At 45.1% G+C, this 139,613-nt stretch overlaps 14 protein-coding genes and 1 pseudogene across 16 annotated transcripts; 8 read left to right on the top strand and 7 right to left on the bottom strand.

The window, feature by feature from the left end:
- Positions 1-22,631: 22,631 nt before the first annotated feature.
- On the bottom strand, positions 22,632-23,266 carry LOC101753790 (non-specific lipid-transfer protein 2P-like). The gene has a single exon (XM_004982612.3). It carries the CDS (start codon positions 23,184-23,186, stop codon positions 22,884-22,886), a length of 303 nt encoding a protein of 100 aa, XP_004982669.1. The 5' UTR covers positions 23,187-23,266; the 3' UTR covers positions 22,632-22,883.
- Positions 23,267-47,258: 23,992 nt separating this feature from the next.
- LOC101757975 lies at positions 47,259-52,644 on the top strand. The gene is made up of 3 exons (XM_012848957.1): positions 47,259-47,387; positions 51,662-52,009; positions 52,099-52,644. Exons 1-3 carry the CDS (start codon positions 47,259-47,261, stop codon positions 52,642-52,644), a joined length of 1,023 nt encoding a protein of 340 aa, XP_012704411.1.
- An 838-nt stretch (positions 52,645-53,482) lies between these two features.
- Positions 53,483-54,947, top strand: LOC105913516 (annotated as a pseudogene).
- Positions 54,948-57,510: 2,563 nt separating this feature from the next.
- LOC101753377 (low-temperature-induced 65 kDa protein) lies at positions 57,511-59,952 on the top strand. The gene is made up of 5 exons (XM_012842551.2): positions 57,511-57,684; positions 57,801-58,094; positions 58,184-58,363; positions 58,455-59,495; positions 59,618-59,952. Exons 1-5 carry the CDS (start codon positions 57,621-57,623, stop codon positions 59,707-59,709), a joined length of 1,671 nt encoding a protein of 556 aa, XP_012698005.1. The 5' UTR covers positions 57,511-57,620; the 3' UTR covers positions 59,710-59,952.
- A 4,636-nt stretch (positions 59,953-64,588) lies between these two features.
- LOC101752975 (pentatricopeptide repeat-containing protein At1g55630) lies at positions 64,589-67,271 on the top strand. The gene is made up of 2 exons (XM_004982610.3): positions 64,589-66,310; positions 67,150-67,271. Exon 1 carries the CDS (start codon positions 64,787-64,789, stop codon positions 66,287-66,289), a length of 1,503 nt encoding a protein of 500 aa, XP_004982667.1. The 5' UTR covers positions 64,589-64,786; the 3' UTR covers positions 66,290-66,310; positions 67,150-67,271.
- Positions 67,272-67,401: 130 nt separating this feature from the next.
- LOC101786835 (heavy metal-associated isoprenylated plant protein 39) lies at positions 67,402-68,811 on the bottom strand. 2 transcript variants are annotated; one of them, XM_004982609.3, is made up of 3 exons: positions 68,619-68,811; positions 68,458-68,536; positions 67,402-67,801 (listed from the first exon to the last, which is right to left on the bottom strand). In XM_004982609.3, exons 1-3 carry the CDS (start codon positions 68,625-68,627, stop codon positions 67,560-67,562), a joined length of 330 nt encoding a protein of 109 aa, XP_004982666.1. In that variant the 5' UTR covers positions 68,628-68,811; the 3' UTR covers positions 67,402-67,559. The 2 variants fall into 2 exon arrangements, with proteins under 2 accessions (XP_004982666.1, XP_004982665.1); XM_004982608.3 differs by having other exon boundaries at positions 68,458-68,539; positions 68,619-68,807.
- An 8,848-nt stretch (positions 68,812-77,659) lies between these two features.
- Positions 77,660-85,560, top strand: LOC101786442 (valine--tRNA ligase, mitochondrial 1). The gene is made up of 21 exons (XM_004982607.3): positions 77,660-77,928; positions 78,390-78,437; positions 78,569-78,628; positions 78,712-78,887; positions 78,999-79,071; positions 79,243-79,308; positions 79,394-79,477; positions 79,733-79,810; positions 80,329-80,412; positions 80,505-80,584; positions 80,725-80,782; positions 80,893-81,195; positions 81,297-81,467; positions 82,018-82,208; positions 82,331-82,733; positions 83,422-83,673; positions 83,751-84,248; positions 84,555-84,652; positions 84,737-84,836; positions 84,942-85,087; positions 85,204-85,560. The coding sequence occupies exons 1-21, from the start codon at positions 77,920-77,922 to the stop codon at positions 85,355-85,357; spliced, it is 3,132 nt and encodes a 1,043-aa protein (XP_004982664.1). The 5' UTR covers positions 77,660-77,919; the 3' UTR covers positions 85,358-85,560.
- Positions 85,561-85,827: 267 nt separating this feature from the next.
- LOC101786039 (SET and MYND domain-containing protein 4) lies at positions 85,828-91,697 on the bottom strand. Its single transcript, XM_004982606.3, has 15 exons — positions 91,507-91,697; positions 91,274-91,408; positions 90,499-90,585; positions 90,089-90,160; positions 89,771-89,981; positions 89,569-89,687; positions 88,910-89,284; positions 88,668-88,802; positions 87,988-88,125; positions 87,436-87,591; positions 87,113-87,346; positions 86,854-87,020; positions 86,648-86,753; positions 86,462-86,542; positions 85,828-86,321 (listed from the first exon to the last, which is right to left on the bottom strand). The coding sequence occupies exons 1-15, from the start codon at positions 91,633-91,635 to the stop codon at positions 86,097-86,099; spliced, it is 2,370 nt and encodes a 789-aa protein (XP_004982663.1). The 5' UTR covers positions 91,636-91,697; the 3' UTR covers positions 85,828-86,096.
- Positions 91,698-97,567: 5,870 nt separating this feature from the next.
- LOC101757576 (putative disease resistance protein RGA3) lies at positions 97,568-102,750 on the top strand. The gene is made up of 2 exons (XM_012842547.2): positions 97,568-98,928; positions 100,307-102,750. The coding sequence occupies exons 1-2, from the start codon at positions 97,865-97,867 to the stop codon at positions 102,045-102,047; spliced, it is 2,805 nt and encodes a 934-aa protein (XP_012698001.1). The 5' UTR covers positions 97,568-97,864; the 3' UTR covers positions 102,048-102,750.
- A 6,371-nt stretch (positions 102,751-109,121) lies between these two features.
- On the top strand, positions 109,122-111,193 carry LOC101785635 (leukocyte receptor cluster member 1). The gene is made up of 3 exons (XM_004982605.4): positions 109,122-109,977; positions 110,081-110,146; positions 110,830-111,193. Exons 1-2 carry the CDS (start codon positions 109,238-109,240, stop codon positions 110,091-110,093), a joined length of 753 nt encoding a protein of 250 aa, XP_004982662.1. The 5' UTR covers positions 109,122-109,237; the 3' UTR covers positions 110,094-110,146; positions 110,830-111,193.
- A 1,475-nt stretch (positions 111,194-112,668) lies between these two features.
- LOC101785233 (vesicle-associated protein 1-3) lies at positions 112,669-115,756 on the bottom strand. 2 transcript variants are annotated; one of them, XM_012848783.2, is made up of 9 exons: positions 115,595-115,756; positions 115,400-115,470; positions 115,190-115,271; positions 114,945-115,060; positions 114,664-114,861; positions 114,493-114,561; positions 114,364-114,405; positions 113,802-113,879; positions 112,669-113,063 (listed from the first exon to the last, which is right to left on the bottom strand). In XM_012848783.2, exons 1-9 carry the CDS (start codon positions 115,647-115,649, stop codon positions 112,929-112,931), a joined length of 846 nt encoding a protein of 281 aa, XP_012704237.1. In that variant the 5' UTR covers positions 115,650-115,756; the 3' UTR covers positions 112,669-112,928. The 2 variants fall into 2 exon arrangements, with proteins under 2 accessions (XP_012704237.1, XP_004982661.1); XM_004982604.3 differs by having other exon boundaries at positions 112,669-113,036; positions 115,595-115,754.
- A 4,260-nt stretch (positions 115,757-120,016) lies between these two features.
- Positions 120,017-120,872, bottom strand: LOC101784837. The gene has a single exon (XM_004982603.4). The coding sequence runs from the start codon at positions 120,591-120,593 to the stop codon at positions 120,240-120,242; it is 354 nt and encodes a 117-aa protein (XP_004982660.1). The 5' UTR covers positions 120,594-120,872; the 3' UTR covers positions 120,017-120,239.
- A 2,768-nt stretch (positions 120,873-123,640) lies between these two features.
- LOC111255857 lies at positions 123,641-124,495 on the bottom strand. Its single transcript, XM_022823436.1, has one exon. The coding sequence runs from the start codon at positions 124,232-124,234 to the stop codon at positions 123,911-123,913; it is 324 nt and encodes a 107-aa protein (XP_022679171.1). The 5' UTR covers positions 124,235-124,495; the 3' UTR covers positions 123,641-123,910.
- Positions 124,496-126,718: 2,223 nt separating this feature from the next.
- On the bottom strand, positions 126,719-133,610 carry LOC101784432 (chaperone protein dnaJ 13). The gene is made up of 13 exons (XM_004982602.4): positions 133,373-133,610; positions 131,952-132,238; positions 131,117-131,314; positions 130,913-131,027; positions 130,184-130,270; positions 129,443-129,531; positions 129,259-129,343; positions 128,663-128,716; positions 128,362-128,442; positions 128,160-128,237; positions 127,612-127,851; positions 127,152-127,259; positions 126,719-127,067 (listed from the first exon to the last, which is right to left on the bottom strand). The coding sequence occupies exons 1-13, from the start codon at positions 133,514-133,516 to the stop codon at positions 127,011-127,013; spliced, it is 1,623 nt and encodes a 540-aa protein (XP_004982659.1). The 5' UTR covers positions 133,517-133,610; the 3' UTR covers positions 126,719-127,010.
- A 1,612-nt stretch (positions 133,611-135,222) lies between these two features.
- LOC101784015 (monocopper oxidase-like protein SKU5) lies at positions 135,223-139,386 on the top strand. The gene is made up of 7 exons (XM_004982601.3): positions 135,223-135,490; positions 135,623-135,732; positions 135,834-136,104; positions 136,219-136,357; positions 137,722-138,457; positions 138,572-138,853; positions 138,963-139,386. The coding sequence occupies exons 1-7, from the start codon at positions 135,362-135,364 to the stop codon at positions 139,081-139,083; spliced, it is 1,788 nt and encodes a 595-aa protein (XP_004982658.1). The 5' UTR covers positions 135,223-135,361; the 3' UTR covers positions 139,084-139,386.
- The last annotated feature ends 227 nt before the right edge of the window (positions 139,387-139,613 follow it).

Here is a 139,613-nt window from a genome sequence, read left to right as displayed (position 1 = left end):
CGATGATCACGTAGAGATTGTAAAGAAACTACTAGAGCAATTTAAATAATGCTACAATTGCAACACTTGAAACATATCTAATCGGTTATATGACAATAAATAAGAATAACAGTAATGAAGCCGACAGTTCGAATCTCAAGCTGGATAACTAGTGATAAAACTAGAGCAATAGATAAAACCTATAATTCTAGTTAATATCGATAACTGGTGAATAAATCTAAATGAAACAACAGCGATGCGCCCGAAGTTAAAGCTTAGATATTACTCAATAAGTGGAACTTACAAATCGGCCGGAGATCATGTCGATGCAGCCCTGCCAACCCGTACAAACTCGTGAAAAGAAAAGGTTTTTGGCGAAGTCGCCGACTTGAAAGTAAAGTGCGAGGAAAAAGTAGATTTGTTGTATTGATTGATGTGTTCTTTACAAACCTCTAGAGGTGACTATTTATAGACTGTTACAACTGATTTTCTAACCGACTAGGACCTATCTCTAAGTTTAAATAATAATAAATATTTACAAACACAACTCGTATCAGAGTTGGTTATCATATCCCACGGGCCAACCTTCTTCTTTAGCTAATCTTCTCTTCGGCTCATTTTAGGCCTATACTAGCCAAGCCGCTCCAGCTCCCAATCGGCCAATCCTTGCTAACTCCTTTTACCAATCGGCCGAAACACTATAGCTTCAATCGGCCGATTCCCAACTGTAGCTTTTAGCTTGCCGCGTCGGCCAATCTTTTTCTTCCTTGATGCCGATTCAAAATATGTGTCAAAATCCGGCATCAACACATGCCCCCAGTTTTGGAGTAAAACATAACTTTTGCTTCGAAATTCTTTTTAATATTAACCTTCTCTCCGAGACAAGCACAACAAAGACTCCCTTCTATTTTGCAGTCTTTTACCTGATGATTGCAATCTTTTCGAACTGGGCGCCTGAGACAACTGCCCCTCCGAAATTCATGTAGACAGCACGGTAAAAATCCCGCCTTTACCCTTTCTCTCGAACCGTCCTTAAATACAAGCATTCTCCGCTGCTTCTTCTCCACGAGCTTAGAAATTTCCGTTCCCCTGGCGAATCATCTTCCATCACATTCCATCATCCTTTCGCCTCCCGGTCGCATCCTTTCGGTGATCTTTCTCTCATCTTCACCCCGCCTTATTTTCTCCAATGGCGGCTCCATCAGCGACCATGAGGTTCATCCCAAAGGTAAACGTCTAAAGCTTTACCTTTTACTTTTTACTGCTCATGCATCTTTTAGATCTATTCTTAGTTTTCCCCTTTTTTTATCTTCCTTAGGCAATTAGGCAGCGGATTACTATCCCTTTCTTAGACGCACCTGGTCTCATCGGCCTCGGCCCTATGAGAAACCCAGATCCAACCAACTTCATCAATTTGGAAACCCATAGAATTCCTTTCAAGCAATCACCCATGGATCTGGATCAGTGGACGGGCGCATTTAGATCTTGGCCGAACGAGACTGTTGGCTGGAAAGAATGGTTCCAAAGAATGTCCAACTCCAAAAGAGTTCTTTGGGATGAGTAAGAAGCCGATTCAAAATATGTGTCAAAATGCGGTGTCAACAACTTCCATCAGAAGGTTTTGATGTTTGCTAATAGAGAAAAATCTCCCATAAAACTTTGTCATTAGTATCACCCAATTCCCCTTCATGTTGAAATAAATATCTGCATACCATTATCTCGCTTCACCTGCAAATGAAAACGGGAATAGATTCCACTCGAACCAAGTTGGCATAATTCCTTCTTGTTGTAGTATGTTGCATAGCATCGTGAATCGCTCAATATGTCTATATGAATTATCAGTCTTCACTCCTTGGAAAGGATTGCTTCCAGCCATGTCAATTATTCCTTTATCCAAAATGTACTCCTTGGCTGCAAGCACTGAGTCAAATTTTTGCATGTTGAATTGATCGGTTAATGGAATTGCATAGTCCATTAGCAACTTTTCTCCTTCCTCCTTGTAGTGGTTGATCAGAGCCATCTAGACACCAAAAATAAAAACAAAGGTTTTCTTTTCTAGAGAAAAATTTAGATGTTAGGTGTTAACAAAAATTAATACAAAGTTAAACATAGGAAACTGACTTGTTCCCCGGCAACGACGCCAAAAAAGATCGTTGACGGTAGTTAACACGTCAATTTATGGACCACAAGTATACAGATCAATTGTTGCTCTTCCCTTAGAGTAATCCCCCAAGGTTTATCAAACCGTGAAACAAGTGGATTTGCACGCTTAACTAAGCACTAATCGATGTAACTGAAGGTTCTTTGTATATGATAAGATGATCTAATAAAAAAACTAGTGACTTAGATTAAAGTAGATAGAGAGTATGAATGTAAACAAGATAGATAAAACGTTTGTTCTAAGGATCTAGGATCACTTGTAGATGTAATCACGATGCATTAAAGAACTAGATCTAAGTTTTATTGTGAGTGAATCTGTGTAATATTCCAAAAATTTGTAATATTTATTTGAGTGAAATTTGCAAAAATTTAAAACTTTTGTTTGAATTGTGTGCTTGTTTGAAAATGATAGTAAAATTCTCTCCTCATCCCAAGGATTCCATTTTAAAACTTGTGTGGATTGATTTGGATCTTTTTGGATTTCTATTTCGATCTCATGTTTGAGTGTGTGTTTGAATTTTGAATCTAATTCAATATTCAAACTAATTATAAATCTAAATCTAAATCTAAAAATAAACAAAACTTATCGACCCTAACTTACAAAACCAGGCTAGCCGCAGCCCATCGGCCTGACCCACTAAACCCTTCAGCCTGGCTTGATAATGCCGCCCCCGCTCCGGCCAGCCAGCTGGCTTGGCCGCCAACCGCCGCGCGTGCCCGCACAGCCTAGAAACCAGCCAGCCCAGCCCGTGTGCCACTCATGCCTCGGTCTCCCTCTCTCTCTCTCTCTCTTTCTCGCTGACACCCCGGCTCCGCCTGTCAGCCGCACCCCTGTTTCCCTTTCTTCTTCCTCCCGCCCGTACACTCATGTGTTCGGCGCGTGCGTTCATGGAAGGGATGGGCACGCCGTGCTGGGCCGCACTACCGCAGCCCCGCGCGCACCTGTGACCCCTTCTACGACCTTTGGCCGGGGGGAATTGCCCCATTTACCCTCGCTCGCACCCCCGAACCCTAGGACCCGAGCCGCCCGATGTGGAGACTTGGGATGGTTCTTCGCTCGAGTCGCCTCTGGAGATGGAGTTCGCCATAGCTTATGTTTCCACTGTGTAGATGTTTTACCTTTCTTGATTCAGTCCTGATGGACTTGTACCAACATGTGTTGATGGGATGTACTCATTACTCATGTTGTTTATGATATTCGTACTATGTTATTGCTTTATATTTCTGTGTTGGTATGGATTTGTACTATCTGAGACAGGAGTTCGCATATGATAGCCTTCCTGGGACTATCACCGAGGTGTGTAGATTTGAATTCTCAGAAATAGGAATTTGAGTCCGTTTCAGCTGGTATCAGAGTCATACTTGATCGTAGGATGATCCCTAGCAATGGACGTTAGTCTAGGAAGCCTAACTATCCTTGAAATGAGTATATACTCCTTGATTGTTATACAATTTCTTGAACTACTATTACCTTATTTTCTTTGACTTATAGGACTTACTAACGACCCTTAACAATGTTTTACAGATGACAACCGAAGAGTACTACGAGGACGCCTACGCTGAGCCCAACGAGAAGTTTCATGTGGCTTCCCGTTGTATCAACACTCAGGACTTGGCACTGTTCTGGAACGATAGAGAGGTGGAGGTACTTCGCAAGGGTTAGGACAACTGCATCAGAGCCAACGCTATACTTGAGGGCATGATACTAGGACTTGAGCGCTACTTGACTAACCTGAACCGGACGAACCAGCGACTGCAGCACGAGACAGACGTTGCACCGGACCCCTGCAACGAGAGGGACTCGTTGAGGATAGCCACGCTGGAGGTGAGAGTTGTTCGGATGGAGGAGGCACTGAAGGCTAGGGACAAGATGATGGATGAGAAGAACGCTTTGCTCAAGGAGAAGGAAGAGCTGGTGGATACCTTGGATGCTGCACTGATCACCAAGAATGGAGTCATTGAGCAGCTCCACCACCGTCTATAGAGGAACTACTACAAACTGGTCCACCTTGGATCACGTTGCTACCGTGATAGGGACTTGGTAGAGAGGCTACAACTTGTGTGGGAGTGTTCAGACTGTAGGAGGATGGAGTTGGAGGAGTTGAGTGCGTGGGTTGGTTGAGTACAGGAGGGAGCCTCGTTTGGAGAGCTTCGAGTTGCCACTGTCTAGACTGTACACACAGGTGATACACCCACCAGCTAGGGTCACTACCGAGGAGATGACCAGGGCCCTTACTACGCTCTCCCAGCTATACGGAGGAGACCCACTTGAGCTACCAGTGTACTCAGACAACGAGTCGGGTCGGTGGAGAGGCCCTACTCCCGAGTACCACCCTGGGGATGGAGACCTGGACGACGATGACTTGCCGTGCTCCGACTGAGTGGCCACTTCTAATTTGATCTAGTGCTAGGTTTGAGTTAAACTCACCATGATGTTTTAGCATTGGAGACTACCACCCCATGATTCTCGATGTAGTAGTATGATGATCCTCATGTAGTCTTGAAGGTTTCTATTGTAGAGCTCGAGATACACCTCTTTTGTATGGTGCCCTTGCATGAGTGATATGGAGTTTCATGGATTTTATGGTTCTTATGCTTCTTATTATCCGTGTGAAATTGTTTGTGTATTTTAGCTTTATATTTCTTTAAATATTCATTAACCCTCTATCTAGTTTCTTAAGAGTAATCACTGATCATGATCTCATTTGGAACAGATGTCGGATTTGAGGAGGTTGGGACGGTTGCTGCACCATTTTGAGGAGGCGACCAACAAAGATGGGCCTAACCCTGGTAGAGGTCATGGTCACCGTGGAGGTCACGTTCCACGAGGCGGACTTCATGGAGGTCACCGTGGAGGATGTGGTGGTCGTGTCCTAGAGATGGAGGTATAGGGAGACGCAACTTGCGTTGAAGGAGAAGTTCAGGGTCAGGAGGAGCAGGAGCAGAACGTGAACGCCCATGCAGGAGACCAATAGGTACCCCGCCACCTAACGAAGCAGAGGTGATGGTAGTTCAAACATAATGATGCAGACCATTGCTTTGCTCTAGTACAACTAGCAGGGAGGACACCGTAGGAACCCTCCAGTTGAGTCTTTGCAGAGGAAAGTTGAAGGATTCATCAAGCTCCATCCATCCACGTTCGACAACTCTGACAACCCACTGGACGCAGATGACTGGCTGAGGGAGATCGAGAAGAAACTGGACTTGACAGATTGTATGGACGAAGAGTGTGTGGCACTGGCCACCCACCAGCTGATTGGGACAGCACGTGCCTGGTGGGATAGCTTCCGTGACTCTCACGTAGACCCAATGCACATCACTTGGGATGAGTTTGCTATAGCGTTTCACGAACACCATATCCCTGAGGTAGTCATGGATTGGAAGGCAGATGAGTTTTGCAACTTGAAGATGGGAAACTTGAAAGTCCAGGAGTACGCCAACAAGTTTCAGGAACTGATGAGGTATGCACCGAGCGACTCCAACACAGAAAAGAAGAAGATGTATTGGTTTCGGAAAGGGCTTCACTGGGGCATAGAGATTCACTTGTCCGCTCACGACTGTCCTACTCTGCACGCTCTAGTGGGTAAGGCACTTCAAGTGGAGAAGTCGAGACTAGAGTACGAGGAGGTCCGAGGGCACAAGAGGAAGTGCTAGGACCAATTTGGACGCTCAGGGCCATCTCAGAGGTCGAGGATAGGACCGCCACAGTTCTAGCAGTAGAAATCTCGCAGCTACCCTTCTCAGCCGCAGCAATACAGAAACACCAGTGGAGGAAGTGGAAGTTCTAGGACTTGGAAGCTGAGACCCCAGCAGCCTGCTGCTCCTGAGGGTGCAAAGTCGATTGTCTGCTACATGTTTCATCAGCCCGAGCACAAACCATTCAAGTGTCCGCAGAAGGCTCAGGAAGGAGGATAGAACCGCATCAACCTATACGAGACACCATCTAAGACACCAGCACCAGGAGGACCCCAGCAGAGGAACCCAGCAAGGACCGCACCGCCACCTACCCAAGGATGCCTAAACCACCTGACCGCCAAGGACGCTGCAACAACCCCAAATGTTGCTCTTGGTGAGTTCCTTGTTGATTCAGTCAAAGCTATAGTTTTGTTTGATACTGGTGCCAAATTTTCTTATGTTTCAAGCAAGTTTGTGGAAGAATGGTCTCTCCCCATTATGCCTCGACCAAGGCCTATTATAACTAGTTCTCCCCTAGGAGAGGTAAGGAGCACCCTAGAGTGCAAGACTGTTCCACTGGTAATTGAGAAGCAATAGTTCCAAGCAGATCTAACAGTACTGAAGTCCTTAGGCATTGCTGTGATTTTGGGAATGGATTGGTTGGCTAAGCACAAAGGACCGGTCTCGTGTAACCCCCGTTTTGTCAGGTTGGAACACCCAAGTGGAGTTCAAGTACAGTTTGAGCCGTTATATCCCAAGATAGCCCCTATGTTATGCTACTTGAACCCCAAAACCATGAAGAGGTACCCGTGGTGAGTTAGTTTCCATATGTGTTTCCAGAAGAGCTGACAGAACTACCCCCAGACCGGGATGTGGAGTTTGTGATTGAGCTTATGCCTGGCGCAGGACCGGTAGCACAGAGGTCGTACTGGATGTCGGCCGACGAGCTGGATGTACTCAAGAAGCAGTTGAAGAAGTTGCTAGAACAAGGGTTCATTCGACCGAGTGCTTCACCCTAGGGTTCGCCCGTTCTGTTTGTGAGAAAGAAATATGGGTCGATGAGAATGTGTGTGGATTACCGAACACTCAACTCCATGACCATCAAGAATAAGTACCCGTTGCCACGGATTGATGATCTGCTTGACTAGCTCAAAAAAGCTATTTACTTCTCCAAGATTGACTTGAGGTCGGGTTACCACCAGATGAAGATTCGAGAAAGTGACATATCCAAGACCGTCTTCACCACCCGGTATGGTTGTTTGAGTTCACAATGGTTTCTTTCAGCTTGACCAACGTACCAGCTTACTTCATGAACATGATGAATAATTCTTTATGGAGGAGTTGGACAAGTTTGTGGTGGTGTTCATTGATGACATTCTGATCTACTCTTATATAGCAGAAGAGCTCGAGGAGCACCTTCGGATCATGCTAGAGAGGTTATGCCAACACCAGCTTTACGCTAAGTTCGGCAAGTGTGAGTTTTGGATGGAGGAAGTTGCCTTCCTAGGGCACGTGTTGTTAGCAAAGGGAGTAGCCGTGGACCCTACTAAGATTGAGGCAGTTATAGAGTGGGAGCAATCTCGCAACATGACAAAGATCAGGAGCTTTCTTGGTTTGGCAAACCGGAGGTTTATTGAGAACTTTTCCAATATTGCCAAGCCCATGACCGAGCTGCTGAAGAACAATGTGAAGTTTATATGGTCAGAAGGTTGTGAAAATAGCTTTCAAGAACTTAAGTCGAGACTTACCACCACCCAGTGCTGACCCTACCTAATATCAAGAAGGACTTTGTGGTGTACTGTGATGCTTCCAAGCAAGGATTGGGATGTGTGTTAATGCAAGAAGGAAAGGTCGTGGCCTATGCATCTAGAAAGTTAAAAGGAGCATGAGGAGAACTATCCGATACACGATCTGGAATTGGTAGCTGTAGTGCATACTCAAGAAGGACTTTGTGGTGTACTGTGATGCTTCCAAGCAAGGATTGGGATGTGTGTTAATGCAAGAAGGAAAGGTCGTGGCCTATGCATCTAGAAAGTTAAAAGGAGCATGAGGAGAACTATCCGACACACGATCTGGAATTGGTAGCTGTAGTGCATACTCTCAAAATTTGGAGATACTACTTGATTAGCAACAAGTGTGAGATCTACACGAACCACAAGAGCTTGAAGTACTTTTTCACACAGTCCAAGCTGAACATGAGGCAAAGGAGATGGATGGAGCTAATCAAGGATTACGAGTTCGAGATTCACTACCACCCCGGAAAAGCCAACATAGTGGCCGATGCTCTGAGCAGGAAAGCCTATTGCAACAATTTGATGGTGAAAGAAGAGCAACCTGACCTATGTGAAGAGATGGAGAAACTTAAGCTGGAAATCGTTGATCATGGACAGCTATGTGAACTATAACTCACCTAGGACCCGGAAGATTGAATCAAACAAGCACAAGCCCGATGTTCAGAAATTGAAACCCTTCGACAGCAGATGAAAAGAGGCAAGGCAACTGACTACCGAATGGATGACAAAGGCACTGTTTGTCTGAAGGACACGATTTGTGTACCCAAGGATCAAGCTATACAAGAGTCCATCCTAAAGGAAGCCTACGACTTGAAGTACTCTATTTACTCAGGATGCACCAAGATTTGAAGGAAAGGTTTTGGTGCAAAGATATGAAAGTGGACATAGCCAACCACGTCGCCTGTTGTGATACTTGCAAACGAGTGAAGGCTGAGCACCAGAGACCGGCAGGACTGCTTAAACCACTTGAGGTACCAGTTTGGAAGTGGGAAGACATCTCTATGGACTTCATTGTGGGTTTGCCCAAGACTTAGAAGGGAAATGACTTAATTTGAGTGATTGTGGACAAGCTCACCAAGGTCGCTCACTTTATACCGGTGAAGTGTAACTACAGAATTGAAAAGCTCACAGATCTGTATGTGGACAACATCTTGAGGCTACATGGAGCACCTAAGATTATTGTGTCCGACAGAGGTTCACAGTTTGTTGCCAAGTTTTGGAGAAGCTTTCACAGGGCTATGAGTACTACCTTGGAGTACAACATAGCATTTTACCCACAGATCGATGGGCAGAGTAAAAGAGTAAAATAAATCTTGGAAGATATGCTGAGAGCTTGTGTACTTACCTACGGTACCGATTGGGAGAGCAGCTTGTCTTTTGCTGAGTTTTCCTACAACAACGGATACCAAGCTAGTTTTCAGATGCCACCTTTTGAGGCTCTCTACGGGAACAACGGATACCAAGCTAGTTTTCAGATGCCACCTTTTGAGGCTCTCTATGGGAGGAAGTGCACGACACCTCTGATGTGGTCCGAGGTTGAGAGAGGACTCTCTTTGGGCCAGCAACTATCAAAGAGGCTAAAGAGAAATGTGACCAGGGTTAGAGAGAATCTAAAGATTGCTTAGAGTCACCAGAAGAGCTACGCAAACAAGAGGAGAGACTTATCCTTTGAAGTTAGAGATCACGTTTACCAAAAAGTCTAACTACTTCGTGGAACCAAGAGGTTCCTGATTAAGGAAAGTTTGCGCCGAGATTTGTGGGACCTTACAGGTGGTTAAGTGAATTGGAGATCTCGCTTATAAGGTTGCCCTACCGGAAAGCATGGCTGGAGTGCACCTGGTGTTTCATGTCTCACAGTTGAGGAAGTGTCTAAGAGTTCCCAAGGAGGAGATTCACACTGAAGCACTAGACCTACAGGACACCTTGGAGTATCCAGAACACCTAGTCAAGATCTTGGCTCATGCAAACAAGGCAACAAGGAGGACATCCGTTCCATACTGTAAAGTTCTCTGGAGCAACCACTCTGGGAGAAAGGCAACTTGGGAGAAAGAGTCTGATCTGAGAAAAGAGTTTCTGCACCTGTTTGAGGAGGAGGTCGAAGCTTAATCTCGTGGATGAGATTCCCATAGGGGGGAGACTATAATATTCCAAAAATTTGTAATATTTATTTTAGTGAAATTTGCAAAAAATTAGAATTTTTGTTTGAATTGTGTGCTTGTTTGAAAATGATAGATAAATTTTGTCCTCATCCCAAGGATTCCATTTCAAAACCTGTGTGGATTCATTTGGATCTTTTTGGATTTCTATTTGGATTTCATATTTGAGTGTGTGCTTGAATTTTGAATCTAATTAAAACTAAATATAAATCTAAATCTAAAAATGAACAAAACTTACCTAACCTAACTTACCAAACCAGGCCAGTGTAGCCCACCAGCCTGACCCCCTAAACCCTTTGACCTGGCCCGCTAACGCCGCCCCCGCTCCGGCCCAGCTAGCCAGCCTGGCCGCCAACCGCAGCGCGCCCGCATAGCCCAGTGACCAGCCAGCCCCGCAGGCCGCTTCGCTGGCCCAGCCCGTGCCCCACTCATGCCCCGCTCTCCCTCTCTCTTTCTCTCGCCAACACCCCAGCCCCGCCTATCAGCCGCGCCCCTGTTTCCTTTTCTTTTTCCTCCCGCTCGTACGCTCTCGTGCCCAGCGCGTGCGCTTGCGGAGGGGATGGGCACGCCGTGTTGGTGCGCACTACTGCAGCCCTGCACGCACCCGTGACCCCTTCCAGGGCCTTCTGCCAGGGGGAATTGCCTCCTTTACCCCCACCCGCGCCCCCGAACCCTAGGACCCAAGCCGCCTGATGGCTGCCACACCATCCCGCGAGTGTGGACGCCGAGGATGGCCGGCGGGCCAAGCTTTGCCCTCATACCACCTCGCCGCACCTATAAATAGGGCTACCCAGAGCTTTCCCTAGCCGTCCACCCGGGCTCCGCCCGAGCGCCACCGTTCACCCGAGTGAGGAAGGGGGAAAGAGCAGAAGGGAAGGAAGGAGGAGGAGAAGAAGAGGAAAGGGAAGAAGGAGGAGAAGAAGAAGGGGAGGCCACCCGAAGGAGGAGCTAGAGCTGCCCAAGGGAGAGCAGCCGCCCGACACCACCTGACGTTGCCGCCTCTTCTACCTCTCCCCACCATGAGCATTTCCACCTTTCCCCTTGCCATGTGCCCAGCCTTCGAGCGGCATGCAAGAGCAGCGCTGGTTATCCTCACCACCAGCCACCGCGGACACAGGCTACTGTTGCTCTACCTGCCTCCGCGGCCGGGGGCAACCCCGTGACCGCATGCACACGCACGCCTCGCTTGCCGTGCCCACACTAGAGCACGCACCTGCTGCGCCATGCTCGCCCGCCGTGCGCTGGCTGCGCCGCACCGCGACGTCGCATTGCGCCGTGATGTCGTGGGCGCGGTCACATGGCTGCAATGTGGCGCTGACGTGTCCAAGGCCTGAGCCCACTGGTAGGGCCCACTAACAGTCTAACAGGCCCACTTACCCATGGGGCCCACTGACCTATGGGCCCTCCGCTGACCGGTGGGACCTAGTTGACATTGATTGGTCAACGTTGATCAGGTCAACGCTGACCGTTGACCGGGTCAACATGATGTCAGCAGACACGTGGCGCACCCTCATACTACCACTTGGCCCAATCATACGCTGACACATGTCACCAGTATAATATATATTTTTGAAATTATTTAAATAAATAAATAAATTCTTTAATGTTTAAAAATTCATAACTAATTCATTTTAACTCAAAAAATATGAAACCAGTTGCATTAAATTCGTAAAATCGAGCCCGTGCTGTTTATTGCTAGTTTGGTGTTATTTGGATCTTCTAAATTTAGCTTTCTTGGAGTTTTTGCCTAGTTGTAATGTCGTTTAATTTACTTTTTGTCGTATCTCGTTGTGTTCAGACCCGAGCTACGACCCGGAAGACTCTCAAGACCTCGACTACGCTGTGAAAGATCCAAACGACTATGGACAAGGTGTCATGTCACTAATAATCATATAGATCCTATGCATGGTTAGTTGCTAGCGGTTTATTTATGTTGCTTGATGATGATGGATTGCATAGCCAATATTTTTAGCCATGCCTTGATAATTGTTCATCCTGTTTTTCTTGTTTACCTATTTTGGGGACTAACTACAGACCCCTAGCTAGTCCACCGTTCTTACATCCATATACATGCTTTTGAGTTATGGATGGACATTTGCTATGATTTTGGTGATGGGAGTCCTTGAACACTCTCGCATGTGTTTTGGGTAAGTGAGACTCCTTGATGTGTTTTGGCAGGAGTGAGCCATGGTTGGTATTGAGGAGTGCCTTGCCAGGAGGGAGCATTCTGGACTCTCTCTCTATTCCCCGTACCTGTGGTGGGTACCTTGTTTGTTACTGAGGACCAGGTGATGTACTTGTACGTTGCAGGTGCTTCGGCACATACTTGTTGGTAGAGTACTCGCTCTCAGACGCTTAAGGACCGAGACAATTTACCACTAGTCACGACAGCTATTTTTGTACTTACCGCTCGCTTACGTTATGGGCGGGGTTCGGTCCGAGACTAGTGGTGGATAGTGCTCTACCTGTAAGCAGATTGGAGGAATATGTAAGGAGTTCAAGGTGTTGCCCTACTCTGACAAGATTGCACCCCGACGCGGGTAGGTTTCACAGCTTCGAGGTCCTCTCTGGTGACGGCGTGCCCTGCAGCTGAGGACGGTTCCAGATGCGAGGAAACAGGAGAGAGCTATCCACCTACTAGGGCTCCAGCTGTTAGGTGGAGTTTGGACAGATCGCTACCATTCAGGCTCCATCCGTGCCGGTGCAGTTGTTCAACCTCTCCAGAGTGTATAAAGCTATAGCTATAGTCCGTGTCCACTTGTTATGGACAGTGCTGTTGGCTACCGCTACTTCTGACTAGACTCTTCTTGTTCTTCTACCCTCCTTTTTGAGATAGGCTGGCGTTTGCTGTTGAGATGTGAGGGGATGGAGCTCTCACCTCGCCTAGTGTGTTTTGGGTGCTGGACCCTTGGGTGAAGAATCTGGTGATTTTTTGGCGACTTCCTTGTTTGAGGTGTTGACCTCGGAGATGCTATTGCTTTGCTGCTTCCTTGATTGCTGCTGGTGCTGCTGGATAAACCTCTATAGCCATGTATAGGTTTTACTCATGTATATAGTATAATTTCCCCATTTCCTTAGTTTGCTGCTTTTGAGAGTTGACATGGCCTACCCGCTTCTCGGGTAGATGGTGGCTTTTTAGGGTCGGAGCCCAACAATGATGGATGGGAAGATTAGGGATGGTTCTTCGCTCGAGTTGCCTCTGGAGATGGAGTTCGCCATAGCTTATGTTTCCGCTGCGTAGATGTTTTACCTTTGTTGATTCAGTCCTGATGGACTTGTACTAGCATGTGCCGATGAGATGTACTCATTACTCATGTTGTTAATGATATTCGTACTCTGTTGTTGTGTTATATTTCTGTATTGGTATGGATTTGTACTATTGAGATAGGAGTTCGCATGTGATAGCCTTCCTGGGACTATCATCGAGGTGTGTAGACTTGAATTCTCAGAAATGGGAATTCAGGTCCATTTCAATGTGAATCATGCCCAACACTTTCCTTTTCGCATGTTGTCACTACACGAGGGTACTCAAATATTCAACGATAAGAACATGGCTTGATGATCATTCTAGGTAAGCAAATAAGCAACGCAAAGTAGCGCTGGCCGGCCATTACATGAAAGAGCATCATCAAGATATGATAAATAACAAATAGATCTTAAATAAGAGGTTCAACGATTACAAATCAAGATCTCCATACAACCCTAAGGACAAATAGAGACTTTACCCCTTGATCTTACACATGTTGATAGAATTCTGGGTAATAATCGCTCTGTAGATCAATTGGACTGTAGATCAATTGGATCAATTGAACATGTTGATAGAATTCTCTCCCCTCTCTCTTCCTTGAAGTTCATGAGGGGGTATTTATAGTCTCCCATAGGTAGCGGCTCTGGGTCAATGTCGGTGAAAAAATCCTAGACATCATCGTAGACTTCACACTGAAGAAACGGGAGGTAAACGGGACCTTGAATGGGCTAGGCCGATCAACCAAGAGGGTCCCAGGCTGATCGGCCTGGGCCCTTCCTTGCCATTCTGGACTTCTCCTTCCTCGTGCTGTCTTCCCTTAATGACCCATGTCCAAATATCCATTAAGCTCTTTATGCAAACCCCCTTGATTATCATGTATTTCCTGTCATATTGTAATATATTCCAAAATACTACACATATGCAATAATGGAGTTATTTCAGGTGCTAAGTGGTGGGTTAGTATAAGATTAAGCATGAAAATACTAGTTAAATAGCACTAAAAGTGTGTCAATAACGAGCGTCAACACTAACATCATCGATCAAGGTGGGGGGTTGGGGGCTTACGTACGCAAACAAAGGGCTGAGGGTGCGGCGGTGGAGCAGAGGTCAAAGCACGGGGTCCTAGCGGCGGCTGACAGTGGTGGAGGCTAGAGCGCGAAGTCTGCGATGAGGGCAGAGGCGGTCGGGCTAGGGGCGGCTGGCGCACGGCGAGGATGGGGAAGAAATACGGTAGAGCATGACGAGCTTGGGGGCAGCTGACTAGGGCGGAGCGACGACCGGCATTGAGAAGCCTAAAATCCTGCGGGGCAGGGTGCGCCGCGGTGTCGGGGGAGCTCCGAGTGCGGTCGGACGTTGAGGATGTCGAGGAGGACCCCGGGCCGCGGCCGGCGAGGAAGGGGGCCGGTTGGCCGGGACGGTGGGCAGTGTGGATGTCGAGGAGGAGCGTGGAGTGCGGCATGGCGGAGTGCGCCGCGCTACCGAGGTGCGCCGGGTGCGGCCGGACATCGAGGAAGTCGAGGAGGAGCCGGGGCTACAATCGGCGGCAAAGGGTGCTGGTTGGTCGGGACGACGGATGGTGCGGACGTCGAGGAGGAGTACTCTGTGCGGTGGAGTAGAGTCGCCGCAATGCCATAGAGCACCAGGCATGGCCGGGTGTCGAGGAGGAGCCGGGGCGGTGGGTGATGGTGGACAAAGACGGTGGCAGCGGCGGAGTGGCAGCGGGATCGGGAGAGGGACGACTACATGGCTAAGTGTTGGAGAAGAAGATGGGTGGAGTTTTTGTAGGTTAGGCTAGATTAGTAGCGAGCGGAGGCTTTGCTCGGTACAAAATGACTTTTAGTACCGGGCAACGCTACTGCCCGGTACTAAATTGTTTCATTTAGTACCGGGCAAGGCCACTACCCGGTACTAATCTGGCCAAAAAGGCGGGATGCGAAACTGGAGGAATTTAGTATCGGGCAAGGCCTCCACCCGGTACTAGTCTTCCCCCAGCGTTTTGTTTCCAGCCAGCACTGTATTTTCATTTGCTATTTTCTAAAATTGCTGCTATATTTGTTTATGCTTAATAAATGGAGTAAACTTAGGAAAGAAAATTGAAAAAAGTTTCATACCTTACGGTTGACTATCTCTACACCATACAACAATTTATTATATAGTAAAATTAGAAAATTTTAATTACTAATAGGATATGAAATGTTTCCATACGGCTGTTAATCCAAGAAAAAGGAAAAAACTTCTATTTTGCACATGTAAAAATATTAAGAAAAATTAGCTATACTAAATTTGACAATTATGCCATCAGTATATAATGTACTTGTGTAATTGCCTCTAATTTAATGTTTCAAGACTTTTGATGATCCAAAATAGTGCAAATATTTAATATTTTGATCATGCAAAAATAATTTTATCAATTTGTGTTTGTTTTATTTGATCCAAATTGTACTAATAGTCTCGTTAATCGATAGAAATACCACATAATTGTTGGAATTGCACAAAATACATTACATAGTTCATCACATGACCACATAATACCACATAATATTCAAATTCTAAAGCTACTCATCATTATTCAATGGAACATTGATAATCTTTTTCTTGATGAACGTCCCTTGGTCATGATCACTGTGTAAGTACGGAGCGTCTTCTTTGCATAATAGGATGCTAGGGTCAACCTCAACTAAGAATGGAGGAAGGTCATCAAACTGATCAAAATCTGCTAACTTGTCCAAAATGTCCTCAACTCTAATGATTTTTCTTTTCCCTGGCAGAACTATGTGGTGTTTTGGCTTATCTTTTGATTTTTTACCGGCCTTCGTCTTGGGTTTGCTTGACATTTCCTTCACATAGAAAACCAGACTCGCATCCTTGACTAGGATGAATGGTTCGTCTCTATATCCAATCTTGTTGAGATCCACTATTGTCATCCCATAACGGTCTTTCATTACACCTCCTCCAGCAACCCATTGGCAGCGAAACAGAGGGACCTTCAAAGGCCCATAATCACATTCCCATATCTCCTCTATGACACCATAGTAGCTGTCCTTATTCCCATTATTGTATATTGCAACTATACGTATACCACCATTTTGGTTGGTACTCTTTAGATCTTGGGCTATTGTATAAAATATATACCCATTTATCTCGTACCCTTGGTATTGCAATATCAAGATAGCCAACTATTGAAGTTGTTCATCAATCGTCTCGTTACCCATGTGGTGTTGTCAGATCCATGTTGCGAAAGTATCTATGTGATGCGGTGTAATTCAGGCCTCAAACTTCCCTAGGTTTTTAGACTTATCCTTGTGCTCCTCCATATATGGAGCCACCAAGGATGAATTCTGCAGCACTGTAAAGTTTGCTTTGTGGATTTCAGTCTCATGTATGTTCATATTAGCTTTCTTTCCGAGTGTGCCCTTTCCCTTCACGTGACCCTCATGGCATGACACGGGGACCCCTATCGGACTAAGTTCATCAATAAAGTTAACACAAAACTCAATGATCTCATCTGTTCCATATGCCTTGGCGATGCTTCCTTCTGTACAGGCACGATTTTGAATGTACTTCTTTAGGACCGACATGAACCTCTCGAAAGGCCACATATTGTGTAGGTATACTGGACCCAGAATGGTTATCTCTTTAACAAGGTGAATCAAGAGATGAGTCATAATATTAAAGAAGAAAGGGGGAAAGACCATCTCAAAGCTAACAAGACATTGGATCACGTCATTCTATAGCTTTATTAGATTGTTCGGATCGATTGCTTTCTGCGAAATTTCATTGAGGAACACACATAGCTTTACGGTTTCCAATCGCACATTCGCTGGTAGAATATCCCTCAGTGCAACCGGAAGCAATTGTGTCATCAGGATGTAGCAGTCACGTGACTTTAGATTTGTGAATTTCTTCTCTTTCACATTTATTATTCCCTATATATTAGAGGAGTACACGGACAGGTTCGTCATACTATTCAAGCAAACAAACATGCTTTCTTTCTCCTCTTTGCTGAGAGTGTAGCTGGCATGACATAAGTAGTGTTGTCCATTCTCTCTTTTCTAGATGTAGGTCCTCTTGTTGTTTCATACGTTTCAAGTCCTGCCTTACTTCCAATATATCCTTTGGCATCCCATAAACACTGAGGAAGTCTAGCAGGTTCACACAAAGATTCTTTATCAGGTGCATCACATCAATTGCATTGCAGACCTCTAGAACTTCCCAATAAGGTAGCTCCTGAAATATAGACTTCTTCTTCCACATGGTTGCACATCCATTATTATCGTTAGGAATAGGTTGGCTACCGGAACCCTTACCAAAGACTACCTTCACATCCTTTATCATAGACAATACACACATTCCGTTACGGTGCAAAAGGCTTAACACGAGTGTTAGGTTCCCCTTTAAAATGCTTTCCTTTCTTCCTTAGAGGGTGATTCGTAAGAAGAAATCGACGATGGCCCATATACACTACCTTTCAACAGTGTTTCAAATACATGCTGTCGGTTTCATCTAGATAGTGGGTGCATGCCCGATATTCCTTGGTCGTCTATCTTGATAGGTTACTAAGTGCAGGCCAATCATTGATGGTTACAAAAAGCAATGCTCTGCGAATGAAAGTTTCCAGTTTGTCCTCATCCCAGACAGATACACCTTCTTCCTTCCAAAGCAGTAAAAGTTCATCAACCAATGATCTTAGGTACACGTTAATATCGTTGCCAGGTTATTTTGGGCCTTGGATAAGGACTGGCATCATGATGAACTTCCGCTTCATGCACAACTAAGAAAGAAGGTTGAAGATACATAGGGTCATACGCCATGTACTATGAGCACTACCGAACTCACCAAATGGATTCATTCCATCCGTGCTTAAATCAAACCTTATGTTCATTGCATCCTTCTCAAAGTCTGGGAATTCTCTGTCAATGTTTCTCCACTGGGAACCATCCACCGGGTGTCTTAACTTCTCATCTTGCTTTTTTTTGTGCCATCGCATCAACTTAGCGTGCGTCTTGTTTCTGAACAAGCGCTTCAAACGTGGTATTACAGGAAAATACCACATCACCTCTGTTAGAACTCTCTTCTTCACAGGATGCATCTCAACATCACCAGGGTCATCTCGCCTGATCTTATACCGCAATGCCTCGCAAACAGGACAAGCATCCAATTTCTTATATTCCTCGCCGCGATAAAGGATACAATCATTAGGACATGAATGTATCCTCTGTACATACAATTCTAGAGGGCAAACAACCTTTTTTGCTTCATATGTGGTTGAGGGTAGTTCGTTACCCTCAGGAAGCATGTTCTTTATGATTCTCAATAGGTCCCCAAATCCCTTATCGGTGATACCATTTGCTGCCTTCCACTGCATCAATTCCAGTGTGCTACCCAAATTTTTGTGGTCCTGTTTGCAATCGGGGTACAACAACTTTTTGTGATCCTCCAACATCTTCTCAAACTTCTTTGTCTCCTTCGCATTTTTGGAGTCTTTCTTTGCATCTAACAACACCTGACCTAGTTCGTCAGCTAGTTCATCTTCTACAAATCTTCTTCAGCCTCACCCATTTTAAAATCTGCAAAGACACCACCTTTAGCCCAATCAGCTGAAATGTTGTTATCATCATTTTCGTCACCGTCTTCAAATACAACTCATCTTTCGCTGTGCTTGGTCCAAATAATGTATTTATCCATGAAACTCAACGAAATATGTGGCTGTGTAGAGTTTTTCCATTAGAGTAATCATTGTTATTTTTGCACATTCTGCATGGACAACACATGAAACCCCTCAACGACTTGTTGGCCTCTGCCGTTTCGAGAAAAGTCTTTAGGCTATTAATGAACGACATGGAGCACAGTCGCCGTACATCCATTGTCAGTCCATTTGCAAAAAGTTTTTAATTTAACTCTCCATTTGTAAAGCAACAAATGTAAAAAAAAACTTTCTCAAAAATATTGCTGACCTTTTATATATGGACCACTTTCGATGAGCAAATTAAAATCCCTACAAATTTTATGGGGAATTTTAGCAGCAACTCTCTTTGTCCCAAATCGTTGTTAGTTTGAGCTCAACTATGTTATTAAAGCAACAAAATTAGTTGATTATTTTTGTTTCAACATTGTACTTATGTTATTTATGTAAAAAAACAAAATTAATTAACACAACACATATTTGTCAACATTCAATATGAATTTCTCAATATCAAACAGACTTTCATAAGTAAAAAATTCTACATTCTACGTTCTACGTGCATGTATAAATTGAAAAACTCTCCATTCATCCTTACTCTACAAAAGCACAAATTTCTCTAGGTACAAAGCATAAAACATAGAATACTAATCATGAGAGGAGGGTGGATGAAGTTCCTAACCTTTAGAAAGTTGGAAGAGTGAAATCCCCCCAAATCGTGGGAAAAATGGGCAGCACCTCCCCTAGGTCACTATGGGAGTGAAAAAGCCCGAGCTCTCAGTCAAATTGTTGAGCTCGGGCTCGGAGAGGAAGAAGTAGCTTATTTTATAGTTTGTATGTTAGTATCGGTTAGTGGCTCTAACCGGTACTAAATTGTGACATTTAGTGCCGGTTGAAGCTAACAGCCGGTACACACGTGCGTGAACACCATTTAGTACCGGTTGAAGCTACCAGCTGGTACTTAAATGGCGTCGTCCCCATACCACCATTTAGTACCGGCTGAAGTTCCAAATCGGTACTATATGGTTCCGGTGACACTGTGCGTGATGACCGATACTAACGCATTAGACGAATGCTCAGTTTTCCGACAGCGGTCGCCACCAGCCCACCGCATCCCATTCCTTCTCGCCGCTCTCGGACCTCGCTCCTTCCGGCCTTCGTCGACGCCGTGTCCTGCTCTTGCACCGTCGTCCACCCCGCATTCACCTCATAATAAAGAGCTGTTCCTTTGTATTAGGCATAGAGATAATAAATGCGAGTACAAACAGCGTGCGGGGACACAGTGCTCACGGCAAAGGTTTGTAGTGCTACACGTAGTTGCTGTGACTTTCAAAATGCTAAACTGCAGATTGAGAATATGTTTTCCGCATCTAAGTACCTGCAACAATAATTGAATGAAAAGTGCTATAACTTTGATCTATTTCTCTACGGAGTTTTAGTCTAACCATTTTTTTGTTAGTCTTCACATATACATTAGCTTCCTTGCTATTTTACTCATATGGATCAGTTGTTGCATTTTTTTGCTATCATTCTATCAAAATTGATCATATAATCTCCTTTATAACAGATTAGATCTTTGTTTTGTGGAAGGGATGTTGGATTACCGACTACAGAGACAACTACTGTGGAAGGGCAACATTATTCGACATTCCTTCTATTTCAAACATTGTTAACAGTTATATTCTTATCAGTTTGAGTGATTGCCTGTCTTTTACTGTGTACTTTCTGTGTTTGCAAAATAGGATGGTTGCACCTATCATATGTTTTCCAATCGATTTCCAAAACACAGCTATTGTCGTAATTTCTTATTCTTGATTCACTGCAACTGTAACCTGTTTAGTGGATTCTACTGTTTTATGAGGAAACCACCTATGTGTGCCCACGCACAGCGCGGGTTTCCAGCTAGTTCTAACTATGGCTTGCATAAATGCTGTTAAGGGAAGCTGTTTGAGGATTGCTGCAGCACAGCAGCAATAAATGAAGTAATTAAGCAGGATTGCAAAGGTCTAAGCGCAACTTACCATTGACAAATACTCCCTCCGTTCCAAAATGTAGGTCGTTTAAATTTTTATAGATGCATATATGCACCTAAACATAGAGTTATGTCTAGATACGCAGTGAAATATATGTATTTAGAAAAATCAAAACGACATATATTTTGAAATGAAGGGAGTACTGCTTAGTGTTAGTCAGGCGTTTAGATATACGTGTTCCAGTTCATAGATGTGTAGACGGCACTTGTGACATTTTGATTCGCTCTAAGATACACCTGGCCTTCGTCCTAAAAGAAATGTTAATCTAGCTTTTGTCTCAAGTCGTACCGTATAAAAAGTACTAATATTAGTTTATGATATCTAATAATTATCATTAGACTTATCATATAATAATTTATCTTGATTTAGAATAAACTGAGATGATATTCAGAGGAAGCAATCAATTCAATCAATGATGTACGCAATCTCACTGTGCCCATGACCAAACAACGGTTCAACGGCATGTGGCTCGAAGCAAAGTCAAATGTACCCTCAAATGTAGAGTACCCTCTCACGCAAGACCGCAAGAAGAGAAGCATTGCCTTGCAACACCGTGCATTTTGTCACTCCGGCAACTAGTAGCATATGTGGTACTCTGTATTATCAAATACTCTCTTCGTTTCAAATTATATGTTGTTTTACCTTTTTAAAATTCGTAACATTTACATATAAGAATATATCTAAGTGCAAAGTTAGAGGGTGTTTGGAAAGCAGGTGCTAAATTTTAGCACCTGTCACATCGGATGTTTGGACACTAATTAGGAGTATTAAACATAGTCGAGTTCATCATTTCCGCCTCCAAGCAGACAACTTACGTCACAAGCTGCACACATCACATCACACAGATGCCCGTTTCATGGGCCAACACCACTTCTTAGCCCAATTCGGCCCAGTAATGCGGACATCGGGCTTCTTGGCCCGCACAGGCTTCTCCCGAGACTTTGAGATTTCCATGTGAGCGTCGCGATGTCGGCATAGTGGGCTGCTTCTTTGAGATCTTAGGGGCCGCAGTCAATATTTGCCATAAACCTAGCTAGAAAGGCTGCTGACGCGGAGCCCACCGGCGGGGCCTTTTGCTGGCGTTCGCACCGGCCCGCCTGGGGCCCAGCAGCCCTGCGTGCTATAACCGCCTCTCTCTTCACAATCCGGGCGCTTCAGCTTATTTAACCGGCTTATCAGCCACCAAATAGTGTTTTCCTCTCACAACAAATCAACCGTTTTAACTTTTCAGCTGGCTTATAAGCTGAAGCGAACAGGCCGAGATCCGAAAAATTCTATTTTCCTTTCATTAAGGTATGTGCATCAAGGCTTCTTTTGTCCCGTACCGGTTATACAAACGACGTCTAACCTGTTGATAGGCTGCCTTCCGGACACGACGAACACCCATAAATTATTATTCAAGTGGTGTGGCTTCATGCAATCATGCCCCCGCCCCCCGCAGGTAACTTATATAAGTCCTAAACCAGCCATTACTACTGTGTGCCCTGGCTTCCCGCTAACCAACCCGTTACTGATGGAAATCTTCAGGTTCTAACCAGTTGCTTCTGGTGCCTAGCTTTCCTTCTACGCTGGCTATAATAATCCAGTCAAGCACACGACAGGATGTGCTTAGCTTTTTTTTTAGTTTCGAGTTCTCTAAATAATTGATTCACTCAGCTTGTTGGAACACCGCATCACACCAGGCGGAGACCAAGCAATGCAAGGCCAAGATTGGTCGAACCTATTGATAAGCTGGTTTCAGTAAGTCCGGTCCCATGAACCGGCTAAGGCCACGGCGCAGGCTCAGTGTCAAGTTTTTACAGCTTAACGTTAGCTGATCTTTTGCCAGGAAGACGTTGCTTTGGTAAATGAAATGGTAATTTTTGGCCAGGAAGACGAGGTTGCACGCACGGTAACACTGGGAAAAAGTGAGAAGTAACGTAATATGTATAGTAGTAGTTCATCACTCTGTAGTAATCTCCATTTATCTCAAGCGCAAATATACTATAAGACCGACCGATCGACATGCATATATAGTATATGCTCTCCCCGGGGGATCACCTGGTTCGCCCCATTTATTCAAATCCATTCGTCACATCACACAAGTACGTAGTAGTAGTTGTTGTATATAGATGCGAGGCAAATCGCACAGCCCGCACGCGCACGGCGCGCCGCGGGCGCCTAGCAGCTTGGGTAGGCGACCTTGCAGTAGGCGAGCGCGTTGCGGACGGTGGTGCTGGTGGTGAGGAAGCCGCTGTACTGCGGGTCGCGCGCGTACACGCAGAGGCACCCCTTCTGCTCCTCGCGCAGGCTGTCGCAGCACGACTTTAGGGGCGTCGTCCCAAACAAGAACGCGAACGCGCAGTCCGCCAGCCTCGTTGCGTCGCACTGCTGCGCCGGCGCCGGCGCCGGCGCCGCGTCCGCCACGCCCATCGCCGCCACCAGCAGCACCAGCGCCGCCAGCACCGCGACCGCCTTCGCCATGGCGCGCGGCCTCGTTCGTTCGCTGCACGAGTCGCGAATGCGGGCGCAGGGTGAGGTGCTGTGTGTAATGTGTTAGTGTGTAGGCCGGTGGTGCATGGGATGGGAATGGATCTGGCGTGGTATTTATAGGCACTTCGCGCGGAGAGGGATCGGAGACGTCGACACGGCGTTGCAAGGCAATGCTGCTTCTTGCGTGAGAGGGGTACTCTAGCTACGTTTGAGGGTACATTTGACTTCGCTTTGAGCCACATGCTATTCGATCAACATTGTTTGGTCATGGTAAGATTGAGTACAACATTAATTGAATTGATTGGTACAAGCACCTAGGTACATATCATGTGGATATATCATCATAGTTTTGTCATAAGTCAACATATGTTAAGTGCAACCAAGCTCATAACATTATATTTATGATGCTAAATATATACGGTAGAAATTATTATATGAGAAGTCTAATGATAATTACTTAGTATCATAAATATTAGTATTTTTTATTTAAATTTGATTAAATTTAAGGTAGCACGACTTAAATACAAAGCTAGATTAACATTTCTTTTGGGATGTATCTCGGGCGAATCAAAATGTTAACTCGAAACGAAAAACGCCGTCTACACATCTATGAACTGAAACGTGTAAATCTAACCACCTAGCTAGCTAATACCAGTAGTAGTTGTCAACGATAGCTGCGCTCAGACCTTGAAATCTTGCATAATTATTTTTGAGTATGCTTGAAATCAAACGTCGTGTGTACAACCAAAATAGTAGAGCTCAGCTGGGTTCAAGTTCTCGACTCAGCACATGCACTCGTATTTTTCTGAATTTATTTCAGGATTATATTTAACCGCCTAAACTCAGCATGGGTACTCGTATTTTTCTGAATTTATTTCATAATTTAATCAACACTATTATTTCAGTGGTGAGATATGGGTGCGCGTGAGCATTGCGTGCGTACTGTATAATTTGAAAAAAAGAACAGCAGAATGGGTCATCGTTGCTTGCTTTTGTGAGAGAGCTCGACGAAATAATAGTACTGTAACGTACTCTGCCGCGCCGACATGCGGTGGACGTGCGCCTGGACCGAAGGGTTACGCTGACAGACTTTTCTGTTCCTTACTATTCGCTAAGTCGCTATAGACGGAGGACGTCCTGCAGATAGGCACTAGGCAGCCAGAGAGGCGAGAAGGAATTAGTACACACGCATGGGCATGGTGTGCTTCTTTGGCAGATCGATTGGCGGTTCTACGTTGCAGTGATCGGTCCTGAATTTAATGTACGATATACCATGACTGGCGGAGCTGTGTACGAAATGAAAGCTGATTTGAATTTAAAGACTGCTATTGTGGTTCTGATGGCTAGACTATTTGTCATTCAGCGAATGCCGCCACAACAATTCGATCTGATCATGAGTGATCAACAGATAAGCTACTTGTTATATATAACGTATCTGATCTTGGACCTCACGTGTGGTTCAGTCACTGTTGTAGTACAATGGGCGCCATTTCTAAGCACGGTAAAACAGAACTGCACCGATCTGAAAGTATCGTGTTGTTGTTCTTGCTAACGAACCCTCCCTACTGTAAACCAGCATCTCAGGCCCCGTTCGAATCAAAGGAATTCTTCAAGAATTCTGCAACAATTGTCATAGAAAAGGTTATAAATGTACAATTAACCTAGCGTCGGCCGTGTTCAAATTTTGGAGGATACTGGCGCAGTGGCACTGCCAGTGCCACCTGAGCATGCCAATGTAACTAGCACCGGGAGTGGTATCTCGAGTCGCATTTTAGTATTTCAACTTTTTTTCGAAAAGGGAGAGCTTTATTTATTAAGGGAGTTTAGAGTACACCAAAGACTGATGAGTACACTCCGGGACATCCGCGAAGGATACCCGACACTCGCTAGTGCGGATGGCTAGGTGAGCTAGCTCATGCGTAACCCTATTCTGCTCTCTCCTAATTTTGACAAAGCTCACTCCTTGTAGATGACTCGCATCTCCCCGGATATCAAGGATTATAGGCGCCACCAGGGACCTTTCTAAACCCTCCACTCGAAGCTTCCCTATAACAGTCGAACAGTCCGACTCCAGAATCACAGCGCGATCAGGCCACCGAGACGCCATTCTGATCCCTTCAAGGCATGCCAGGGCTTCCGCTTCCTCAGCGTCTCGGCACTGTCGCAGCCAGCGCCAGTCCGTTAGGAGAGGATGGCCTTCCCCGTACCTGACAATTACTCCCACAGCTGCCTTTCCTGTCTCCTTGATGAAAGCTCCATCAACATTGAATTTGATCGCCTGCCCTATCGGAGGGGTCCATTTGCTATCACTCCCCAATCTTCTGGTACTCGCACGCGCCAATCTGCCCGCCATCAGTTTCTGCTTCCCTCGAGCATCCCCTACTTCGTTCTGTTGTCGGATTTGGAGCAGTGCTTCAATATATCTTGTCAGGAACAGAACAGACCCAGCGATAGAAATTCCTTCTCCTGCCTGTAGGACATTATTCCTGACATTCCAGCACGTCCAGATTAGCATGAGGAAATTCGAACAAACTTCAACATCATACCTGTCCAGGATCATCAGGAGCCAGTCCGGGCCTACATTCCTCAGGTCCCTCTCCGTTGGGAGCACTACATGCATGCTTCCTCAGGTCATGACGCAGTGCTGCTGCATGGGGACAAGTGATAACTGCATGGAAGCAATCTTCCACTGTGGAACCGCATAGCTCACAACTGCGCTCCTGGTCAAGATGTCAATACTCCTTATTCGCTCTCGTCGGCAGCCCATTCCTGACGACCTTCCATGCGAAAACTCTCAGCTTGGATGGAACAGCCGCACTCCATACCTTCTTCCAGATGCCTCGTTCCCCTTCTGCGCTTGAGCTGGATCCTGTGGCACCCATCTCATATTTATCTCTCATGGCGAGTCTATAAGCACTCCTGACCAAGAAAGATCCCAGTTTTCTCGTAGTTCCAAGCGATCCAGTCCGTGCACAGTGAAGACGGTAGCTTGATTTTCAGAATTTCATCCACATCACACGGGTGAAAGAATCTTCTCACCTTTGCTTCATCCCACGTGTTGGACTCCTGATCCACGCTCCCGACTGGTTTCATACCATAGGGCCGCGGCAGCCAGTTATCTCTCCATATGCGTATGGACGTGCCATCACCCACCCTCAAATTCTATTGCCCTCCAAGTTTGTGATGCTTTCCCGGCAACCACAGTATAAAGCAAATTCCCTGCAGGGAAATATTTCGCTTTCAAGACCTTGGCACATAAGCTCTCTGGATAGACGATTAGGCGCCACGCCTGTTTAGCCAGCAAAGCTTGATTAAATAACATGAGATCCCTGAAGCCCATTCCACCCTGGTTCTTGGGCAAGATCATGGTCTTCCATGGAATCCACTGGAACTTACGCCGACCCCTTTCCGAACCCCACCAGTAGGCGCGGATTGCTTTCATGAGGTCCTCGCAGAGGCCGCCCGTTAATTTGAACACGCTCATAGTATAATTCGGAAGGGCCTGGGCCACTGATTTTATAAGCGTTTCTTTACCTGCCGCCGATAGTTCTTTCTCCTTCCACGCTGACATCCGCTTCATGAATCTCATTTCAAGAGGCTGGAAAACACCTCTCTTGAAGCGACCTTGGGGGGTAGGGAGACCCAAATATTTCTCCTCAAACTCTACTCGTTCCACTCGCAAAATATTTCGCACCTGTTGGACAGTCGCCTCATCTCTTCCTTCCCGGACTAACATGGAACATTTGCTTGGGCTTAACAGTTGACCGGTGTTCCGTTAAAAAATGGACAGGGCAGTCCTGACATGTTGCGCCTGCTCAGCGTTCGCTCGAAAGAAGGCGGCTATCATCAGCGAACAGCAGGTGGGATATGCTTGGCGCCGTTCGACACACCTTGATACCCTCTAGTCTTCCCAGGCTTTCGAAATGCTTTAGCAAAACAGAAAGGCCGTCAGCAACTAGAAGAAATAGATAGGGCGAAAGTGGATCACCGTGTCGTAGACCTCGCGACGGGGTAAAGGGTGCCAATGGCGCCCCATTGAAGTGAATAGTGTAGCGTACAGAGGACACGCAAGTCATGATTCACTGTACCCACTGACTTTGAAAGTCTAGTTTCTCCAACAGATTCTCTAGAAAACCCCAGTCCACTTGGGCATACGCATTCGATAGATCCAACTTATACACACAAAATTCCTCCTTGTCACCAGCTCCCTTCTGTATTGCATGAATACATTCAAAAGCAATCACAGCATTGTCTGTGATCATACGCACAAAGGCACTTTGCTCTGGTGAAATGATTTCTCCCAGGATTGGTCTCAGCCTATTTACCATACATTTCGAGATCACTTTGTAGATAAGATCTCAAAAAAAAAGATCACTTTGTAGATAACATTGCACAAGCTAATGGGCTGGAAATCTTTCAGCTCTTCAGGATTGTTACCTTTTGGAATAAGCACAATAGCTGTATCATTAATCCCTGGGGGCATGATCCCATCCGTAAAGAAATTCTTGACTGCAACTTTCACATCCTCTCGCAGCGTATCCCAGTGCTTCTGGAAAAAATGCGCTGGGAAGCCATCCGGCCTTGGCGCCTTTAGTGGTCCCATTTGAAAAAGTGCATCTGAAATTTCTTGATCTGTGAATTCCTTACATAGCTGCTGGTTCATCTCCTCCGTGACCTTGACTTCCGTTAGCTCCAATAGCTCCGTAGGGATAACTCCCGGATCGGCCTCATACAATTTCCTAAAGAAATCCACCGTCATATTCTTCAGGACATGTGGATCCTCCCACCAATTTCCTTCAGCATCTTTCAATTTCTTGATGCGATTCTTCCTTGACCGCCACACTGCTTGTCGGTGGAAATAGCTCGTATTTCTATCACCCTCCTTCAGCCATGCTACACGTGAGTGTTGCAGCCACATCATTTCTTCCCTATACAGCAATTCATCCATTCTATCTGTTATTTTCCGAATATCATACCTCCCGGCTGACGGGTCTCCTTTTAGCGCTTCCAGTTTAACTCTCAATTCTTCCAGCTCGGCTGTGACCGACCCAAAGTTCTTCTTACTCCAGGATTGTAGAGCCCCTTGAACCCGACGAAGGGCTGCCACCACTCCGCCCAGCGGCCCTTCCCTGTTTGGGGCTGTACACCAAGCCTCTTTAATCTCATGCGCCAGCGACTCTAGTCGTTCCCACAGAATCTCATACTGGAAAATCCGAGTCTTATGTCGTTCCCAATTTTCCTTCCTGATCTCCAGCAGTAAAGGGTAGTGATCGGATCTGGAAGACACCAAGTGATGCACCGTGCCATCAGCAAATAAGTCTCGCCAATTAGTGTCCGCCACAGCTTTGTCAAGCCGCACCTTAACGTTAGCCGCCCCCTCTCTACCATTATCATAAGTAAAAGGGAGCTCGACGAAACCCAAATCCACAAGGTCACAGTCATTCAACGCATCCCTGAAAAGGGCCATTTGTCTCTCAAATCTTTCGTATGCGGAAAAATGCTCAAAACCCCACATAGCTTCGTTAAACTCACACAAAACTAGCCAAGGTAACTCCGACTGCGAGCGCAAGCGTCTAAGCGTTTCCCACATGTGATGACGGTTCTCCATCCTGGGCTCCCCATACACGAAGGTGACCCTGAACCAGGGGTCACTTGTGTTAGAGATATGTTTCCTTTATGTATTTACCCCAATGTATAAGGGATTCTGTGTATATGTACTACCACCTGGACTCTACTTATATGGGTCTATTGGCCCCCTGGGAATACACGCTGATTATTCCTAACATGGTATAGAGCCAAAATCGATCTAGGGTTCATCAGCTCCTGCCACCACCGGCTGGTTCCGTGTTTTTTTTCCCGTCGGCGCTGCTTCGGTCGCTCGTGCGGCGCTCTTCTGGCCGCCTGGCGGTCCGTCGCCTTGTCGCTCGTGCGGCCGCCCATCGATCTGCCGCCACGCTGCTCGTCCGGCCGCCCGTCGGTCATACGCCGCGCCGTTCGTCCGGTCTCCCGTCGATCTGTCGCCGCCCGCTGACTAGATTGGCCTTGCGCTCATGCGTTCCTCATGATTGCTCTGTTCTGCCTGTGAGACCGTCCGTGGTTGCTCCGTCCTAATTGCTCGTGTGTGGCTCGTGATTGGTTGGATTGTGCCCGTACGGATACAGATTGGCTTCTACACTCGTGCGTGGCTTGTGCGACCTGATTGATTGGATTGTCCCTGTACGGATAAAGATTGGCTTCTACAGACAGCACCTATCTACCTTCCTGATGGCTTCTATAGGTAGCACCATCTCTGTTCCTCGCTATTCGGTGCTCTTCGATGGCACCAATTACACGGATTTTATACAACATATGAGGGTGCACATGCGCGGTCTTCGTCTCTGGGGTGTTCTCTAAGTGATCTTCGCTGCCCTGTTGTTGTGGCTCCGCCTCAAGAGCCTGTGCCTCCTTCTGACTCGACGAAGGATCCTGCTGCTTCCTCAGCCTATGACAAGAATGTTACTGCATATCAGGAGGCCTTGGATCTGTATCGTGATCAGCTGACATTGTACACTCAGTGGGTTGATGATGATGCTCGTGCTGCTTCCATCCTCGTCGCCAGCATGCATTCTTCGTTTGCTTCTGAGATTGTTGGTTTGTCTACTACTTTTGAGATGTGGTCTCATCTTCGTCGTTGCTATGCGCCGTCTGGAGATGCCCTCTACCTTTCAGTGGTTCGTCAGGAGCAAACACTTCAGCAGGGAGATTTGACTGTTGATGCCTTTTATGCTCAGATGTCTGCTATATGGCGCCAGTTGGACACTCTCTGCACTGCTGGCTGTCGTACCTGTGACTGCTGTCATGCTCTCCGAGCTGAGCGCGACTTCCGACGTGTCTACGAGTTCCTCACTCGGCTTCGATCGGAGTACGAGCAGTGCCGCGCTCAGCTACTTGCACGTCACCCTCATGTCTCACTCGTGGAGGTGCTCACTGCTGTTCGCTCCGAGGAGACTCGTCTTCGTGATGCTGGTCTTCTGCCGCTTCCTCCAGTGCCCACAGTGCTTGTGGTCTCACCTACAAGGTCTTCTACATCAGCTCCTTCGATGACATCTGTTTCCTCGATAGCTTCTTGGGCTGCTGCTTCACGTGCTCCGTCATCTAGTAAAGGCCGTCCTTACTGTGATGATTGTGATTGTGCTGGCCATTGGGAGTCCCAGTGCTACAGGAAGAAGAAGCATCATCGCTGTCCTCCTGGTGCTTCTTCTCCGGCTTCGACGTCTACTACGTCTCCTGCTTCGTCTTCGACTACTGACAATACTCAGCAGGAGATTCTATGGCTGCTTCATCACTTGTGCGTCTCCTCCCCTTCTGCTGCTACAGGTTCTGCTGGTTCTGCTACGGTGTCTTCCAGCATTGAGAGACCACCATCTTCACAGTCAGGTACTCTTCCATGGATCCTTGATTTTGGGGCTTCTTTTCATATGACTTCGGACTCTTCCATTCTTTCTTCCTTACATTCTCCTTCGTCACCTATTTCTGTACTCACTGCGGATGGTACTTCTCTTCCTGTTGCTGGTCGGGGATCTCTTGAGACTTCTTCTTTTCACGTTCCTTCTGTTTCATATGTTCCCCAACTCACCTTGCAGCTCATGTCCGCAGGTCAGATCACCGACCATGATTGTCGTGTTATCCTTGATTCTGATTCTTGTTTTGTTCAGGATCGTCACACGGGGTCCCTGATTGGTACTGGCCGTCGGCTCCGTGACTCTCAACGCCTTTGGCAGCTTGACTAGCTTCGTCTTCCTTCCGCTGCTGCTGGTCTTGCTACTTATTCTTCCACAGGCACATTTCAGCAGTGGCATCATCATCTTGGTCATGTCTGTGGATCTCGATTATCTTCATTAGTTCATCGTGGTCTTCTTGGTCCTATCTCAGGAGATGTTTCTCTTCATTCGTGTCAAGGTTGTCGCTTGGGAAAGCATATTCAGCTTCCTTATCATAGTAGCGAGTCTGTCTCTCAGCGTCCTTTTGATTTAGTCCACTCAGATGTATGGGGTCCTGCTCCCTTTTCTTTGAAAGGGGGTCACAGATACTATATCATTTTTATTGATGATTTCTCTCGCTATACTTGGATTTATCTTATGTCCTCTCGTAGCGAGGTTCTACCCATATATCGACGCTTAGCTACTATGATTCGTTCTCAGTTTGCCACGTCTATTCGTGCTTTCCGTGCTGATTCTGCTGGCGAGTTCCTTTCTCGACCTCTCTGTGCTTTCCTCGACTCTCAAGGAACCCTTCCTCAATTTTCTTGTCCTGGTGCCCATGCGCAGAATGGTGTAGCCGAGCGCAAACATCGTCACCTCCTTGAGACCACACGTGCACTCATGATTGCCTCCTCTGTTCCTCCTTATTTTTGGGCTGAGGCTATCTCTACTGCCACACATCTTATTAACATTCAGCCTTCCACTGCCCTTCAAGGGGGATTCCGTTTGAGCATCTTTTTGGACGTCTACCTGACTACTCTTCGCTTAGACTATTTGGTTGTGTTTGCTATGCTCTTCTTCCACCTCGGGAGCGTACCAAACTAACTTCACAATCTGTTGAGTGTGTTTTCCTAGGCTACAGTTCTGAGCATAATGGATATCATTGCTAGGATTTGGTCAGTCGTCGGATGCGGATTTCTCGTGACGCTGTCTTTGATGAGCCTCATCCATTTTATCCTCGTCCTTCCTCTGATGTTTCACAGTCATCTTTGGTCGAGCCGCTTTCTTTCTTGACTTTCCCCGATACACCTATTGCTTTTCTGCCTCCTTCGAGCCTTGTACCTTTGCCTACAGAGTCCCCTTCTATTTTGCCTTCTTTTGTGGTTTCATCTTCTGAGCCTTCTCCTTTGGTTCCTGACTATTCCGTGAAGCCTCCAGTGACACATGTCTATACATGACGGGTTGTGTCCTCTCCGCATGATTCTTCTCCTGATGTTTTGGCATCTTCTTCTGACACCCCTCCTTCGCCTGCGCTTGAGCCGCTTCTTGGACGTGGTTGTCGAGTTTGTCAGCCTCCTGCTCAGTATGATCCTGCCACTTTTTCTTCTACCGTCCTTTCTGAGCCGACTTCATATCGCAATGCTATCCTTCATCCTGAGTGGCAGGAGGCGATGGTGGCAGAGTTAGCTGCTCTTGAGCGTACTGGTACCTGGGAACTTGTTCCTCTTCCTCCTCGCATTCGCCCTATCACGTGCAAGTGGGTATACAAAGTCAAAACTCGCTCTGATGGTTCTCTTGAGAGGTACAAGGCACGTCTTGTGGCTCGTGGTTTTCAGCAGGAGCATGGTCGTGATTTCGATGAGACTTTTGCTCTGGTTGCTCATATGACCACTGTTCGTACTGTCCTTGCTGTTGCTTCTATTCGTCAGTGGTCGATCTCTCAGCTTGATGTCAAGAATGCTTTCCTTAATGGTGAGTTGCGTGAGGATGTCTATATGCAGCCGCCTCCGGGGTATTCTGTTCCAGAAGGCATGGTTTGTCATCTTCGTCGTTCTTTGTATGGCCTTAAACAAGCCCCTCGATCTTGGTTTGAGCGTTTCTCTTCTATTGTCACTGCTGCTGGTTTCTCTGCTAGTGACCATGATCCTGCACTCTTCATCCACTCTTCTCCTCGTGGTCGTACTCTTCTTCTCCTATATGTTGATGATATGATTATCATAGGGGATGATTCTCAGTTTATTGCCTTTGTCAAGGCTCAGCTTTATGAGCAGTTTCTCATGTCTGATCTTGGTCCTCTTCGCTATTTTCTTGGGATCGAGGTTTCCTCTTCGTCTGATGGTTTCTTCTTATCCCAGGAGAAGTATATTCATGATCTTCTCGGTCGAGCCTCTTTGACTGATGAGCGTACGGTTGACACCCCGATGGAGCTTAACCTCCAGCTTCGTCCTACTGATGGTGAGCCTTTGGCAGATCCTACCCGCTATCGCCATCTTGTTGGGAGTTTGGTCTATCTTGGTGTCACTCGTCCGGATATTTCTCATGCAGTACATATTCTCAATCAGTTTGTTTTCGCCCCCACACATATTCACTACAGTCATCTTCTTCGTGTTCTGCGCTACCTGCGTGTCACTAGCTCTCGCCGTCTTTTCTTTCCACGCTCTAGTTCCTTGCAGCTTCGTGCTTACTCTGATGCTACATGGGCTAGTGATCCCTCTGATCGCCGGTCCATTTCTGCTTACTGTGTTTTCTTGGGTGGTTCTCTCATTGCATGGAAGACTAAGAAGCAAACCACGGTTTCCTATTCTAGTGCAGAGGTTGAGTTGTGTGCTATGGCGTTGTTGATAGCAGAGCTCTCCTGGTTACGGTGGCTACTTGAGGATTTTGGTGTTTCTTTGACTGGACCGACTCCTCTTCACTCTGACAGCACGGGGGCTATCAATATTGCTCGGGATCCGGTGAAGCATGAGCTTACCAAGCATATTGGTGTTGATGCCTTCTTTGTTCGGTCTCAGGTTCAGGATCAGGTGGTTGTTCTTTAGTATGTGCCTTCAGAGCTCCAGGTCGCTGACTTCTTCACGAAGGCACAGACTCGTGCACAGCATAGTTACTTTCTCTCCAAACTCAGTGTTGTAGATCCACCATGAGTTTGAGGGGGAGTGTTAGAGATATGTTTCCTTTGTGTATTTACCCCATTGTATAAGGGGTTCTATGTATATGTACTACCACCTGTACTCTACTTATATGGGTCTATTGGCCCCCTGGGAATACACGCTGATTATTCCTAACAACTTGCACTAGCACGAGTAGAGACATCGATGTAACGAAAATTCTTCTCTAATAACTTGACCTCGACCGACTCATGCCAAAAAAAGGGCTAAACCTCCACTCCTACCATCGTTATCGACTGCAATACAGCTCTTTAAACCTAACCTCCATCTCAAATTGGCTACTCTATTTTCAAAATTACGAGTTTCACATAAGAAAACCATAATCGGGCTTCTGGCTCTAACTAGAGCTGATAACTCTTGAACTGTCCAAGAGAGCCTGATCCCTTGACAGTTCCAGCATAGAGCATTCATTGCCCCTGGTGGGGCTCGCCTTGAGCACCTAGCAGGTTGTGAGTAGCCATTGTTGAAGATCTCGCCATGGGATCTTGAATCTCCTACGCCTCCTCCTTCTCTTCCAAGCGCACACCGTTCCTAGGACCTGCATGCAAACCCGCACCCCTCAAAGGTGCAGAAAGGCCTTCTAGTAGCATCCCACCATTACGCATCTCCTTCAAGGATTGGGCGATCGCCTCCGGCTTTAAAGCTTTCTTCTTCTTTTGCTTGTTAATATCTTTCACCACGCCCGGGCTCCTCACCAGCGACTTGAGCTCCTGTGAACCCCTAGCTTTGGATTTGGCCAACAACAGCTGGTCATGGAGGCTAAGCGGGACGCCAGTCTCCAGCTTCTTCGCTGCCTCCTCCTGAGCGGCCAGAGAGCCCTCACTAGATCCCATATAGGAGTCGATGCCCAAAACCCTCTCCTAAACATCCACCGAGGTATCCTGTGCACTTGTGGCAGCAACCACAGGGGTAGCAGTTTGCCCAAGGGTCTCCACTGCTATTTGTTGTACTCTATGTGCTAGCTCAGCAGCAACCTCAGGCGTTACAGCCACATTGGCTATAGAGTTCGCCTCCACCTGGCCATCAGTCCTCCCATGTTTTGTCTGCCTCTCGTCCCTCCCAATTGGAAGGTTTTGTTGCTACTGCATCTTCCCCTGATGGCCCGCATTCAGAGATGACGAACCAGAGAAGGAAGTCACCCTCTCCTTCTGCAAGCCACTGAAGTTGAGACCCCTCCTTGCCGATTGAACCGACGACTGGAAGGAGAGCATCCTACCCACACTTTTCTTGAAAGGCAAAGTACACAGCTCCGTTCCAATCCTCACACCTCTTTCGTTTAACTTTTCATCCGGGCACTCCTGTTCCGCATGTCCGAGACGACCACAGTAAAAGCAAAAGTACGGGATGTTCTCATATTTCACCAAGAACTCCATAAGCCCTCGGCCTCTGACTCTTATCTGCACATTATGCTAAGCATCACATAGTGCAAAACCAACTTGCACTCTCTTGAAGTCCTTCACAGCTTCACCCACTTCCAGCACTCATCCTACCTTTGCTCCCAAGGCTGTGACAAAACCTGTAGTCATTATAACCACAGGGATAGATTTAATGATTACTTCAGAGAGCCTGGACAGGCCATCATAGCGAACAACAATAATCGCATCTCCTTTAAAGCTCCATGGTCCTCCCCTCAGCACGAAATTGAGAGTTATCAGATGTGAACTCAAGCAAGTATATGTTGTCACTCAAGTCCCTTGAGCTCATATTCTCCCACACATTGCTCAACTCTAAAAACAACATTTTTTTATTTGAAAGTACGACCAGAGTAATACCTTGCCACCGCATACCACTTCATCTGCTCTCCTTCCACGGGTTGTTCTTCCTCGAAGATGTACTCAAATTCTTTTGCCTCCAGTTCTTCCCCAGACGCATTTTAGTATTTCAGGCTTAGAAGTTAGTGGTTGTCAGTTGGCGCCACGACTATATGTCGCATATGTGACAGATAACTATCCATCGCATATGCGTGGGTCCCACTTGTCAGCGACAGTTTCGTGGGTCCCACCTGTCGGCTCCTTCCTCTTCCTCCATCCGTGCACCGCCCATCCACTCGCCCCCTCCCCCGCTACTTCCTCCTCTCCCTGGAGATGAGCTCCCCAGCGGAGTCGGGTTAGGGCAGCGAAGGATGGTGGTGGTGGATGCGGCGACGGGGATCGGAGCTGGAGGAGGAAGGCGGCACGGGGGAAAGCAGAGGAGAGGAGGTGCGGTTAGGGTTCGGGGTTAGAGGCTCGCCGCTAGTAGGGTTAGGGTTAGGGTTCAAGGTGGGGGGCTTTGGAGTTCAGGTTGCCGGGGTGGGTCTCCAGTGACCTATGGATGTAGAGGGAGGGCCTCGACGGTGGTGGTCCAGTGGCGGCGACGGGTTGTGGATGGGGCGGTGAGGTGGCAGGTGCTGCCGGCCGCGGGTGGCGAAGGATTGTCGGTGGGCGGCAGAGGAGGTGGGGGAGTGACAGCGAGCATCTCAGCGGAGTCGGGTTAGGGCAACGGCGAATCTGGCGGTGGGAGCCACCAGAGACGGTAGAGGAGGGTGGCGTGGGGGTGACTGGAGAAGGGGAGCAGCGACGCGTGGTCGAGCTCCACGAGAAAGATGACCTCCTCGTGGGCCGCTTTGGTGGGCCGGAGGTGGTGGCGGGCCGCGTGCTTAGTGAAGGCGACACTATCGCCTTCAGCGGTGCATCGGCGACGCCTAGATGCCCCCGTCAGTTGGGTCTGGCCGTAATGTCATACTCCACGAACAACAAAGGAAAGGGTAAGGTACTGGTCTTAGGTGCCTTTGGCAGGGATTCTGGAATGGCTCTGGCACCGGCTTCTTGAGAAGCCCTGCCAAACGGTCATCCCAAAATGGCTTCGCCACAGAAGCTCAACGCGCTCTCTGGAGCAATTCAACGGCAGGAGAGCCAAAAAAATTGGCTCCCCGCAGCTTCAACCTCTGCTACGGGGGCCATCTTACCCTTTTGCTCATCGAGCGACTGAATGGCATGGTGGAGCACCATAGCTCGCGTGCATAGCGCCAGTGTGGCGGAGTAGAGGCAGGCCACCACAGATGCGCCGAGAAGGTCCTTATACTCGTGGTAGCGGGAAAACTCCATCCAGTCCCCGTGGTGGCACGACGTGGCGAGCGCGATGCCTACAAACACTAGCAGCACCGCGGCCGTGCACAATGCTAGCACCACGCCGTCGAGCGCCCGGCGTCCGCCCGACTTTGATGCAGCGAGTATCGACGGGGTTAGGCAGATGTGGTGCGGGGCTAGAGTGATTGAGCATCGCAGTGGCAGGGAAGTGGCTCGATGGTGGAGTAGCTCAACAGGGCCCAGGCAGAACAGAGTAGAGGGAAGCAGCGGGGCAAAGGCCGGAGTGTGGTGGCTGGAAGGAAAAAGACGGTGGATAAGGACAACAGAAGAAAGAAGATAAAGGAGCCGGACGGAAGGAAAAATATAAAAGAAAAGAAAATGGTTGATAAAAGGAAAAAATAGAGATATTATTGACTACATAACAACCCACAAAATCATTGGTTAATCTATAATTTTATTTATTAGCTTTTGTAATTACAAGGCACACTAATCCCTTTAATTTTATTTTCATAATTTCTAATGAACTCAAATTATAAACTAATGTTAAACATTCAATTCATCTATTCAAACAATCAACATAGCCAAAGGCATATAGGACATTAACCTCTCACATCCATTCCTAAAAATACAGGAGAAGCCATTTTGCCAAACACTTTTCAGAACGGCTTCAGCTCCATCAGACAAGCTGCTCCATCAAAGGAGCTGCAGCTGGAGTAGTTTCAGCCACAACCATAGCCCTGCCAAACGAGCTCTAAGTCTGAACGTCCATGCGTGTTGGTATAAGAATAGGGATGGCGTATGCCATTCCAATTACAGAGGCCAGTAGGTGTCGGTATTTTATACCCGGCAACCTACCGAGGGTATTCCGAGGTAGTATATTAGTTGGTGGGGGATTGTCAGACTTGAAACTCAAAGGTAAAAGTGAGGACACAAAATACAGATTTATATAGGTTCGAGCCGCCAGAGTAGCGTAATACCCTACATCCTGTTTGAGATGTTGTATATTGCACCTTGCGCTTGGGTGTTGTTTGGTGTTGTAGCATTTTTTAGTACTTTTTAGATCCTTGCCTGGTAGTTTTGGTGCTCTTCGAGTAATTTGTCTGGCTGAATCTTCAAAGTTCCTCAAAGCTGCCATGAGGCTATGGTGTGCTTAAGCCCTTGATCGTCTTGATTTTGTAATCTTCATCTTTGGAATGTGATATGGAGGGCGGCGGAAGTAGCACTTCACATGGAGTAGCCCCCGAGCCTTAGATTGAATCGAAGAATTAGGCTGAGGGTCAATAAAATCTCAAATCTTCTTCTTTCATATTGAAAAAAATCAACTGTTGGGTGATAGCTCCCGAGCCTTGGAATGATTAATTAATCAATTCGAGAGTCTTTAGTCTTCACACAAGTCATCATCCGAGTAGTTTTGGGGCATTTGACCCCAAGCTTATGCGCCAGGTGAGCCGTAGGAGCCACGTCGAGTAGTTATTGATGCTTAGCCCCTGAGTTTGAGAGCTAGCAGAGCTACCGGAGGTATTTCGAGTAGTAATTGGTGCTTTAACCCCCGAGCATGGAAGCTAGCTGAGCCACTGGAGATATTCCAAGTAGTAATTGGCGTTTAGCCCCCAAGCTTGGGAGCTAGCGGAGCCATTATAGGTACGCTGAGCGTCCTGGAAAGTAGTCGCTGAAACTTGACCTGAAAAAAGAAATGCATACATTATGTAGCATATTTATAGAATTTGGAACTATTGAAATTTACTCAGTGATGAATATAATGTCAATGTTATGTGTCATGCACTTGTCTTAGCCATATTTCTCCCGAGTAGTTAGCCTATTACATTTAGGCTCTCAGTCCCTATTTAGCCATTGCCACTGCGTGTGAGATCTTTTCTCGTGTACGCATACTGGCACTGCTACTACGGAGATCTTTGTCTTGTGTCCTAGCATTTAGGCATGATAAAAGATCCGAGGCTTTTAGGAATTGAGGCGTGTTCTGCTCGAGTAGATTAACAACCGCTAAGAGAGGACTTTTAAAATAAGTAGTTAGCATTGCAACAAAAAAAACTGCATGATTGCACTTAAAATAGTCGTTGAGACTTTTCTGCCTTTTGGCGAAGAGAGCACGTGTTGCCACGCAAAGGATTTATGCCTCCTTAGGTTGTAGCCATTGTGAGCCTCCAGCACTCAGTGCACCAAACCCGTGGCCGTAGCCTTCAAAATTCGATGTACCAAGTCTGTTGGCGGAGGAACTTAGTGCACAAAACCCATGGCTATAGCCTCCATAATTTGGTGTACCAAGCCCATGGCTGTCGGTCAACATGCCCCAAGAATAATTGGCAAAGTGTAGCTCTGGAGGGTAATTTCCGTTGAGAGGCGTACACAAATAAGTAGTCGGCGCATTGCCCTGCATGCGGAAAACAAGCCAAAAAAATTATATAAAATAAATTAAAAAGTGACTTAACTTAATTCGTGGACGATTGCCGATGAAGCCACGACGGTCGTCATGAAGCCGCAACGGTTGTTGATGAAGTCGACTAGTCGGAGTTGATTCCGACTAATCGTCGATGTTGAGAAGTCTGCCCCCGATTAGTTTTCTTGTCGAGATGAGTAGTCGAAGTAGTCATCGGTGAGTTGATGCGGCCAGACGTCAGTGTAGTAGTATTCGTATACATCTTCTGTGTATGTTAGGCTATGATCTTGAGGTCTTGTGGTAGCCTTCCATGTGCATGTAGCACAAATCCCTCAAAATTGCTTTTCATGGAGAGTAGTCAGAGCTGATTATTTGCTTCAATCCGCGTGTGATTGTAACAGACCTTTGTCATCTTGGGAGTTAGATGTGGGTCCCTCCGTCTGCTTGATCTTCCAACTCAAATCAGATTTGCCTCTGCCTTGATCGACGAGCCGCATGTAGCAGCCCGCGTCGGAAATCGACTTGATCTTCGACTGGAATGTGGAGCGTATCGATTCTGTCTCAGCGTAGATTTGTCCGCTCGAAACTCTGACTCGGCGACTTGCTTCTTGTCGAGTAGATTGATCTTGATGATGAGGTCCTTCGAGCTCGTCCGATGATCTCGACGATCTCCCTTACCTAGCACGCTAGATGTCGGTGTTTTATACTCGGCAACCTATCAAGGGTATTCCGAGGTAGTAGATTAGTTGGTGGGGGATCGCCGGGCCTGGAACTCAAAGGTAAAAGCGAGGGCACAGGACACAGATTTATACAGGTTTGGGCCGCCAGAGTAGCGTAATACCCTACGTCCTGTTTGGGGTGTTGTATATTGCACACTACGCTCGGGTGTTGTTTGGTGTTGAGGATTTTATCCTCTGTTGTGGTTCTATGAGGTCTTCGCCTACCGATCTAGGGACCCCTGCCCTCCTTTATATACTTAGGGGGTGGGATTACTAGTCGGTTACAAGGTATGAGTTCTAGTAGGATTACATGGTATGAGTCCTAGTAGGATTACAGAGGAATCCTAGTAGGAGTCCGTCTTCTTCCTTTCCTTGCGGGTTCTAGGGATCTATCCCCGACAGTAAGGCAGTGGTGACTTGCGACTTGGGATCAGAGCAGCTCCAGTCCTTGTTTGACCATCAAAATCCATGGAAGACGAATGGAGGTATGGTTCAAAGGTTGCAGTGTAAACATCGACCTGTAGGAACCGCATTCTCAGTAAATAATGTGCCAACTGCCCATCCGTCCTCCCTCTGCATGGTTCGATTGAAATAGCCTCTCACTTTTTCACATCGCACTAGAGCTGCTCTCAAGAGAGAATGTTCACTGTAGTAGTATGTAGTACCTCACTAATCTGATCATTGAGCATGCTCAGGTGGTTGCTCTTTACAAGGCTACAACTGGTAGAAGAACCAGACGGCAATTGCAGGCTGCACTTCACAAATCCAGCAGGACGGTGATGACATGCATCGATGATCGATCGTGTTAAGCTACCGCACTCCACGGTGTATCGATTCACGCAACCTATTCATACACCGCATCACACACGTGAGGAAAGCGAGGCGAAACCCCCCTGCGCCACGTAGATTGGCAGCGCGGGGTGGCGATGTCGTAGGAGGTGAGCGCGCAGCAGGCCTCGGCGGTCGGCACTGCTGATGTTCCCGCGTTACGCTGGGTTGCTGCGCGCGTATTGGCAGTGGCAGAACCGCAGAAGCACCCCTGCTGCAGGTGTAGGCAGGTGCAGCACGATGGCGTGGGAGCCATCTCACTTCAGATCTGTTGTTCCTCCCTCACTTCCCATCTGATCTCTTGGTTGATCGACTTCCTGCTGTTGTTGCGGTACAGAAAGCACTAAGCCCTCCTCCAATCTCCTCTCACAAATCTTGTGGTCGCGCTTATATTATTGTGCGGTGCTCTGGATGCTATTTTTGTGATGAAAATACTGTTGGATTTGCCATATTCATGCATGATGGGAAAAGCTTATTCAGTGATGATTTGTTTGTTCTGTTAATTTGAGCATTTGTCCATGTCAGTGATGCCTTGTAATTCTGAGCATACTTGTCCATGTCTATGATGCCTTAACTATTTAATCTGAGCATACTTGTCCATGTCAGTGATGTTTTTTTCCTGATGAAATGAGCACTTGTCCATTCATGTGTGGTGCTTCATGTTAATCATAGCAATAGACCATTTTTTGTGCATACACTTAGGCTATGCTAGTTTTTCTCATTTATATAGATGGCTTGGGAAGACAAGAGAAAGCATCTCATTGTTCTTGCAGCTGCTCTAGTCATTGCTATGTATGCATTCTTCATGAGTAGGATTAGAATGGGTCAACTTTCACGACCTCGGATTACCTATGCCCCAATGAGTGCTATGGATGAGGAAAGGCAAAAAAAACTTAGATAAAATTTATAACTGCAATGATGTAGAGTGTGTAAACATGCTTCGCATGAGAAGCGCCCCTTTCTTTCATCTATGCAATTTACTTAGGGATAGAAACTTGCTTAGATAGCATACATAGTAGTGTTGAAAAGCAAGTTGCAATGTTTCTTCATGTTGTCGGCCACAACCAATGTTTTAGAGGTATACACCAAAATTGGAGGTCTATGGAGACCGTGCATAGATATTTCAAGGAGGTGCTTTATGCTGTTGAGGAACTTAGGCATGAGATGATTAAGCCTCCATCTAATGAGACACCACTTAAGATCACAAACAGCCACAGATGGTATCCATATTTTAAGGTAATGAATAAATCAGAGTTAATAATAATTGTTGCATACTTGGGTGCATATCATGTAACATTAATTGTTGGATCCCATGTAGGATTGTGTTGGGGCAATAGATGATTCATATCTATGCTAGAGTACCAGCCAAGATGCAAGCAGCATTTAGGGGCAGGAAACACAACACAACCCAAAATGTGCTAGCTGCAGTGGACTTTGATTTGGAATTCACATATGTCTTGGCTGGTTGGGAGGGATCAACACATGATGCCACTATCCTTGCTGATGCACTTGAGCGGGAGGATGGGTTAAGGGTCCCACAAGGTAATTAACTTAGCATAGGTAGATAAATAAAGTTACAAACTTTAAAACTTTAGGACTAATGCACTTGTATACACTTTTTCTAGGGAAATTCTACCTAGTAGATGCTGGATATGCATGTCGTCCTGAATTTCTTCCTCCTTACCGGGGCACTAGATACCATCTTAATGAGTTTGGTGGTAGAAACTATCCAATCAATCCAAGGGAGTTGTTCAATTTGAGGCATTCAAGTTTGCGTGTAACAGTTGAGAGGGCATTTGGGGCTTTGAAAAATTAATTCCGCATTATTGACAACAAACCATTTCATCCATTCAAGACACAAGTCAAATTGGTACTTGCATATTGCATTTTACACAACTGGATACTTAGGCATGAAACAGATGAGGTTATTCCTCCTGAGTCATCTTGGGAGCCCAACAATAATGGCTCTCATGGCCATGGGGTTCCCATGGATGACAACTCAGCATGGGCTACAATGAGGGATGAATGGGCTAATCATATGTGGGCCAATAGGGGTCATGCTTACATCTAGATTCATGTATTAGGTTATTTCCCTTTGTATTCTGGATAATGAATTATGTATTCAGCTCTGAACTTTGTATCCTACTTTTACTATGCATGCATTGGACAAGTTTTTCTGATGATTACTTGCTTTTATTTCCATATAACTGAGGCATTTGACAAGTTGCTGTGATGATTACTTGCTTTTATTTCCATATAACTGAGGCATTGGTCAAGTTGTTGTGGTGATTACTTGCTTTTCTTTCCATATAACCGAGGCATTGGACAAGTTGCTATGGTGATTACTTGCTTTTATTTCCATATACCTGAGGCAATGGACATTACACAATAATGAGTACTTTATGCTTTAACTTGTTTTAACCTGATGGGCATTATGCTGAGTACTTTATGCTTTAACTTGTTTTAACCTGAGGCAATGGGCATTATGCACTTTATGCATTAGGAGATGGCACAAGAGAATGTTCACTTTGACTTGGTTGAGGAGCTTCACGCTGTTGAGGCTGCTGCCCAAGCTGCTATCCAGCCTGCTGTTGCTGGCCAGGCCGCTGGTGGTGCTGGTGGCCAAGCCGCCGTTGGTGGCTAGGTTGCTGGTGCCGCTGGTGGCCAGGCTGGTAACCAGGATGCTGGTGGCGCTGGGCAGTAGCCTAGGGCTTGAAAGTGCATCTAGGTCCCTTGTCGGTTTTGGTGATTGAATGACATAGACAATTAAAGGACTAATGAGCTTCTTGAGTTTTGGATAGACTTTTATTGTAAATGACAAATTCAAGCTCATGTCATATGAACTATGAAAAAGTGAAGATACGACAAGCAAGGTTTGAAATGAATGAAAGAGACATAGATACAAAGTGCAATTGATGGTCTTATTGGTAGTTGCTTGCATAATCATAGAAAAGTGAAATTTGCATGAAGATTGACCGAGGACAAAATATTGAGAAGCAATGTGACCAATGGATTAGTCATTCGAGAAGTTGATATGGAAGCTTGTTTGGTCACAACATCAATATGGAGAAAGATAGTGAAATGAAGATCATGTTTAAAATATAGAATACACGAGTGGATGTTGACGACAAGATATATATTGATGTGAAGATATATGTGTGACCATGAGCAATGGTGAATAAAATGGAATTGCAATGATAGTTTCCTTGGTCACATGGATGTTTTTTTCTTAATCAAGAAAGAAGATATTTGACAAAGTACAATCAAGCTAGAAGTTTACTTTATCACATAATTGGTATAAATCATTTGTTCAAAAGCAAAGGTCTTGATATTCAAGATATGGATTTCAAATGGGTATTCATTGTTGATGTCAAAGCAAAGCTAAACTCAAAGTAGAAAGAATAGATGAACCAATCAAGCAAGGTATTAGCAACAAGGGACTAAGAAAACTATGGTCAAGCGGCGGCTTGAGCCATGTGATACTTGCTAGGGAAAATGGCTAGTATCCGGGGGGGTTTCAAAGTATCATATCTAAGCCTTACCAAGGGAAGCAATGCAATGCATCTAATCTATTATGGTTGATAAAATGGAGTGACTTAAGGATTGGAGAAGATGACTTTGATCATATATGATGGAAAATCCTAAGTCACCCCCATGAAGTGAGAATTGAAGAAAAGTGGCAAGACCCAATTTATTCAAGCTCAAGTGGTTGAATTATATTTTATCTTTAATCGTGAGTATAGATATGCCGCTCTATCAAGAGGGATGTGACATTGAATGGTTTGACTAGTCTCGGGGCTCAAACTAACAAAACCTAAGTGCTAACTTGAGAGAAACACTTGGCACAACACATACACTTGGTGATCTTGGTGCTTGTTCTTGGTTGGGTTGGATAGTCCTCTGAATAAGCTTTCCATAGAGTCCAAGATCACCTAAATTGGGTTCCGGAGTGAAAAGTTATGACCATTTTAAGTTAGCTCCGTGCTGTCAAGTCGGGTGAGCTGAGATGACTTGGGTCAACCGACTTTGAGTTGCTGCACCAGGTTGTGCGCTGCCCTAGTTGCGCTAGCGTCCATTCAAAGCCGGGTCAGCCGACATTGTCGGGTGAGCCGATTTTGAAATGACTTTGATTCGTTCGTCTCTAAAGATATTTTTGAGGTTGGCGTTGACTTTGGTTGACCTTGGCAGGTCGGGTCAGCTGGGTTTGTATACCAATGGCTAGTTTCAGGGGCTGCGGGTATTTATACCCCCTCACCCCCTCCTTCTGATGCGGATATTCCAAGGAATTCTATTGCATCAGATTTTGTGAATGCTTCAAGTACATCCATAGAGCATGAACTCTCCAAAAGGGCTAAAAAGTGTCAAAAGGTGACTTCTTTCCAAACTGAATATAAATATTTAATTCATAAGAATATGATACTACCTCATATTTGTTATGTTATATTGTTCATATCAGATGTTAAGGAATCTTGAGCATGCACACATAAATGGCGGGTCAGCAGGAGGCGAAGGAGGTACGACCGTGCATGCATAACACATGCAACAGTTCTGTCCATCAAGATGAACGTGAATTTTGCATCAACTCAGAAGATTCTATGATGTAAGACTGACATATTTGCAAAGGAAATGATGTCTTCTTTCCAACAAATCAAACGGTGCATGATTTGGATCATTCTACAAGGAGATATGACAATTTTGGAAGAAAATGTACAAGCTGTCCAGGGCAATGCGCGACGGTTCTTTATACGAGGAGTTCATGGTTTATAAGGAATGTCAAGTATATATCATATGTCAAGTATATACAGCGGTTCTTTATACGAGGGTAAGAACATCTATTAGTAAGAGGTGTGAGGTTGAGAGAATTCATATTTTCCCCATATATACACATGTTAGTGTAGGAAATTATTTCCGCAACTAACCATAGCAGGTCAAAATTTTGTGAAACTTCCATTCTACGGGAGCACTGATCCGGAGGAGTATATTTTGTGGGAGGAACAAATTGAGGAATTGATATCATTAGAGAAGATTCCCAAAGGTTTAGAAGTAAAGCAAGCCACTATGAAATTTCATGACTATGCTTGTAGTTGGTGGCGGTATCTTTTGGTCAGAAATTTTGTTACATCTTGCGAAAAATTGAAGATGTGTATGCGATCTGAGTTTGTTCCACCATATTTTGAGAAAAACCTACTGCATCATTTGGAGAACATTAAACAAGGGAGTAAATCTGTCCAAGACTTTGAGCTAAGTTTAGCAGTAAGGCGTGCTGCTATTAGTGAATTTAAAGCAATAGTGTACTTCAAGGGAGGAATGAATTATGAGATTATTGATGCATTTAACTACAAATATTTTAGTAGCATGCATGATCTTGTGCGTTGTGCTATTAAGGAGGAGGAAAGAATGCAGCAATCAAGGCAACATGCTTTTGCAGCTCCATTGTTTGAACAAGGCATGCAACTTCAGAAAAAAGAAAGAGCTGAGAAAGAGATTTCTCAAAACCCATGTGAGGATGAGTGTACACAGCCCAAAATTCCACAAATTGGGAGTGCTGAAACTTGTGAGTTGTGTGATTCCACTATATATGAGGCTGAGAGCATCCAATTTGAGATTATGAGAGAAGAAGATGAGAGGAAATATGATGATATTTCTGAAACTAATTTAATCTCTACTTCTAGTATTTCCTACTTTATGCAGGTTAATAAAAGTGGGGAGCTTGAGTTGTTCGAAACATAACCAACATCACTTGATGGGAAAATGCAGCAAGAAACGGTACAAAATTGTGAGTATATACCTGCTGCATTGAACTTGTATGAGCCTATGTGTAATGATTTAATTGATCCACATCCTGAACTACTGGAAAACAAATATGCTCATGTGGATATTATTGCTCATAAAGAAGTGCTTTCAAGAATACCCCCTGCTGATTCCATGTATTATATCATGCTTGACAAGCCTATGGAACTACCTTATATCATAGAACATGTTTATGAAATTAAAACCATGCAATCTTTGTCTTCTACCAACACCTGCAATTATAAATTTATTTTGATTGGGAAATATGGTGTACATGATAAGTTCTGTGTACAGAATATATATTGCAACAAATGTGAATATAATTGGAGGCCAAGCATTTGTAAACTCTTTTGAGTATAATGAGAATAATTTATATTCTATAAATTGCTGGTGGAAAAAAAGTATAACGATAATCAGAGTAGCACAGTTGAAACATGGAAGGCATTTAATTACATTACCAGCATAGAAAAGTCAAGGACGACTTTTCTTCAAGGGAAGGGGAATGATGAGGATAAATTGTATATATTTCCTGATTTAAAATATATGTATGATGGCTGTAAAAATGATGATGATTACATATACGATGCATATACGTTGTTCTCTTTCTCTAGTATATTTTCAGGCTATCAAAAGCCGAGGATGGTTTTTCTTGAAGAAAGGGAGGATGATGCGGATATTCCAAGGAATTCTATTGCATCAGATTTTGTGAATGCTTCAAGTACATCCATAGAGCATGAACTCTCCAAAAGAGCTGAAAAGTGTCAAAAGGTGACTTCTTTCCAAACTGAATATAAATATTTAATTCATAAGAATATGATACTACCTCATATTTGTTATGTTATATTGTTCATATAAGATGTTAAGGAATCTTGAGCATGCATATATAAATGGTGGGTCAGCGGGAGGCGAAGGAGGTACGACCGTGCATGCATAACACATGCAGCAGTTCTGTACATCAAGATGAATGTGAGTTCTGCATCAACTCAAAAGATTCTGTGATGCAAGGCTGGCATATTTGCAAAGGAAATTATGTCTTCTTTCCAACAAATCAAACGGTGCATGATTTGGATCATTCTACAAGGAGATATGACAATTTTGGCAGAAGATGTACAAGCTATCCAGGGCAACGTGCGATGGTTCTTTATACGAGGAGTTCATGGTTTATAAGGCATGTCAAGTATATATCTACTAGCAAAATGCCCGTGCGTTGCTACGATAAAAGATCAATTATGTTTTTCAAACTAATGATATTTTTTATTTTCATCACTAAATTTTAATTCTACTTATTGGATGTCTACACATTTAATAGAAAATCAAAAGAATTTTGACTTAATTATTTTCTTCAACTCAAATACCCATTAAATCAAGCAAGAGAGTTAAATTAGCCTCCGATGGGGGCCTCTTTAGTCCTTCTGGCCATGTAATATCTTTTCACATGCACCGTATTTCATCAAACAGGAGACGGTGCGATCAAACTTTTTCCATCATGCACATCCCATTGTAGGTACAATGGCTTAGGTTAAACTTTATTTGGATGTGCTATAACTACCTTTTAAATAGTTAATTAGGGGGTGTTTGGCAGCACTCCACTTCAATTTTTTTTCTCCACTCCACCAACTCCACCCAACTTCAACTCTATTTTACCAACTCCAGAAAAATAATGGAGTTGTCTACATGTTTGGCAAGAAGCATGGATCCAACTCTAGAAACAGGTGATCTTATTGTGAAAAGTCTATTATACCCTTGTCATTAGGACCCATGTATCAGTCTCCCTTTATTTCTTCCCTACTCATCTTCCCTACTCATCGTTTGCACGTCTTGCAACAATTTGCTCGGACATGGATTGTAGTTTTTCTTGCACAAACCGCTCTAACCCCATTTGACCATAGTGTTCGACATCAATAAGGTTGGCCATAACCTTCTTTTGCTGATGAGCTTCACGGCGTTGTTTTAGTAATTCATTCTTTTGCTCATGAGATATTCGCGCATACCAATTTCTTTCTCGCTGCCTCTTATGTTATTTAGGGTCAGTGAGTAGTGGCTGGTCGCTCGATATCATCGACCCTCCACCCTTTCTTCTTCTATATAAGTAAAATGCTAAAATTGTAATAGTAAATCGTATAAACTATTTCCATTCGTGACAAATACATATAGCTCATCTAGTTGTATCCTACTTTCCTAGTAACAAGATAATATTTCATAAGGCATACTCATAATTTTATAAAATCATTTTGATTTCTCACTGTATGTAAAGGTAAATCTACCGCTTTGTACTGAAGCATATAGACCTCGCAAGACTGCAGGTGCATATAGATGTTGTCCAAGTAGTTCTCTTATGCAAACTCGATATATATTGGTTCGGATTCACATTCACATAATTACCATGGTGATAATTGGTGACAGCTATGAAATAGAAACATATCATATTATAGAACAATGTAAAATGTCATTAAGTCAATAAATCATAATGCAATCAGGTCACAGAAATCTAGACTGGGCTAAAAAGGAGAATGAATCTAAGGCATGCAAAATTCTACTAAACCAAAGATTACGATTTCATAGATCATTGAAGTAACAAAAATGTCTGGAACAAGGCTCCAGCATTGAGAGTATGAGGCCCAGCTTTATCCTTGGTTTGTGTCTTTACTTGCTGGCATCGGTATAAATTCAAGCACATAGGGTTAGGAAAATCAGCGCGAGGCCTTACCTGTGCCTGATAATCCCAGATGCAGACACTCCCCTAGTAGAGCCTCGACAGAATCCTGCGCAATGCAAAACCTCATAAAATTAGCAACAAGTAGAAGTAAATTAACACTGTAAGCACAAACAGTAGAAATGGTTGAAAATCAGGGAACGGGCCCAAATCAGAACCGAAACTTACCATGGCTCCGTGGGGTGAAGATCCACTGACTTGACCCTCTCTGACCGTTGCGCAAACTTCCGCTAATCAGCACCAGAAAACAAAATGAAACCAAAATTAGCGCAAAATCAAAGCGACACGAAAAATACACTAGTGACGTGGGGGCCGAGATCCAGTGAGGTCCGGTAGACGCACCTTGATCTCCAACCTGAGTGGCTGCAGCAAACACAGGCAGGAAACAACATTGGTCAGATCTTTGCGCATACGTCGCGAGCTGAGCTCGAGGAAAACCGGCGAATGGATTGGAGATTCGGGAGCGAGTAGGGTCAGATTCGCGTACCATGGTTGCGATGGAGAGGACGGCGCCGGGTCGAGCCGAGTGACTGGGCTAAACCCTAGACATCCCCAGCGCCGACAAGGTGGGTGAGCGGGCGGCGCGGGCGGCCGGGGCCGAGACCGAGACCGGGGAGAAGCATTTTTCCCTTAACCCCCTCCCTTCGCTTCTTTTTCCATACGGGCCCTCTCTCTTCAGAATTTGGACTGCGGGTTTATTTCACGAAAGTCTGAGGGGTTTTTTGCAAAACGAGCGCGACGGATGAAAATTGCTGGCAGAGACGTTACTCACTTTAATAATAGGTATAGATATGTTCTAGGTCCTTCCTAGGATGTGGAAGACCTCCTTGGCATGTTCAACTCGGATTCATGGTGATCAAATCACGGGGAAAGAAAATAAGGGAAGTTGAAGTCAACACGGACTCGCTTTGGTGCAGCCAAACAGACCCACACAAAAACATGCTAAAGTTCCTCATATGGAGTCGGTTTAGGCTGTATAAGTACTCGTTGGAAAGCTTATCCCGTCTCTTTTCCAATGGATCTGGACCTGCTATCAGATTCCTCCCAAGTCGGCTTCAATCATCGAAGCAAAACATCGGATGTAACTTAGGTTTCTGTTTTGTAACGTAGTCAAGTCCAAGTCGGCCCAAACTATTGCGGGGTCATATATACACATGTACATGACCTAACAGGTCAGACCACATTTATTATTCATCAAAACTTGCAGCATATGCTCTTATTCTCATCTAGGGTTTAGCCTCTTGCAAACCGATAATTAGATAGGGAATTGGGAGTTCCTGCCATAAGATTGTTCTTGCTTTTCCGCTAGGAATTAAGGGGGCAATTCAATTCACTCCTGCGTGGTCGAGTGGATTGCCTATCAACTGTGTGGTTTTGCAAATTCGAGGTGAAAGGTGTGTTGCACGGGCAGCATGTTGTTCACCCAATTCATCGGATTTCACGGTATATCCAGATTCTACTTCGAGAAGGTCAGGCACCTCGTATCACCTTCTTTTTCTGCTCATTCTAACATGAAGAACACACCTCTAGAGGCCATTAGAGCTCTCCCCACTCCCTCTTTGTGACTTCCCTTGAGAAATCTTGTGAGTTGAATTGAGAGGGTGAAAGATTGGGCGATTGAAAGCATGAGTGAGCCATTCCCATCCTTGAGCACTTGTGGACTTCATTAAGCAGTTCGTGAAGCATTTGTTACTCTTGGAGGTGAAGCCTCCTAGATGGCTAGGCGTTGCCCGTGAGCTTCCAACGTTTGTGGTCGGCTACGGGAAGTTTGTGACGTCGATCTCGCCTCCGCAAGGGAAGAGATCAAGATAGTGAAGTGAGGAAAAGGGTTGAAAGAGACTCGGCTAAAGAGCTACCGAGCCCCTCAACGGAGAGTAGGTGCTTCCGCGGAAGTAGCCGAACTTTGGTAAACAAATCAACGTGTCTCCACTCTCGGTTTGCTTGTTCTTGAGTTCTTGTAGTTCATCTTGTTCATATTCTTGCTCTAATTGACTTTTGGACTCATAGCCCGATCTCTTTGTTGAGTGTGGTTTGAGTGTAGGTGTTCCACGGATCTATAAGTATACATCCTTACAAGGTTGTGGCAACTCGTAGATCTATATTTCATTGGCTAAATCTTTGTGGTTTTTGAAATCAATATCTCAGGGTTGGCTGCGCCAGTTAAAAGTAGGCTGAGCCGAGTTGAATCGAGTGAGCTGGTTTTGAACTAGCGCCCGTGCGACAAAGTCAGCTCACCACCCAGTGCTCCAAGTCAAAGTCGGCTGAGCTGACTTGACCCGGCTGAGACGGGTTTGTACTATCCGCCACATATTGTGTTTGATTTTTTTAGGAACGCCTATTCAACCCCCCTCTAGGCGACATCAAGGGACCTTTCAGGGCTGCAATGAGATGGACCAATGTGATGTCAGGATTTGTGCTTCGCAGCATGTGCCAGCTGATCTCCACTGGAGTGAGAACTGACAAAGGTTTCAAAGAGGTGCACTTGAACCAAGTGGCCAAGTCTCTGCATGAGTTTTCAGGCAATGAGGTCACTAGCACCCAGGTTTATAACCATTTGCGCAAGTGGAGGCAGAGGTGGATTAGGGTGACCAAGGTTAGAGAACTTAGTGGTGCTTTGTGGGATGAGGATAACTTCATGATCACTTTGGAGGATGAGCACTACAAGGGCCATATCAAGGTGTGTTGGGCTGACCAAAGTTAATAAATTCATGAATTTCCTTACTTTATCTCCTTTTCTAATCTCACCTTTTCATACCTTCATTTCAGGCACACCTCAAGGATGCTAACTTATTGAACAAGCCTATTGAGAACTACCAGCAGATGCAGATCATATTTGGTAATGGGTTGGCTACAGGCAAGTTTGCCATGGGGTCTGGTGAGGCTTTGGGGTCCCCATCTGACTTTGCTGAGAGCTCAGTTAAGGTTGAGTCAAATGCTATGAAGGTTGATGATGTCCCAAAGATATTTGGAGAGGCACCCAAGACTCAGAATGCTAGTGTTGGGTCTGGTTCTAATGCAGGCAACAAGAAGAAGAGGTGCATGCTTAGTGAGGGGGACATTGTTGTCATGACTGGCATGACTGATGCAGTGAACAATATTACAAATGCCATTCTCCAGACCAAGATTAAGGATGTCCACCCTGAGTTGTATGGTGTTGTTATGTTCATGCCTAGGTTCATAGAGGAGGCATTGATGGCAGCCTATTCACACCTGCTTGACAACAAGGCTCATGGCACTGTATTTGTGAAGATGAATGACTCTCACCGTGTGCTGTGGCTAAGGACCTTCTTGGCCAAGCACTACTACATTTAGAGGATGATGGTCTAGTGCTGGTTGATCCATCTTTTGTGCAGTGAGCCTGTTGATCAAATCATGGCTTCTTTTGTGCAATGAGCCTGTTGATCTGCTAGTGCATTCTTTTGTGCAGTGAGACTTGTGCTCTCTTGGTGGCTTTTCCAGAGTAGTGAGGATGATCTCCTCCTTCCTTCACTTGCGCAGTTGATCTGATCCTGCATTCTTTTATGCAACTAACATGCCCTTACATTTTTACTAACTATAGATTATAGTTAGTAATTGACTATATGGCACTCTAGCTGCTACTACTTCTAAACCAGACTACTTGATGTGCATGAGACACTACTCTGGATCAACCTTAGCTTTATGATGGATGTGACGTCATGAACAATATGGTCATGTAGTTATTATGAGCATGTGTCCACTGCTAGTGCTGTGTATTGAACTGAGCATATGTCCATTGCCAATGATGACCTGTTCACATATTTATAGTGTTCTCCATCACTTTCTTTCTGGCTCTTGCTTTTATTTCAAATATGTGTTATTTTGCCTGTCCGTACTTGTCTATTGCTAGTGATGTTAATGTGTTGAACTGAGCATACGCCCATTGCCAATAATGATGTTGTTGTGTTGACATGAGCATATGTCCATTGCCAATGATGTCATGTATCACTTTCTTTCAGGCTCTTGGCTTTATTTCAAAGATGTGCTATTTTGCCTTACCATACTTGTCTATTTTCATTCAGCTCATGCTACATCTCACATTTGTGTGAATTGTTTTCATGTTTTCTAACTGTTTAGCTAGCTATGTCCTAGTACATAGCGTGTTGGTCGGCAGACTGGTGTATTTGGTCTCATGGATTGCCTGGTGGTAACCTCACCAGATCATGCAAGAGGTGACTCCAGCAAATTGTATCAAGCCAACCAAACAAACTGAGGTTGCATCATATTTTTAAACTTGGTCTGTATCTATGCAACCAATCACCATCTCCCTGTGGTCTGGCTGGAGCGAACCATGCAACCAAACTAGCTGGTGTTGCATGCACAGGGTCTAGCCACAGGGGCCTGGTTCTCTGATGCAAGCCTGGCTCGGTAGGGAAGACAATCAATCAAGTCCTCATAAGGTGGTGTATGTGAACCTTGTTCGTTCGTGGTATTTATTCCTATTTAAATTTATAGGGCGTTCGTGCTTGTTCAAAACTTTAGCCATCATGTCGATAATATTCACAATTGACACTTCACGGATGGGCACGATGACGCCTTGAATCATGTGTAACAGTTGGGTTAGCAAGCATTCGTTTCTAAAAAAGGTATTTTGACTTTTTAATTCGGCCGATTAATTGATCTAGGACGAAATGAATTAGATGATTAAGCTAATCAAAATTTTGCCGGAATTAGTTACCTTTAGCTCTCTTAAATGGTTTTGAATTGAAATTGTTCAAAAGAACAACTCAAAGTATGGTATGGATCATTTCATAGATTACGGAGAAGAAATTTAACTGTGACGTTGGAACAATCCAAATATAACATGAAACGGTTAGAGCAAAAGACCCCTTAAAACATTCCGAAAACATGATTCAGGGAGAAAAGCAAAAAAAAAAAAACTCCAACGGCTTCTCTATCTACGCCGCAAAAATACATGAACGCGGATCCATCCGCGAGTGCCCCACAAATTTGCGCGAGGTCGGCCATCCCCCAATCGGCAATCGCCCCCTCAGCCCACTCCTTTCCCGCGCTCTAATCCATTCTCGCGACTAATTTTGCCCGCGCGCCAGGTTCTGGGACGAGGCAACCCGTGCGTGCGGCGGCGGCATTCGGGCATCGAGTGCTCCCCTCCGATTCCCCCCGTTCCTCCTCCTCCTCCTCCGCCCCCGCCGCCGGAGGCTGCGGCCGCAACGAGGACCACCTCGAGGCCAAGTTCTACGCCTCCGACCTCGCCAAGAACCTGTCGGCCGAAGACGGCGGCGGCGAGCCCTTCTCCAAGATGACGCCGTCGACGGGCTCGAGTTCCTCAGGGGCGGCGCCGAGTGGGTAGCCGTCGGCCCCACAAGGGGCGGCAGGCTTCATCAACATCGGGGACCAGATCGAGTTCATCAGTGGCGGCGCGTACTGGAGTGTCATGCACCGCGTCGCGGCGGGGAACAAGGGACGGCGGCTGTCCGTGGCCACGTTCTACAACCCCGGCCCCGACGCCGTGGTGGCGCCGGCGGCGCTCGCATACCTCAGGCTGTACAGGTTCGCGGCTACCTCGAGTACTACCAGGGCACCAAGTTTGGTGACAAGGACGCCAGTTCCAGGCCGTGAAGAAGCTGCTCGGCTAAGCCAGCAATTAACGAACTTTCGTTCATGGATTGTTCTGCGTTTCGATTCCGTGATTTGCTTCTTGAGCCATGGCCTGCATGCATTAGGGTTAGTTGCGTGTTTGTTTTAGCAAATCTTTTACGTGATGGTTAGTGCCTTCTCCGGCCGCTTCTCCTGGCCATCCTCCGCCATCGCTCCTGACTCGATGGGGGGCGAGGCAAAGACGCTACTCCTGGCGGCCGGGACAGCATCACCCGGAGCGAGCTGGCTGGCTCCGATCTGGATGAGGGCTCCACGCGGCTTCGGGGTGGTGGTGGTTGTGGGGGAGAAGGGGGAGACGGGCGAGGAGGAGGAGGAGGAGGGAGGACTTCTCGCTCGGGGACGCGGTGGGAGAGGCGAGTGGCGGCGGCGCTACGCTAGGCACGCGACGCAGAAAGAATAGATCATGAGGGAGGGGAGGGGAGGGGAGGTGATGGGCTGATGGCATCCCCACAAAAGGGCCCACATGTGGTGCTGATGTGGCTAGTTTTAAAGTATTGAGGATTTAATTATTGGAGATCTGCTGTAGGGTGTTATAATTTTGAGGAAATAATTTTTTTAGTAGAGTCCCCAATAGATGATTTTTGGGGAGGGATATTTAGCATATTTTTGAAGTTGCTAGGTTTTTTCCTCGAGGAAAAAAATTACGATAGCTTAGCCGAGCATAGAGCCCCTAATACAAGGTGGTCCACCTATTTGAGTTGCTACCTTGAGAACAATCAAATTATGCTAGTTTTTTCCTTGGGGAAAATTACGCTACCGATAATAGGTGGACCACATTGTAATGGACCTTGGGCTGTTGACCTCGTATCATCATTCCCGGGCCTCTCCCTCCACTCAGTCAGACAAATAAAGGAACACCTACTGGCCTGGGATGTGGGAACGCCTTAACCATTTCCGCTCCTGCATTTTTTATCGGGAACGGGAGCGGGAACGGGAAAGCTGGATGGGAAAACGAATTCGATATTACGTGATATCGGGAACGGAATATTTCGATCGCGAACATGTCGATTACGATCGGGAATCGATAACACAAAACGCAAATATCGACACATGTAACCACTTCAAACAGTTAGCTTGATGCAACAATTGCAACCATGCATAATTCATATGCAAACAAATGAACAATACACAGATAAGACAGTGATTCAGTGAAGCACATCCATATAGCACATAAGCACAGGTGCACAGCCTTCCAATTCCATTCCAATGAAGCAATGACAAGAGTTTAGACAGCAGCCAACAGATCACAAACTCACAAGTCCAAATTAAAAATTCGGATTCAATATTCAAACTACAACATGACCTGATGTTCAACTTCATGTACTAACACTAACTAATAATTACAGGTTCTACTGCTGAAGCTTCTGATGTTCAATGTTTCAAGTAAGTACATGATGTTCTACAGGTTCTACAGCAGTGGCGACTCTAGGATGAGACGGCCCTTGTTCTTGGTTGCCGATGAGCCAGCAGCAGAAGGGGAACCTCTAGCACCCTCCGAGATGCTGAGATCCCAAGAGTCGAGAGTCCGTGAGAGGCAGCTAGCGACACGGTTGACGGAGGGGCGTGCGCTCGTGCATGCGCGGACTCTTGCCCGGTGCCCGCCTGGTGGCGACCAGCCACGGCCAGCAGCCCAGCACCTAGCAGGCGGGGAGGGGCGTGCGTCCGTGCGCGTGCAAACTCTTGCCCAATGCCCGCTTTGTGGCGATCGGCCATGGCCAACAGCCCAGCACCCAGCAGGCGGAGGAGGGGCCTGGGCGCCTGAGGAGTGTGGCCATGTGGGGAGTGGGGATGGTCGGACGAGGGTCTTCGACAGCCCGCGGTGGGAGGACTGGAGGAGACTGGGAGAGCAGAGAGCTAGAGAGTGAGAGAGGACGAGGAGAGATGAGAGACTGAGAGTAAGAGAGAAGGGTGTCGGGTGCGGCGGCGGCTAGGGTTGGAAGAGGGGTTGGAGGTGGGGGAGGGACTTGACGTAGTTGGGCTAGACCGAGTGATTCACCTATACGCTGAAATGGAGGAAGCGAGGTCCACGAATATGAGAATTCCTGTGGAAATATTCCTCACCGAACCGAGAATCCCGTCAGGAAAATATCGCAACCGATCCCGCCGGTTTTCTCCAGTTTCTCGTTTTTCCTGAGGAAACGGTCCACGGTGACGGGATTTCATCCCTAACGGCATCACCCAAAATAGAAGCACCGGAAGCCGGTTAGACACACGGTACGCCGACCAAACCGGCAGCGATCGACGCGATTCGACGGCGTTGCTGCACCCCCGTCCAAACCCCGCCACCTGACAGAGACGCCGAGACACGAGCGATCAGGCCTGATCATTCTCCTAGTCGGCCCGGCCTCTTCCACAGGTGGTCCTTCCAGCGGCTTCTCCCTCCCCAACCGAAGCACGGCACGGCAGCACCAGAACCCGCCACGCGTCCCGCCGGCCTCCCCGCCATGACCACGTGTGCGTCGAGGTGGCGCTCGCCTCCCCGGCTCCCCTCCTATTATATCCTCGTCGAGCCCCTCGCCGCCATACCCAACTCTGCCACTAAGCTAGGTAACAAGCAGTCAGAGATTCAGGATCACGACCCAGCTTCGTCATCTTCCATCGCGATCCGCAGTACGATCAGTCGGTAGCGAGGTCCCGGCGTCAACGGCGATATGGACGCGCCGGCCATGCTCACGCGCAAGCACGTCCCCGAGGACGTCGGCCTCCGCAACGCCGGTGAGTATTCTACTACCGCGCCGGCCACCGAGCCGGCCGCCGCCGCACCGGCACACGTTCCGCGTCGCGATTGTCACGCCTCTTACCCTGCTTGGTGATTGTGTTCGCGCGTGCAGGGGAGGACGAGGCAGGGGCCGGGGGCCAGGGGCAGCTGCACCGCGACGAGAAGCAGCACAAGCCGGTGCTGAAGAAGGTCAAGGAGAAGATGAAGAAGATCAAGAACACCCTCGCCGGCCACGGCCACGGCGGCGACGAGCCCGCGGGAGATGCCGCCGGCAGCACCAGCAGCGAGGATGGGTCGGAGGACGCGGCGGAGAGGGAGGCCGCTGTGGAGAAGGGCGGGTACATGGAGGACGTCGAGGACAAGCCCGTCGTCACGGAGTCCGACCCCGAGGTGCACGGCGCCCCGAGTAAGTGCAGCGCTACCTGTTCGCGGCGAGGTTGATTTGGTTACGCGTGCCCGGTCTTGGTGTACTCACATGGTGCGCGCACGTTGCAGTGTACGAGTCGGAGCGGGCGCCGGCCGTGCAGGACCTCGTCGCCAAGTACGATCCGGCGAGGGCACCGGCCGTGCAGGAAAGGGAGGGAGACGGCGCACCCGGGGTGCGGCTCGGCGACCTCGGCGGCCCCGTGGTCGAGGACCCGGCGGCGCCGCGCTCCACGACGCCCGCGGCGCGAGGTATGGAGCACCGAACACTGCTCGATCATGTCTTTGCCACTCTGCTCATGTCGATTCAAAAGTTACACGCTGTCGATGTGCTAATTTGCAGAGGGTGAGGACATCGGCACGACGCCCGTCGTGCAGCAGTTCGAGACCATGAACTTGTCCGACGACCCGACACACGTGGGCGCTGGGAAGGAGGACGCCAAGGTGGAGGAGTGGAAGGACACGGCCGCGGACAAGATGGGCGGCGCGACCTACACGGACAAGCTGAAGAACGCGGCCGCGGGCACCACGGAGTACGGCAAGAAGCTGGCGAGCACGGTGTACGAGAAGGTCGCCGGCGCCGGCGCGGGGAAGCGCGACGATGAGCGCATGGAGGCGGCGCCGGCGTCGAACACCGGCACGGAGGAGTTGAAAGACGCCCACGCCACCACGGGCGCGACGAACGGCTCGTCCGGCGCGGGCTACACGGACAAGGTCAGGTCGGCGGCCGCGGGCACCACCGAGTACGGCAAGCAGCTGGCGTCCACCGCGTACGAGAAGGTCGCCGGAGTCGGCGCCGCCGTCGCGCCCAACCTCCGTCCGCAGGTGGGCGCGGGGAAGCCGGACGACGCACGCGGCGAGGCAATGCCGGTGTCGGACACCGGCGCCGAGGAGTGGCAAGACGCACCCGCGGCGGCCACGGACGCGGCTGGCGGCGGCGCGTCGGGCCCGGGCTACACGGACAAGATCAAGTCCGCGGCGGCCGGCACCACGGAGTACGGGAAGCAGCTGGCGAGCACCGTGTACGAGAAGGTCGCTGGCGCCGGCACCGCCGTGGCGGGCAAGGTCCAGCAGGCCACGCGGTCGGCCGGCACGGCGACGCCCGGGGTCGGCGCGCAGCAGCAGGACGCGAGCGCCGGCGGGCAGGACAAGGGGGTGACCGTGACGGGGTACATCGCCAAGAAGCTGCAGCCGGGCGACGAGGACCGCGCGCTCAGCGAGGCGATCTCCGGCGCCGTGCAGCGCCGCAAGGAGGACGTCGGTGGCACGGTGGCGCAGCGCGTGCCGGCGCCCGGCCAGGTGGTGACCAAGGCGCGCGAGGCCGTCACGTCGCTCACCGGCGGGAACCGCGTCTCCGAGACCGTGCAGCCAAGCACGGCCACAGGTACTGAACTCTATTCTGTTCCATACATAGCACAATAATAATTCTACACGAAGAAAAAGGAAAACACTTGCTGCCCGTTGCGATCGATCAGGAGCTGACGAGAGATGAGCTATGCGATGCAGGGGAGGAGGTGAAGGAAGGCTACGCGGCGGAAGCGCCGGTGATCCACGGCGAGGAGATCGGCGACGCGAGGCTGAACACGAATACAATGTGAAGTGCGTCGTGAGAGCACGGATGCTCTGTGTGACTGTCGATGTGTCGATACACGTGTGCGATGTGATTAGTTCCGTGGGGTCTCGTCTGACGTCTGGAATAAGCGCACTGGTTGCGCGCTCTGTGGGGTCTTCTCTTCCTGGGTGTACTTTTGGGCTTGGATTTTTATTTTTTTTACTCTGTTCATGTGATGGTCTCTTGTAAGCATACATACGCGTGCCTGTCTGTAATCTGTTTGTTCAAAGTAGTTCTGTTCCTTTGCTCTGTTATTTCTGTCCTCCATCTCCAGAATTGCCTCGTGAACTTCTTAATGCAAGGTACAATTTATGCTACTCGACTCTGTACTTCACGTAGGAATCACGAAATCAACATCGAAACATTTTTTCAAAAGAAGATGACTATTGCCACTGCTTGGTCTGTAAACTAAATTTTGCAACACCCCTGACTGCCTCTATCCTTGGGAGATAATTCAGGCTCAGGCTCATGTGATGACTACTCCAATCTAACCAAACTCCCTCTCTCATGCTCGCTCCCATATCCCCTGTTAAACCTAGTTCTTGTTAACTCCTCTGCGATCACTTCAGTGCGAGGAGTTGCGAAAAGGAGCTGCGGGCGGTTAGGCAAAGAAGCCGGCACCCACAGTGAAAGGAAGGGCACGCAGCCGTGCGAGGCAATCGACCGGACAACCTGCCACATGTCGGCGAAGGGAAGAAGGATATCAGAGCGGAGTAGAAAAACGCCGCCACCGACACGACGCAGGGCGCAGCCGGCGGCGCGAGCTACGCTCAAAGCTGCTGCTAGAAAGGAAGAACATCTTCAGCGACCGCGTGACGCAGGCCTTCACGGTGGCGCAGGCCTTCTTCGACAACATCGTCAAGCTGCACGGCCTGCTGCGCTCGATCGTCAGCGACCGCGACCCCGTCTTCACCAGCACCCTCTGGACGGAGCTGTCCACCATGGCCGGCGTCAAACTGCGCTTGAGCTCTGCCTTCAGGCCCCAAACGGATGGCCAATCCGAGGTGACCAATCGCGTCCTCGTCGTCTTCCTCCCCTGCTTGGCAGGGGATCGTCCGCGCAGCTGGCTCCGTTGGCTTCCTTGGCCGAATAATGCTACAATACCTCCTACCAGTCCGCGCTCCAGACCACGCCATTCAAGGTGGTCTATGGTCACGATCCACCGGCGCTGCTGCAATACCAGCCGGGGATGGCCCGGGTCGTCGCGCTGGACAAGCAATTGCTGCAGCGTGATGAGTTCCTGGCCGTGAGCGGATTCTCCAGGCGCAGGACTACATGAAGGCTGCCCACGACAAGGCTCACCGTGACTTGGAGTTCGAGGTGGGCGAATGGGCATGGCTGCGGCTTCACCAGCGCTCTGCGGCGGCCGTCACCGACAAGTCCAATGCCAAGCTGGCGCCGCGCTACTACGGGGCGTTCCAGGTGCTCGAGAGGATTGGCCCTGTCGCCTATCGGCTCAAGCTTCCCAGAAGGCTCGCATTTATGACGTCTTCCATGTCGTGTTCCTGAAGAAGCATCATGGCGAATTGGCGACCCGCCGGCTGAGACCGTCGCCCTTCCTCGCATGGTTCATGGTCGGACCGTGCCCACGCCTGAGGCGGTGTCGCAAGCAAAGCCGTCCAAAGACTCTTGCGACCTCCTGCTGATGCTACTTGGAGCCACTGTCACAGTTCAAGGAAAGGTAGCCTGAATTCAAGCTCGAGGACGAGCTTTTCTGTCAGGACTGCGGAAGTGTTGTGGACACCTTGGAAGGAAGTTCCACCGCAGGAAGAAGCCCCAGGCGTCAACTAGTAGTTAGGAGATTTGCTTTATCTAGGATTTGGCTCTAGATTCAGTTTGTTAGTGCCCGCTCAGGATTAGTTAGCATGTGTTTGGTTTTGGGACGATACGGGTTAGATCAGAGCCGACCTCTTTTGTGGGTTAGAGTCGACCCATTTCGTGTTTGGATGAGAGGGATGGGTTGGACCAGTCTTTTGTTTGGTCGAAGGGTTTGAGAGGGATAGGATGGATGACATTTTAACACTATTAGTAGCTAGTCCCACCTATCAGCTACGGGTCCCACATATCATCCTCTTTATTTTTTTTTACTCCATCTTCTTTCCCATGTCCTCCCGACGCCTGGCTCCCCTCGCTGCTAGCTCTGCTCCCCCAACGCCTAGCTCTGCTCCCTCGGTGCCTAGCTCCCCACGCTGATAGCCTGCTCCCCCCAGCGCGTCGACCGCTCCTCCCTCTTCCACGCCGGCAGCCGCCTCTACTCCTCCCTTCCCGCGCCGGCCGTCGCCCCCTCCATCTCCTCGCGCCGCCAGCCGCTCCTCCCTCTTCCACGTCGCCGGCCGCCCTCTCCCTCCCTCTCCCGCGGCAGGGATCAAGCTCACCCCGCTGACGGCAACGGGGCTCGAGCTCGCTCGCCCAGCGGCAGCGGGGCTCGAGCTCGCCCGGCCGGTGGCGGCAGGGATCGAGCTCAGCCGGCGGCGGCAAAGCTCCCCCTGGGCGCTCGTTCTCGCGCAGCCGCGCTCGCCTGCGCCCAGACGGAGCAGGACGACGTCAAAGTGGGTCGAGATGGTCCGCTCAATTTGGACGGACCATCTCGACCCGGATTTGAGGGGAATATTCCTATATGGGTTGGCCCAACCTACATTCCTTTTGAACCAAACGCGGGATGACGTGGGTCGAACCCGTTCTGATCCACGTCGATCCAGTAACCAAACACTACCTTAGACCGGCTAGATATTCTCGAAGGTTGTTAGGGAGCTTATAGCTCTTTATGTACTAGGGTCCCAGATTCATTTAGAGGATAAGTAGAAGATAAACCTCTAAGCTCAGAGCGAGCAGGTTGTTTATCCATCTGATAATTGTGTGCTAAGCCAACAATCCAGCCATATCAGAGGGCAAAATCAATATTTAATATGAAATTAAATATTTCTAATCAAAATTTAACCATTGTATGAAAAATAGTTAACACAAAGACAAACAATAATTTTCTAAAACACTAAAGGTTGTAGTCGTGGCCAAATATGTTACCATCATGGCACGAATATCAATGGTTAAATAATGCTCAATAAGTTGTTCGGATGCGAACATTAGCAATTATGTTGTTTGCTATAATATTTGGACTGCGAATGCACCAATTTGAGAAGTTATTGCACTAAATTGACTATTTTACAACTTCTTGATCAATCTGCACGCACCTATCGAGTTATTATACTAGATTGAGCATTTTACAAATTGTTGGACCAATCTGCACCCACCTGACAAGTTATGGTATGGTGGGTGCAATTTACTCTTATAATAAACCAGTAAATCTAATTGATTTTTACTCGTGAGCTAGAAAAGAAAAATAAACTATGTTATACCTGAGTATACAGCTAGATTCTGATAAACCAGTAAGTCTAACTCGTGCTGCCTTGTGTTATACCTTAGGCAAACCGGCAAAACCACTGTAAGACCTTAGACGTATTCAAATTGTCTCATCATTTTTTTTTTGAATTTTGTGCAGATGCTTGGCAAGCATGCAGCTACGTTGACGCGAGCTAGAAGATGGGGGTGACTTTGGATGTGTATGTTTATGGTGCCTGATAATCATGTTGGTTGACATAAACCTTTTGTGTATGTTACCACCTTGTTAACCCGATGTGTATATTCGGTCCGAAACTATTAGTACTTTATCCGGTGTTTAAGACTGGCTTGCTGAAAACGATTTTACTAGTATTTTGTGAAGGCACATGGGCAGATTGCTGAAAACGATTTTACTGTCCAACTAGTATTTACCACCTGCAAGGCGCATGTAATTGCTAGTCCCCAAAAGCCGCATTCAGTTCAATTTTACCAACAGTCAGCTCATCATGTCACCTCGAAATGGTTAGCGTCTGCTTAATAACGACTCAAATTTAGAAGCAAATCATCATGCACAGTTTGCATCTTTGGTGTCTGTAATTTATTCAGATTAGCTTATTGATTGTCGCACACTTGCACGTGCACTAACAGATTAAAGGTCCTATGAACCCTGTGTTAACCTTTCTTTTCTTTTTTTCTTTTTCTTTTTGCAAACCTACCTTTGACGATGTATAATAAGAACACATTATTATGTGTTATTGACATTTCTTATTGAACGTTGCTGTATTTTTGACATTTTGCCTCGTGGCTATTATTGGCATTCGCGAAGAGAGGGACTGCTACTGTCAGTCGTGCACTGCCGTTGTGATTGTGCTCCAGCTCCACCGGACGACCCGGTCCTCTTTCATCAACAGTGCCCGGCGGTGTCCACTCGTTGCCATGACGCAATGAAATACTAGTGTTAAAACTATCCCTTTTGATTTATAATTTATGTTTTGATTTCGTAGACTCCACATAGCATTTAATTTTATAATTGAATAAGAGCGGGTACATGTATAGTGGTAGTTTCATATAGATGTTTCATCTTTCACTTCTTAAATTTGATACCGCGTTATAAAAAAATCGTATGTGGCATGCTATTTATGGCTAATCCCGATGGGATGGGAGGGAGGGTTCAATGTTCCTTTTCAACATAAAAATTTTCGATCTTAGCCACATAAGTAATAAAACAATGAAATGGTATTTAAAATTATTCCTCCAATGTATAATTTCAAATTGTGGTTTCATGGCCTCTACATAATATTTAATCTCATAACTCATCAAGAGTTAGTATTTGTGTAGCAGCGGTTTCGTCTTGATAAAACTGGTTCATTCTGTTTTATTATTTTTATTAATGTCATGTTATTTTTTTAGAGCTAATGCCATGTTATTAGAAAATGTAAACGTTACACGCTAATAAGAGTGAAACCCGAGTAGCATAGCACTAAAGGGCCCAATAACCAGGCAACGACAATTCAGCCCAGGATCGAGTTTTCATTTCGTGGGCGGAACCGAGCGCACGACGGCAGCAAAGCACCTCGACTCCCCACTTCCTCTGGCGCCGCCGCGCCCGCGCCCGCGCCCGCGCCCACGACATTGGCGTCGCCACCGCCAACCTCAGAACCAAAGCTCGGCACCACCACCTTCCTGCAGAGCCTCTCACTGGCCATGCGCTCGGGCGCGCGCTCCCTATGATCCCGGGCGCTCACCTACCTCCGCTCCGAGCAGTCCGGGCGCTCTCCGCCCAGCTCTGCCCGTCGCGGCATCTCTGCAGCGGCGGTTCCAGAAACGGCGGCGAAAGTCCCCCTGTACAGAGCAATGGTGATGGAGTCCGTGAGGGAGAAGAGGTTGTGTCAGGCCTGGATGCGGGCCGCTTCCCGCGGGAAATGCTCCTCCGGCTGCCGCCGCCCGGAGGTCGGCCGGAGAGCGATGACGGCGAAAATTGTTCTCCTGGTCACGGTCAAAGGAGACAGTTCTTTGAGGATGTGAGGCTGGAGGCAGACAGGATCTTCAGGATCCTGCTGCAGGACGGCCCGGGGTTCAGTGCCCGCCAGGCGCTCGATGAAATGCGCCCGAAGGTGTCCAACGCACTGGTGAGGAAGGTGCTGTTCAGGATTGTGGTGTCCGTGGACAGTGTGAACCGTGAAAGGTACCCGAAGCTTGCGTACAAGTTTTTCGTGTGGGCAGGGCAGCAGGAGGGGTACCGACACGACACGAGCATGTACAACCTGGTCATGAAGGTTTTCTCTGAGTGTGGGGAGGTGAAGGCAATGTGGCGGTTGTTTGAGGAGATGGCGGAAAAGGGGCTGCCTGTCTCTGCCCGGACGTTCCACCTCCTGATATGCACATCTGGGAAGGTTGGGTTGAGGCGGAGGCTGGTGGAGAGGTTCATCAAGTTGAGTACTTTCAGCTACCGCCCATTCAGGAATGCGTTCAATGCAATACTGCACACGCTTCTGACAATAGAGCAGTACTCGCTGATTGAGTGGGTTCACGAGAAAATGATCCTCGAGGGGCACTCACCTGACGTCTTGACATACAACATAGTGATGCGTGCAAAGTATATGCTTGGTAAGTTGGATCAATTCCATCGTTTACTTGATGAGATGGGGAAAAATGGGCTTACACCGGACCTCCATACTTACAATCTGCTGCTTCATGTGCTTGGTAAGGGAGACAAACCCCTCGCAGCTCTCAATTTGCTGAACTACATGAGTGATGTTGGATGTGTACCAAATGTGCTTCATTTCACAAATTTGATAGATGGTCTTGGCCGTGCTGGCAACCTAGAAGCTTGCAAGTATTTCTTTGATGAGATGGTCAAGAAAGGTTGTGAACCAGATGTTGTCTGCTACACTGTTATGATCACAAGCTATGTGGCAGCTGGGAAATTTGAGGAAGCCCAGAGGTTTTTTGATGATATGCTGGTGAGAGGGCACCTTCCGAATGTGTACACATATAATTCAATGATACGGGGGCTTTGCACAGTAGGAGAGTTTGATAAAGCATTCGCGACGCTGAAGGACATGGACTCACATGGATGCACACCAAACTTCTCAGTGTACAGTAGTCTAGTGAGTAGACTGCGTAACGCTGGGAAGGATTCCCATGCTAATAATGTCATTAAGTACATGACAGATAAGGGTCATTATCTTCATCTGCTGTCAAGGTTTGGGGGATACAAAAGATGCTGAGATGAGATGCTCCATGATTAGGTGCAGAGTTGTTCATTCCTTTCATCTGTTTCCATTTTGAAAAGATGGACTAAGAGGGAGATACACTATAATTTTTTATACTTGATGTAGCACATGGGATTATTTATTTGTTGCTGAAGTACAGAAGTGTAGTGTTGTATGCTACTATTGTTTTATGTAACATCTAAATGAGATAGGGTGGTCGACACTAGTCATGAGTAATGAATAAATCCTGGTTCACTGGTCCTAGGTTGGACATCCAATCTTCTTTTTGTTGCACTAGTGTATACACAACAATTGTTTTACTGCTAATCCTAGGTCCTAGCCTTCCAACTCCCAAGCCAGATGATATCCAATTACTTATTGTCATTACACTGTTTTTAGTGCCAATAAAACACCCTAAGTAAATTATCTGGCAATTATGTTATTCTAAATGGACGACGCAATGAATATTAGGGTGTTAATCAATCCACCTTTGGACTTTTACTGCTCCTCTGATTAGATAGAATGAAAAGATTTATATTGCTCCCTCAACCTGATGTGCTAAAGAAAATATACATTGAAAGTTGCATGATCTGTTAGCCAATTGACAAAAACATTGCTGCAGTAACTTGTGACTTTTCCCAGTTTGGGCTCCGCACCGGAAGTCATTTCTGCCAACCCTAGCATAGGATTAGTAATCACATGTCAGAAATCAGATAAGATCCGAGAATGCATTGTGAATTATCTTTTAGCACTAAGAGGTGGGTGTATATGCACTATCGCCACTTTCTGATGCTCTTTAAGATACTGGCAATATCTCATCACTTGATTGCTTTATCGGTATTCATATCTGTTAAAAAGTTTACCTTTTCTTTAAGGGATAGGGATCGGTGCAACATGGCAGTTTAAGTATTAAATATTATTCAAGTAATTTTCAAGATTCAGTTTGACCAGTCCTCCATTACTTCTGATGTTAAGAGAGTATTCATATGATACAGGTATGCCAGGATTCTGCAAAATAGCCATCCTTTCTGTGTTATTTGAGTTCCCTGATAAATGTTAGTTAGGTTGAGCATCTAGTCATTTATGAATACAAGTTGTTGAGGTAGGGAGCAAGATGCTAAAAGAGATGCACAAATTGTGCTTTTATTTTTAACTAATCTCTCTGTAGTATAAATATTGCATAGTAACTTCACATAGAAACATCAGTGCAAAGTCAAAGGCTCAAAGCTATTGCAACTGCAGATAAGAGAGGTCACACAATGATATTATATGCTTTATAGTTTTTTCATTTCTTCTCTTCTTTCTTCTCCTCTTTCTTCTCTTCTTTCTTTTCCTCTTTTTTCTCCTCTTTCTTTTCTTCCTTCTTTTCTTCCTTCTTTTCTTCCTTCTTTTCTTCTTTTGCAGGTCCAACAGATACAATGTCAATTTTCCCAATCTTCTTTAACTTCTTGGCAATTGCCACAGCATCCATGTCTCCTATGATGGTCATCTTGTTCTCCTTCAGATCCGCTGCTATGGAGTCAATACCTGTGCATGAAATGAGGTATGTATCTCAAATTTTGTTGCTGACACGGTAATGATTGTTCTTTTGTTGTTCTTGTTCACCCCTTTCTACAAGTATAATATTTTCCATTTTATGTGGTGTACTTGTGTTATGGCATGATTGGGAAAACATTTCTTTCAAGATATAATTGTCATACAGCTAAGGAAAAAAAATATCCCCATAACAATTAGAATCAAATAGACATTATGCCAAATTTTCTTCTATCTAGATGGTTTTTCAAATGTTTATGTACTGGATTTTTCAAATCCATTTCTTTTTTGAAACATATACCAACCTCATGTATGACTATTCACCTGCAGAGGGCACATATAACAGCTTTCATGCATAAAGAATAGCCCTTTGGATCATAGCATATTGAGTGGTCCTCATCTGTGTTAGCATGTGTGATAAACAAACTCCACCTAACATGATTCATCCTCTCAAGCGGTCAAGCCGCCTAAAACTGATGCTAATAATTCAAAGTATGTGTCTTAAAGATTAAACAATGGGCAAATAGTATACTAGTTTGTGCAAATACCATATCTAGTGTCTTTCTTTGTTCAGAATATATTTTCCAAGTCTAGACAGCAAAACAATCCATTATCCAGAAAACAATCGATCAGAGGGTACAAAATGTTACCGTAAATGTCCGCAACAGCTTCAATTGCCTTCTGCTTGATCTTGTCATCAGTCATGGTTGGAACCCTCAGTACCACCTTCTGCTGCGAACCGATCAAACAACAGAGGTATGAGCAAGTGAAGAAACTGAAGAAGAAAGTCAAGAGAGAGTGGTCTGCATACCTGAGCCATCTCAAAGCTGTGGAGGACGGAGTGGGGGAGAGGAAGGGAAAGATAGAAGGCTGTGCTCGAGAATGCGTTGCAATGGGAATGTACAAGGAGAAGAAACCAAAGCTGATGCTGGTGGTGGGTTCCTTTATATAAAGGTGGCTTACCCGTCTGTTCTTGGTGCTGAGTAGCCGAATAGGCCAGGGAGCTGTTTTGGTTGACACTGGGTGTGGTTTTTTATTTCGCCAACTCTAGTTCCATATTCTCTTTTTCTTCTTCTTTTTTTAAAGAAATCTATATTATGTATCCGCATACGTGCGGTCGCCCTGCTTCAGCGTTGATGCGTGATGAGTCAGACTTGTATCGCTTTTGTGCTGAAAGTGACCATTAATTCCACCTCGTCGACATCTGCATCGAAGAAGAGGAACGGAACTGTCAATCCCAATTCATGATATTTTAACGTCAGGATGGTTGATTGCTAATACAACTCTTTCTTTTTGAGGAAGCGAATAAGTTCTTCCTGGGCACCTGCTGTGGAAGTCCTCTCGTCCTGAAGTCTGAATCTGTGTGCCTGCAGCTCCTGTGAGTGCAGAACTGTGGAGGCCCCGCGACAAGGCGACGCCAACCGACCACGCCACCGGACGCGCAAAAAGGACACCGGGGTCACGGTCGACGGCGGCGTCGGCGTCCGCGTGACGGGGTCGTGACGGTGTGGACGGTGGCACTACGCCTGATACGGTTTTCTTCTTTATCCGATTCCATTTTGAGCGGGTGATGTGACTCAGGCGTTCGATGGTGCATTGGAAGTAGGGAACTTGCGTATGGCACTCATCCAGGAAGAACTGTTCTTGTGCGGCTAGAGATGTTTGGCAGAAAGGATAAGATTAATTCATAAGTAGTAGTGCAAATTATGTGAGATAATCTTTGACTCCAACCAGGAACTCGCCAATCACAGTACAAGCTCTGTAAAATTCGTCTGAATAGATCATCGCAAAAAAAAAGAAGAAGAAGAAGAAAGAAAGAAAATTCGTCTGACGGTCTGAGACTCTGAGTAGTTGGATGCACAATTGGGCCGGGCGGCCGATGCAGTTTGAGCCTGGCCCAGTGCAGCAACAAACAATGTTCGCATGTGGTCTGGTTTACCATTTACCAAACAGATTAGCATCCTTTTCTCAGAAAAAAAAACCCGACAGATTAGCATCCTTTTCCCCTAAAAAAGAAAACAGATTAGCATCCAATTATGCAACCTTCCTCTCGAAAAGTTGAGACTTTGCAAGTTGCAGGAATAGTTTGTTGTCAATGTTGCATGAAACAAAATAATGAGATGAGATCCTTCCATTGGGTGAGGCTGCACCGATGCAAGAATGGTTGCGCGCTTTGATAGCTCTAGAATGTTTTGGTTCCCAAGTTAAGCTGAATCAGAGGTAAAACTTTCATCCAATTAATGTGATTAGTAACTGTTTCTTTTCCTCACTATCCCTCATTTTCGCGGATCCGGGATGTAAAGCAGAGTTCACGTTGACCTTATGCATAGTTCATAAAAATTAAAAAGACTAAGCAAATGTTGTTACATCCTGGTTTCGAAGATGTTCATACGGGAGCATGGGACGACTGACTCTTTTATGTTACCAGATTTATCAAATTCGGTCTGCAGGTGCTTGGGCTCTATGATTCCTCTGTTATATTCACCTGATTTGATTTAAGTGTCATTTGTCTAAGCTCAGTCGCCGTTAGACATTTCCTTTAGTTAGTTTGTTTGCTTAGCAGAAGCCTAAAATTGTTCCTTTTCCGACATCTCTTTGCAATCTTACAACAAAAAGCAATGTGAAATGCAGCACACAGGAACATCAAGAAATTCCCACCTGTGATAGGATAATGATGTTGATCAGCATTGTCTGCCCCTTTGGAGATTGCTAGATGATCTGCTGCTTCAGATATATAATAAGGTTGCTGCTGAGGTTTGACATTGTCAGGCGTCTATAAGTGGCACATAAATTTGAGCAAATCATCACCTTTACCAACAGATTTCTCAGTAGAAGGCTCCACAAGCTCCTAAACGTTAGGATCTTTATCAAATTAATCATAAAAATGTACAAATTTATCCTCAATTAATTTATTTTTGCTGGTAGTTTCAGCCTTCTGGGAGTGTATTCCTGGCCTCTCGTGTTGCCTTCTTTGGGGTCTTGATCTCCTCAATATCACCTTGACCTTCATCCCTCATTTGATGAGGCACAATAAGATCATCAACTATTAACTTCTCTGACAGAGAAGCCTTTGTCACGTACATTAACCACAAGTTCGCTATATCGTCATAAGACCCCCCCCCCAATTCTTGGTAACTCTTCTTCTAAATCCTTACTCTTGAGAAACTGCAGGCAGCAATCTTTCTTTTCACGAACATCTGAAAGGTAGCCACGGACTGCAAGTATGACTTGTTTGTCATACTCATTGATAGATTTCCCTGATTCTTTAACCTTTATTGCTACCTCAGCAACCTTTTCTGCCAGATCACTTGATAGTAACTGTACCAAAAGAAAAGGACATTTACAAGTTAATGATTGAATGTCAAATGAAAAGGTTAAAGTAAATGAATTCAAAATATTCACAACCTTGCCATCAAATTTCTGTACAGACTGAGGAACAAGGACATGCGCAGTCACTTTAGCATAGTCCACATGGTCTTCAATTAATTTACCAATATGAGAAACAAGATGATCGAACGACTCACGGAAGATGAGAGGCACAATCGACAAAGTCCAGTTAAGATGATCCAAGTTACCAAGGACGTATACAAACTCTCTATCCATCTGTGGAAGTAGTAGTTGGTGAAATTTAGAATGCTTTGCACACATTTTTGCAAACTAGTGAAATTTATAAAATCAGACCACTAATGCAAAGATGGTAGAAAAAGAACTCAAATAATGCAAGGTCTCAAATACGAAAAAACTGCACATTCCACCAATAATCTCCAAATAAGTATGTCACACATGTTAATGAACACTAAAACAAAAGAAGTGCATCCAAAGACATACACATTACTTTGGATGGCATGGACAAATGTACAAATCAGAATAACCAAGAGGCACACACAGTTATTAATGACTTATAGAGAAGAAATATGGTATACATAATATTTATCCATAGCATGCTTTGAACACTAACCAAATCAATGTGAAATGATCATCCATGCCCCTATTAAGTAACAGGATTCAACCACTTTTTTCTTTCGAAACATTTAATTATTAGGTTTTTGCGAAAAATAATTAATTAGAAATTAGAGCATGGAAATGTTGCAATAACTATAATCTAGATATCTTGAGGAACCTATTATGCAAATAGTGTTATGCTCTAAAGTAGAAAGTGTTGAACATGTTTTGAGTGTAATTGCCCTGCGACTGGTGGGGGCTTTGGGATTCATTACATTTTCAGAAACTACAATAGATGGGAGTGGATAAGACTGTTGAAGCCATGGGTATTTTATGATCTGCATCAAAGATATTGGTGGATCAGTTCTCTAGAAAGATGACAAGTAAACCAAATCAGACTCCCATGGATTTGTGGCTCCCATGGGGGTTTGGAAGCAAGTAGCCTATAGCCAACAACCCAGGTCTTGTTCAGGAGATGAGAAGTTGTGCAAAACAAATACTAATATGGGTACAAAGCTTATGTTTTAATGATGCTTTAATGTAGCCTTGTGATGGCATGTGATTGTTTAAACGTTAGGAGGTTCTGGTGTAAGCTACGTGCTCAAAATATTTATGCTTGTCACCCTGTTATATGGATGTATGATGGTACTAGTTATATGTAACTAATTGGTACATGGAGTAGGAGTAAACACTGTACAATAGCAAAGGGAGAATAAGTACCTATCCTTGTGAGACACTGACGCTATATGATAGTAACGCATTTTGCAATCCCTTGCTTATTGGTAGGTAATAGTCTTCATTCAAATTGTCCATTTCTTGGGGAATAAATTCATGCGGGACACGCTTTAGCCCCCACATCAAATCACCAAGACTATCATCATCATTTGAAAATTTAGTGTAACATTTGATCTTCTAAAAATGATAACAATATTAGAATTCATGCCGAGTGGATTATTTGAGATAAATGTAACAATTAAGGGAATATACTGACAAGTTTTTCCTCAATGACAGATTTAAGATCATTGCCTTGAACAATCAATTTAATTTCATGCGAACACAACTTTCGAATAAGCCTGCTCAGCTCCTGACCTGGACCATGACAACTGTCTCGGACAATAGATTTGTCATGGACTTTTACAAAACCGAGGGCTAAGACAACCTGACAGCCATGATTGCATAACCTTAGAAAAGAATTACCCACCCCACAGCAGTACAAAAAAGTATGAATGCAAGTTTAGCATGAACAAAATGGTTCTTGTTTCAAAGAAGAGAACACAAAATAACGAACTAACAAATTAAAGCATACTAAATTTTGATTTTAGGGGACACAACATGCAAGAATAGGAAAGAACAGACTTTCTGTATACTATTATTGCGTTAGCATCTAGCATTATTTCTCAAAGCTGGCAGCCTAGCTCTTGTTGCCAATGCCTATGCGCAAGATAGCACCACCTGCAGACTCAATAAGCAGTATCCTACCTAGGTGCCCATCATAGTTGATAAAGTACTACATGCTGGGTATGTGGGTCTGAACCTACCTGTGTTACCTCAACATAGCAGGTCTCATGCTAGGTAAAGGAAAAGCACATAAAAAACCCATGAACACAATTGAAGCAAATAAGGCTAAATAAGGCTACCAGGCCCTCTAACAGGATTAAACAACCAAGAAGAGAAGGAATTTTATTGAAAACGGTCCTTTTAGCCCTATGAAGATTGGAGCCTTGGAGCCATATTTCTTAAATTAGATCCTGGGAACAAACTAGTATGTGCATGGATTTATTTTATATACCTCCTGTGCATCCATTTCCTTGGTAAACCATGCCCATATGTGCTGCAAAAATTGAAAGGGAGAAAAACTTTATCACTGTGTCACCAAAAAGGATGGGAAAGAAATGAATGAAGTGTGGGACAAGTACCTGAGGCCGTCTAAACACATCCTCATTAACATCAAAAATGGCAAAACCTGAAGGTGTCTCAAGGACTGTCCTCCTATATGTTGAATGCTAAGAAAGTTCCTGTGCAAATCCATACAAAAGCAAAAATTAATGTTGTGAGAAGTAACAAAAGACAACTGTATTGTGACTATTTTTGATCTTAAGAAACATATCCCCATAAATGGTATAGACATGCAGTACAAACCTTATAGATTCTCTGTATCCTTTAAGCATCATCATCTGAGCTGTGAGTTTGGATTCCATAAGCTTGAGACGGATCATAATCTCATTTCTTTGTTTAGGAACAGCCAAAAGGTGACTAAGAGCTCCCATAATCATTTCCCTATCGTTCATGGAATTTTTTTCTTCTTGATATTGAGTTGCACATTCATTTGCTTCTTGGATCTTTAGTGCCAAGTCCGATGAGAACATCTATACCAACAAAATTAATGTAAGTGAATGAGTGGTTTATGGCATCTATTCAAATATTCATATTCCGGTGCGAATAAATATAAGCATGTACCTTACAGAAATCATATCGTGGTGCCAACTCAGGGACAAGAATACTTGCAAGGACTCTGGCGTACTCTAAGTTATTCTCAATACTTTCACCAATTCTACAGACATGCTCATCAAATGACTCCCTCAATGTCCTGGGAACTTGCTCTAAAGTTGTGTCCGCATAGCGCAATAAGCTAATTTCTGATATGAACTCTCTATTAAGCTGAAATGCATAGAAGAGAATCAGATATTTATATGCATCAATTATATGAATTAAGACGGCAGCCCTACTTTTAGTTGAACAACTTTTTGTGCATGTTGTGGGGGTGGGGGAAGAGAAGGGGAAGGGGAATTTTAGTAGATGCAGGAAGAGTTACCATTTTTGGTGAGACATTGTTCAAATGATCTTGTAAGAATTGTTGCAGACCCTTACTCAATGGGAGACAATACTCCCTATTTATGTTGTTGATTTCTTGAAGTATAAACCCATGAAGGACATTCTTCATTCCCCAAGTGAGTTCATCATTCCTCAAAACTTGCCAGCACAGGCAACAAGGTGGCCTAGCCCCTCATCCAAACTCCCAGGTCACTTTCTCCGGAACGCTAGCAAATCTAATAGTTCCATCTGCTCCTAGCTAAGCAAGGCAATACAGTAAGTAGACCTGAGCATTTTGCGTGCCGGGCTGGACTCGGGCTGGGCTGACAAAAAGCCCGGTTCATTTTGGGCTGAAAATTTGTGCCCACGAATAGCCCGCCCGTTCTTTTTAAGTTGAAAAATAAATAAAATTAATTGTTTGGGTAGGCTCGAGCCGGTCCAATTTTTTTTCGGACTTGGTTTTCGTTGACCACGCCCAGCCCTGTAGATGGCGTGGGTGGGCCAAAACCCATCGGGCTCGAACCAGGCCCACGAGCTGCGTCGAGCCGGGCTTAAAATGCTCAGGTCTAGTAACAAGTTATGGAACCAAGCATCCCCTTAGTAAGATGGGAAGAGAGTGTAACAAAGTAGTTCATGAGTTAGCTAGTTTGCGATCGTACGGTGCATTGCGTGGTTTGGAGAGCACAAGCTCCATTATGTATTAGCGTGCTACTTAAACTCGATTGTAATTCTGTGCAAAATTAATGAAATCACTCTTTTCTCCTTTTATTCGATGCCTGATCTGATTATCTGGTACTCCATATGTCTTGAAATATAAGACATCCTAGAAATTTATGACATATTAACAAGAGTAGCAAAAGACGCATGTACCCTTAAGTTATAGTGGGGAGTTGTGTTGTCTGGCTCTTTTAATGATAGTTGCATATAACAAGAAACTTATGTTTAGTAATAATCCACCAATCAGCCACTCTTATCTTGTCAATTTCTAGAAGAATTAAATAATCAATCATCCAAATGTGCCTACAATACCTTATATTTGAGGATAAATTTTAAACGTTTAGATACCTTGTGCTACAGGAGGATGAGTAGATACATATAAATATGGGCATTTATGATCCTTTTTGGTGCAAGTAAAAGCAAAAAAGGAATTATAAATCATTAGAAGGGAGAAAATAGCAATGAAATCAACATGACAATGTTATAAGGCCATTCTTAGTACTAATTCCATTTCACTTTTTCAAACTGCCACATCATCTATAGCATAATGAAATCATGAATGAATCCTACAATGCAAAGGTTTGATTTCACCGTTTCCAACATTAGTGACAACATTTAATTCATACATGATGTGCAAGTATTTGATTGGATAAGAGATATGATGAGATGAAACTATAGCTCTCGATGGATATGTAGAGGAAGTTTCATTGTGTTCGTAACTGTGTAAGTAGAGTTTCATAGGGATTAAAATATTTCCTTCTCCCTCTTCATAAATCTAATGCCATGTCACCATATTTGCTTATATGGCACATCATCTATGGAGAATGGAACCTCCACTTAAGTGGCAATTTTGTGAAACCCATGTTAGCGGTGATAATTTCGGAGTCTATTGTCTGCAGTGGTAAAAATCCAAATTTCTCTGAGATAAAGGAAGCAATTGTCGATGGAACCCACCAGCGGTGGCAACCAGGGTGTGGGGACCTAGCCATCTAGTAGCTGGTGACTAAGGTTCTGGGGTTAGTGGAGAGTTTGCGGGAGAACCGTGATGAGCTAGAATCAATTTCTGTTTTTTAGGCTCTGAAGTTAATACATGGTACGATTTCACACCCTGAAAAGGTCTTGAATCCTACTTTCCAATTTATAGAGCAGCCAAACAAGTTGATTCTGGAAAAACAATACCAATTCGGTCTTATTCCAGTGAACCAAACATGCAACCCTAAACCTTTTAAAGGACACTTTAGTTTTTTTTTAGCAACTAGCGCCTGGACGTTGGATGGAAAACTTCTATTGGACGACGGACGCTTAGTGTCTCGTTCAGTACGCAGGTCCATCACAAGAACAACTCAAGATAGAACAGAAGGAATTCAGGCTTTGAGTTAATTTTGTTCATCCCCATCTCGTTAGCACATGGGCTCAGTTCAGCACGTAGGCGGTAGGCCCACTACACTGTTCCTATTACCGGCCCAAGGCCCGGGTCGTGACATAGTGGTCTGCATACCTGAGGCCATCTCTCCGGAAGACGGGAGTGGAGTTGAGGATAAAGCCCGCTGCAAAAATGCTTGGGCACTTTGGTGGTTCTAGAAGGTTTTGGTTAAATATAAGAGATGGAAAAGGTCTCCTTTCAAGCAAACTTGGCTGTCAAGTTTGCTACCAGTCGGCTTGGTTCCCAAGTTCTGCTGGATCACATGTAAAAACTTTCATCTAAGTGGTGCAATTAATACCTGAGCTCATGTTGACTTTATGCCTGGTGTAAATTAAAAAGAAGATGAAATGGCTGTCTATTTGGTTTACATGGTACCGAGTACTGACGAGTGACGATTGATCTCACCATTTTTAAATTCCGTTCAAAGTTAAACCGGTCCTAACGATTTAGGGTGAAACCCTCGCAGTTTCACCAGGATCGGATTTTTATTTTTAATCATATAACCAGGGACTCCAAATTTACTGTTCCTTCCTAGTACTACCAGAGTACCAGCACAGTAGCGGGCTACACAGATTGGCCATGTCTTGGAGACAAATCACACTCAGATTAAGGGCCGTTGGTCTCCAGAGCTAAAGTTTAACTCTGTCACATCGGATGTTTAACATCCGATACTAATTAGAAGTATTGAATATAGTCTAATTACAAAACTAATTACACAGATGGAGTCTAATTCGTGAGACGAATCTATTAAGCCTAATTAGTTCATGATTTGATAATGTGGTGCTACAGTAACTATTTGCTAATGATGGATTAATTAGATTTAATAAATTCATCTCGCGAATTAGCCTAAAGATTCTGCAATTAGTTATATATTTAATTCATATTTAATCCTCTTATCATACCGAACTTGTTATTTAAACACCCCCTCACCGAACCCTCGCGCGACGGCTCGGGTTGCCAATCCAACACTACCTGGGATTGGGAGCCGAACTCCTGCGGCCGGTCGCGTGGCCCTCACGAATCCTCCTCGCATAAATCCCGGCCACCGATCACACGGCACGCGCCGCCACTCGACCACGCATCCGATTCCGGTCATCACCCTCCTAAACCCCGGGAAGAAGCCCAAGCCGGCCGCGGCGCAGGCGCGGCTGTCGTCGCCTTCTCGCTCCATCGGGACAATCACCGGCGGCGACCCGGGGGCCGTCCCCCGATCCGCGCCATGGAGAAGGTGAGCGCCCGCGGACACGAACCACAGGGGGTTTCCGCTTGTTGTTGTGCAATGTCATTCTCTGCGCCTGGTTTGTTTGTGACTACGCCTGCACGATTGGGAGTTAAAGAACTAGCACCGATTTAAGCGTTCGATACGATTTGTTCGTTCAAAGTGTTTGATACGATTCGGGGCGCGAATGCGATGCGGCTGCTTGGGTTGTGCGAGAACTGGAGTCGCGTTTTCAGCGGGTTTTTCTTGGATGGAACTTCCGCATCGGTTCTGGCCGACGGCAATCCAGTGTCGTTTTGGTGATTAGTGACGCGTGATGCTTTTTAGGCGGATTGTGCTTCTTTTTTTCTAAGAATTTAGTTTGCATTTGTGAAAGCATACTGCACTGATTGGTTGTAGCACAGTGAATGTATCTTCCTTTTTTATTTTTATCGATCTGATCCGTTTTGGTGGTTTTGGCCTGTCTGCAGCCGCTGGATGAGAAGGAGTTGGAGAGGAAACTGAAGAAGGATCAGAAGGTATTAGCAGTCCAATTGGATGGATTACCCTGTGCTGTTTATGCTGTAACTGGAAATTGGGTCGAATTTTGTGGATCGTGTATGCCCAGTTTTAAATTTTAACCAATGCTGTCAGGCGTGTTCTCTGACAGGCGAAAGAGAAGGAGGAGAAGAAACAAAAAGCAAAGCAGAAGGAAGCGGCTAGGCTCCAGGTTTATTCAATGGCAGAATGATCACCTTCACTTGATGCATTTAGTTTTATCTCTTCGCCATGTTGAATGTCGGTCATCTATAGGCACAAGCAGCATCTGATGGAGGTGGAGGTAAGAAGAGTGATAAGAAGCTGAGAAAGAAAACTGCCACGGATGAGAATCCTGAGGATTTCATTGACCCAGAGACTCCTTCTGGACAGAAAAAACTGCTGGCATCTCAAATGGCAAAACAATATAGCCCTGCTGCTGTTGAGAAATCGTATGTTGCTTTGGTTTCTCCATCGACTCCTATCATCAGAACTTTAGTAACTCGATATAAGAAATATGTGGATAAATTTTTCTATTTCCCTTTCTCTTTTTTGCCATGCAGCTGGTATGCTTGGTGGGAATCATCTCAGTATTTTGAAGCAGATGCAGCAAGCTCAAAGCCACCATTTGTTATAGTAAGTGCCTTCATTTTCTAAAGGGTTATATTTAGAACAAACATTTGCTCCCACTCATTGTGTGGCTCTGTTTGGTTATCTGATCTCACATAGCATTTTTTGGGGTAGGAGAAAATATGCAAATAATAACCATTTGATGCATCTGTTCTTACTTAACTTACTTACTTTCAGGTCCAGCCACCCCCTAATGTGACTGGGGTGCTTCACATAGGCCATGCGATCACAGCAGCTATTGAGGTAGTGACTATTTATTAAATGTCCTTTTCTTTCTTCGCTGTGTATTATGATTTTCTGCCATACATGTCGTTCTATTTTGATTCAGGATGCTATAATTCGCTGGCGGAGGATGTCGGGCTACAATGCTTTATGGGTTCCTGGAATGGACCATGCTGGCATAGCTACACAGGTATTTTTCTGTTTACTATCGGCTGATGTGTTCAGCACATAAAACAAATATGGGATTCCAATATGTTTCCTCTGAATGAGGCATGCAATTATGTGTTATTACAATATCATGTGTGGTCGATTTTTCTGTTCTTAACAGTACGGGAGCGGCATGATTATCTCTCTACTATTATTATATTTAGTAGCAAGTATCAGCTAAATATTTATTTATTTATTTATTTTGAGGTAGGCTAAATATTTATTTTTGCACCATTAGGTGGTGGTTGAGAAAAAACTCATGCGTGAGAAGAATCTTTCAAGGCATGATGTAGGACGTGAGAAATTTTTGGGTGAGGTAGGTGCTTTATTTCTTACAATTGACTGATTCAACTTCAGTAGTAATATGTTGAAGTAGTATATTGCCACATTGATAGGCATTGTTTCAATGTTGGATTTAGTTCCCAAATATGTGTTCTATAAATCATGTCAGTGAACAGTTATGCCATACTGCATTTAAAAAAATAAATCATGAGCCTAACAAGATGGCTCTGGACTCACATGGTTATATGTCAATGTACCAATTGACACATATACAACAACAACAACAACAACAACCCTTTCAGTCCCAAGTAAGTTGGGGTAGGCTAGAGTTGAAACCCAACAAGAGTCGCAAATCAGGGTTCAGGCACATGAATAGCTGTTTTCCAAACACTCCTTTGTAAATTGACACATATACAAAACCTTAAAACTTTGTAGGGGTACAAAATACATTGCTCAGTTTACTTCATTATTTGCAAAAGGGAAACAGGGTTATAAGTTGCTGATTTAACCTTGTATTTCCTTGTTCCCTTCGTTAAATCATTTGTTTCATAGGTCCTCAAATGGAAAGAGCAGCATGGTGGTGCCATTCTGAAACAACTTCGCATACTTGGAGCTTCACTTGATTGGTCACGCGAGGTATTCCTTTTTGTTTAGCTTGGAAAAATCTACATTTATTTATGCTATTTTGTTTTGTTTTAACCCTCAATTTTTTTTCAATCTATGCACAGTGTTTTACAATGGATGAGCAGAGATCAAAAGCTGTGACTGAGGCTTTTGTTAGGCTGTATAAGGATGGTTTAATTTATAGGTTAGTTTTCTTGTTGAAAGTTCTGTTACATTTGGTTCTACATCAACATTGTGCGTGTATTTGTTTCTTTATTATGTGTTATGTTGGAAGTTCTTCCATCTTTGATCGATATATCTTCTTGACGGGTTACCCTATTGCAGAGCTCATCGTCTTGTGAACTGGGATTGCACACTTCGAACAGCAATTTCTGATATTGAGGTAGACAAGGCCTCCACATTAACAATAAAGTGGACAGTTTGGCTCTACTGAGTAGCATCCAATATTATGTTTCAGTATGATATAATTATGTTTCCATCATTGCTTTTCAGGTTGACCATGAGGATCTTGCAGGGGAGACTCCATTAGAGGTTCCTGGTTATAGATCTCCAGTGCAATTTGGTGTTTTGATATCTTTTGCCTATCCTCTAGAAGAAGGTTTAGGTGAAATTATTGTCGCAACAACCAGGATAGAAACGATGCTTGGCGATACTGCCATAGCTGTTCATCCGCAGGATGAAAGATATAAGCACTTACATGGAAAATATGCTTTACACCCTTTCAATGGCCGAAAACTCAAAATAATTTGCGATGCTGAGTTAGTGGATCCTAGTTTTGGTACTGGCGCTGTCAAGGTTAGTGTGCTCACCCAAAGTGCTGTTTTGGATATGTTGATTTTGATTTTTCCCATTCGGGCTATTTACATATTACTTTGGATTTTACTGCTATCTTGCAGATTACACCAGCTCACGATCCCAATGATTTCAAGGTTGGGGAACAGCATAACCTTGAGTTCATTAATATTTTCACAGATGATGGAAAAATAAATGAAATGGGAGGCTCGCAATTCGAAGGGATGCCACGTTTTGCTGCTCGAACTGCTGTTATTGATGCATTGAAGAATAAGGTGTTGATATATTATTTAGTTTTTACTTCTATTTCATTCCAGTATCTACATCAATCTTATAGTTGGCTTACATTCATTTTTATTTAGATACTCATACCTGTTATGGTTACTCAGAATTCACGATTGTACTGAGTCAACTAGAAAAAACTTAATGTTGACTCATAATATTCCAATAGCATATAGAGTAATTCTGCACATAATTTTATTTCCTTGAACCTGAAGCTTAGCAATTATTACAAAAAGTACAAACTCAATTGATAGGTACTTTGTTTGTTACATGTTGGCATTCCTGTTTTTATTTCTTCAATTGGCTTGCCTTATAGCCATGTTATAGTAATGTGATTTAAATTTTCCTTTACTCAAAGCCATGTTATAGTTACCAGTGTAATTCCATTAGAGCCTTTTCCTGCGTAGATTACTAATCATTTTTCTTAGTTTCAGTTGAAAGTTGGTGCCTGTTTATATATCTTGCTGCTTCCATCCATGTTTTCCTGTATTTTGTTGTTATTGTAATTGCAAAATTATAATCAGTTTGCACTTGTCAATCAAGGGTCTCTACCGAGACACAAAAAGTAATGTGATGAGCTTGAGTCTGTGTTCAAGATCTAAAGATGTTGTGGAGCCAATGATGAAGCCTCAATGGTTTGTTAATTGTAACTCTATGGCAAAGGAAGCTCTTGATGCTGTGAAGTCCAAAAAAATTGAGATCATTCCACCACAATATGAGCAAGACTGGTATAGGTAACGGATTTTTTCTTACTTCCGGCATGCATACTTTTTAAGTGTAAATTGTGTTCCTCCTCCTAGATTACAGAATTAGTAGACAAATGATCAATGCTGCATGACTTTTCTGTGTGTTGCAGATGGCTTGAAAACATACGTGATTGGTGTATATCAAGGCAACTCTGGTGGGGACACCGGATACCTGCTTGGTATGTGACATTAGAAGACGACAAAGACAAAGACATGGGTTCTTACAGTGACCACTGGATTATCGCAAGGGATGAAAATGATGCAATCCTGGAGGCAAAGCAGAGGTATCCAGGGAAGAAATATCAGTTATATCAAGATCCTGATGTACTGGATACATGGTTTTCATCTGGCCTCTTTCCATTAAGTGTACTTGGTTGGCCAGACGATAAACCTGATCTTAGTACATTCTACCCTAGTTCTGTTCTTGAAACTGGATCAGATATCCTCTTCTTTTGGGTAGCACGGATGGTGATGATGGGAATGCAACTCGGTGGGGATGTGCCATTTCAAAAGGTAAATTATTGAAAGTTGCAGCTTGTGCCATATTCTTCTCTTGTCGATAGCTGTGCTGTTAATTTTTCCCATTGTGTAGAACACTGTAACAGCTGCTTATAGCAGGCTAGCTTTTAATTAGAAACTGAATATAAATGTATAAGTTCTTTTTTTATGGCAAGCCCATGCCTGGTGCTTGACCTATTTAGCTTCCATCGGTTTGGCCTTTGAGAGAACACCTGAAACTCTTAATCATTTTAAACCACTGTCCACTGTTTATTTTTCTGCATTACTAATTTGCTTGCTTCTCATATTTGCCACATCATTGACTTGCATGTAGCATACTAAACTATGATCACCTATATACATTCGCTTGGTGGTGAGTCTGTTCTAGTTTTCGAGTGTGTTGGGGTGTCTTGTCAGTGCTAAGATTAGGGGATGTCCCTTTTCTTTTATACTTTCTATTCTTTCTTAATGAAATGACACGCAGCTCTCCTGCATAGTTCGAGAAAAAAAAAAGATCACCTTTATACATTAACCTGATTTTTGGGTCCAAGTCAACTGCAGTAACTTTAGCTGTACTGAACATGAAGAAAACCAATTCTCTAGCGACATGTAAATAGAAACTCCATTTGGCACACATAGTTGGAATGCTGTCTTCAAAAATAGAAGATGAAACCCTGAGCTGAATATCTTATCTGTTTGTCAGGTTTACTTGCATCCAATTATTCGTGATGCACATGGCCGTAAAATGGCCAAGTCACTGGGAAATGTCATTGACCCCATTGATGTAATAAATGGCATATCACTGGAAAATCTTCAGAAAAAGTTGGAAGATGGCAATCTGGATCCAAAAGAGGTAGAGAAAGCAAAAGAAGGACAGAGAAAGGATTTCCCTAATGGCATTCCAGAGTGTGGTACAGATGCCCTTCGCTTTGCCCTGATTTCTTACACTTCTCAGGTTATTAACGCTGATTCTTTTTTTTCCTTCTTTCTGTTGTCCTTGCCAACTTGTAGTAAAAATCTCTTGTATTGCAGTCTGACAAGATAAACCTGGATATCAAAAGAGTGCATGGGTATCGACAGTGGTGCAATAAGCTGTGGAATGCCATTCGTTTTGCCATGAACAAGCTTGGAGATCAGTACGCCCCACCAGCAACTATTGCAGTGTGTTCTTTGCCTCCTGTCTGCAAATGGATACTCTCAGTACTTAACAAGGCTGTTGGCAAGATTGAGTCATCGCTAGAAGCGTATAAATTCTCTGAGGCTACGTCCTCTATATATTCATGGTGGCAGTACCAGCTTTGCGATGTATATATTGAAGCAATAAAACCTTATTTCAATGAATCTCAAGAGTTTGAATCTGCAAGAGGTGCTTCTAGAGATACATTATGGGTATGCTTGGACACGGGTTTGCGCCTGCTCCATCCATTCATGCCTTACATAACTGAGGAACTTTGGCAGCGTCTTCCTCAACCTAAAGAAGCCTGTACAAAAGATTCCATTATGATATCAGAATACCCCGCAGCAGTACATGTAAGTTACTACTTTTCAGGATAAGTTAGATGTTCCAAGAATTGGATATTCTGAATTCTAATTTGATATTACCTCCTGTTTTTGTATATTTGATGTTTTTGAACTAATCTTGCTGTCCTAACATCAAATATATAAAACCGGAGGTAGTATAATTACTTTTTTAGTTAGAACCTACTAAATGATATAAAATAATACTATTAAAAGGAAGCAACATCGAAGTGAATAATAGGATATGGCATATGCCTCAATTTGGCTGCATCCTGCAATATAACTTCTCAAAGGGAAACTTTTTTTTTTGGTTGACAGGAATGGACAAATGATCAAATTGAAAATGAGATGGAGATCGTGTTAGATACTGTGAACAAGCTACGATCACTTCGGCCATCAACAGATACATACGAAAGGTTTGTTTGTGTTCATGACATGTGCCATCATGAGGGTTGCTTCATTTGAATCTAATTCCGTATTTTCTGCGTGCACATGAACAGACGTCCTGCTTTTGTGCTTTGCCGAGGCTTGGAGACTGCTGCCACCATGCGCTCCTACCAGTCTTATATCACAACACTTGCGTCTGTATCATCTCTTCAGGTTCGATCCATCATCCATTTGTTTGTTTCCTGTATTTATACTATAATCTGTCCAAGTCAAAGGCACCAGTAAAACAAATCGCTCATCCAAATGGTATGCTACCAGATCCTGGCCGAAGATGACCCAACTCCTCTTGATTGCGCCACGCATATTGTAAACAAGGATCTATCCGTGTTCCTCCAGCTCCGGGGAGCTCTGGACACTAAAGCTGAGCGTGAGAAGCTAAGGAGAAAGAGGGAGGAGATCCAGAGGTAAGAGTGGTCACAGTATCTCTACCTTGTTCAACCATCATTGCATCGAACTAGTTTAGCAATTCCACAGTTCATATTCAGTAGTAACATGGTGTGCTTTCCCATTACAAATGCAGGCAACACGATGCGTTGTCACAGAAAATGAATGCTTCGGGATACCGCGAGAAGGCCCCGCAGAGCAAGCAAGACGAGGATGCGAGGAAACTCGCTGCTTTGTTGGGAGAGCTTGAGATCGTGGACGAGGCTGAGAGTAAGCTAGATGCTAACTGACGAAGTTTAGATGCACGACACATCAGCCTTCTTCTCTGGGGACAAGACGAATAACTGACATATTTTACATGCGTTTGCTTCCTCACAACTCCAAGTTTGCAGGATAAAAAGAAAGTTACTCAAATCTGTAAATAGCTTTTCTTAGGGCCCTGTAAATAACCTTTGTAATTTGTTATGGTAATTGTATCATTATTTTGTCGTCCCCTCTGCGCCCATCACTGTTTTTGTCATCCGAGCTACTTGCGGAGTCGTTGATGTCTTGTTAAGGTAATGACGCACACTACTGCAGTCCTGCTCGCTTGTGATACAATGGTACACGCGTTGGCGCGAGCGGTACCCACCAGCTCCCTCAGAAATCGGCAGCACAAACTGCACAAAGCAATCACGATTCACGATGCTGTCTTTTGCTGGAGCACCTCTCCACTCCCCACACCACAGGAGGCCGGCCTCGAGTAGTTCTCGCACCAGTAGGCAATAAAATTCAGACGCTCTTGATTAAGATGAGCAGTTATAAAATCCCAGAAACTCATTCAGAAAATCCAGAAGACAGGAAAAGGCTTGAGCTAATGCGTGTTTCTAGTTGTCCAGAAGCAAACGGAACTGCACCAAGCTATATAGTACAGGGCTTGATAAGTTGATATATGGTAAGCATTTTTGTTTTTCCTAAAGTACCACTGCTTGGTGACTGTTACATAGGTGATTCTGCAGAACCGCGAGGACCATTTCCACCTGTAGATTGTCAGCATGCTTCCGTGGACTCACAGCGGACAGCTCTCTTCAGGGTACCCAGGTATGCTAAAATCTTCTCCATATGAGACCCATAGTACAGCGAGAATATTGCCTCTGCTCGTGCAAATGTGGCTGCTGCGCTTGCCGTGTCTCCCAGGGACAGCAGAATCGAAATGAGCTTGATTAGCTCGTGCGCAATGGCGATGTGTTTTGGGTGGTACAGCTTCTCGAGAATCTGCAGCATCATCATGAGACTTATTCTGAATAAATGCACTTGCACATACACCTCTCATTTTGCATAAAGAGATTCCTCAGCAGGCCGTAGGCACCTAAATATCTCGAGTAACAGTTGGGGGATAAGGATAAATGGGCTACCTGGATTGATGCTTCGCAATGCTTTTGTGCTTGTTCCTGGTCTCCTATCTTTACAAAGGCCTCTGCAATTGTGTCTTCGGCCTACACATTTCCTTATGTTGATAAGAACACAACTTACGTGTACAGCAAGTGCAAGGTGAACTTGGATATGAAATTGGAATAAAGACAAGTAACTGAGAACCTAACCTGGGCAAGAGCCTTGCTATATGGGTGCCTCAGCTTCTTGAGTTGTTTTAGGGATTGTAGCGCCTCCAGGATAAGAGTTTTGTCTAGCAATGTAATTTCCTTCAGCCTGTGAAGTGCAATTGCTATTACAATTTCTGGTATGAAGACCCACTGTTTACAGATGCAACCAAATTTGGTATTTTCACAAGCAATTATGAAGAACATACCTATCGACCTTCGATGCTTCCCTGTGTGATGTAGCCGCAGCAGATGCCACATCAATATGGGATCTACAATTCATGCAGCATCCAGGATCTATATTCAGACTGACATCACTATTTCCAAAAAGAGATCTAGCAACTTCCTCCATATCCTTACCAACTTTTGATATATCCTAAACAAAAAGAAACTCAGCGTGATGCATGCATAAAAATTAAGTAAATGGGAAGATATTTAAAAGCCATATGTATGTGAAAATAATCGTACAGGCAATGATAGTTTGGAGACATAAGATCCTCCTAGGGAAACATTCACAAAATTCTCTTTGGACCTGTAGTAAGTTGATTCTGATATGGCACCAAGGCAGTTTCTTTGTGGACAACAAAATGAATTCATGACAAGATCTGATAGGTTTAGCTCAGAGCAACTTGAACATTGACAACTGAAGTAGTAATTCTCCTGAAGTGACTTCTGCCTGTCTGAAAGATGCATCTCACCAGCCTATGAATGAGAAGCAGAAAGTTCAAAGCATAAGACATTACATCTCTGATGCAGAGAGAGATGGAGGGAACTACAGAGTTCAGTGAAACCTGTGGACCATATGACAGTTCGACTGGGCTCCCAGATTTTATAAATTCTGTGGATCTTAGAATGAGAGCGCGTGAAAGAAAATATGCATGCACATTGGGCCGACACGAGTGATTGAACATGCTACCAGATACATAAATAGCTTGAGCAACCCTGACCTATAACAGCATGCAAACAAAACATAAGACAAAGGTTAAAATAAGCAGGTACAAGATCACATGTAAATGAAAAGACCACAATTTAGAGTGAGGTGCCTTCCATGGTAATAAACTAGCTTCATATAATATGATTTGTAGTTACTTGACAGTTGATATAATAATTTTAAAATAACCTCGAATTCTTAGCCAATTTTGAGCTCCTGGGTTGAAAATCGCATTAGACTTCTATCACCGTGAGAGAAACTTAAAGCAACTGATGAAGACTTAAGGAAAATACATTGATTGAAGACAGAAAACCAAACGATCTTTGATTCTTTGGCAACTCTAATAACAGGATGATGTATTGTCCCACAAAAAAAATTACATAAAGTATAAGAGTCTTTTGAAAAGACGGACCTGCTCCACACTACACATGTTTGCACCTTCAGCTGCAGAAACCCCTCTATTTACTGTGAGCTCTAGGCCTCCATCCATCGATTTCATTCGGACAATAGCAATTGAATTGACTTTAATTTGAAATATCAAAAGAACTAGCTGTAGATGATAATCAACGAATCAGTTTCTTGTTTCCCAATGAATGTGATAAGTGGCAGAAAGCTTATTCAAGATGAATCATCAAAGCCATGATGGGTGGTGTGATTCAGGGTGAACAGGCAATGAGCCGTGATGGGCAGACTGACGGGTGGTGGAGGATGACCTGTGACTAGCAGCGGCATAAGAGCAGGGCAATGGCCGTGACGGGCGGCAGCTAGATTAGTCCTAACACTAACCTAAACTTTCCTCTGATTCCATCTTACCTTAGTATAATTTGTGAGAAGATAAGTAATAAGTTCAATAGGACTGATGATGACGAAGATATATAGAGAGATATCCACATGGGTCATGGGCCTATAATATATGGGCCTTGATACATTTAACAATGTCCATGGAGACAGTATGGATGATCCAGTTTAGTATTTTAACTGATTTATAGAAAAAATTCTGGAACTGAAACTGCCATCAAGTTCTGACTTAAGACCATACTCATTAACCAGATATATTAGTACGGGAATCTGGAAGATAAATATAATGTATACCTGTGATAAAGATTCTTCTGTCCATAAAAGGTCTGATCTATAATGGTTTTGGAGGCATAATAATAGGACAATCGCATATATTTGAGACTCCAACTTGTTAACAGGAGAATGCCGATCATAATGGTGAACCAGATCCTGCATTAGTCAACTTACTCATTATTTACTGATATTACTTATGCTATAATATTTGAATGTGAACAGCACAAGAGAATGGCAAGCTCATGTAGAAATTAGGCATTTACCAAATTTGGGCCAGAAATAGCAGCACTCTTTCCATACAGCATCCTTTTTTCTATGTCTCGTGCCATTATTCGTCCAGCTAAAACTTTATCAGCTGGTAAAACAGCTGCCCAGTGGGCACCTCCACATTCGTGCCTATGTTCAGCAAACAGTGTAGAGCTTGGAGACTTGCAGCTAGAAGTTATGCTCAGTTTTGCAAGACTTGTTGCATGACCAAGATGAGCATCCTGATTACAAGAAATATCTCCTACAGCTTGCTCCTGGCACCTTTTTGAACAGTAAATTGGTATTGTACACAAAGGACAGAATACAACATCTGCTGGAGCTTCATTAAAGCAAAAGTGGCAGTGTGTTTCACGGGAAGATTTCAAGATAATCTGCATTCAACTGTTGCAAGTAAGAAGCATACGAACCTTCAGTTCATATGTATGAGGAAACTGAAAGCAGAAGCAATAATTATTCATTTATTTGCACCAAAAAGAACAGGTTCACAGACATGTGATAAATGCCAGAACTCAGAAAGCAATCTAGCATGCACATCAACTAAATATATAGGCCATTGGATTTATGTGCAACTTATTGTGGCTTCACAATACATATATGGCTATAGGAAGATGGAGAAATATCATTTGGTATAAACAGAGATGAGTCTTAATTATACCGCAGCCAGAGGATCCTCAACATGAATCAACGAAGCTGGCGGAATATCATCTGTAGAAGCCATTCCTCTACCTTTGTTGGGTGTTGAGATACTCTCTATGATAACCTTCTGAGGTTGCCCTGTCAGTTTACCAAACAATATATCCAACTTAGAATGCATCCACAAAAGAAAGTGGTATGCACATAAAAGGTTGTATTGTAACCTGAAAGTGGCAAATCTGCATCCTTGCTATCACAGTTTGATGTCCCAACTTCAGTGACATTTTCCTGTTTTTGTAAAATCAACTTTATCTCTTGTTCTATGTTTCTCTTCCCTAAAGAAGTCACTTCCATGTTCAATGCAACCTCCAAATCATTTATGGCAGATGAATAATTCTTAAGTGATGTCTTTACCATTCCCTTCCTGTACCATGCCTGAAACACAGAAACAGGTGAAATCAAAAGAGTAGCCTCCATGTTTTTGCTTGAAATCTCCAAAATAAAGAACCTCAGTATAATTATGCGAAACAGAAATGGCATGCCTTAGAATAATTAGGTGAAACGGCAATGGCCCTGTCGCAGTCCCTTAGAGACTCTCTGAATAGACCTAATTTCTGCATAGTTGATAAGAATTATTAGAATACGTAAACTCTTCAGCCAACAGGACAGGTTATATTATTTTCAGTTATAGAGATCAAAACAGTAGCAGAAAATACATTCACTAGCTCCATTCCAAGCTATCCATTATTCTTCAAAGATCTTGATCACCTCTTTCTAAAGCTTTGTGGAATTGTGGATATAGACTTGCTCTGATGCTTATGCATCTGCGACAAGTATATTGACACATCCTATTTTCAACCTAATAGACCTAAATATTTATCAAACCCAATACTTAAAACTCATCAAAATGTCCACTGTCAATATTTAGCAAACAGGTAGATAAAAGACTAACATGCATGGTGGAGGCACGATTGATATATATTGCAGATACCAGGTTCACATCCATTCTGTCCGGATTAATTGGGACATGACGCAGTGCCTGCAAGATATGATGCAAATAATCTGTTATTATCATGATAGAATATTCATCAATCAGCCACATAAAAATCATCGATTCATCATTACAAATTGGATGGGAGGGGATCAGTTTTGCCTAAATAACTAAATATGGCACTATTTTGACAACCTAACTGCTCAAAAACTTCGATGGTGAAAATATCAATTACTTCTGAAATTGGTTTGTAAGAAATCAGTTACTGGAACATAGTAGGATGCTGCAGAAGTGACTTCTTAATTTTGGTGTTATGACTTTAAGGTAGGTGAAAAATCTCATCATAACTACAGAGACATCTACGTTTTTGATTAAGTGTTACTCCCTCTGTTCTTCAATATATGACATTTAAGACAAGCTATCTAGTTCAATGAACTTGTCCTAAATGTCATATAAGAACGGAGGGAGCACATACATAAGATTGTATATTAGGTGTGAAACAATACTCATTGTAGCTCAAGGTTCAATTCCAACCTAGCACACGTTTACTGTTTCTTTCTGTATTTCTTTTGGCTGTCCTGTCGATATGCTTTCTTGGCACGGTAAGAAAAACAGGTGTTTAAATTCAGAACTAATGGACTCTTACTAGCTATCACTCAATTTCTACAGCAGTTACGCAATTTACACCAACAAAAGTAAAAGTGAATCCACATGTTCCAAAATAAGAGACGCAAACCTGCGAATAGAACCTGAGAGCTTCCCCAAATTCCCTCCTTGAAAAGCACGCATTGCCCTGGCCCTTCAACTCGACCGCCCTCCCCTCGTCCTTGCGGCACAGAGAAAGCTCCGGGTCGGTCAGCTCTCGCATAACCTTGCAGCGGAAAACAACCACTCAGACCAGCGACCTAGCAGCCAAGCTGAAGCCCCCTGGGATGGAGGGGCATCGAGGTGCGGCTGGGTGGTGGTTACCTGGTGAAAGAGCGGGAGGTTGTCGAAGAAGGCGAGCAGGCGAGAGGTGGTATTGGGGAGGTCGGCCGCCAAGCCCTCGCCGACGGCCCGCCGGAGCTCTGCCGGCACCGCCGATTTGAGCCGCTCCATGGAGAGCCCGTGGCGGAAGAGAGGGTGGGTGACGTCAGCCTTAAACCCAAAGGGCCAAAGGGGTAGGTACGTGCTGGACCGATTCGGGTCCAATTTCTCGAATCTGACAATCAGAAGTTTCGGCCCTTGTTTACTTCCCTCCAAACTCCCAACTTTGACACTATGCAAAAAGAAGATTCCCCATCACATCAAACTTGCGGTACATGCATGGAGTACTAAATGTAGACGAAATTAAAAACTAATTGCACAGTTTTGTTGTACTTTGCGAGACGAATCTTTTGAGCCTAATTAGTCAATATTTGGACAATAATTTATAAATACAAACGAAACGCTACAGTTGCGCATTTATGGCAAAATGCCAATTTTTCCTATCCCAAATTGGGAAGTAAACAAGGCTTGGGTTGGGCTGGACTGTGGCCCAACATCTCATATTGGTGAAAACATTTTGCGCACTTCCTTATACAGCATTTCTCATTTTTCTCTCCTTACTTGAAAAAAAAATGATCTCTCTCCGCCGACGGCGGCCGCATCGATCTCACGGAAGTCAGCCCTCATCCATCCTGAAAACTCACGGAAGTCGGCCACGGTCGTCGGTCGGTGCTTTTCGGCCTCTGGCCCCCGACCGCCTCCCGGCCTCCATGGACGACGCAGTGTGCGAATGCCCGTGGCGACCGGACCGCGGGAGAGGGAACGCAGCAACACCGCCTCACTAGTGCGCTCCACAAGGGTAGGCTTCCCACCAGCATTTTCAAGTTGTCGGAACGTTCCTTCGAATTTGTTTGGTAATCTGGTCATACGTACGAGGATCGCATTGGGTGCGTCTATTCATCGCCGGATCTGCGCTAGTTGCCTGAAGAAAACGCGTCGGACCACCAAGCCACCATGGGTCATAATTTAGTCCAAAATGACTGTCTCTTCAGCTAAAAAGTCAAAAAGCTGGTGCATGCATACAAAGTGAGATAAAACTGATGATGTCATCCACGTACAAAATTATTTGGAACTTTAAAAAATATATAAATCTTACTCCAAGCATCAAAATTAAATTCTGATTACACCTTTGGGTTTCTTACAATAAAACCTTCACAACGAGATCACACTTGACTATATTTAGATGATTTTTTTTCATATTTTTAATTATGGTCGTATATTTTCTGCTACACACGCACATGTGGAACAAGTTCTACAAACTTATAGAACAAAAGAATCATATGTACCGAACAAATTATATGAATTCACAGGACAAATTTATACACTTAAAATAAATTATACAAGTTAATGAAACAGATATATGTATACTTGAAAATTTTGCTACTCTGATCGCCAAGGCTACTCTGAACAAATTTTGCTCTTGCAATAAATTTTACAAACTTATGGAGCAGCGCATGCATCTATCTACTTTGCACATATCTTATTTGACCCACAAGGCCCAGTTTACTAGGAGAAAATACCATGTGCTGAGAGAAGAAGAAAAATCCGTTGCATGCATGCAAGAAAGGATAAGGTTTATAAGGATAAGGCTGATGACATCACCCACATGCATGCAATTTTAAAATTAAAAAAATCAAAAATTATAAACCAAGCATCCAAATTAGATTCTTATTGCACCACTGTATTTCCTTTGACAACATCTCCAAAACAAGATCACATTTGACTATATTTGAATAAAATATTTAAAACTATTTTTAATACAAAATACTAATGTTGATTACAGTGAACAAATACTTCAATAACTAGAACAAATGATTGTCTAATGCGAACAAAAAATATAACATGATGAACAAATGATTAAAACAACGAATAAAATACTGAACATCAGGAAGATTGTATGATGCAAATAAAAGAGATGTACAAATAATAATATACTCAAATAAAAAGATTAAAAATTTGATATTATACGACAAAATAGTAGAAAATAAGCATCAAGTTGGAAGTTTTTTTTTCCATATATATCATATATCTTAAACAAATTATACGAGCTCAAGGAAAAAATATACTTATAAAACAAATTAAATGAACTCACAGAACAAAAATAAATACATCTAAAACATATTATATGAACTAACAGATCAAAGTTGTAGTATACACTGAACAAATTATATAAACTAACGGAACAAGGATCTATATACCTCAAACAAATTGTAGGAATTCATAGAAGAAGTATATATACACATAGAACATATTATATAAACTCACATAATGAAAAATTATGCACTTAAAACAAAAGCATTATGAACATATAATGAACATATAACAATTGTTATATTGTAATCTATAAATCTACATGGTTGACCAATTCAGTCTATAAAGCAAACAAATAATTTAACACATGAATCTACATGGTTGACTATTTCATATCATGATAGGCAAACAAAAATATTTATACATTGCTGACAAGTTATTATAGAAAGAATAAGGAATGAGTCTATAAATTGAACATAAAATTTTACAATACAAACTAATAAATTTATATAACTAAATATACTAAGTAATAACCATAAGTAATAACAAAAATTATCTAGTAGATTACTTTAAAATATAATTTTGCATGTACTGCTAAAGATACTCGGTCATAAAAATACAAAAGAGAATAAGTAGAAAATAAATAAAGGAATGGAGAAAGGAAAATAAAATTAATGGGGAAAAAAGAAAGATAAATTATGTACCACAAAAGAATATGTAGAAGAGAATTAAAATAGAAAATATAACAAGAATTAAACTAATAGAAAGGAAAACGAAACAAGAGAGAGAAAAGAAAGAAAAAAGAATGAGAAAAGGGTGTAACCATAAAATGGTAAAGAAAAGAAAAGAAGAAGAGAGATGAAAAAAAGAAAGGAAAAGAGAACAAGAAAAAAGAGAAAGGATGAAAATAAATAAATAAAAGAGAAGAAAAAAATAAAAATAAAAAGAATAGAGAAAGAAAAATAAAACAAGAGACAAGACAAAGGAAAGAATGTACGGACCTGAAAGAAAATGAATGAAAGGAAAGCAACAAGAGAAAAAAGAATAAAAAATAAAACAAATCAGCTTTACATGCATGCACGCTCACATGTGCATGGACGTGAGCACTTATGCACTCAAGAGGCCCGCTTGCAGCTGATTGACTACCTTTATTGGGTCAGTTAATTCAACCCCGCACGGCCTGCTTGATACACTTGAGGTGACATGTGCAGAATCATCGCATATGCGATGTATAGCTTTTCTCGATCGCATTAGCTTGTTAGCAGTGGCATTGAACAATGCATTGTTTTCTTTGAGCCCTGCACATCTCCTTTTCCATTCTAAAATTGGCGTCCTTCGTATTCAATTTCCCGGTCCTATACAGATTATGTCGATTGTTTATTACTAGTAAGTAGTCAATTGCAGTAGACAGGTCCAAGTTTCCTTTTTTTTCCCTAGATTTCGCATTTTCTTTTTTTTAGGTAAATACAGTAAGGGAGGCCCCTACTGTGGTAAATATGTTAAAATAGTTTCTTCAGTGTAGGTAGTTTTTAGGTGAACTGCAGTCTGAACATAGTCTTGTGAATGAGCGGAAAATCTTTTTTTTTCAGTTTTGGAAGTGATTCAAAGTGTTCTTAAAGGAGCTGACAAGATGCAGCTTTCTGATGAACAATAAAATCGTTTGGTGAGCTCAATGCTGTCAGCCAGCTATGATGCAACGGAGGTTTTACAAAGTTCAATGACAAGAGGTGATCCCTCTTGCATCTACGCACAACAACAAATTTATTGCTCAAATAATGCTATGCCTTTTCCTTTGTCTTTTGTTATGATTTTCCTTTGTTTATAGTATTTGTCATTTCTTTTAAAATTCCTTCAAATTTACAGTCTTTGTTAACGTGTGGTTCCCAGAGCTTACAAGATGTTACTATCCTTTTTTAAAACACTATCCTTTTCTTTTAAAACGGTAAAGGAGCAACCCCTCCCGACTTCTAGATTAAATCCAACAAAACATCCGATTACAAACGTCATCATCATAACAATCAAACAACAGATCATGCCACCAATTACCTTTCTGAACACACATCCCTCACAAAGCCGAGATCAGCATATCAGCTTCTTCATAAACAGGTAAAACAAAACACTATCAGCGTGTTCGGCACAGCTAGCTGCAGCAGCTGCTCACAGCCAGTGTCCCAATTAGCAGCAGCTACAGTGCTTGGCTGATGCAGCTGCAGCCGCAGCCAGCTAAAGCAAACAGAGATATCAGGAAATTTTCTAGACATTCAACAGAAAATAGGAACCTAAATAACAATTCAATTTTTATAGCGTTAGACATCGTCCAAGACCAGCCTTCGATCCTTCTCCAGAACAATCCTAATCCATGTGTTTTCCTGCACCACTTGATTGGTTTTGATTGGTTCTCCTGACCCCTTCAGACAGCCCACTTTGGTTTCCCTTTTTCTGCAACATACATTGATAATCAATTAGTGAAAAGATTAAAGCAATGAAATCAGTACCTTGTGTTGAAAACAAACTGTATATAGACCAACATAGGGCCTGTTTGGATACCCACTCATAATCTTTAGGACTTCACTTTTAGTCCACTTTTAGGACTTGTGCATCCAAACATATATCATAAAAGTGCATTCATAATGTTTAGGAGTGTTATTTTCATTAGGAGGACCAAACCATCATAATGGGTCATTTTTCTCCTAAAAGTGGTCCCCAACCCATCCTTTACCCCTATTGCTCCTCCCCTTCTCTCTCCACGGCACTAGAAACAGAGCAGGGGTGGAGTAATTAGGGGTACAAAAGTCATTTCCCCTCTAACATCCTAAAGATTATGATTCCATCCAAACAGTCCACTCATAAATTTTAGGACTACCAATTTCTAGCTCCTAAACTTTATGAGTGTCCTAAAGTTTATGAGTGTGTATCAAACACACCCATAGTGTTGCCACTCCAATAATAGTGCTGTTTCTTCGGAAAATGTAACAAGAAACTGATGTGGACTCCTGTTTGGGACCACGTTGGCAGCAGCATTGGCAGGAAACACCCCGCCGATCGCATCGCAGCCAAGGTGCGTCGGGAAGAGGCGCTTCAGGTGGGATTGCGCCACGTGAAAAAGCGAGACGCGGGGAAATCGACGCTTCCCTGAGAAGCGTAACGCACTGCTGCACATGCCCCCCAAACAAGGCCTAGTAAGCTGGTAAGATTTTCTTCCCAAGAAACGTACATTTATAATCTCCTTTTCCCACCCAGTGTGCATCAAGTTGTCTTTGTTCAGCATGCTTCTTCAAAGCGCAAGACAAAGACTTTGATTTTATCTTACTTTTCTAAATGAACTTGCGAGGAAACCTGCATCTTGACATTTCAACATGGTTATACTTTGTCCTCTGTACAGTCAACTTGCTCCACTTGTTGTGATGCTTCATTATTGGCATAGACAACTGGATATTTTGTACACAGAATGATGTGACCTGAAAATGATATACATTCAAAATGACAGCAGCAAAGAAAATTAAAGGTCTCATGAAGGTCCAACAAATTAAGTAGAACTGATGTGACACAGAATATAGGAAAAATAGAAACCAAGAAATTATTCTAAAATGAAAGAAACCGAATAGCTAAAATAAGAAAGATTTTTTAGCATTTGAACAGAATCATATGTGATCAAACGATTGCACATACAGATGAAGAGTGCTGGATCAAACGATTGGCATGTACATTTGTGTAGTGATTGTCGCGCTGGTTTAGCTATTTCTACTATCAGCTGGGTACATTGTTGCCATAATTTGCAACTTCTCAAGCAGAAACTAGTTGCTTCAGTAGCATCCAAATACCCTGAAAACTATTATGAATGCATGCTATTTTAATGGCTCTTACTCCAAGCTTAGACTCGAGTTTTGGCTAACCAAGTTACCCAATAAATGTGAATGGGAAAATATAATTAGGTCTATGAAACGGATCAAGCATGATGCACTGTCACTGGGGCGCAAGTGCTATGCGGTTATAGTGGGTGTGTTTGTGTCGAGGAAAGGATAAGCTCAGCGTAGCCTAATAGAAGCATCATAGTGGGCCTTTGTTGTTTTGAGTTGAAAGGTATTCTGTTAGTTGATGAAGTGGACCTTGACAAGTTCCAAGTCTTCTACTGGTTTTTTGTTGGTTAGTGTTTTCTTCAAAGTTTCCTATATATGAGGTCCCTGTGCATGTGAAGCCATCTTCTCTTGTATCAGTGAGCATTCTTCCATACCCCGTGAGAGCATTATACCTCAGGAACTCAATCCTCTCAATGGGTGATGCTCTACTCTCTGCCTTTCTGCAAGTCCTTTTTCAGGTCATTGCAGATTTTGTCAAGGAGGAGCTTCAGTCCCAGAGTAGTCTTCAGAACGAGCGGAAAAGTCTAATTTCTAATGTCGAAATGATTCAAGCTGTTCTCAGAGAAGCTGAGAAGATGCATCTTTCTGAGCTACAAAAAAAGTGGTTCAGTCAGCTGAAAGATGTCAGCTATGATGCAACGGATGTGCTGGATGAGTACATGTATGAAATTCAACGCCATCAGGTGATCCATCTTGCCTCTGTGCGGAACAATCCACTCTTTTCTCATTTGAGCCTTCGGCGTCAAATATTTATGCATGATATGGGAAAGAAGATTAAGGATATAGCTGACAGAATTGCTAGTATAAAAAAAAAACGTTCGACCTTCCAAGTAGATGTTCATGGCCATACTGGGCAGCATCATGAAAGCAGAAGCCTCCAACAGAGCACCAATTTTCCTCCACCTTTTGTTTATGGTAGAGATAATGATCAAGAGAAAATTGTAGAGATGCTTCTTCAATCTGATCTGAAGCCTAATGTTACGGTCTTGCCAATACTTGGGGAGGCTTGTATGGGGAAGACGACAGTTGCTCAGCTAGTTTTCAATGATGAGCGTGTATCAAGTTATTTTGAGCTGAAGCTGTGGGTTCATGTGTCGCATGAGTTCGATATAGCAAGGATCACTGCATCTATCATAGAATCTATAGAAGGCAAACCATTTTCTGGCAACCTTAGTACCCTCCAGACGCATCTGGCAAAACGGTTAAAAGACACAAGGTACCTTCTTGTCCTAGATGACTATTGGAGAGAGAACTGGCATGACTGGCATTGCAAGCTCAAACTTCCATTGCTGAAGGGTGCAGTCGGAAGCAAGATCATAGTGACGACAAGGAGCGCAGTAGTTGCTAGAGATCTCGGTACATCATCAATAACTCCATATCGGTTGCAGCGTCAGCAAGATGAGGACTGCTGGTTGTTGTTCTGCCACTTCTCCCAACGCACAGAGACCCATACATACAATTCTCAAGATATTTCTAGGTACTTCTAAATCTGAATTGCAATGCTAAGAAATATTGAAAATTGTGCATCCCATTTTTTTTAGGAGATTGGTGGGTCTGGTCCTAACAGGGGAGGGGATGAATTAGGACACAAAAGCTAAAACTACAAACTTTTTCTAAAACTTGCTCAAGATAAACCTATCCAATCCTTCGGATTCTAGCGCCCTCAAATGACCGAGTAGGGTTGTATATTAGCTTCAACCACTCAAAACTAACTGTTGTTGCAATGGTTGAATTTTGTTGTGCTCACCAGATAATCTAGCGTGAGTACAAGCACCAGAAAATCCGGCATGTACATTGCTCGAACTAGCCATTAAAAAATTAACTTTTCTTTTGTGAACACTAGAATATTCAGCGATATTCCTCTGAACACCGGATTATCATACGTGGGTAATCTTGCCAACCCAACCTTGCACCGCCTCTGATGTGTATATTTTTACATCCATCTGATCATCCTGTATGTATATGATGCCAACCAAGCCATTTGCACCCTGGATGGAGAAAACTCCGACACAAACTTTTTTTGGAAGTCAGCACATCCAAGGTGTTCAGTTTGTGAACACCAAAATGTCCTACTTGTTCATTTTATTTCACATCGGCTATCCTTTGTGTACATTTTTCAGCACTCGTATTGTAGGCATAGAATTTCACTTCGGACACTTTTTGCTACAATTTGGAGAAAAAAAAGCCCCGGCATATGCAAATCCTCCATGATTGGACCTTCTAGTGTGTGTAACTTGCGCACACTTGCCTGAAATTCCAAAACTCATGCATGTTCATTTGCCTATTGCCGGACCATCCGGTGCTTATTATCGTCCCTGGAACTTGACACTATCTTTTTGATATTGGTACCATTCAGAACAAAAACTCTGACGAGTGCATTTGTTTCATCACCAGGCCTTCCAGCTTGTATAATATTCATGGGACTTCTTCCAATTCAATCAATTTTTGTCCCGGCTTCAGTGGCTTCTCTTGTGTTGCATCCTGTAGACGTAGATCTTGTAGGCTAGTAAACCTTGCTGATGCATATTCTTTACAAACATGTTGCCCTTTCATATATTGCTAAAACCTTTTGCTTCGATATTTACCTTTTTAAAAGAATATGTCAAAAATAGGGTTGAAGTGAATCCTAGTACCTACGATTTTATACCATAATTCTGTGTGAATTAACACAACAATCTTTTTTAATATCTGCCATCAGGTCTTCAGTTTACCATTTCATCATGTTATACTTGTTGCTAGATCTTCATTTACTTTCTTTTATTGGCATTTAGTCATTTATTGTTATTGCTTCAAGAATTTTCTATATCCCTTCCACATTATGCTTCAGTTGTTGTAATAATGATTGTTTTTTGTAGATTGAGGGAAGAAGTTATACGGAAGTGTAGGGGTGTACCTTTCATAGCGGTCTGTTTAGGCAATAGAGTGCAGCAAGAGAACGATAGAAGCAAGTGGACAGCTATTCTGCATGAGGAGAATTGGGATTCCACCGGTCATTTGATTGGAGCCCTCCGACTGAGCTATACACAGCTAGATTCCCATCTCAAGCCTTGTTTTGCATACAGCTCCATTGTTCCTCAAAACTTCCTGTTTGAGGAGGAATGGCTTATCCAGCATTGGATGGCTCAGGGCTTCATTCAACCTAATACTAGCACCGACGAAACAATTGAGGACATTGGAAGATCTTACTTCAGATCTTTAGTTGGCCGATCCTTTTTCCAGAGGGCACATGTTGATCGCACTGGGGAACGACAAAGTTACAGCTTGTCTGAAATGATGCAAGATCTTGCTAGACATGTCTCAGGTGAAGACTGTAAATGTAATACTATTATTCAAGGACCTTACAACATACCAGAGAAGGTCCGGTATTTAACAGTAGTCTTCAATATGCCTGCCAGTCAGGACATGTTTGAGGTTATTTCTGGAGGCAAGTGCTTGCACACACTTATAGTTGTGGGTGGCTCTGAACGTTTCGAGCTAAAGATCCCTACTGATATTGCAAAGAGATTTATAAGGCTACGTGCATTAGATTTGAGTAATTTTTGTGTAACTGAGCTGCCTGAATCGATTGGAGAATTGAAACATCTTCGGTGTCTCCAATTGCGAAACACCAAGATCAGACGGCTGCCTGAATCAGTTTGTGATCTTTACAGTCTCCAAACACTGGGCCTTACAAATTGTTACAACCTTGAAGAGTTGCCACGTAAAATAAAAAATCTTCGCATGATAAGGCATATTGATCTGGTAATGGCCCGCAATGTCTGCAGTTTGGAGGGCATGCCTAAGGGTATAGGTTTGTTGGATGAGCTTCAGACGCTGTCAAGATTTGTCGTAAGCTTAGACACTCACAGAGGCAGTATTGCAGAGTTGGCTGACTTGAACAAGCTCTGTGGGGAACTTCTCATTTCGAATCTGCACCTTGTTGAATCTGTGCAAGAAGCTGTACTGGCAAAATTGGCCTCCAAGCAGCGCCTCCAAAAGCTGGAACTTTCATGGAGCCACAGCAACAAAAATGCTGAGGAAATTCTAGAGCGCCTAAAGCCACCAACCAACGTTAAGGAGCTTACCATGTCAGGTTACACGGGCATGGCATGCCCTAGCTGGCTTGGTTCTGCACAGTACACAAATGTCGTCACTGTGTGCCTCTATGATTTCAAAAGATGCACTGAGCTTCCTCCTCTTGGTTTGTTACCTGCTTTGAAAAATCTCCACTTGAAAGGTTGGGCAAGCTTGGTTTCTATAAATTGCAGCATATTTTGTGGTAGAAGTACGCCTAGTTTCCCATCTCTGAAGAAGCTACATTTGGAGAGGATGGACAGGTTACAGCTTTGGGATGGAGATGAGAGATGTGCTTTTCCTAGTCTTCTTGAGCTTATTCTCGAGAACTGCTGCAGGCTGAAACAAGTGACTCACAGTCTCCCTTCATTGGCAAAGATAACAGTGGAAGGGTCACTTCATTTTTGTGGCTTTCGGAGGTACCCGTCTCTGAAGCATGTGAATGTGAATGCAAGTGGTGAGTGGATTTGGGGATCATGGCGAACCCTTTCTTGTCCTATATCCGTCTCCCTTTGCAAGTTGCCAACGGTTGAGTTCCCCTAAGGCTTAGGACGGTTCCATACTTCTTTACAACGCCTTGAGATCAGCCAGTGCGAGCAGCTGGTGTCTATACCTGAGGACTGGCCACCGTGCAATCTGATTCACTTCTCGGTAAGGGATTGCCCTAAGCTTCGCGAACTGCCAAGGGGCATTCGACGCCTGAAAGCTTTGGAAGACATGGAGATTATTGCTTGTGGGCAGCTTACTTGCCTCCCGGAGATGGGTGGTCTTATTTCACTGTTACGACTGGAGATTTCAGAGTGCGGTTTAATTCAGTCCCTACCAGACATGGGGTTACCAAGTTCAGTGCGTGTTTTGAGCATTAACAGCTGCCCTCTGCTGGCAAGGTCTTGCCTGAATGGGGGAAGCGCGCATCATGTCAGGATGAACAACATCTTAGTGTGGATTGACGGACGTGAAGTGCCCACTTCTGCACGATGAACAAGCGTCGCTTTGTTACCTGCCAGAGCTCCAGAGAGATGAAGAAAATCCACCACGTTGTGTTCTTTTGTCTCTTGCTTGTTTTATCCATCCCAAACTTACTTGGTATCTCATACTATCCTGGTTTGCTACATTCAGGTTTTTGTGTTGTATGTTCTTGCTTTTGTAAGAAGTGTATCTCATCATGCTGTGTGTTTTTGTTACGTTACAGCGTATCCATCATTTCTTGTTCTTGTTTAAATGGCAGCATGGCACCATTTGGCTTCGGACGATTCTAACTCCTTTTTCTGTATGAATTCTTTGCTCTGTGTGGGTATGCCACAGCTATTGGTTCCTATTGTTTACACCACCGAGGCTGCTAGTGCTAGTGTTGGCGTTTTTTTTTTTTGAGGGCATCTTACGAGAGCTTTTATTCACTCATAGCAGGGTTACAATCTTTAGTTGAGATCTCCCTAAGCCAGTCTGGAGAGTCATCAAGCCTTAATCAAACGCGATTGTTACGTGAGCTCATCCGGGCACAGCAATGCGCGACCGAATTAGCTTCCCGTCTAACAAAAGAGATTCTAAATTCTGAAAAAGGCCCGCCAAGCTCTCGAATGTCATGCCATAGACCTGCAATAGATGATCGACCACCTGAATTTGATTTAAGGTAGTTAACCAAGGTGAGATTGTCCATCTCCAAAACGACTCTACTGATGCCCTGTGCCACCGCCATCAGCAGGCCATCCCTTGCCGCTAGTGCCTCGACAGTGATTACATCTGGGAGTTGCTCATGCCATCTCGCCTCCGCCGCCAGTACTACTCCCTCACTGTTTCTCAGCACCGCACCGCCACCACCACAGAAAGACTGAGCATTGAAGGATCCGTCGGTGTTCAGTTTAGCCCATCCTTCCTCCGGTGCGCGCCACTTATCGCGAGGTTGCGAGACTCCGGTTTTGGCCCCATGTTCATGCACATCAGCTCCTCCACCATCACTGCTACATGCTTGACTGCAGCTGTCGCATCCCACTGATGCTTGCCATGGCGTCTGGCATTCCTTCCAGTCCATAGAGACCATGCTCCACACACAAAGAGGGCCGCATCCTCCAACGAACAGCACTTGCCCATCAGTAGGTCTGTCGCCCAAGTCATCGGATGTAGCGATGGCAGCTTCTTCCCTGTCACCTCTTTCATTGAATTCCAGAACTTTTTAGCAAAAGAATACTTCACACTCACATGGTATATATCTTCAACCGAGCGGCCACAATCTTCACAGTGACTTTCCTTTGCTATATGCCGTCGCTTTAATTCAGCTTTAGCTGGTAAGAAATTATTTACCACTCTCCACCAGAAGATGCGCACCTTTGGAGGGATTTTCAGTCTCCACAACTGTTTCCACCATATTGCTGCAAAGGATGATCCCTGCCCGTCACCTCCCTGCATCTCCCTTTGCATCTGTTCTTCCTTTAGAAGTCTGGCTGATCTGACAGAGTGCTGGCCATGGCGTTCAAAAGCCCAAGCTATTACATCCTGCTGCAACCTACTCCCCGGCCTTATTTTCAGGATTTCATCGGCATCTATCTGAATAAAAGAGTCCTTTACAAGTTGCTCATTCCATGATCTCGTATTTGGCAGGAACAATTCATTTACCATCGCCACATTTGCATCTGGTAACCTGACCCTCGGCTTCATTGATTTAATGCCTTGGATCCAATTATCTTCCCACACATTCACTGTACTACCTGGCCCAATGCGTTTGATAGTTCCTTTTGTAAGTACCTCTCTCCCATGCAGCATGGCCTTCCAAGTTTCAGAGCTCTTCTTCCTCTTTGTAGCCGTCAGCAAATTCCCTTGCGGGAAGCATTTCCCCTCAATTGCTTTCGAGCATAGAGAATCGGGTCTTGTCACGAGCCTCCACCCTTCCTTACCCAGCATGGTTTTGTTAAAAAGTGGCAGCTCCCTAAAACCCATACCTCTATCTCCTTTAGGACGTGTCAGACTCGTCCATCGTTGCCAATGAATTTTATGGTTGTCCAAAGAGCTACCCCACCAATAATTTGAAATGTAAGAGGTCATTCTCTGGCATACCTCTGGTGGTAGTTTGAAGCAACCCATTGGATACGTTGGCACCGCTTGAGCATTGGCCTTCAACAGAGTTTCACGGCCTGCACAGCTCAGCGTATTCTCACCCCATCCGGATACAAAGTTCCGCACCCGGTCTGCCACGTAATAAAAAACACCATCAGCCGCTCTCCCCACTGCCGTGGGTAGTCCCAAATATTTCTCACCCAAAGCTTCAGTGGTAATCTGCAGGCTCTCATGTACTTCATGCTTGATATCATCCGTGCAGTTCATACTGAAGAAAATTGCTGACTTTTGCTTATTAACAAACTGACCAGAGCCCCTGTGGTATGTCTCAAGAATGGAGGTAATTCGATCAGTGCTCCGCTTCGTCGCCTGAGTGAAGATCATGCAATCGTCAGCGAATAGGAGATGAGAAGTCCATGGGGCATGGCGATTTACTCTCACACCCCTAGATATGTACTGAGGGCCGCTATACTTCAGCAAATTAGTCAAACCCTCTGCACAAACCACAAAGAGATAAGGGGAGATTGGGTCTTCCTATCTAATACCTCTAGTCGGCTTAAAGCTTGGTGAAAATTGTCCATTCACTCGGACAGAAAAAGATACTGATGAGACACACTTCATGACTAGATTGCGCCAATGTTGTGAGACACCCAAAGCTTCCATCACCGCATCCAAATACTTCCATTCAATCCGGTCATATGCTTTCACCATATCCAGCTTGATCGCACATGCTCCTATTTTTCCTTTCTTCTTCCTCAAATAATGGACGTATTCATATGCAATGATCACATTACCGGTTATTAATCTACTTGGCACAAATGCGCTTTGCTCCTCCGAGACAATGTCATCCAGGATCTTTCTCAGCCTGTTGGCCATTGCTTTGGAACAGATCTTATATAGCACATTGCACAGAGATATGGGCCTATATTGTGTCAATTCTTGTGGGTTCGCCACTTTTGGGATCAGCACAAGTGTTTTGTTGACATCCTCCGGCATCTCACCCCATTCAAGAAACCCAACACAGCTTCCGTCACATTGCCTTTAATTAAATCCTAAAAAAGCCTGCATTAAAGTCATCGACTCCAGGGGCTTTGTTTGGTTTCATATGGAATAAAGCAGCTTCCACCTCCTCACCAGTGAAGGGTCTGTCTAGTAGCTCATTCATTTGGTCAGTCACCTTTCTCGGAACATGTTGACACACTAACTCCGGTTCAAGGTTCTCCTATGCTGCAAAGAGATCCATATAGAATTTACTAACCATTTGCTCCAACTCTGTTTGTGCAGTCGCCGCTAACCCATCAGCACGCTTGAGAGCTCTTATACGATTAGTATGACCTCGTGCTCTCATTTTTGCATGAAAGAACTCAGTGTTACGATCTCCTTCTCGCAGCCACTGAATTCACGATCTTTTCTTCTCCATAGTTTCCTCCCTCACCAACATTTTTGATAGCTACCGCATTAAGGATTTCTCCTTTACTGTCGGGCCCGATATAGAGTGTGGCTGCACTCTTTCTCTAGCTCTACCCGCAGCCGCTTGATATTCTTTTTAACAGATCCGAACACATCTCTGTCCCAACCTTTCAAAGCAACTTGTAACGAGGACAGTGTTGAGGAGAATCCCAATAAGTCGCATCTTCCTTCTCCCCGATCCCATGCCTGGCGAACAAAGGCCTCATACTGATCATGGCGCTGCCACATGTTCTCATTCCTGAACAGTTTTGAGGACCTACGCCCAACCTCATTCTCCAAGGCTTCCCGAGGATTAGCTTGTACCTCGATGATAAGTGCACAGTGGTCCGACTTTGATAGCTGCACATGCTGGACTGCCGTGTCACCAAACACATCAAGGAAGCGTCCATCTCCCAAAGCTCGATCTAGTCACACTTTCACATTGCGACTCCCTTACTGCTTGTTGTCCCAGGTGTACGGTAATCCCGTGTAGCCCAGATCAACAAATCCACAGTCCGCCACCATTTCTTGAAAGCCTGCCATTTGCCATTGCTCCCTTTCAGTGCTTCCAAAATGTTCCTGCTCACATAACACTTCATTGAAGTCCCCGGCGCACAACCAGGGCACATCAAGTTGTGCCCGCAAGAACCTCAGCAAGTACCACCTATCCTTTCGCAATTCCCTTCGCGGCTCACCATAGAACCCTGTGAATCTCCATTGATGTTCACCAAAGGCTCCGCCCGTTACAAGCACGTCAAAGTGAGATTTGGATTGATTCTGCAGCTCAACCATTACATCATTCCGCCAAAATAACGCCACCCCTCCACTTTGCCCAACAGACCCCACCGCTTGGCCATTTGGGAAACCCGGCCGATGCTTAAGTCCTAGGGCTCTATCCTTCTCCAAACGTGTCTCCATTAAGAAGAAAATTGCGAGCTTGTGTAGCTCCATTAAGCTCCTAAACTGCCTCGGGCTGCCCGCAGCCCCGGTAGTTCACATTTAACATATTCATTGTGCTCGGCGGGTGCTGTCACGCAAATTCGCCGATCTCGCAGTTTGGTTTTTCTCCGACATCTTCTACTTTTTGAGCCGTTCCTCCAATGAACCTTCATTGTTGTCTACCGAGCCCGCTAAATGATTGACCCAAGCACTCACCAGGCCTATGGGCACAATAGCCGATGAGACGACCGGCTCCTGGTTTAAATCCGGGGTCGTAGAAGAATTCAGCCCCGAACCCTTGGCCTTCCTCTTCCTTGTAGGGAGCCTTTTATCCCCCACGGTATTTCCCTTGTGAGGTGCAGCATCAGGTGTCCTCAATAGAGATGTGATCCCATCCTCGTTCTCCCGACCCCCATCCCTTCTAGGTGACGACTCGCGCTTACTATACCCAGGGCGCTCCCTTTCAGGTGACACCACTTGCTTATTTTTTCCAGGACGTTGTTGCTGCGTGCATTCCTCCGATCTACCATCCGGTGTACGCACATGGTGAGAGCTCGAAGATAACCCACTCCCAAAAGATTGAGCCGCAGCATCGGTAAAGCTTTGCAGTTTTTTCTTCCTATCATCCGGCGCCCCGAGTGGTATGTTAGTTTGATAGGGTAGCTTGCCTTCCTTATCTCTTGATGCCGGCGAAGGGCACTCAAGGGTCGCGTGTCCGATCACACCGCCGGAGAAACAAAAGAAAGGGAGTTTTTCATACTGTGCATCAAACCATTTAGGTTCTTCGTGCTTACTCGTTCTCAACAACACTCCCCTTCTGATTGGCTTGTTCAACTAAATGGAAATTCTTGCACGCAAGAAAGCCCCACTCATTTTTCCATCTCCATTCACATCCATCTTCCTTACCTCACCAAGCAAGTTCATGGCTCGGCTACCCCTGCTTTGATTCATCCAGCCCAGCAGTAACATAAGGATTCTTGCCTAGATCTCCATTCGATCAAAGCATATCTCTGCTGCACACAAATGTTCATCATACGTCTGCATCAGGACCGAATATTTTCCCACAATCCAAGGCAAGCCCGCGAGAGCTCTATCCCTGTCAGTCTTGTAGCCAAACTCGACCATAAAAGGATTGTCTCCCATCACACCAATTGACCTTAACTTCAGGCCATACGGGTTACCCCGTGCTGGTTTCATCGCCGCCAGGATCGTGTTCGCGTGCAGTTATATTGGTGAAAGTACCTTCCCGACCAATGCTAACTCCACCACTGCATCATTCCCTCTATCCTCCTCATCGCTAAAATCCGCAACAATCCCTTCTTCAACCGTCAGGTTAAGATTCTTCATCATGTCAGCAACACTAGGGTCTAGGGCCTCACCATGCCAAGGCCTGGATCCATCCCCTCTTCCTTCATATCCTCCGATCGACGCCATGTAAATCACAGCAAGACTCAGGTATGCAAAGTGCCGCAATCGAACTATGCGAGTGCGCACAAAAAACGATAACACAATCCAGATCGTAAGCGACACGCTAGAACCCAGGGGAATTAGGGTTAGATGAAGTGGTCGACGACGTCAGGATGGCTAACCGTCGATTTGCGAGTGGCCGTCGACAACTGAGTCGTTGCCGGCGTGGCAGGGATGCCGCGGCCGGAGTGGCCAGCAGCGCAGCGGCCTAGATCTCGCCGGAGAAGGCAAGCCTAGGAGGGGATCGTGATCGTCTCGTCAATCGCCTCCGCGTTTCTCGTTCAGTTCCGTGTCGAACCTGAACGGACACGAGCGATCGGCTAGCCGGCAGAGTCGAGAGAGGCCGCATAGTCCATAGATACGTGCGTGAGGCTGCTCGTGGGGCCGAGCCTGCCTCAGTAACCGACACGAGGCGCGTACCCGCGTAGGAAAACATAGCGCTTGTTTACTTCCCATTAAAACTCCCAACTCTGATACTATGCAAAAAGAAGATTCTCCATCACATCAAACTTGCAGTACATGCATGGAGTACTAAATGTAGACGAAATCAAAAACTAATTGCACAGTTTTGTTGTACTTTGCGAGACGAATCTTTTGAGCCTAATTAGTCAATATTTGGACAATAATTCACAAATACAAACGAAACGCTACAGTGTCGTATTTATGGCAAAATGTCAATTTGGCACCTCCCAACTTTCCAAGTAAACAAGGGCATAGTAGATACCAGAGGGGGCAAAACGCAATCTTCTCGTCATCCCACCATCCTGGTCGCCGAGCCTCCGACCGGCGGCGCGGAGTAGCCGCCGAACCACCGGTCCCCGCGGGCAGCCATGGGCGGGCACGGCGGGCTGAACATCCTCCCGCAGAAGCGGTGGAACGTCTACAACTTCGACAACCGCGAGAAGGTCCGCAACGACGAGGCCGCCGCCGCCCGCGAGGAGCAGCTCCAGCGCGAGGCCGAGCGCCGCCGCGAGTCGGACCTCCGCCTCGCCGCGCTCCGCCGCAACCGCGGCCTCGTCCAGGAGGAGCCGCCCTCCGCCGCTCCCCCTCCTGCCGACGGCGCCGCCGGGGGTGCCGCGGCGGAGGATCCGGCGGACGCCCTTCCGTCCCCGGCCTCCGACGGAGACCACATTAACCTCTTCTCGGGGAGATCCGGCGCAGCAGCCGACTTCGCCGCGCTCGCCTCGGCCAGCGGCGGGAGGGGCGCCGCGCGTGAGCGGGACCCCGACGCCAACCCTAACCAGAAGAACCCTAAGAAGCGGAAGAAGGAAGAGGAGGTCAGGGCGGTGGGGCCCGACGAGGAGAAGTACAGGCTGGGCTACGGCCTCGCCGGCAAGGGTGTGGCGATTCCCTGGTACATGTCGAACCCTGCGGCGGCGGCGGCGAAGGAGGGGAGGGCCAGAGATGCAGGGGAAGGGAGCGGGGGTAAGAGGAGTGGAGGGAAGAAGACCATTGAGGAGCTGAGGGAGGAGAGGAAGAAGAGGGAGGCCAAGGAGAAGGAGCGCGAGCGTGCCGTGCTGGTTGCTGCGGGGAGGAAGGAGAGGCAGTCTGATCGGGGGCGCCAGTCAAGGTAGCGTCATGGTGGAAGATATGTTCTGATGATTTAAGTTAGCATTTTGGCTTTGTTTGTATGAATGTGTGATGATGAGTGTTTTGGTGTTCCTTCAATGCAGATGGGCTCGGTGATATGAGGATTTTCATGGTATAATGTGCAGGATTGCAAAGGATGTTTGTTGAAGGTAAAGTATTGCAGTGCCGGATTAGTTTTGACCTGGAACTATCTTTGTTGTTGTGCAATACCCAATGCTGTTCAAATTTTAATGACAACATAGATGGCTGATTGATCATGACTTCAGCATGTTCTTGGTTCTTCTGATTCAGAAATGAGTGTATAAAGATGCATTCGTCACATGTGTACTCTGGATTGCTTATTTTCTTTAATCATGTGGCTTTGTTCAAACATGAGCATACTTTTGACTTCATATTATTTGTTTTTTTTCTACTGCTCTTGGCAACCCCTGATCATGCCAGATGATGTTCCTGAAAAGTTGTGCTTTCTATTTGCTTCCTCCTTTTTGTATGTGCTAGTTTGCTCCCGACATAGAGTCCATCCGATTTTCATTGTGATGATTATAACCAACAATATTTTGAAAGTGTTCTTTTAGGAAGATGCTATATGGTCCAGATTCTAGAATGCATATTGGTTCATGATATTGCTGAAAAGTAGACATTGGTCCGGATTCTAGAACGCATATTGGTTCATGATATTGCTGAAAAGTAGACATTGTTATTGGTAGCAGATTGTGAACACTGAACAGTATTTTCTAATTATCAGTTAAAATAGATTGTGAACACATATTTTAGTTGCTTCTTTAAAAAAAAGAATTGACTTAATCTTGTCCTTGATCTTTCTCTTATGCAGGATAATTCATGTAACTGGAGATGGCCTGAATACCTTATCAAGTATATGCAGATGATTGCACCTGGCAGCAAGAATTACACTGTTCATTTGCCAAGGAAAGGATACCTGTGAGCAGGTCAAGAACATCTTTATCAGTAACAGCATGATTGTATTCTTTGTTAGAAATCATCGAATCAATTTTTATGGGATTTTATTTTGTAAAGTACTCTGGGTAATGTACTGAGAGTGCAGTGAAGCTAGCAGCTCATGTAACAGTAGCGCTGTTTTTTCTTGTAAAGCTATTTACATTTTCCTGATGTACAGACTTGGTTTGCAATTTTTATCTGAAATTTCATCAATGTCAGATGACTTAACCTTAAGAGCATCCTAAAACATTTCTGCAAGATGTGTTGCATCCTACATTCCTACTTCCATGATTGTTTTTTCTGCACAGTTAACCACTGAGTTCATGATGTGCCAGGCCCGCATCAGGGTTAAGACTGAAGAGGACAATAGACAATAGGTAGAAGCTACTAATTCCATTCGAAATATGATTCTACCAATTTGAGTAGACCAGCATATAGCATTATTCGGATAAAGTTAACTAGTTTTTTAGCGGCATGGTCATATTCAAGTTGACGACCAAAATCCATGTTCTGATTGAACAACGAGTGTATGAAGATGGATTTCCAGAGGTGTACTTTTGATTGCTTTTGCTTTGATCCTGTCTGCTTGTGCAAACATTAGTATATTTCTGATTTAACTGTAGCTCTGCTTATTACTCTGCTTCTCTTGACTATCCCGAATCATGTTGGGTGGTGTTTCCGTAAAGCTTCTTGTTAGGCTTTCCATTTGCTTCATTAATATGTGTGCTGTTTTGTGCTAGTTTTCTCTCTTGTCATGTTGAAGCCATCAGAAATTTGTTGCTGAGGTAACTGACAACATTCTTGAAGTATTTGTTTTAGGAAGGTGATAGTCTCTACATTCCATGGTATGCATTGGTTCATGGTTTTGCTGAAAATAGTCGTATTGCTAATGATGGCAGAATGTGAGCAATGTTTTCTTACTCGTAATTGAACAATTATATTTTGAGTGGGAGTGACTTGGTTCTGTATTGTGGTTCAGAAATAATGAAATATTAAGCATCTTGTGCGTACAACAGCATGCTATCTGTTGGTAATTGGTGTTAGAAGTGTTTTTTTTTTCCTGTTGGAAGGCTTGCTTCTATTTGAATCATCTGTTACACTATTTAGCAATGTTTGTCCATCTACTCTATATTGGCTTGTTTGTACGACTAACCTCTCTCTTCCTTACAAAAGGAAGCTATCCTGAGACTAGCTTAATAAGTTATTATCCAAGTAGACAGTACATGATGCATGTGGCATGGTGCCTTGGACAGCTTATAAGTAGCTCAAGAACATCCACATCAGTCATCAGTAGCAATAAGATTGTTCATGCTTTGTTAGAAAACAATTTATGTGAGGAATCTTCATTGTAGACTGCAAAAGCATGTTGTCCAATGTACACATATTGTCATAAGTTTCCTGGTGTACAGACTTTGCTTGCGTAACTCTAGCTCTTATCAGTGTCAAATATCTGCAACTTGTTGAGTGTTTTCTACATATCTATTACGTGCATCCTAAAAGTAAGTAATGTATGCTGTGTTCCAGTGGCATGCAGCCAAGAACCGCATCATGGTCAAAAGTCAAGACTGAAGTAGAATCATGGATCATTTCCCCAGGCGACTGATAAATCTTACAGGTAAGCTGCTGCTTTTTTATCATGACTAATTCGAGTGGACCAGCATATGGCGCTATTCGGACAACACTCACTTATCAACAACATGGTCACAATCAAAAGTGAATGCAATCAATGTACAACTTAGTTAGGTGATAAATTGAAGGGGATAGATACAGAAATCAAACACCATAAGAGCAATCACTTTCCAGTGATTAGTTAAAATACATTATGGATCGAACTAGATGCCATTACACAACCCACTTGACGCTCGCGCTGTTGCGCGGCTCGCTAGCATTGGCAGCTGGCTCACGAATCTAAGAATCACACTATATGTCACCTTTTATTTACCGTACCGAGTACTTGATTAGACTATGAAATTCTCATTTCTTTACAAGATGACCCAGAATGACGCACAGGACCCCGAGAGCTAGTAAGAGAACCAGCGAGAAGCTGCCTTGCTGTTTACTGGCTTCGCGCCTTACAAGTTCCTGCATGTCACAATGACAGACAACCATCTTCAAGCGAGTTAAACAAAATTTATCATAGTTACAGATATCAGACATCAGAATTCAGTATAATATTTCTTCCAGAGAAAATCTTAAACAAATTTACAACCTATTAGGGTGAGAGGCTTCTTATTGTTATGAAGTCTGATCTGAAAATCTAGACACCATTAGCTCCTTAGCATAAAAAATTTGTTTTGATTACCAAAAATTAGTTGTAATTCATCTCGTCCATTACTACATGAATATTCACAAGTTAGTTTGATTCAAGTTTGTTTTAGATAGAACTCCAATTTTCAGTTCATAATCTTGAAAAGCAAAATACTTAGGTTTCCACATTGGATATCTGAGACCCTAACAAGTGCCCGATTCATATTAACAATTCCAATGGTTAACAGTTTAGAATGGTTCCTTGACTGTGTCAAGTCCAAATATATGCTCCTTTAGCCAGTGATAATTTACATATTGATACACATGGGTGTCGCTCAAAGAATACTGACCAAGAGAAGATTAGTTGAAGACACTAAAGTAAACTAATGTTTGTATACAGCTGCAGCTATGCAACTTGAAGCCCTTTCAAAGAGACCTCCTAGGAGAATGCCTATGTTTAGAGGTTCAACATGTATTTGTACATGATATTCATCTTTCATTATATCAAAAAGAGAGCGTTGTTTTCAGGCACATCAGCATACTACTTAAGGTGCCAATGGCAACCCATGAAAAAGCACATGATTTCAACCAAATACTCACCAATTCATCTCGAAGCTTTCTATTTTGCTCAAGTGCAGAATTCTTTTCTTCGGTCAGTTTTGCAATTATAGCTGACAGCTGGAATGAGAGAAACAAGAGTGTATTCAGATCAGAAACAGCAAAATACTCGAAGCACAAGTTAAACTAAAAGATCACCAATATTAACTATATGATTTGTATTGAATTAGAAAGATAGTGAAACACAATGAAAATAAAATGGCATTAAGCTTTCAGTAAACAACCCTAATTGTAGTCAAGCAAAGTAACTAGGGTAGCAAGAGAAATGTTGCTAAGTGGCTATCTATGTGCAATGACAAACTTGAATGTAGATGATTCCAATAGAAATCAACTGAAACAGAATTCATAAAGCATAGTTCACAAGAGCTATTACATCCCCCATTGTTTCTGAGCAATAAATTCAAAGAATGAATAAATAGGGTCAGTAAGGGACATAAGGGTTTCTCCTTTTTAACCTCCCATGTTGTCAAACGAGCATTCAACATTTCTACTTGGACATAAAAAACCTTCAGTGTTCCACAGTCCACACAGAATTCAGGCTCACCTGATGGGATTGTTCAGCACGTCCTGCATATGTTTTTGTTTCCTAGTGTTGAGACAGACACAAACGATATTTTAATAATCATGGCACAAGATATAAGTGTAGAACAAAGAATATGCACATATCACGTACCAGAGCAGGTGTTGCAGCCTTCAGGAACTCCTCACTCTTCACAATTCGCCCAACAGGTGATCCTACCTCCTGAAAAGATATTAGGAAACTCATAAGTTCATTTTCTTAGAAACTTGCAGCTATAAAAACATCGGACAGAAAAAGAACATTCAGGACACATGATATCCCCACCTCAGCTGATCTCAAAGACGCAGAGCCACTCGACAGCTCTGAAGTACTCCTTCCATTATCCACAATCTGCTGCATAGGCATTAAAACTCTCTCTAAACCATCGTGTTCCTCTGCAATCTCTGATTGTGGTTCAGGTGGCATCACATAAGCAACCTTCAACTTCACCTCCTCAACCACATTACCCACTTCTTTCACGAACTAAGAAGCAAGCACCAAACTACAGATTCAGTACCAAACTGATAGACATAAATCAAACTAAAAAGAATACATCCTAGTACTACCATTTGCGAGGTTATGTACTTGGCTAACAAGCCATCACTGACGACCACGCTCTGCACCAAGAATTTATCCTTGCACTGCAAATCCGGAGGCACCACCTTCTGCGCTTGCATCGTAACTGCAGGAGCACAGAATGCATACAAATTTTAAAATATTGAAAGTTCCTTAGCCAAGCTTACAAAAGATAATGCTCCCAAATTGAGCCGTTTCTTGAACTGTGGCCAGTCCAGTAACAACAACACGTTACCTACAACTGTGCAGGAGGATCGTGGGGGCACCACGCCATTGTTGGGACGCACGCAATACTTCCTGGGGCTCGTCGTCTTGACCTACTACCCACACACATCACAAGGGCGCCAAGAAAAGCATAAGAGAATAAAGAATTCCTCATCAAGCCACCCGCAATTCCACAGAGAAATTCCCTAGGGTCTACACCGCAAATCAACTGGTGAACCACCTTAAAGGCGACGGTACGGTCGGTCCTGTTGGTGAGCCGCAGGGGGCAGGAGATCTGCTTGTCGAGCACGACTGCGCACCACAAGAAAATCGCGAAAGAATCAGCTGAAAAATTCAGGGAGAGAAGTCGGGAAGAATCTGAGACGAGAGAAGGGCGGCGAGGGAGGGCTGGACCCGCTAGGGGCAGGGAGCTTACACGGGAACTGGAGCTCCGGCGGGTCGACGTCGAGGAGGTCGCAGGAGGCGGCCATGGCTGCTGCTGCTGCTGCTGCTGCTGTCGCGGGAGTTGGGGGAGAACGGAGAGGAAGTGGTGGGAAAGGGGGACTCTCGAGGCCAGGCACTGGGGCCGTAGTTTCGCTTTTGTTTTTGGCTGCAAAATTTTCTTGGAAGTTTTGTTTAGTTTGGTTTGGACTTTTTTTGTGTGTGAAAAGATGGATTCGTCTTGATAGTGATGTTTCTTATCTGCCTACGGAGATATTGCCAGTTGAATTCAGATTCTATTTTTTTTAATAACTAATTAAATTCGTGATCCTTATGCAAAGCTTTTTCTTAAATAAGACAATATAAGGTGGGCAGATGGTTTTACTAGTAGAGAACTGTTCTTAAATAAAAACAAGTGGAATGAAATTTCTTTACTGTGAACAAGGCCTTACTCAACCTGTCTGTATTTTAATACTACCTCAAATGTACAAATTCAAAAGTTTGTTTTAAGAGGGACCGCAATTCTTACTTCTACTTTTATAAGTTTTTTTCTTAATACTATTTTTCCCTCAATATACGATGTACGACTCAAAATTTGGGGACCAAGGCCTTGTTTGAGTTATATCTACAGTAGCCTATGTGCTAAATCAATTGAAAAACTTTCATTTGTGTAAATGATGAATCATTACCAAATATCATCGCCAAGCAAAAGCTAACTACTGCAACTATTTGAAATTATAGGGCTCATTTCTTTCATTAGGGCAGGCATTGGACCAGCAATTACTCTATTAATACATAATTTTTTGTAACACAAAATTGAGGTGCTGTTAAATTTGTTTTCGAAGATATTTCCTTATGATTACAATTTTGTACCTATAAATGAAATATCGATAGCATCATTGTCAGTCAAAGTCTTTGTCCTAATGAAATGAAGTGAAACGAAATACACCTTTTAAAAAAATTGTGGAGTAGATAAATAAGCAATATGCAAGGTTTTATTATTGGAATAAAATTACATAGCACCATTATTTGTTTTATATGATATTCTCACTTCATAAGAGAAGTCTTTTTTTTTTTAGTTTCCTGGGCTCTCTTCCAAGTTCCATGTGTTCCACTTCAGTTTGACTTATATATACGTGAAGTTTCTCTGTTGGGACATGTCAATGTTCAATAGTTACTGTAGATGGTACAAGTTAGCGGTTGCTTCGATGGTGTGATCATGAAAGATGCTTTAGGCAACTTTCAGAATTCTGCATTGAGTGGTCTATCTTTGTCACCTACCAAACATACTTCGGTATTTCAGCGGGGCCATATCGTGCATCAACTTGTAGAACTGACACCCTTAAACAAGAGCTTATTTTAAATGTGCCTGACTTCACTTTGACAAATACTGGTTTAAATCTTTTGCTTCTAAATGTAGTACTTTCCAAAATGCAGGTTATTTTGACTTTTCTAAATACATAGACTTTGTTATGTATTTAGGCATAACCCTATACTTAGGTGCATAACAACATCTATGTATCTACAGAAGTCAAAACAACCTACATTTTGAAACGGAGGGAGTACCTAATTAATTTAGTTAATTTTTCTCCTTGAAATCGATCGTGTAACTAGAATATATAATATATGGTGGTTTCATATATTGCGTAATTCTTTTTATCTGCTCCGTTCATTTAGCATGCATATTTGCACCAACCATGGTTAGAGCAGCTATGCCGTATGGTCATGGCTTCACGGAGAAGCATATGTCTTATATTTTAGACAGGAGAAGGTACCCACAGGCCACAAGCCTAAAATATGGAATACCGGACCATGCGGGCACGGACTCTTGTCTCAATCAAGACAAGGAAAGAAAGGACACGCCCATGAAACACGTGCTATATCTTTACACTGGAAAAAAAAAACTCGGATAGTGATCATTTACCATATTACTCAAGTGCTAGTAATACACTGCTAGTGCAGCCCATTGCCTTCTCTGTTTCCCATGATGACACTGCAAATGTATGATCCCAATTCCCAAGTCGAATGTAGAATAAAAGCCTAGCTTTCACTCATCAGCAAAATCCAGGGCATATGGTCTCGTTGTTGCACAGTCATTTTCGTCCAAGCTGGCATCGCATTTCACAATAAATACAAAGGTGTTCATACGTCGTCTCAGGAGTGAGAGAGAAGAAAACCGGGTGTTCAACTGTTCATACACGAGAAATCATGTATCTTGATCTAGGTGCAGATGGATTTGTCAAAGGATATGTGGGTCAAGCGATTTCCTTCAAACAAACCCTCACTGTGGCTGTAGACATCGAGGATGATCGAGGCCGGACAATGTTCCTTAATTAAAGAAAAAGGACAATGTTCCTTAATTAAAAAAAGAACCCTCGCTCTAATCCCACATGCATGTTCTTTGGATGTTGCCTCGCAGTCACGTTTTGGTACTAACGTATTGTCAATTTCATCATTGATTATTCGGCCAAAATATTGTGGGCCAACTAAAAAACAACAATTAGGAGGGCAGAGGCGGCCCATCACTGGCCCGAGTGACCTGAATCCTATAGCCCATCCAGTCCAACAATTAGGCAAAGCAGACCAAATTTATTTTTCTTCACATGGATGACTGGACAGCCCAATAAAAAAGAAAATTCTCTAATTTTGATTTCTTAAAAATAGAATTTCTAGTGCATCAACATCAAAAAATTTATTTCGAGACCGACCAATGTATTAGTATGTGTTTGGTTTGAGGACAAGATAAGAATTGGTGTCGGCATGACTTGAAATGGATCTTATGTGTACTTCCAACTTTCCCCGTCCTAATCTCCGGTGGCAGCTCATGTTTTGGACCCCAAGTGTTAGGATGAACTTGCATAGTTGCATTATTCGCGCTCCAAATCATTTGCAACCAAGTCTCAGTTCATGCATTGATATCTTGCCACTACATCGTGTGTTTAGGGCCTTAGGCATATCAACGCTACTAGCACTAGATTGACCACCAAATCTAACGCCACCGCGACCACGATTCTGTTCTGTCATTGCTGCCGCCGCGCTGGCCCCTTGCATTCAAACGGCTGCTGCTTCAGGAGCACTGCACCGGGCCGCCCGAAGGGAAGGGGGTGGCCCGGAAGACGCGTGCGCGCCGACCCCGATGGATGCATTGAACGGCCGGCGAGCATTGAACGAGCGGCGCCGTGTCCCCGGGCGCGCATGATCTGATCGATTTCTGTTGCTGGGCACGGCCTGGGGGGCCAGCAGACTGCAGAGCGGTAGTGTTGTGGTAGTAGAACGCAACAGTGGTGGGCGTTGAGTGGGTTGTTCAGGCGGATTGGCATACACGCCGAGCTACGCTGCAGTTGTTTAGGAGGAAGTACAAGTGTACAACTGCTGCTGGCCCAGAAAATGTGTGATTGGGAATGGCTGGGTTACAACTTACAAGTTCAGTTTGGACTTCGGAGCAGCAGAGCAATCACTAGTCTCAAGTTTGTTTTGGTCATGCGTGCACTTCTTGACGGCCTAGTGGTAACCTTGGAATGGTGTTTTGGTGAAGAGGTTGGGAAAGTTTGGTGAAAGAGGGTCAACAATGCGAAAGAGCATCTCAGCAAAGTATTTCACCAAAAGTGTAACAAAGAGAAGCATTTTTCTTTGCTCTGATTTTGGCGGAACTGTAGCAAAGAAAGTTTCACGCTACTAAATGACCTAGAAACATTAAGTGTGGCCGCATGTACAATGATGAGTGATGGGCCAACTGAACAACAAATTCTGCATTCGTTCATTCGTCATTGAACAACCAGTCAGAGATCACACGGGCAGGTTGGTCCGGAGCAAATTAAATTTTGTTGCAGATTTCCCCAAGACATAATGGCGGCCAGGTAATTAACATGATGCCAAGGATTTTTCAAAGAGTTCACCAAACTTGATGTTGCTGCTGATGTTTTCCACCCCTACATCCCACCTCATCTCAATAGGTATACCCGATAAGAAGGCAGGTATGGGAATATATCTTTACCCGCGGGTGTACTAATGGGCAACATCATCTACCCATCGAGTAGGCGGGTGCGGGTACAAGTACATACTACCCATACCCACATACCCGTGGGTAAAATATACCCGACTATAATATGTGATAAACTTATAAACTTCCACATTGTTAGTGAAGGGTGACTTAGTATTATTAACAAACTAATAATTTTATGATTTATCATACTATTAATTGGTTAAGAATTGTCAATTATCTTTTTTATTTACTCAAATTTGTTGGCGTATGCACTTTCTCATGTGTTATATTTACGATTCTAATAATTTATATCGGGTATGCTATCGGGCACGGGTTACCTGATGGGTAAAAAAAACCCACACGGGTGCGGGTATGGGCAAGAACTTATACCCGCATGCGGGTGCGGGTATGAGTTTTTTACGGGTAGAAGCAGAGTTCACAGGTGCGGGTATGGAATATCACTGCTCAGCGGATATGTACCTGTTGCCATCTCTCTACACGACACGCACAAACACCAGAGATCAGCGAACTGACAAGCCTGAAACAGCTGCTAAACTACATCAACAACCCTCCCTCCCTCTCTTCTTTACAAGTCCCTCAAACATCTGCTACTACTACATCTATCTTTTTTCTTTGCGAGAGTTACTTCATCTGTCCATTAGAACGCTCCTAAGCTTTCCTGCTTCTCTCCTTCTCCCACACCGCCGCCGCCGCCGCTGCTGCTCTTCTCCCTGGTGACCCTGATGTAGCAGAACACGACGATGATGACAGCAGCCGCGAACCCCGCGAGGATCACCTCCCCGCCGGCCTCAGAACGGTCGGGCCTGCCGCCTGCCCCTGCCCGCGCAGCATCGTCCCCCGGTCCCTCCGCCACGGCGCCCGGCGAGGCCGGCGGCTCGGCGATTCCCAGCAGCGGCCTGGCCACGGCACCATTGCAGTGAAGCACAGCGCCAAGAACCACCACCAGGAGAAGCAGCCTTGCCAATGGCAGTAGGCTGCAGCGGCCAGCCATTGCACTGCTGCAAGCTGCTTGCAGCTCTCTTTTTCTCGCTCTGAGCTTTGCGGCAGAGTCCAGAGTTAAGCGGCAAATGCGAGGAGGCTATAGAGGGGGAGGGGTGTGTCCGTGTATATATGGCCTGTGGGCCGCGAGGTGAGCTGAGGGAGTGAGGTGGAAGCGGGAGGAAGCAAGGGGGACCGTGGTCTTGTGCCTGGCTGGCACATGAGGATCGAGGCCGAGCTGAGGGAGGGAGATGCGAGATGGTGAGCTGGGTCTCCTTGGAATGCTGGTTTGGTTTGGTTGAAGGGAGCGGGGAGGAGGTCGGTATCGGGGGAGATTGTCTCGGGGAGGGCTGGACCCGGACGCTGTCCCCTCCGCCTGATTGGGGTAGGGAGCATGGGCATAGATGTAGTGTGATATCTTTACCTCGGTTGGATGTGTTGTAACTACTACTGGGATAAGCTATACGCTGGCAGTTGAGCTTGGTGTCTTGGTGAGTAGTAGCAGTGAGAACTCTGTGTGATTGCAGTTAAAGTATATATTTACAAAACGCACCGAAGTGTGCTAGCAGAATCAAAACTCTTTCCACCCTACCAACAACCCACCGATGTGTGAGGATGCCGTCATGCCGAGGAGAATGTTTGTTCCAATATAATTGACGTCATGTCAAACAGCACTAAATAAAACCTAGTGCTGCTCATCCGATCCATCTCTAACCCACTGAAACTAGGAAGTGTTTGGATACCAGGTGCTAAATTTTAACACGTGTCACGTTGGAGGTTCAGATCCTAATTAGGAGGACTAAACATGAGCTAATTATAAAACTAATTGCAGAACCCCTAGACTAATTCGTGAGACGAATCTATTAAAGCTAATTAATCCATCGTTAGCAAATGGTTACTGTAGCACCACATTGTCAAATCATGGATTAATTAGGCTTAATAGATTTGTCTCGCGAATTAGACTCTACCTGTGCAATTAGTTTTGTAATTAGGCTATATTTAATACTCCTAATTAGTATCCAAACATCCGATATGACATGTAAACATCCGATATAACATGTGCTAAACTTTAGCACGCGAGAGCCCGACACCCCTAAACAAAGCCCAAGCTCGCATGCCGCATCAGTGAGAAACGATATGATCCGTCCGGGGAAGGTTCATACGGGCCGAGCTTGATGCTGCACACATACCATACCGGAGCAGCGGAGCAGCCGTTGTCCCGTTGCAGCTAGCAGGTGCTGCACCTGCAGGGCTGCTGCATGCGGTGCAGCCACCAGCACATCACTGCTTCCCCGGGGCGTGGGGCCCGCATTTGACCGGCGTCAGCGTCAGAGAGCGGCCGCGTCTTAATTTATTTCCCGGCGGCCGGCGCGGCGGGAGGGAGGACGCCGTGCTGTGCCGTAGCTGGCTCCTGGGAGCTGACTGAGCTCGCACCTCTCGCAGGTCGGGAGCGAGGAGCGCTGAAGCAGCCACGCACGCCGGCCCGGACAGAAGACGCGTTCTGGAATCCGGGCGTCTCACTCTCACCGTGCGCCCCCGCATTGCGACAGTACATAGCAGCCGGCGTGATTTGGTTTCTGAGCTATGTACGGTTGGGCCAGGCAACCTGGCCGAGAGCGTGGCCACCAGCACGTGCACACGATGATTTGCTTGCATTGCTTCCTCTTCCTCCTCGGGGGCAAGGTGGTGGTGATTTTTAGCTGCTCACAGGTTGCCTGTGTAGCGTAGTGGGCTGGATTACATGGGTGGGTACTGGGCTCTTGTGTTTGGAAGGCTGCATACCGTTTGTGTTTGAATGTTTGATTACCATGCCACAGATCGGTGAGGTTTTACGCAACGTTGGGCATTTCTCCGGCTGGCAGAGTACAAAGCTCCAGTTTGAGCATACAATTTGTTGTTACGCCAAGTAATATATCACCAAAGCCGTTAATATCAAGTACAGAGGCAGAATTGTCACATAGTATAGGATTGCAAACGATACATCACGTGATTCACCAGGGGCTGGTTCTACACTTAACCCAAGCTCACCAGCAGCAGCAGCTTTACACCATGATTCATGACAGAACTAGTAGTTTCCCACCATGATGATTTTGCACAGCAAGATGATAATTACAAAGAACTGGACAACAATAACAATATCCTTCCAAAGCACCGGGACGAGCAAGATCAAGCCATGCAAATAGGAAACGAGATCAAAGCACCAAAGATACATCAGTGGAGGCGTGGAGCAAGCAGAGCACGGATCCAAGACTATAATGCAAACCTGAGAAAGAAAAGTTGGAGTAGAGAGGAGAGGGACGATCTTGCCTCACCTGGGCGCGCGAGAGAGAGCAGCAATGGAGCCGAGGGGGTGAGAGACCGGCAGCGGTGAGATTTATGAGGGGGGAGGGGGCGCGCGGAACGGGGCCGGGGTACAGTGTCAGTATAGCCGGGAGCGGGCCCGGACGCCACGACCCTCTCCAAGCTCCGCGCGAAGTGCCCTTGGGTTTGTCGCCGTCTCGCCGATGCATTGAAGGGTTGCCAGGGTACGGGGGCAATCGGCCATGGAGAATGCAGGGACGCTACGCTAGTGCGATTGCGTTCTGTACTCTGATACGCCGCGAGCGCGTTGGCCCCCCTGCATCAGGAATTCAGGATCACCAAACCAAAGGGCCGGCCGGGAAGGGATGACGCGTGCGCGCCGCGACCTCGGCCGATGCATTGAACCGGCGGCTCTGATGATTGAAAGCCGTTGGGCACGAATGGCACATGCTCTTGTACGTAACGTACTACTCATGAACTGTCACGCTTGCTGAGCTACGCTGCAGATGCTTAGGAGTAGGAGCGGTGAGATTCAGAGCGATCAAGCTCCGGTGGCAAAGAGTAATTTTGATCGATCTCTAAAGTTTCAGTTCGTGGAGAGTGCAAACTAAAGTGGCCATGCGCTTGCTGACGACAAGTGAGGCCAGCTGAAGAAGTACTCTGCACCCGTAGTTAGTTCATGCTTGGATCATAGCACAGCAGTCACTCAAGAAATCGTACGGGCAGATTGGCGTAGCGCTAAGCAGATTACTTTTGAGATTTGGAGTTCAACGAAGTTTGATGGTTCTTTCGATCTTCTCTGTTCTCCTACATATCCCCTGTTTTCTTTGGGCATGTAGTACAGTACACACCACAGATCAATGAACTGATGACAAACCTTAAACAGCTGCTTAAACTGTATCAACCCCCACCCATCATCTCATCTAATCCTCTTTACAAGCCTCTCTCAAGTCTGAACTCAAGAAGGCAAATTGAAAAAAGAAAGATGGTGTACTTCTAGTGCTACTTCTACACCTACACATAGAAAGTTCAGAATCCTCCCAAGCCACCGCCTTCCCGCTTTTCTCCGACTCCCACGCTGGCGCTGGAGCTGTTCTTCCTGGTGACCCTGATGTACAGGAAGATGACGACGACGACCGCCGCGGCGAACCCGACGAGGATCACGTCCGCGCCGGCCACCGACCGGTCGGGCCTCCCGCTTCCGCCGGGCCGCGACGCGCTGACGGGCCCAGCTGCGGTGGCCGGCGGCTCGGCGATGCCCAGCAGCGGCCTGGGCACCGCCACCGCGTCGTCAAGAAACGCCAGGAGGAGGAGCAGCCATGGCGGCGACAAGAAGCTGCGGCGGGCCGCCATTGTTTCTACAGAAAGCTGCCTGCGAATGGAACTCTCGCTCTCTCTCAGCTTGCTCCAGAGCTGTGTGTGTGCTTGTTTCTTGCGAGGGATCAGGGATGTGAAGGTGGGTTACTTATACATATATGATATCGGCAGTGGACTGGAGACCACTGAAAGAGCGACGTGGAGCTTGGAGGTGGTAGCAAGGGGGACCAAGGTCTCGTGCTTGGCTGGCGCGTGAGAATCTGAGGGAGATGGTGAGCTGGTTTGTTGACGGGATTCTGCCGCGATGCGATGCAACGCTGCCCTGCTCTGCTTGGTGTTGGATTGGTTGGATGGTTGGGCGGGAGGAGGTCGGCATCGGGGGGAGATGGTCTCGGGGAGGGTGGGACGGGTTGCACTGATGCAGGATGCTGTCATCCTCCTGGGCAGCGCGTGTGGGTGGCTAGTTCTGTGCCTTTACTTCGAGTGGTTGTGTTGTCCTGAAGGAAGCAATGATAGTCCCTAAGAAGCTAGTGATCGATTGGATAATCAGGCACGATTACTGATAAGCTCTAAGAAAACAATGTCCAAACTTGCACGTTGCGTCCATGGAGATTGGATGATCAGGCACGATTAGGGAGGAACATGAAGTGAGCCTAACTCAACTAGTTAGGATGCGAGGTGTGGTTATGCATTCTAACCTCAAATTATTTTTTTTCTTAATAAAAAATCGTATAGCTTCTCGTAGGTTGATCTACGTCCACGGTGGAACGAACTATGTTCTGGAATGGTCGTGAGCGGTTGTTGGGCTTGCAGTTGCGGATGAGATAGGAGTGCTACACGTACTGCTCCAGGAAGGGAGGGCCGCCGCTGATCCCTAGTTCGTGGGCCTCGTGGCCGTCTCGTCTGCATCTGACCGTTGCTGGCGTCAAAGCTGGGTGCATGTTTGGTGGAGGGAGTACGCCCTGCTGCGGCGTAGCTGGATCTCCTCGAGCACCCAAGCATAGCAACCGCACCAAGGTCAGAACACGCGTTTCGGACGTTTGGTACACTGTCTGCTTTCCATCCGCGTCCAGACGATTTATTAGTAGGAGCGCTCTCTAGAGATCTATCTACCTGCAGCTTTTCACGGCCTTGAGCTCGACTTTGTGGCTACAAAGCTCTATTCTAGCTCGTGTATTTACTTTGCAAAATTAAAAGATCAAGTGAACCCCTAAAACTTCACCGGATCTTCACTTTCTGCAGGGATATGGACCCAATGTGATCTCAAAATGGAAAGAGGAATTTGAACTCTAAAATGGAAAGAGGAAAGTTTTGGTTAGAGGCAAATCCTTTTTTGCAGCCACTTTACTACTTAGTATGAGTAGTAGGCTAGTAGGCAGAGGCATTAAGCAGTAGCACTCGTAAACAGATTACAGATTCTACTGCTCCAGGAGCTGGAGGCACTGCACACTGTAGTGCCGTGTGCATCAGCTACGTCCAAGTGTTGGCAGTAGCAGCTGGGGTTTGTGCATCCTTTGACTGCATCACTGCTGTAAACGTCGAAGCGGCGGCGTGGTCCAGGCTTCCACCACCTACTGACCTACATTGTTCCGTATGGATCATACGATTTTAAAAGCCCTTCTGCTCGTCCAGCCGCAACTTTTCACGGCTCCGTGCTTGACCCTGTGACTGCAAAGCTTTGCGCTTGCTTACGGAGTAACCAGTACGAATGTTAGCGTCCCGACTCCCGAGTGTCTGTCAACCACCAACCAGCATGACATAGGATCTCCAGGGATCGGGTCCAATGTAGATGCGATTCGTGAAATTGGCCAAACAAATAAAAAAAAGGGCGACGGTAAAAGGCAAGCCTTTTCATGCCACTTTACCACTACAAATACACTTCGTAGCATAAAACTAAGCGATCCCACTCATGCCGCTACCACTAAAAATCGCCAGCTTTTGTCGCCTGCATCGTTAAGCTGCTACTGCATACTAGTACTGCTTACTTAAACCCCAAGTCATCAATCACCGGGGTCTAAGGGATCTTTACTAAAAAAAAGAGAGTGTGCGCCGCGCACATGCATGCGGCATCGCGGCCTCGGCAGTTTGCGCGGCAGCATCTGGTCCGTTCGTTACACGAGCACGCGCAGCCGGCAGGGCTGTTCCGCCGGACTTGGACAGGAGGGGACAGGGGAGCAGGGCATCACAGGGCTAAGCCTCTTGGCTTGCGAGGCAGAAGCCAAGCAGGGGCACGGCTCCGGCAGCGCAGATGCGCGGAGTCTCGCCTGAGCCGGCAGCTAGCTTGCATGTTCGGTGCAGGCGGCTGGCGATCTGCATCGTCAGGGGACTCGATCGGGACGGCGAGGAGGGTGCTGCCGCGGTGTTGGCGCTGCATCTCGACTCATGGCCGTAGGCCATGCGGTTGATGATCGTGCCCCCCCCCAAAAAAAAAGAATGATAAAACTGGTCAGAAAGAGGGAGGCAGACACCGGTCGGAGAATCAAACAGTGAACTCCTGCCGTGTTGTACAGGGGAAGTCGGTTTACAGGGGCGGCACACGGGTCCAAAATACTTCGCCAACCGAATCATTCTCAGGGTTATAACTTCTGAATTCTGATTGACCGTAACTTATTAGCTGCTGTGGGTATGTATGGCCTTCGCAACTACCTAGGTGGTTCATTCAAATCCACATGCAAATACAACATACAGGCCGCGGTAAGGAAAGATACCCAAAAAAACAGATAACCCATTAACAAAGAAAAGAAAATGTGAGAAGAAGAGAGCTATGATGACTCAAAATCATTTCGTTGCGTCTTTACATCAGTATAACAGTTTAAAATTGGTGGATGTCTTGTGGTATCAACAGAGACTCATAGTCATCCACCATGACCTGCCAACAAACCAAACAGTCAAGAAATTCTGTGCATATAAGACAGATAGTTGTGACAAGATGGTATGTAATGGGGATCTTTACCTTGTATTTCCGACCATGAAATGTGTACTCAACGAGTAACAGCTTCGGGTCTCCAGGACAAGGATCGTAAAAGCCCATTATTCCAGACTTCTTTATCCCCTCATGAAGCTGAAGGTGGCAGACAAAGAACATTCAGTGTCAAATAACCACGCAAATATTTGCTAGCATTCCTTGCAGAAACGTGAAACATAAGCTAGTAAAAGGGAGATTGGGGGGTTTCAAGTATAAACATAAATTTGTATATATGATTCACGTATGCAACAAACAGTTTCAATCTATTTGCAAGATGCAAAACCAGTGGAAAATTTGCAAATACCCCTAATATATTGGTCATCCAATATCACCTGTGACCAGTAAAAAAATAGTATAGATAATCAACTGTGATATATGGCCAAACTTGCTAAGCGCTAGGTTCCTATCTCAGATAAAAACACTTATCAGCAATGTAACTAAAATATACCTTGAGCTGGCCTGCCTCAGTAACAAGGAAGTTCAGTGGGATTGTCACGTCAAATACTTGTGAAGCCACATCATCATCTATCTCATTCAATTCACCGCTCTCTTTGATTTTTTTGCGATTACCATACAGAGCCTTGGTAATCACCAATCCATTGTTCTCTACCTGTCTGTTCTTCTTACGGTTGGAGACAGGTTCCAGTAATTTTTGAGCTTTTTTAGCTGCATTTCTGGCTGCAGTTAGCTATACAGGAAAAAAGGCTTCTTCAGTTACTTGTCAATTCTTTAAAGCAATGGAAAAGCAATGCAGTTTCGGAATTATTGCAAACATATATACTGCATGAAAGAGAAACCATGATTTGGTTAGAAAGGCAGAAGGCATGCTACATGTACATGTAAATATGAATACCAGTTAAACGACAACCAAAGTTAGATGCTCCAAAACAAAATTATGCATTAAGGTGCAAACAGGAAGTACAACAAGTTACTCCTTCTGTGTGCATATGTTTAAGATACATGAGAATGTGAATACACAAAATAACCTCAGGTTACCTGTGTAGATAAGCCTTCCATTTTTTCTAGTGTCTTCTGCTTTTCTCGCTTAAGGTAGTAAGGCTTTACAACATATGTCTGTTAAACAATAAGAGTCCACAGCTACGATTTAGTTAACAGGTGCACTTTAAGGCGGAGAAAGTAAGATAGCAGGCCTACTTTATGTAAGACGTCAAGAATAGAACTAGGTCAGGAATAGAACCTGAAGCAGAAAATATAGTGTTGAAGGAATAGCAAATGCACTGGTAGCAAATAATGCATTTAAATCAGTAGAAAGCAAGACCTGCAGAATCAAGCAGAAGTCAGTGAAAATTGAACAGAGAATGACAATGGGAAAACAGGTAATGAAACCTCCACATGTGTGCAGGGATCAATAGTTCAATACTGAAAGCAAATAAAATCGTGTTGTATAGCTTTGATCTTTGTGCCATAGTTACATAAAATTAGATAAACAAAACATGTGAAAGCCAGGACAGACTCCAAGGTGGAACAGCTCCACTTACCGGGATAATTAACTTTTGACCAGCACGATGTAACTCAAATCTCCAAGAGACACCCTACATCAGATATGAAGGATTCAGAGCACAAAATAGATTAAAAAAAATATGGCAAGCTGTCAACTACAAGGAAAGATCAGTTCTGGTGAAACACATTAGGCAACAAAAGGTTTCTACAAAATATCATATCAGAAGGAAAGTAGTTAAGGTTATCAAATAGTGACAACAGAGGCCATCAAAGAAAAAACTGCATTGGACACATCATAATTGCACCTAAACACAGTATGGTAATTAGCCTCCTTTGAGGTCTTTCTGAAGTCTTTTTTCCTTTTAGAGCATTGAGGTGCCCTTTGGACTTTTGTCCTTGTGCAGTTTTATTTTACCTTATTAATATATCTTACCACAGCAGGGGCCTCCCCCGCTGTATAGTTTTCAAAAAAAAAACAGTATGCAGAATACTGTCTACCTAAACTCAATCGATATGGTAGCATCTCTTAGAAAATAGCATTAATGCAGTCTGGATCAGCAGTAAACGGCAAGTTCAAGAAGCAAGTGACTAACTGAGAACACATAGGCAAGGGACATTACAAACAAGCAATCACCTGAATTCCTATGTTATACATCATCCTTACAGTACTAAATTCTGATATCCGCCTCCCTCCTCCAATTTCAAAATCAAGGGCCGTGCTGCGAGGGAAAAGTTCAAAAAAGTAACAGTTGGTTACAAACTCATATAAAAATGCATTTTCTACAGCCAGAAACAAGAGAGATCAAAATCTTAGGTACCTTCCAACTCTACCAGCAATGCGAGCATGAGACTTGGAGGAGAACCGACGGACGTAATGAGCAGTTGCACCAAAGAAATTAGTTCCAAACTGAGGAGGAAATGAAAAGGTAATTAGTAACTGAGACAACCCCGAATGGAAAGCATCAGATGTTGGCCTGACACTAGCGGTGAAAACATATAAAACAGGTAGCTCTTGAAGGCAGAAAGCAGTACGAATTTAAACCACAAAGTAAATGTGTTGCCTGTTCTCAAGGCCGCACACTAAATAGAAGCAAGATAGTATAAGTTTCATGTTTTCAAAGGCTCCACACTAAGTATCAAGCCAGGCAGCGCTGAAGTTAAACAGAAAAATGCATATGCTTCTTTCCTTAAGTACCGTTGGTTCCTGGTCTTGAAGACCTTTGTACCATTTGTTTTGTTAAGTATTTTGTACACATCACCCTGCTTCAATGATATTACAATTTCAGTAGGGCTCCTAAAATGAACTATACAGTGGACATGGACACTTTAAGTTGATCCTTAATCATATACTAATTATGGATCCTTTGACCAACCAGCTAGCTTCAGAACAGAATGGGAAGCCTTTGAAATAACTACAGCAAGTACAACGTCTTCGAATGTTCTATTCTTCAGAACAGAACAATAAGAAAACACCTAAACTAAATGTATCCAGAGATAACCATACATTTCTAATAAAATATCAAGAGTTAAATAAATGTTTGAGTTAATTTAAGATTTACCTTTATTTCTCCTGTTGCAGTACTTTTTTCATCCTTCCTTTGCCATCCAACAGAAATAATTGATTCATCACCAAGGACTAGCTGTATCTGGAGTTTGGTGAAAGAGAAAGCAATAGACACAACACACAAGGGGGAAAATGACATCAGCTTACCAGCACACAAAAAAAATTATATTCAGTAGATAAACTATCATCCTACTCTTAATAATGCAGCTATGTAAGAAAAAAAGATAGCAGGTAACAAATACCCTTAAAACCCCTTACAAGATAACAAGAGATCTAAAGGAAGACACATCTTGGACATAGCATTTGAAAATTATAACATGCAATATGTGTAGGTTGTGCTGTAACTTATCCAGCATTGACACCTTATTATGGACATGCCTATGAGGCCTAAACTTATGCATTAACTGTGTAACTGTAAAATTAGCAGTTGATGTCCATTCTAAACGTGAATCAAGTTTAATATAAGGCCTGAATTTCTAAAAGCTTGTCAAGCTCCAGCCATCCTGTTTAACTGGAAACTTTATATCTCAACTAAAAAACTACTTTGACGGCTCACGTAGTCATGTAAGTAACAAGAACTGAAGCTATTGTTTCAGCATCTATTATTGAAATCATGGATAACTATCATGTACATATGGCCGTCATTATATTAAAGAATGGTAAGCAACTTTCTCGTAGATAAGCATCACGCACATGACAAAAGCATGAGTGTAAGGTGTCATACATTCCCGACAGCATTTTCAGATAGTTGGCGTGTCCAGGCATTTGACAGGTTGATAGATCCATCTCTTAAAGAAACAGCAAGTCCAGAAGTTGCTGTAGAATGTGGTGAAATTTGACTGAAGTACACAATGTTGATGAATCACAATTTGCAACGTGCAAGAAACTAGCAGTGGATGGGGAAAAAAATATGGGATGATATTCTCACCGAAACGTCTGCATGCCAATAACAGAGCGTAGTCCAGCTGTTGCCATAAACTCAATAGAGGAAGCAGAAGACAACTGGTGCCGCAGCACAGTGCTTGCTGCTCCAGTTCCAGCTGAGCCATTGACAACCAAATTCCCGCCAACAACGACAGTATTTTGCTTGGACACTGGCAACTCAACTTCACTCGACATTCCCATTCTAGCCATTTCCAAATCAAATAACTAAATCACTGCACTGTCTATTAATAATCTAAAGAAGTAATTGAAGGACAGGATATGCCAAAAGGTTCTAAAGCTAAACAAATTGGTAAAGTGACACCAGAAGTCGTTGGAAGTACTGAAAGAAAAATGAGAAAAAATAAAAACATGAAAGGTAAGCTGCAAAAAGCCCCTGGTGGTCCACTTCCTGACAAATGGTTTGCTTCCCTGTTTACTAAAACTCTTAACTTAGATATAAGCAGTTAAGCATTCAGAATTGGACGACATAAAAGGGGGTGCAAGTGATAGTTATGCACATAATTTAGGAAACACTACTAACCACTTAAGAAAAAGAACTTCTATGTGCCAGTATGGAAAATGTATATGGATTAAGCATAGTTCGTCATAACTACAAATGCTGAAGAATGCAAAATACCATACAACGATTCCACCATCAAAATTACAATCCACAATTAACATCTACAAGTAATTAATTACTAAGCAATATTGCCATATTGTAACCACGAATTAAACAAGAGATTAGATTCCATATTATTGGAATTCTTAGCAGCTTCCCAGTTATGTGACTGGAACAAAAGATTACAGGTATATGTACTAAAATGGAAAACACTACATACCCTTTCATGATGCCATTGCCATCCAAATATTGTGGAACCGAGAAATTAGCAATGATTGAGCCATTGGGTCGAGCATGTGCGAAAAGTTTTTCTTCCTCTTTGCGCCGACGCAGTTGTTCCAACTGTTCTTTGATTTCCTCTGGTTTAGTTAGCTTGGGACCAAGTTCTAGGCCAGAATTTAAACCTTCCATACCATAGATGTCGTAAATCTGTCTTTTGTTCTCATCCGATAGTATCTCATATGCATCACGTATTCGTTGAAAGTTTTCAGTTGCTACTTCCTTCATCTGGAAATTACAGATGAAAATTAAGAAGGTTTCTTGTCAGTCCAGAAGAATGCACTAATGTAAATAGTAGATGAATAGTTCAACAAAATACAGATTCAGGTGTACAAGAATCTAACTATCCACATATTATTTTTTTATTACTTGAAATGCAGGTGTCAAATGCACTAGAAACACATGATGGCATCTGCCAAGTTACCAGCTAAACTATAATGTCGATGTTAATGGCAGTATTCACCTTAAATATTCATTGAAACATATCCGAGAAAAGCTGAAAGTTTCCTTTTGATCAGCTAATAATAAATTCCTTCTCTAACTAGCATTCTTTCAATCAAAAAGCAAAGGTTATTCCGCAGAAAACAAATATACATCCAACATCTTCGTTACAAAAAGGATGTGCACAGGAAAATAAGTTTAGGACTTTCTTTCTGCTGTTTCCTAAAAAAGAACATATGAAATAACCCGTGCCGGCTAGAACAGCAACCATGCCACTAACCAATAAACCTAAGTGGACTCCTCAGGGAACAGATACATAAGAGGCCCACAACTCGCAATATCTTCCAAATTCTGAATGCACCACCAACTGAAAAAAAGCTTAATCGGCACGAAATACAGATTTTCCATTCGCCATGCCAACATTTTAGAAACAAAACTGACAAAGAACCAGTGCCAAAGTGCATGCTTATCCACACTGATGACTGGTCTGCCTATTTCTACCACCACTCTGATGTTTCGGCATATCTTCAGACGCAATCAAATAGGTACATGGATGAATAAAACACATACATTCCCACACAAATTGGCGTACCCTTGATCTCCTGAAGAGAGAACTTCCGTTTTGGTTTCTAACTATCATCGCAAACATGTATAGCAGGTAAAACTTCAAACAAGCATAGCATGATAGCACTGCCAGTGTGTGCTAACCGAACCCCCAATCCAAAAGCAACACGGCACTTGGGTTAAAAACCCGTTGAAACAAGCAGCTCAATGAACTCATGACCGATAGAATCCGGATGCCAACCCCCGCACCGAGCCGAACCACAATCCAGCTCCGAATGGAGCACGGGAGCCCCAGGAACCCTAAGCTAAGTAGCTAGAGCCAATCAAATCGCAGAGGAAGGGGCGGCGCGGCCCTACCTGGGGGTCCTGGTACTTGTCGGGGTGATAGATTTGCGCGTACTGGCGGTACGCCCTGCGGATTTCCTCGTCGGATGCGTCCGGCGAGAGGTGGAGCAGCGCGTAGAGCTCCCTCCCGTCCTCCGGCTCCGGCGTCGACGCCATCCCGTCGTGCGGCGGCGGCTTGTTTGCTCGGCCGCCGCGGGGGGCGGAGGGGACTGGGTTTTTTTTTTTCTTTTGGACGCGAGGGTTTATGCGGAATTCCTTCTCTCTCTCTTATTTTTAGGGGGTGGTTGCATCCCGGTTAAATTTTAGTCATGTCACATTGAATGTTTAGAAATTAATTAGAAGTATTAAACATAGATTATTTACAAAAACTCATTGTACAGTGGAGGCTAAACGACGAGATGAATCTATTAAGCCTAATTAGTTTATAATTTAACAATGTGCTGCTACAGTAATCATTTGCTAATAATGGATTAATTAGGTCTAATAGATTCGTCGCGCCGTTTAGTCTCCATTTGTGTAATTAGTTTTATAATTAATTCCTATTTAGTCTTCCTAATTAGTCTTCAAATATTTGATGTGACACGGACTAAACTTTTAAGTGAAACACCTCCTTATTTCTTTTGCCGGGGGATTTGGGTTTTGCTTGCGTTGTTGGTAATGATGCTCTTCTACTTCTGCAGCAAGCTGGGGTTGTAGGATTGCTCCTTCTGTTTCCCTCACGAGGTAACGTAAATGCTATTAGACGCCATTACGTCCGTCCGCCAGCCCGTTGCTCGCAATTATTCATTCCTGGGCCGTATGCTCCGCTCTCTCCTCTGATACACCAGCGGTCCAATATGGCCCGACGATACACACGGCGCGAGAATATTCCGTCGTCCCCGCGCACCTCGTCGGGCGGGGGTAATAATTCCGGGGTGCCCCGTTGTCGGGCCAGGCCACGGGCCCATGCACGTGCACCAGCCAGCTGTCCCGGTCGCGCCGCGCTCGCGCGTGCACCGACCGGAGCCAATGGCCGCGGCCCCCATCCCACGGCCGGCCACACGCCATGCGCCCGGCGCGCCCCCGTGAGCCCGAACCGACCGGCGCGCGGGCTCTCGGCTCTCTCGACCGGCTGACGGCCGTTCGCTGCCGCCTCGGACGACGGAGGCGGGCGCGCCGTGCACTGGCCACCGGGCCGCGCGCTGCCATGTGCGCGAGCGCAGCCGAGCAACATGGGCTCGCTCAACCGTAGTCCGGCCGGCGACGATTTAAAACTTTCTGTTTGATGGGATGGGCGCACTGCGGCGTACACATTCTAGACCGTGTTTCTCTCACTGTTTGTGGAGTGTGCACGTATTGATTTGCGCCCATGTTGCCCGTGTCAGACTACACGTTGCATCGCTGTAGTACCTCTCTACTTGCAAACAGTAGCCAGCAGCCCAGCACAGTGCACAGCAGAAAAGGGTATGCTGCACTGCCGATCCTGATCTTATCCATCTGAAAATGGTAACTGAATCACGACGCATAACCGCCAGCAAATCTCGCGATGGATGATTCCCCGGCCCCCTGCGACGCCTGGCAGAGCAGAAGCCTGCCGGGCTACAAGCAGGCCTCGCCTCTCCAGTCCCCCTGCGAACCACCCATCCCACAGGCGGGAGGCGCGGCGCTGAAACGAACTCAAACAGTAAAACGACCGCGCCCGCGCATCGGCACGCACACCCCCGCCGCGCCCGCTCAGGACCGTCCGACGCGACGCCACGCCAGGCCAGGCCGGTCCCGATCCCAATCCTTCCTGCCATCCTGTGACCCATCGATTGCTTTGCCCCCACCAGCAGGCCACTGACCACTCACTCGCCGCGGTGCACCACTGCAGCCGCAGCCCGCAGCTGCAACTGCAAGTGAAATCCGCTTCGCATATCGCCTTGCTTTCCCCGCCACCTTCTCCCCCAGTGCCCACTCGCGCTCTCGTTTCCCAATTCCCAGGGCGAGACCTCGAGAGCCGAGACCGGGAGCTTCGCGACGATGCGGCGGCTTCTCGCGCTGGTGGCGGCCCTGCTGGCGCTGCGGCCGGCGCTGGCCACCGACCCCTACGCCTTCTTCGACTGGGACGTCTCGTACGTCACCGCGGCGCCGCTCGGCGTCAAGCAGCAGGCAAGCATTCTCCGGTCCGGCCAGCGCCACCCGCGCCGGCCCTTTACGAGACTTTCCTTTCACATTCTCAAGTCAGAGCATTCTGTGTGCTGAGTTGCTGACGAGCTGGCGGAAACTGCTGGCTGCCGGTAGGTGATAGGCATCAACGGCAAGTTCCCGGGGCCCGTCGTGAACATCACCACCAACTGGAACGTCGTCGTCAACGTGCTCAACGACCTCGACGAGCCGCTCCTCATCACCTGGTGAGCACGCCGCCTGCCAAGACGCACGCTCTTGGCTAGCTTCAAATCCCGCGTTGCCGCGCTCAAGTGAGTATGTCGATGCCTGTGGTTGTGGAACGCAGGAACGGGATCCAGCACCGGAAGAACTGCTGGCAGGACGGGGTGCTGGGCACCAACTGCCCCATCCCGTCCGGCTGGAACTGGACGTACGAGTTCCAGGTGAAGGACCAGATCGGCAGCTTCTTCTACTTCCCCTCCACCGGCCTGCAGCGCGCCGCCGGGGGCTTCGGCGGCATCGTCGTCAACAACCGCGACGTCATCGCCGTGCCCTTCGGCCGCCCCGACGGCGACATCACCATCCTCATCGGCGACTGGTACAACAAGAACCACACGGTAATAGCTCTCACAAGCTAGCAGTGACTAGCTCGATGCCATCGTTTCCGTTTGATGCCTGTAGCCTCGGATGTTTTGGAGAAGTGAGCTGTCTCTCACTCTGGATTACTGCAGGATCTAAGGAAGATGCTGGACAAGGGGAAGGACCTGGGGATGCCGGACGGCGTGCTGATAAACGGCAAGGGCCCGTACCGGTACAACGACAGCCTTGTGCCGGCCGGCATCGAGTACGAGACCTTCAATGTGCATCCGGGTAATTAATCGATAGCACTGTACTTAGTACCACTATCTCTGCATTAATCTGTAAAACTGATGGGCTAGCAAGTGGAGGAGCACTGGAACAGGTTGCATCGCTTTTGTGCAGAGTGAGAGCGTTGTTTTTATCTTAGGACAAGAATCTTGACACCCTGTTTCATAGCACTAACTTTCCTGGTAAAATGAGGGCTGGTCAATGTGCAGAGTGAGTGTGTTGTAAGATGTGTTAACTTCAGAATTTTCTTGCTGACTTCAGTCGGCTGGTGCTGCCGTACTCTGATTTTGTTAGTCTCTATACTGTTAGTTCTGACTGATCACCGTACACTTCAGTCATATCGGTACTGCACAGCCCACACCATCTTACTGTAGCCTTAATCATCCACTGACAGAAATGTTTTGTTGGAACTTGGAAGTAAGAGGTAGTTAGATTGCAGAATGCTGACATGCTTCCATAATGTACCAAAAAATTACCTCCCTTCAAATATTGCACCAGTGAGCTCGCTGCACAAAAAAAAAAGATTCATTCAGGTATCAATGCCAGTCAGTATAGTTCTGTTGTCAGTTTGTTATGAGTATATTTTTTAAAAAAAAGATTTTGTTGTCATGCAATAGCTTCCCGTTGATAAACTACGGAGTAGCTAACAATGGGAAACTGACTGCATTTCTTTTTATGTTCCTGAACGTGTCGGTATAGTTTACTCTCTGTGTTAGGATTTCTGTCACAACTCAAAACTCTTGTACTGACAGCAGGGCGCTTTCTTGTGTGTTGCTTTCTCCTACTGCACAAATTCGCATGTTAAACATCGCCATCTCTATACTTAGGGGGCTAGGGGGCGTTTGGTTCCCTTTGCTTATTTTTATCACGTGTCACATCAAATGTTTAGATACTAATTAGGAGTATTAAACGCAGACTATTTACAAAACCCATTATATAAGTGGAGGCTAAACGGCGAGACGAATCTATTAAGCCTAATTAAGTCTAATTAATCCATCATTAGCAAATATTTACTGTAGCAACACATTGTCAAATCATGGACTAATTAGGCTTAATAGATTCGTCTCGCCGTTTAGCCTCCACTTATGTGATGGGTTTTGTAAATAGTCTACGTTTAATACTTCTAATTAGTATCTAAACATTCGATGTGACGGGTGTTAAAAATAAGCAGGGGAAACCAAACCAGGCCCGAACCTCTTCCTCAGGAGCAGGAATGCCCCATGTTGCCATTGCCACTACAGATTGCTAGCTATTTTCACAAGTCGAGTTGTCGACCGAGATCATACGGAGCTGCCTGATAAGCTCAATAAATTCAGTGATGCTACCACCACTTACAAAGTTACAATGGCCGATTGATGATGGCGCAGGCAGGACGTACCGCATCCGGGTGCACAACGTGGGCACGTCGACGAGCCTCAACTTCCGGATCCAGGGCCACAACATGCTGCTGGTCGAGACGGAGGGCTCCTACACGACGCAGCAGAACTACACCAACCTGGACGTCCACGTCGGCCAGTCCTACTCCTTCCTCGTCACCACGGACCAGAACGCCAGCTCCGACTACTACATCGTGGCCAGCGCCCGGCAGGTGAACGAGTCCCTGTGGCGCCGCGTCACCGGCGTCGCCGTGCTCCGCTACTCCAACTCCGGCGGCCCCGCCTCCGGCCCGCTCCCGGACCCTCCCCAGGACCGGGACGACCGGACCTTCTCCATGAACCAGGCGCGCTCCGTCCGGTGGAACCTGAGCGCCGGCGCGGCGCGTCCCAACCCGCAGGGCTCATTCCGGTACTCGGCCATCAACGTGACGCAGGCGTACCTGCTGCGGAGCACGGCGCCGGTGTCGATCGGCGGGCGGCGGCGCGCGACGCTGAACGGGCTCTCCTACGCGCCGCCGGAGACGCCGCTGCGGCTGGCGGACGCGTACGGGGTGGAGGGCGTGTACACGCTCGACTTCCCGGAGCGGCCGCCGCCGGGCGCCGCGCCACGGATCGCGCGGTCCATCATCAACGGCACCTACCGCGGGTTCATGGAGCTCATCTTCCAGAACAACGACACCAGGATGCAGAGCTACCACATGGACGGATACGCCTTCTTCGTCGTCGGGTAAAAATTAACCGATCGATCGGTTGACGCCGGTACGTGTTGTTGCCGATCTTGGATAGATAGAGAGATACTAAAGCCCTGGCCCGTGTCCGTCGTCGATGCATGCGCGTGCAGGATGGACTACGGCGAGTGGACGGAGGACAGCCGGGGCACGTACAACAAGGGCGACGGCGTGGCGCGCAGCACGATCCAGGTGTACCCGGGCGCGTGGGCGGCGGTGCTGGTGTCCCTGGACAACGTCGGCATCTGGAATGTGCGGTCCGAGAACCTGGACTCGTGGTACCTGGGGCAGGAGGTCTACGTCAGGGTCGTCAACCCGGAGGACACCGGCAACAAGACCGAGATGGCCATCCCCGGCAACGCGCTCTACTGCGGCCAGCTCCACAAGTACCAGAAGTATGGCCCCGCCGCAGATCACCAGCTTCTTCTTCAGCTCAACTTCCCCACACCCTGCAATTGTTTGCTGATGCTCTGTGCTCGTTCGTTCCAATTTGTTTCGTGACAGGGAGCAGACTCCGCACCACAAGATGGGGGTGTCTGCTGCGGCGCCGCGCTCGTCGTTCGCGGCGCGCCGGCTGGTCTCGGCGGCGCTGCTCCTGGCCGGATCCTTCGTGCTCGCGCCGTAGTGCGGGCGTGCGGCGCCGTTACTTCCGCGGAGAGGTCGCTCAGTTTATGTAGGGTTTTTTAGGATCAGAGGTGTAGGCCGTGCCATTTTTTCCTGTCGATATGAGAATTGCTCGTGTGCCAGTGCTGGACACTGCGCCCGATTGATTGTCAATGATTCAGTTTTTCCTCGCTAGCTTTGGGGTCTGTTAGGAAGGGTCGAATTGTTTCGCTCTGATTTGTTCATTCGTTTGTCTGTTCATCTGAAAACCGGAATGGCGGCATCTGTTTCTGTTCAATGACATGACAGCGGAATAGCGGATCAATCAGCAATCTCAGCATACAAACAGGTTGAGATGGCCACTTGTTGAACCGACAGCATAAGGGGGTGTTTGGGAAACCCCTGTTAAAGTTTAACACCTGTCACATCGGATGTTTGGATGCTAATTAGGAGTACTAAACATAAGCTAATTACAAAACTAATTGCACAGATGGAGTATAATTCGCGAGACGAATCTATTAAGCCTAATTAGTCCATGATTTGACAATGTGG

Source organism: Setaria italica, chromosome IX (assembly GCF_000263155.2).
Source record: "Setaria italica strain Yugu1 chromosome IX, Setaria_italica_v2.0, whole genome shotgun sequence".
NCBI lineage: Eukaryota > Viridiplantae > Streptophyta > Magnoliopsida > Poales > Poaceae > Setaria > Setaria italica.
The sequence above is the reverse complement of the archived record's forward strand: the minus strand, read 5'-3'. Positions and strand labels throughout refer to the sequence as shown.

What these genes read in the sequence shown, in the direction of transcription:
- LOC101753790 (XM_004982612.3), bottom strand. Translation starts at nt 23,186, where the DNA reads ATGGCGAAGGCGGTCGCGGTGCTGGCGGCGCTGGTGCTGCTGGTGGCG.
- LOC101757975 (XM_012848957.1), top strand. Translation starts at nt 47,259, where the DNA reads ATGGTTTTTCTTGAAGAAAGGGAGGATGATGCGGATATTCCAAGGAAT. An exon ending in GAGCTGAAAAGTGTCAAAAG is followed by an intron (nt 47,388 to 51,661) that starts GTGACTTCTTTC and finishes TGATTTTTTTAG; the next exon opens with GAACGCCTATTCAACCCCCC. An exon ending in ACTACAAGGGCCATATCAAG is followed by an intron (nt 52,010 to 52,098) that starts GTGTGTTGGGCT and finishes CCTTCATTTCAG; the next exon opens with GCACACCTCAAGGATGCTAA.
- LOC101753377 (XM_012842551.2), top strand. Translation starts at nt 57,621, where the DNA reads ATGGACGCGCCGGCCATGCTCACGCGCAAGCACGTCCCCGAGGACGTC. An exon ending in CGTCGGCCTCCGCAACGCCG is followed by an intron (nt 57,685 to 57,800) that starts GTGAGTATTCTA and finishes TCGCGCGTGCAG; the next exon opens with GGGAGGACGAGGCAGGGGCC. An exon ending in CACGACGCCCGCGGCGCGAG is followed by an intron (nt 58,364 to 58,454) that starts GTATGGAGCACC and finishes GCTAATTTGCAG; the next exon opens with AGGGTGAGGACATCGGCACG.
- LOC101752975 (XM_004982610.3), top strand. Translation starts at nt 64,787, where the DNA reads ATGATCCCGGGCGCTCACCTACCTCCGCTCCGAGCAGTCCGGGCGCTC.
- LOC101786835 (XM_004982608.3), bottom strand. An exon ending in AGCTGTTGCGGACATTTACG is followed by an intron (nt 67,802 to 68,457) that starts GTAACATTTTGT and finishes TTTCATGCACAG; the next exon opens with GTATTGACTCCATAGCAGCG.
- LOC101786442 (XM_004982607.3), top strand. An exon ending in AGGAAGCGGCTAGGCTCCAG is followed by an intron (nt 78,629 to 78,711) that starts GTTTATTCAATG and finishes GGTCATCTATAG; the next exon opens with GCACAAGCAGCATCTGATGG. An exon ending in TCAACAGATACATACGAAAG is followed by an intron (nt 84,653 to 84,736) that starts GTTTGTTTGTGT and finishes GCACATGAACAG; the next exon opens with ACGTCCTGCTTTTGTGCTTT.
- LOC101786039 (XM_004982606.3), bottom strand. Translation starts at nt 91,635, where the DNA reads ATGGAGCGGCTCAAATCGGCGGTGCCGGCAGAGCTCCGGCGGGCCGTC. An exon ending in TTTCACCTAATTATTCTAAG is followed by an intron (nt 89,982 to 90,088) that starts GCATGCCATTTC and finishes TCTGTGTTTCAG; the next exon opens with GCATGGTACAGGAAGGGAAT. An exon ending in TTGAGGATCCTCTGGCTGCG is followed by an intron (nt 89,285 to 89,568) that starts GTATAATTAAGA and finishes AGTTGAATGCAG; the next exon opens with ATTATCTTGAAATCTTCCCG.
- LOC101757576 (XM_012842547.2), top strand. Translation starts at nt 97,865, where the DNA reads ATGGGTGATGCTCTACTCTCTGCCTTTCTGCAAGTCCTTTTTCAGGTC. An exon ending in AATTCTCAAGATATTTCTAG is followed by an intron (nt 98,929 to 100,306) that starts GTACTTCTAAAT and finishes TGTTTTTTGTAG; the next exon opens with ATTGAGGGAAGAAGTTATAC.
- LOC101785635 (XM_004982605.4), top strand. Translation starts at nt 109,238, where the DNA reads ATGGGCGGGCACGGCGGGCTGAACATCCTCCCGCAGAAGCGGTGGAAC.
- LOC101785233 (XM_012848783.2), bottom strand. Translation starts at nt 115,649, where the DNA reads ATGGCCGCCTCCTGCGACCTCCTCGACGTCGACCCGCCGGAGCTCCAG. An exon ending in CGTCTTTGAGATCAGCTGAG is followed by an intron (nt 114,562 to 114,663) that starts GTGGGGATATCA and finishes ATATCTTTTCAG; the next exon opens with GAGGTAGGATCACCTGTTGG. An exon ending in AGGCTGCAACACCTGCTCTG is followed by an intron (nt 114,406 to 114,492) that starts GTACGTGATATG and finishes TCTCAACACTAG; the next exon opens with GAAACAAAAACATATGCAGG.
- LOC101784837 (XM_004982603.4), bottom strand. Translation starts at nt 120,593, where the DNA reads ATGGCTGGCCGCTGCAGCCTACTGCCATTGGCAAGGCTGCTTCTCCTG.
- LOC111255857 (XM_022823436.1), bottom strand. Translation starts at nt 124,234, where the DNA reads ATGGCGGCCCGCCGCAGCTTCTTGTCGCCGCCATGGCTGCTCCTCCTC.
- LOC101784432 (XM_004982602.4), bottom strand. Translation starts at nt 133,516, where the DNA reads ATGGCGTCGACGCCGGAGCCGGAGGACGGGAGGGAGCTCTACGCGCTG. An exon ending in ACAAGTACCAGGACCCCCAG is followed by an intron (nt 132,239 to 133,372) that starts GTAGGGCCGCGC and finishes TGTAATTTCCAG; the next exon opens with ATGAAGGAAGTAGCAACTGA. An exon ending in CTGCAACAGGAGAAATAAAG is followed by an intron (nt 129,532 to 130,183) that starts GTAAATCTTAAA and finishes TTTCCTCCTCAG; the next exon opens with TTTGGAACTAATTTCTTTGG.
- LOC101784015 (XM_004982601.3), top strand. Translation starts at nt 135,362, where the DNA reads ATGCGGCGGCTTCTCGCGCTGGTGGCGGCCCTGCTGGCGCTGCGGCCG. An exon ending in GAGCCGCTCCTCATCACCTG is followed by an intron (nt 135,733 to 135,833) that starts GTGAGCACGCCG and finishes TGTGGAACGCAG; the next exon opens with GAACGGGATCCAGCACCGGA. An exon ending in GGTACAACAAGAACCACACG is followed by an intron (nt 136,105 to 136,218) that starts GTAATAGCTCTC and finishes GGATTACTGCAG; the next exon opens with GATCTAAGGAAGATGCTGGA.